General features: G+C 41.3%; 2 protein-coding genes across 4 annotated transcripts; one reads left to right on the top strand and one right to left on the bottom strand.

The window, feature by feature from the left end:
• Positions 1–6,799: 6,799 nt before the first annotated feature.
• LOC309890223 (very low-density lipoprotein receptor-like) lies at positions 6,800–10,101 on the bottom strand (the record flags this gene model as incomplete). Its single annotated transcript, XM_082783909.1, has 2 exons — positions 6,800–6,837; positions 8,856–10,101. 2 exons carry the CDS (start codon positions 10,099–10,101, stop codon positions 6,800–6,802), a joined length of 1,284 nt encoding a protein of 427 aa, XP_082640035.1.
• An 18,795-nt stretch (positions 10,102–28,896) lies between these two features.
• DAPK1 (death associated protein kinase 1) lies at positions 28,897–118,964 on the top strand. Of its 3 annotated transcripts, XM_082783497.1 has the most exons (26): positions 28,897–28,995; positions 29,137–29,291; positions 66,675–66,896; positions 79,528–79,666; positions 82,158–82,287; positions 82,561–82,609; positions 82,741–82,767; positions 83,188–83,340; positions 83,492–83,537; positions 85,131–85,220; positions 86,458–86,550; positions 89,667–89,786; positions 90,960–91,058; positions 91,903–92,001; positions 93,162–93,260; positions 94,856–95,053; positions 96,107–96,304; positions 99,819–99,917; positions 103,936–104,013; positions 106,488–106,710; positions 109,061–109,249; positions 111,019–111,216; positions 113,474–113,612; positions 114,620–114,740; positions 116,028–116,216; positions 116,566–118,964. In XM_082783497.1, the coding sequence occupies exons 2-26, from the start codon at positions 29,230–29,232 to the stop codon at positions 117,796–117,798; spliced, it is 4,293 nt and encodes a 1,430-aa protein (XP_082639623.1). In that variant the 5' UTR covers positions 28,897–28,995; positions 29,137–29,229; the 3' UTR covers positions 117,799–118,964. The 3 variants fall into 3 exon arrangements, with proteins under 3 accessions (XP_082639623.1, XP_082639622.1, XP_082639624.1); XM_082783496.1 differs by lacking the exon at positions 28,897–28,995 and having other exon boundaries at positions 29,128–29,291; XM_082783498.1 differs by lacking the exons at positions 28,897–28,995; positions 109,061–109,249 and having other exon boundaries at positions 29,128–29,291.
• The last annotated feature ends 25,215 nt before the right edge of the window (positions 118,965–144,179 follow it).

Below are 144,179 nucleotides of genomic sequence, written 5' to 3' on the forward strand. Positions count from 1 at the left end.
TCATGGCTCCCCAGTACACGCACAAGCAGTTGGGCTGGAATGAGACCTAGATTTGAACCAGTCTGTAATTTTGGGCTTTTTGACCTTCCAGAGAATAGTTGGAAGGTCTGAGGTGTTGCTAAGATATTCAGTCCCTCTGAACTTTTAAGAGAAGGTTTTCTTGTTTGTTTTCAGGAGTCAGCAGTCTCTGGAAATACTGATAAAGTGAATTTAGTCTTCTCTTCCCACGTCTCACTGAGGTCTGACTTTGAAACATGTCCTCACTATGGGCAGATGACTCCCGGAATGCAAGTTGCTTAGCAAGTAGAAGTTACAGCAATGGGAACCAGATGAGCGTTGAGAGCCAGGGTTCCCAGACTTCATTTCATGTGGAATTACTTCCTGGATCCTGTGTAGAGCTGGCACCACATAACAGAATTATTTTATAGCACAGCACCTTTTATTTAATCATATACTTCAATGAAAAAGCTCATTAGCAAGCCACATACAGATGCTTCTTTGGATGTAAAGGAAAGGCTGAGAAGGTTGTGAGGTGAATTTGGGTGGGTAGGCAGAGAGAATTTGCCCAGTCAAACCTTTAATACCTTTGCATCTCTAGAAATGGATGAGCAGGAACTGCAAGCTATTTCTAAAGCAAGTCAGGAAAAAAGGGATCCTATTCACTTCTAGTATCAACATACAAAGTTGAACAGGTTCATTGCAAAGCAAAATTATTTATTTATTTATTTAATCATAGAATCACAGGACTGATTGGGTTGGAAGAGACATTGAGAACCATCCATCTCCAAACCCCTGTCATGAGCAGGGACACCTCCCACTGAACCAGGCTCCCCAAAGCCCCATCCAACCTGGCCTTGAACACCTCCAGTGATAGGGCATCCACAGCTTCTCTCGGCAGACTGTGCAGGGGCCTCACCACCCTCACAGCAAATCACAAGTTGCTCACCTAAAATTTTTCAGTCTCATTTTGCTCAATATATGCAAACAGCACTCTGGAGACAAAATTATTTCCTCCAGCATCATGGGTGACAGGGCAGATACCCTTACGATAAATTGAAAATAAGCAAGGTGATAAGGAAGTATTTCCCTGAATTTTATTTGTCACAAATGCCATCCACAATAGGGTGGTTACAACAGCCACCCTCTCCTCCCTTAAAGACAAGGAAAACAAGCATGAGAGTGTGTTACTGCACATCCCCCAGTAGGTGTGCAGGCTGCAGGAGGGTGGCTGAGTGCAGGAAGGGTTCTCAGGAGGGCAGGCAGCAAGCAGCTGGAGCATGGGTCCTGCTGTACGTGATTGCATGTGCATGTGTCAGGATGCACTGCTGCACTGGTGGTGCCTGCCGCAGCTGCTGGCATGCTTCTCCTGTGAGTTTGCACAGGGAACAGCTTGGCTCTTGAGCTTCCAGGAGAGTACAGAAAATGTCTCTGCCGGCATTAATAATGTATCTCAAAACAAGCTGATGCCTTTGATTATTGTACAGAATATTGTTTTCAGGAGGAAGAAATTGAAATGTCATGCATATATTAAAACAGAAGTCCTGTGATAATAAGGAAAAACAAAGCTCTGGATGAAACCTAATGCACTACTGCATTAAATATATATATATATATGAAATTCAGCATCAATTCAATTGACGGAGAATATTATTCCTAACAACAGCTGCATTATACCCACTTCCAGAACAGAAATTGCTCATTTTTTAGTGTTAAGAGATCATACTAGCTTAATTTTTCATGTAAAGTTATCTTTCCTCAGTAAGTAATATTTTCTCTCAAATATTTCACTTTTTGCTATCAAATTGTGCTGTAAAAAATCTCAGTGGATAATATCTGAATCTATGTAAAATGCCCCTACCAACAATGTTTTGAAAAACTGTAAGTTGTGCTTCCTCATAGAGAATTTAGGGGCCAGTAGTCTTGTCAAATGACATAAATAAGTAAGTATGCCTAGATGCTAGCTACAGTACCACACTGCTGCTAGTGTGGCAGTTGGAATGACAGAACTAAAGCATTTGCTTCAATTTATCGGAGTATTGACTGTCAATGAAGTGTACACACCATAGAAAATAGAAGAAGCATTTGACTGTAAAATTCATTTTTACCAATTATCCTTCTAAAAAAGGATTAATCAATAACTCAGAAGAGAAGATCAATTGTTTAAATGTAAATTAGCTCAGTCTCAGTCTCTTTAGTTTCAGAAACAAGTTTGACACAATTAATTCAATATTCACGCTCCAAAGCAAGGACTTGTGAAGAGAGTTGAAGGAATGAATGTCAATGAACATTAATGGAATTCAAAGCATTTTCTCTGATAGAAACTGATAATCCTACCACAGCTATACACAGAGACAGGATTGCACAGCTGGTACTTTGTAATAACAGACAAACTGAATCACAGGGGATCAGATAACCTCCATCTGCAGGAGCAGGGCCCACAAGTGATGACAAATAAAAAGCTACCTAATATCTTTCTAGTCTGTATGCTTTCAAAGGGAAGTCTGAAGGCTAATGGCTCTACAGACTCTGTGGACCACAAAGGAGACATGTGGAGGGTTGATGCTCCACATCATTTCCTTCCCTCTAACCAGTGGGCAGTGTCCACAACCCTGTCCACAGCCAAGGGACCAAAGGGTTCATTCTTCTTCACCATACAAGAAGGAAGTAGCAAGACCTGATTATTGGAAACAGACAGAAGGAAGCAGACTGAGTAGAAAATACAGTAACCCCAGACAGAAATAGCTCTTCAGTAGTGCCAAAGAGCAGTACTTCAGAGCATGGGTGTTGCAGACCCCTAGTCTTGTGCATCCTTCTCACTTTTTAATCCATGGAGGTCAGAACACATTTTTATTAAAAACAAATCTGTTTACAGTAAAATGTGTTTCTGGCAAAATCTGAGAATCTGACTACAGAAAGCATTTTGTGAATTTAAACAAAAAGAAAAAAATCTATACTAATACAGGATTTTCTAGTTTTACAGGAGACATATTAATGAAATACTCTTTTCACCAAACTTAACAATAATAGGGCAAACTTTGCAAATAAATATTCAGCCTGAAATTACAGCATGAAATAATCACAAAAAAGTTGCCACTTCATGCTAGCCCAACCACAGTTTTCTAACCTCAGTGTCAACAGTACTATAGGAAAGGTTTTGGACTCACATTTATTTCTGATGGATTTCTTACACTTTGAGAACAATGCAGTACCATTAACATGCACCCCCTGTGCAGAGACAGAAAAGAAAATAACAGGTCTGAATTTTCAAGCTAAATTCAAGAACATCTGTGGCTTGTCCCGGACAAGTTGTCCATGTGTTTCACAGTCCACCTAGTATTTCTTGGCCTGTTAAGTCTAGAGTGGGATCCACATTTGTTTTGTGATTCCTCGTTTCCTTTGCTGAGAAAGGAAATATTTTCCAAGACCTGTTGAGATGGCCAGATGTAAACTAACTGCCAGATTTGGACAGGTGAAAGATTTTCTCTCTTTTCAGTGACAGGAGCTGTAAGGAAGGGGAGTGTTTGTAATGCTGCTGTGCCTTGCTTCTAGGGCACTTTGGGGGTCACAAATGCCTTCTAGCACATAACCATCCAGCCGGGCAGGGCAGCCAGTTTCTGTTGGAGGCAGTCCCTCCCATCCCTTCCCTCCAGGGAGACTCACAAGTGCCTGTTTGCAAATGTCAGGGAAACACACAGGGCAAACTTTTTCACAGGTGGCTTCACTTTCACCTAGCAGCACAGCTCTGGTGGCCAGGTTTAACCCTAGATGATCAAATGTGTAGGAATTTGCAAAGGGCATGTCTTGTTCCTCCTTCACCTGTATTCTGAGCTCCCAAGTAAGAACCCACACAGTGGTTTTCAGAAACATGTAACAGGTTTTCATGAAAGACATGCCTCAAAACATCAGAGGATCTTAGAAAAGAGTAAGTGAGCAGTTTATTTCTGCCTGCCTACATAGAAGAGCAGCATTCGTTGCTACACTTTACATCCTTTCAGACCTGTACAAGTGCAGTGGTTAGGTTTTTTTTTCTTATCAAAGGAAGTACAGATTCAACACCGGGTTTTAAGCTGTGGGCTTTAGGCCATGGCAATTTTTGAAACATACTGTGAATTGTAACAACAAAGGGATAAGGCCTTTTCCTCCTTGCAAACCTGAGTTCAAACCTTTCCCTAGGCTACAAGCAAACATGAGCATGGGGCTCTGATCTTGTTTTTCCTCTTTTGCATACATCACATAGCTGTTGCAAACCAGCATGACTTGCAACTTCTATTAAAGGGACCAAACACCAGAAAATAAGGGGATTTTGTAAAGGGCAGGATGCAGCTGTACTGAAATGCCCTGGGGAAGGGAGAGTAGGCTGGCAAGGAGGGTGGAGGTACAGTGGGAGGGATGCATAAAGTAATTACTTGTTCTGTGCCTTCTGTAGTAAGCGTTTAGTCCTTTTCACTAGTGAATAACCAGCTTCACATCATCTGCATTTTTTAATCCTTCAGTCAACATCCAAACCCGAACAATCTGTCCTGGCAACTAATACTGCAAACCATTTTGAATTACAGAAATTATTGAGAATTTCCTTTCAAATTCTGCCTGGTAGCAGTTAACTGTTGTAAACACGATATCGTGTGATCTTTCTGCATCTGGACACTAATACAATCTCATTAGCAATTTGCCTGAGAGCATCAATGCTTTGACTTGACTCCTTATGTGCTGGGCAAACTGTAGAATTAGGATTCATGTCTGGCCATCCAGAAGCTACATGTACATCAAATTGCATGTGCACTACTGCATAAATGACTGTAGCATTTAATAAATAAATAAATAAATAAATAAACAAACAAAAACGTTAGGTTCTGAATCTTAAATTTTATTTGACTTTTTTTTTTTTTCCTATTCTGGAAAGACCTAGACTTGAAGAGATACATGTAACTATTAGGCCCAATACTCAAAACTGTTTAGGTTTCCATCTCCCAGCTGATTTCAGTTATGCACCTGAAACTCATTAGAATATGAACCTGAAACCCAGAAGAACATAGTAGTTCTGGTAAGGAGTAAGTGTTACTGGATAGAAAGCTGGGGAGGTGGGGAATTAAAAAAAAAAAAATTGATACAATGGGCAAATTTTATCCATTTGCCCACCACCAGAACATTCCCTCTCACAATATACATATATCAAACTGGTCATTGGAGAACAAACTTATTTCATGGGGATGGTTCACCTTCCTCTCAACCCACCAAACTGGACTCAAAGCTGCTAGAAATGTTTCATTCTTTCCTAACATTATGTTTCCATGTAAGTAATGACTTGTTGCCACAGGGATGGCATACAATAGTAAATGAGGGTAATAGAGGTCTTCAGGTTCAAAAAGTGAAATCTCTTAGTAGCAGCATGAGCAAGTTTGAAAACTATGTGTGGCCTTTCCATGTAGCTACCACTTGACTTTCTTTTCGGTAAAAAGGTAAAGCAATTGCAGAACTGCATCTTGTGTCAATAGCTAACAGTGACAGAACATGCCAAATATTTTCTTTAATAGACTGTTATCCTGAACTGAGTAAACAAATCTGATGGTGCAATGCTACGGTTGACTTGGAAGCAACAGATGGGAGCAGGACAATCTAGTTTTTAGAGAAACTGTCACCCTTTTCACATTGCATAATCTTATATGGAGTTAACATCTGGAGTATAGTTTCTTGGAATTCAAACCAGCTACTGCTCACGATAGTCCCATGGGCAGGGTAGGAGCCATGTGCCTCGAACTAGCACTTACAAACCTTTGTTATCCTGGAAGCTGATGTCAGGTGGGAATTTTCACTGGGGATCTCTCTTATCCACTGGTCTCCCCTTCCCCCCGCTACAAGTCCTTTGGACTGTATTGCTGTCTTGCTGCACTTAAGCTGGAAAAATAAAATAAATAACAGACATACAGCAAGGTAGTGTCTCACAAAGACACAAACGGGGGTTTCAACAAACCTCTTAATGAAGTTGATATACCCTGCTGTCATCTAGAACCTCAGCAGCCTCAGTGTTTTATGTCCCCATCTTATTTTCCATTGCATATATTTAAATAAGCCTCATGCTTTCCTGTTGCTGACACAGAGGCACCCCTCAGTCACTGCTAATTTTCCCAGCAGGAAATAGAGTTTGTGGCATACAAAGTTATCTGTATTTGCACAGTTACACAGCTTAATTATTGACCGTGACAGCATTTTTTTCAAGCGATTGCCTTTCTTACATGGATCCCCCTTCTTCAGCAGGGTGCTGTTATGCTGTGTGTTAAGAGGTCTTCTGCCAGCTGTGGACATAGGGCTTCTTGAGCTTGGATAACAAAAGGCTAACAAATGTCTCACAGTTCTTAGTGCTTCAGCTTCCTTTCTAGCTCCTCAGAAGTAAATACTTGTCTCTGAGCACTTCCATGGAAGATTGTTCCGTTACCCTTTCCCACTTCTCTGCTTGTTGTATCATGCAGTTTTCTTCTCAAGCTCTTTTCAGCACAGAAGGGTACAGTGCCATCCCCTGTGATTCTGTGAAGTTCAGATCCATCACAAGACAACAGAATGTGGGAAGTTCGCTGTAAATAGAAATGCACGGAGTTCATTGCTAGTGAATAACTCTGCAGTTGTAAAGTATTTGTCCCAAAACAACAACTAAGATTAGCTTTCACAGGAGGAAAGAACACGGTGACTCACCAATGAAAGGCAAAGGTACTAATCAAAGGCAACTTTCGCAGCCCTGAAATGTAGCTTCCTCAGCAAGCAAAGTTCTCTCCTGCTGGGAGCGAAGAAGGATATAACCTAACATAGTTTACTTCATTTGGATGTAAAACTGTGCCTCAGTCTGAACTGTACAGAGAGTAGAAGAAAATACAATGTAAAAAATGCAGTGTAGCTGAAAAAAGAAGGAAACAGGAGGTATGCGATGTACTGACAACGCTGAGCTCTGTAACTCAGCTGTTCACAGTGGCAGTTCCTCCTGACTGCTAAGTACTCTGCTTCAAAAAATGAAAAGGCTTTTCTGACAAAGCTTAACTGCATGGGGAGGCACTCTGTCCAACACCCCTGTGAGCAGACAGCAGGGGTCTGCGACCAGCAAGACTTCTTCTACAACCTAAAAGGCTCTGATGGAGCTTCAGGTCTGGAGATGAGCAAAAACCATGACCTCATCCAATGGGGAAAAAAAGAAAAAAAAAAAAAAGAAAAAAAAAAAAGAAAAAAAAAAAAGAAAGAAAAGAAAAAGACCTTTCCAGCTCCTTCTGTTCCCCTTCTTCACCCTACATAGTAGGTGAAAGTAGATACCTGTTTTGGTGAGGTAAATTTTGTCTTCTCTTTTTATAGATGTTGAGACAAAATCAATTATTTCTGTTACTGCAGCTATTAGCTACAATCTCCACCAGTAGCTGCTTACAATGATCAGGAAGGGCAAATGTCTGAATTAGAAAGAACTGGAGATGGAGAGTACTGAATTTGTTTCCTTACATAAGGTCCAATGGGGCTTCTAAGACATATGCCCGCAGTAGGAGGTTTTTCTGAGGAGCATGATGTCTAAAGGAGCCCAGAGCTGAACAGTCTCCATCAGTACCACAGTTACACTACTTCAGATCTCACATCCTTTTATCCAGAATCCATATGGGAAGCCACTCTCTCTTTTATGTCTGTACATATATGTCTCCAGGTGTTGCAGGAAGCACGGCCGAAAGCACGACAGACACCAGTAGAGTCAGATCATGCTCCATTTTATTGCCCGAATAGCCTAACTTTTATAGAGAACTTAACAGGGGTGGACAGTGTTTCACACAAGATTATTGGTCAAAAGCACTCAGACAAACAGCTACAAGAAAACAACCCCACCTGCAAGAAAACAACCCCCTTGTGATTAGCAGTCACATAGACCTTGTCCTTGAGGCCAGCTACTGGTAACAATATTTTCCTGAATTCCTCAATTGGGCGATGTGGGAACACTGTCATGGGAACTTCTCATAGCTGCCCTGGTAGCTTGGTTTGCTCAGCTACAGCAAGCCATGGGATTTTTGCTGTTTCAAGAAATCCCTCAACAATTCCCCCTTCTTCTTTTGAGCAAACCAAGCCCGACACAGCAGTTTTACAAGTAACTCTTTAGCTATACTTACAACACACAACGATGATTACCACCACCATAAACCAAATCCTTAATCCCCTTGTGATTAAACCCAGCAACTATCTACACTTTGTTTCAAACAAGTCAGTGAACCATTGATTGAAAGGATTGATACCATATTGAATCTTTCTCATGTGCTCTTTCAGGAAAGTAATGGATTTGTGAATTGACTCATTATGATCAGAAAGGTTTAAACAGTACATTCCCTTAAAGTCCTCACACCCATTCCTTTGAGCCAAAAGCAAGATGTCAATAGCAGCTTGATCCTGTAAAAGCAGATGTCGCAGACTATTTTGATCTGGTAACATCTCCTCAAGTATCTCTGTCGTGGCATAGGCTTGCCTCTCGGCCCAGCATACCAATTTTTCTAAGTTGTTATGTGCGGCCGCAGATGCCACTCCAGGCACTGAAATTGCTAATGCCGCTCTAGCTGCAACCCCACACAATTCAACATTATCATTGCAATCCAATGCAAGCAATGTCCATTTATGTCTGGTGATCTCACGCAACTGTAACAAGCTAGGAGCAAATACAATGAGTTTATCTATGTAACATGGACATCTGATAGCATTTGCAGGGATACCTTGCCAGGCCCCATCCCCACAAATCAGAAGCACATCAGGAGGTAAGGCCAAAGCTGTACAATTGTTCCAAACACTGTAGTTGTTACCCCTTGTCTCCATGCTATAAACCCCTAAACCCTGCTTAGCAGCATCATTGCAATCACAGGTGTTATTTGTGTCTTTGTACCAGTATGGCCTTTCCCAGGTTCCTGTAGCAGGAATCATCTGATATCCACGGCTACGTTCACTTTTGTAGCCACCTTTCAGGTTGATACACATTTGACTACAGATACCAGGGTTTTGACATTCATCAATGTCTCCACGGTTTCTCTTGTCTATAAACTCAAACCCAGCTGGACAGTCACATTCATTTTTTATGCATTTCTTCAGGGGCTCATCACCCCAGTCCTTGCAGTCTCTCTGCTGGTTACACACTTTATTGATATCTACGCATTCTCCACTTCTGCACTTGAATTTGCCAGGTCCAGAGCACTGAATAACATTGTTACAGTTTGCTTCATCAGTGCCATACAGACAGTCTCTCACACCACTGCACTGCCTACTCCCATGGACACAGTTCCCATCTTCACATCTGAACTGGTCTGGCCTGCAGGTCCGAGAAGGGCAGTTAATTTCATCACTTCCATCCTTGCAATCAGGATCTCTGTCACATCGCCACTTCTTGTGGATACATTCACCTGAGCCGCACTGCACCTCACTCGTAGAACACTTCACTGGAGGTGCAGGCTGGTGGCCACACTGCTCCAAAGATTCATCCGAGTGGTTGGAGCAGTCAGCATCATCAACACACACCCAGCTGATAGGGATGCAGGTAGAACTCTTGCACTGAAACTCATGAACACCACAGGTAGGAGGTGCACACTCCAGCTCATCGCTACCATCACTGCAGTCATCTTGAACATTGCAGACAAAGCTTTTGGAAATACATTGCCCACTACTGCATGTGAATTCTGCTGCACTACAAGTCACAATGCCACAATTCTCTTCATCTTCTCCACTGTCACAGTCCTTTTCACCATCACATTTCCAGGACACTGGGATACACTGGGTTGACTGAGGACCACAGCTGATTTCATTTACCCGGCATGTTCTCGTATGACACAGCTCAGCACTCTCATCAGACCCATTTTCACAGTCCGGATCCCCATCACACTGCCATCTATTTGGCACACACTGACCACTGTTGCACACAAAGTCAGATTCAGCACACGTCTTCTTCACACAAGCACTCTCATCACTGCCATCTAAGCAGTCTTCACATTTTGCTCTAGCACCGTCGGCAGCAGTGCACAGGCCGGCGAGGGCAAGCAGCAGGCAGAGTGCCCCGCAGCATGGCAGCACCCACCGCCGCCCTGCACCTGTGTCACTTATACTACTCCTATTACCCATGCTGTTAGTGTCAGTGGCATCCTCCTGGTACCGTTTCTGTCTTTGTCGCCCCTTACTCTCCCCCTTTTTCTTTTTTGCCACTGACCATTCATCACAAACGGATGAGACACGTGATTACTAGTTAGGAAAGAGAGTGTAACGTCTGCTATACGGCTGCAGGCTGTGCCAGCTGCAACCCTAGAAGCTGTTTGTGAACGAGCCTGACTGACGGTGGTCATTTGGCGGTGTAATCTGCGTCTCTGCACTCCTGCCCTGCAATAGAGCTAAATCATCATTAATAGTCTGTAGAATGTGGCAACCCCACGGAATGTTATCCAGAAACATAGTTATAGCACCGATCTGGGGACAAATAGTCTTTTTTGCATTGCAAGATAACTTCTTATATAAAGAATGCCAGAGAGAAGCAGCACAGCCGCTGCTCTCTGTGCGGTGGTCGGCTTGCCGTGTGCCTCGGATCTCACGGCGCCGCTCCGATGTCCCGGCGCCGCTCCAATGTCCCGGCCTCAGCCTGTTCGGGTCTCAGCCTGTTCGGGCGCCATATGTTGCAGGAAGCACGGCCGAAAGCACGACAGACACCAGTAGAGTCAGATCATGCTCCATTTTATTGCCCGAATAGCCTAACTTTTATAGAGAACTTAACAGGGGTGGACAGTGTTCCACACAAGATTATTGGTCAAAAGCACTCAGACAAACAGCTACAAGAAAACAACCCCACCTGCAAGAAAACAACCCCCTTGTGATTAGCAGTCACATAGACCTTGTCCTTGAGGCCAGCTACTGGTAACAATATTTTCCTGAATTCCTCAATTGGGCGATGTGGGAACACTGTCATGGGAACTTCTCATAGTTGCCCTGGTAGCTTCGTTTGCTCAGCTACAGCAAGCCATGGGATTTTTGCTGTTTCAAGAAATCCCTCAACATCCAGGGAACATAGACATGCCTCTGTTCCTACAGCAACTCACGCATGAACACACACAGAATGGTGTGATGCAAGCTGGGGCCATGTTGCGGATACACCAGAAGTACTCTATGATTGCATGAATGCTGTGTGAGCTCTTGATCTTTTATTTCCTTCTGTTAGAGGCTACAACTTTGTTTTGATATGAATGGTCCCATGAAGACATGAGGCTCCGTGTTCTGACTAATCTGTGAATCCTGAACTGAGGTAGCTCTTTCCATCTTTTACGACTACACCTGAGGCAGGAGACTCCTCAAAAACTCTTTCGCTTTCAAAACATATATAACAACTATGGAAATGTGCCTCATTTATGGATTTGTTGTTCTTACCAGCTTCCTGGATACCATCTACTTTTTTCACGAGGCAACATTTTCCGTGGTCCCACCTCATTGAGCATCACCATTATAAGCATCTGTTTGTCTGATTTCCATTTATCTGTCAGTGGTGTTGTTCCTTTGTTTCCCTTTGGATTCATAAAGAACCAGCTGCCACAATGTGTCCTCAATTTGTGGTCAAGGACACCAGCTTCTAAGAGGCAAATAGGTTTTCAAGAGCTCTAAACAGATTATACCTTCAGAGTGACTGTCAAATGTCAGGAAAAAGAAAGGTCAGGTATCTGGTACTGCCAAGCACTGCAAGGTCACTCTAATGTGCCCTGCTAACAGAGGAAATTAGAGATCAGGAATTCATCATTGTCTTCTGGAAATAATGACGACTGAAACAGCAGAATTAAAATAGGAAAGGGCACAACATGCTTTACATCAGGATTTCAGATCCAGTCAGGTGTCCTCAGTATTCCTTCTAATTTCTAGGACCACTGGAAAGAAGAAAAGGAACACAGGCCAAGAGTGTGAGATGCTTGATCCCAGCTTTGGTGCAACAGGGGCAGTTTGTAGCTGAGGGTCTCAGCCCAGCGGAAAGAAGCAGAGGGCTCTACCAGGGTGCAGCTCTGCCTCTGCCCTGTGGGACCTGGCTGCTCACTGAGCCTGAGCAGTCTGGAAGGGTCTGGGACAGAAAGAGTCTTTAACAACCAAAAGTAGGAGGGAATTGGAAACTGAGCCAAAATACATTATATTTTGCAGAGCTAAAATATTCTGTGTCCCCCAGCACAAGAAGGACATGGACATATAAGAAAGAGTCCAGAGGAGGGTCATGAGGATTGTCAAAGGGCTGGAGCACCTCTCCTACAAAGACAGGCTGAGGCAGTTGGGGTTGTTCAGCCTGGAGAAGAGAAGGCTCCAGTGAGACCTCCCTGCAGCCTTCCTGTACCTAAAGGGGGCCTTCAAGAAAGCAGGAGGGACTCTTTATCAGGGAATGGAGTGATAGGAGAAGGAATAATGGTTTTAAACTAAAAAAGAATAGACTTAAATTAGATATTCAGAAGAAATTTTTCACTCAGAGGGTGGTGAGGCCCTGGCACAGGCTGCCCAGAGAAGCTGTGGATGCCCCCTCCCTGGAGGTGCTCAAGGCCAGGCTGGATGGGGCTTTGGGCAACCTGGGCTGGTGGGAGCTGTCCCTGCCCATGGCAGGGAGGTGGAACTGGGTGATCTTTAAGGTCCCTTACAGCCCAAAGCATTCTGTGTTTATGTAATTCTGTTCTACAGAAATAAAAGAACAAAGTTTAAAATGAAAGAGAGTTACACAGCATTAGTTACATATCTGTAGTTCTGGAGTGAAACAGTCCTAGTGGAGTCAGAGAGACGATTCTCCATGGAAGACTTCTTGTACCTCAGTATGTTCCTACCTTATTGAGAAGCAAGAGAGGTAATTTAGACTGTAAGCAACTACAACTCACCAGCCATAGCTAAAGCAATCTACAATCTTTAATAAATGCAGCTTATGCAGCGTATATATCAGACATCCCAGTTTAGAAAAATTTGTGTGAGCAAAATGGTTCTTTTACTACTTTTATATTGGAGTGAGGAAGAAATAAAAGGAAGCAAGGGAAGCAAGAGCTGCTCAGCCGGTGAAGTACATTCATATTTCCCTAGAAGCAAAACACTTTCAGTTCAGACGCAATCACCATGTTACTCACATCTTTGGACTCTCTGTGAACACCACAAATAGAAGTGTGAACTGTGGCGGTGACTGGCATTCTGCGTAATGCCAGGATTAATGTTTGTCTTCCCAGAGGCCAACCAGGCTGAAATCCTGGAACTAAGGTTAATGCATGCATATGTGGAGACACCACCTATGCACAGGAGAATCTTTCTTACAGCACTGACATGAATATTTACATTTGTTTTTATGTTCTCTCTGATCTTAACCCTTACTTTTGAACTCTTGTATTTTAATTCTACTGTCTGCAGTATTAAATGTAGGTTGTTGTCAAAAGGCTGCATTTTGACACAGGATTGCAAATGTTGACATTCTCAGCAACCACAAAATAGTCTCCATCAGGAGGTGGAAATACAAATATCTCTGAGGCTTTTTGGTATTGTGAGAAAAGTCTCAGATAATTTTCTTCAGACAGGATCTTCTGTGAAGCAATGTTATTTGCAATTGCAAGGGTGAGCGTCTTGCCAATCAGGAGTGTATTATAGTAAACAAGTCATAACCTCTTATTCCCTATTACCCGATGCCTGATCACCTCCCGTTTCCTCATTGCCTGAGTACTACAGGTTCACAAGCTACTCGATGCTCCTCTATACCATATATGTACATATTTTTTTTTTATTAACCCTTTAATTTCTCCTTTTTCCTTTTTTTCTCCTTTCTTACGTTTTGAGAATCCGTGATCTTTGTTTTACTGTTCTCACACTGCTCATCCTGTTTTTCTCAAGCCTCTATCTTATTCTGGAAGAGTGAGCCCTTCTACTGTTCACTTATGTACTTAGCATTTCTCCTTGTTATGACTACACAACTACCTTTGAATACAGAAAATTAGTTCTCTACTGAAAAAACACAACTCAGTTTCTCACAGAATTTACTGTAGTTTTGGCCTGGTAAGATTGAAAGCTTTCAAGTTATGACTGGCTTTATCTTTGCAGTAGTGTCTATGTTACCGTATATCAGAATCAGTAACTTTTTAAAATGCTCTACTGGCTTATGAAATTTTATAAAATATTTAATTTAATACTCAAGATAGTCATTCAACCCATTTTATTTTACGGAAGTCAGCGTGGTTTTATTGCCCTATACAGGACTTCAAGAGTTTAAGGGCTGTTATGTACTTTTCAGCAATACTGTCTAACTGCAATGGCTTTAAGAACTGGTTATTCTCCATTTTCAATAAATGCATGAATGAATACCAATGACAGCAGAGGAAATGAAATAAGTAGAAATTTATGACTAGCCAGTCTTATTCTGCTTGGTCATAGTGATGATTCAATCTTTTTCTCTTTGTCCCCTTTTCTGTTTAATGCTTGACACGGAGGCAGAGCACCTTTTCTTAGGGAAATTGTTAATGAAAACATTTTATCTTGCACAGGAATTTCAAGGTCAAATGGAAACAATAGTTCCAGGAAAAGTTATAAGCCTGAGGACTTGCACTGCAGTTATTTTTCTACACAGCATTGTCTTTCTGTGTTCCTACATAATAGCAAACGCCAGCACCAACTTCTTTGTTTTTATCAGTCAAAGCAGAGGGCAAAGAGGCCTTAGGACATCATTCTCACCCCTGTGCTTGTTTGGTGGACCTAATATGGGCCAAGTCTTTGTTCCCTAATCCTACAGCAAATGGCAGGGAGGGAGGAAGTGGAACCCAGTGAGAAGTGTGCATTAGTTCAGAGGTTCCCTTCACCCCCAGAAGAAGGTGGCAGTGAGCATAAGCAAAGAAAATCACCTACTGTCAGACACTGAAGTTTACTTTCTCCTGAGCCACCTCCTTCTCTGCTCTCTGCTCTGAGTACATCATGACCTGATGAACACAGAGAGGAAGGTCAGCCACACTGTAACATTAATCTGTGTAGGCAAAGTAACTCCTGAAGTTCCTTTTTTTTTTTTTTTTTTTTTTAAGAAGAACATATTTAGGAAGGATTTCAAGTGATATTTCCTTATTTTCTGTGCTATTGTGATACAAAGCTTTTTCATTATTAAAAATATGTAACTGTCAGCAACCCAGTGGGTGCTAATCCCTGTACAGGCATCTAGCACAAAACAGTTCCTGCTACAAAAGGAGCTGATTCTTCCACTGTGATTCACACTGAAGCTGGTGGGACCACTCCTGCAGTCCTTCTGTTCACTTCTGTGAAGAGTGTAAGGCCAGGCTCCAAGCTAGCTGTGTTTTTTATATAAACAAGTCACAAAGAAACAAAGATAGTGATTCATGGAGGTTGCTATGATACCTGAATCACGTTGACTCGGTGTCATTCACAGGAGTGCAATCCCTGAATGTACAATAGGATTTCCTTCTGCAGCCCTCAGGCAGGAGCAATTCCAGCTTTTATACTACAGTATGTATAAAATTCCACCAATATAATACGTTCATTTGCTCACCCCTAAATTGTAGCCAGCACTGCCATAGTGTAGCTATGCCATATAGTGTGGATTATATTGCTACATACCCTGATTTGGAGGAAAAGGAAAGAACGAGGATCCCATTTTGCTTCTTTCTACCAGGGAAAAACTGCAGTGAGTGCCCCACATTACAATGGCTATGCCAGGTAACTGCACCACCATAATGACAGTCAGGTTTTGGATTACGCTGTGGTCCCAGAAGAATGACAGAAGGAAGAATAAATGATAACTTCTAGTAGTCCAACAAATAGATTGTGTGTCCTAACCCTTAGGGTCTACATCTTCCATTTCTGATATAAAAAGCAGCATTTATGGGAAATTCCTACGGATATTAATTGGGAATGACCAGCTTTCTGTAGAATGCTGAGAACAACACAGAGAGCAATATTGCAGGGATATAATTCTCCATGCAAACTTAGTACCTGCTAAATTTCTATAGAATCTTAATGATTTCTTCCCTATTCAATTCAATAAGGCTTTTCCATAGAAAAAATGCGCCTTTATTGCAGCCTACACAGACACAAGACAAAGTAAATCTGTATTGTTTAACAAGAGGTAAAATGTAAAATTGCTGCTCTTCTGTTCTGTTACATACAGGTGGGAAGTCACTGCTTCATAACTTCCAAGCTTGTGATATGCAACAAAAATCAATTCATAATAAACACAGCTTTTTCCAAAAAGTACTATAAGTTAGACTGAACTAACAGTGAAATAAAAGTAGTCCACAGTATTCACAGAGGACTCTCCAATAAATATCAGTGTTAGAAGAAAAGGGTAGATTTATGCCTGCCATAAGATTATTGCTTACAGTAGGGTAACAGCACGGATAAGTTTAGCTCCTAGCGATTAGTACTAAAAAATTAGAATCATAGAATATCCTGAGCTGGAAGGGACCCACAAGGATCACTGAGTCCAAATCCTTGTTCTGCACAGGACCACCCACAAATCAGAACTGAGATGTCTGTCTAAAAGTGTGGTGGCTAAATGCTTCGTGAACTCTGGCAGGCTTGGTGCAGTGACCACTGCCCTGGGCAGCCTGTCCCAGTGCCCGACCCCCCTCTGAGTGCAGACCCTTTCCCTAACCCCCAGCCTGACCCTCCCCTGTCCCAGCTCCATGCCGTCCCCTCGGGTCCTGTCGCTGTCCCCAGAGAGCAGAGCTCAGCGCCTGCCCCTCCGCTCCCCTCGTGAGGGAGCTGCAGGCCGCCATGAGGCCTCCCCTCAGTATGCTCTGCTCGGGGCTGGACAAACCAAGGGACCTCAGCCACTCAAATGTTACATACCTCCCCGCTGGGGAATCAAAACCCAGACTCCTGTGTGACAGGCCTGGACACATACAACCATACACTATACTGTACACTATAGTTCGTGCAACAGAAAGTATAGAAGAATCTAGTACCCTGCCAAGGCTCCATCTCACTTCAGAGGGGCCAGGGCTCCTGCCAGAAGGCCTGTTGTCAGGAAAACCGGGTATGTTGTCATGAAACAAGAAGAGTTAGTAAATATTGAAAGCACATGCCAGACTGAAATGACACAGGCAAATGAGATTGACCCTGTTCTTTATGAGACCAATTTACTCTTCTTCAGCGTCATGAAAATATAATTCAGGCACTCACCATCCAAGTGTAGCAGTTTATGTGAGCAGTAATTATATGGCAGATCTTTCCTCTGCTGGACAGTCTTTTGGCTGAAAATCTGTAATCTATAGGCAAGATGTTTGAGGAGAAAAGCAAAAACTGGTCTCGGAAGGTTTCTCAGCACCACAGCTACTCACAGACCATTCTGCCAGTCAGACTGCTGTTGTTGTAAGGTCAGTGCCAACCACAGATTTCCATATGGAACAGAGGTCACCAGCCAGCTGCACAAAATGATCCATAGGTGAATCAGAACCTGGCTATATTATTTTCTATACATGTATGCTAAATACAGTGAAAGTGTGGGAGATCAGCATTTAAACAACCAACAGCTAAACTTACCTGGCTTCTAAACTGAGTTTTAAACAGAACAGCATCCTTGTCTGAGCCTGTCTGCATGTTGGAGAGAAGAGCCCTTCACGTCCTACCTCTGTTTACTCTTGAATTCTGTCAAAATGAGTCCGTCGTTCTTTTCAGTTTCTTCTCTGCTTCTTATTTTAGTTTTGAGTTTGGCTTGTTCATGTTTTTGTAGTGCAAAATGGTCATACAGAGAGGAAGTGTTTTGTTTAATTTGATGCCTCTTGCTGAGGGCATGCTGCCTTTCTTTGCTAAAATTCTAAATTTGACTGTCAATGTTATTGACATTCCCAGAGGTTTTTGTGCAGAGAGCTCAGGGTATTTCATAGCAGCAGAATTCTTTTTGGCAAGTTCTATTTCAGAAACAAGGTGTGAAAAAAATGTATTAAAAATCATAGGAATAGTCTGAAAATATTGTAAACTACATGAACAATATAAAGAAAAAAATGTTGTTATGCCTGTTGTAGCACTAAGTGTAAACATGAGTGTGTAATTCAAATGAACATCATGTTTGAGCAATGAAACAGCAAATAGCGAACAGCAAATAGTGAAAGCTTCAGGAAAATGGTGGGGGACAAAGCCTGAAAGAATGAGATGAAGATGTCTCAAAAGGAATCAGAGTAGCAGAGCTAGGGTTGGGGCTGATCCTTGGCTCATCGAGCAAGCAACTTGTAATTCTCACTGGAACCCTGAAGAGGGAAAGAAACTGCACTGGTCACCGTTCCTCTTGTCAACAGCTTGCCTCCAGCAGGCTCAAAGTTGTGATCCCAGGGGCCTGGCAGGCTATGCTGGCACAGAGCCACACGGTACTCATCTGGCTCCCGGATTTCTTTTTTGGCCCTCTGACAAAAGGACCTGCTGCCTCTTGTAGAGGGGTGATTAGCACTGCTCCCACATTTCATGTTGCTGTGGAGCTTGCTCCCTTCTCACACAGACGAGGTGGAAGATCAACCCCCTTGGCCATCTCTCCCTGGGCCCACACCCCTACAGTCCCTGATGGGAAGGAAACGCTGCCGGCTGCATGCTTGCTGTGGCCGCCAACACCTGCTGATCTGGCTGTAAGGAAAAGTAATTGTTTCCATGAATTCTTTATATATATATATGAAATAGAAAATGGTGCAGGCTGAATCCTGACCTCAGCCACGTCTCCTTAGACCTGGAGGAGTGGTTTAAATGCTGGAAGTGTACATTCCAACTGTAAAAGGTCTATAGGCTGAAAATCAAGCACACCTCAAAGATTTCTACTGTGGCTCCACATCAAGCAGATAAAACTGAAATAACAATACTTCATTTCATTTAGGGGAAATGTTCATGGGTCACAAACATTTTTTACACTTGCAACTACCTCAGCAATAATACAAGCTAATAAAATACAAGCAAAGAGGAGAGAAGGTTTGTTAAAAATCATCTCTCTGGCTTTGTGATACTTTGTATTGAACCCTATTTTTCAAAAAAAAAAAAAAAATCTGTTCTTTGTTGCCATAGCAATAGATTCCCAGGGTGAAATTATATCATACTGCCTTTCTTCTAGGTTTCTGCAATGTGCAATCACCACCCACTCTCCTTCATTACCATCAATAATCAGCAAATCCTCCCCACCCCCAGCCTCTGTGCATCCGCATGTTTTGGGGTGGAGGACATAGCAGTTATTGTTTTGACAGGTGTAGAGAAGCCAAGCAAATTCTCGGCATGCTGAGGAAGCTCACCACACGCTGTCTGCAGTGTCCCCAGCCAGTCCCTCAAACGGCGCCTGAGGATGCTCCTCCAGCCGCAGCCCCAAACCTCGCCTGAACCTGTGCTCCCTGCCAGCAAACCCACACTGCAAGCTGCTGGGAGGGGTGGCAGCAAGCTCCAACACTGGACTGGCACTGCCAGAGGATTTTCAGATTTGAAGCAGAAGCTTGATTTGCCAAAGTAAAGCACTTCTGCATTAACTCAGCGCACCACCTCACCCTCACACCACAGCAGCTTCAAATTAACACCTCTACAGCTGACCAACAGGCCAAGCAGAGTTTGCAGAGCATTTACCTCAGCCTGAAGATTAGGGCAGAATGTTGTATAATTTAAGAGACTTGAACCAGCAGGGAAAAAATGAAATCCTGGCCCCCATGCAATTATTTTGAAACAATGTAGTCACCACTGAGCATCCAGTTCTGCACTTAGCTGTATGGGTATTTTTCCAAGGTTGAATTCCTGCATGCTTTTCTAACATTAAATCCCACAAATCAAAGCAAGTGGCTAAATTATACAGTTAATTCATGTTGAACACTGACTTGTTTAAATAATCCAGGTCCCATTACTTCAGGGGAGCATGCCAATTTTTTGTATTGATTTACACTAGCTCAAGAGCTAGCCCAATTTTATGATGTTCAACATTAGGAAACATCTTCCGCCTTATCTGAAACAGAAGGTGGTATTCTAGTGCGTCTTCACATTCTCACTACTTAGGAAAAAAAAAAAAAAACACAACTACAGATTTACCAAGAGGGTGGAAAGAGCTGTCTGCATCTTCAGCCCCAGTCCTCCTCTATTACCACTGCTTTCACTCCAGAGTCAGAGGTCCCAGTCATAGGGATAAGCCTAAGTCCAGCCACCTCCCTGGCTCAGACTCAAGGCCTCCTTTCCCTGTGAGCAACATTCACCAGGCTTTCCATGGTCATTTCTAGTTTTAATATGAATTTCTTGGCATGTCTGTGTTGTTCCTTCAAACAGCCTGACTGGATTTTTCTCTGATTGGCCTGCTTGCCAAATATTTCTGTTTCCATATATTGGAATTTTTTTGCAGAATATTTTTTTTCTAATAAAAAACAAAAGTTTCTATTTGGTTAAACAGAATATGCTGTAAAAATGTGCTGTGCACAGTACTATGAGTTGTGTCTTTGCAAGAGCATGAGAGCTGAAAGTCAAAAGGGAAAAAGAGCTGTCTGGCAGAACTTTTTCTCTTTGCCTGTCAGTTAAAGGAGCTACCAAATATAGTTGCAGGTACAAGACACATCATTGTTAATGTATGCCTTTGTTAATTCAGGAAGAAGGTATTTTGCAAGCTCACTGCCCATTTAGTAATTTTTATGGATACTATAGGATCTATTTAAGCAATGTGCTTGTAAATAATGTATCGTTGTTGTAATTATAAATGAACCATGATGCTACTTTCATGCTGAGAATATTTAAATAACATTCTGCATTTTAATGGTGGACAGAGTCATGCTCCTCCTTATGTGTCAAAGTAAGGAGATGACTCTGGATTTGAAAAGCAATTCCTTTATTTAAGCACACAAATAAGAACTCAAGGGCTTTATTCTCCAAGGTACCGCATGCTCCATTGCTCAGCCAGCAAAGTGGTTACAAACTCTGTGGCCAGTGCCCGTGTGAGCTGTGGGTTACTCCACCACGGTTGGTGCTCACATTGCTCTGCCTCGCATCCAGACCCCCTGATCTGCTCTGTAGAATCTAGTCTACAGATTCCTGTAAGAACTTTCAATCTCAGGGGCTACTGCGACGATCACAGAGGAAAAAAAGAAAAAGAACAACAACAAAAAAAAGCATTGTTTTTGGCAGTGACAGCAGGAATACCACTTGTCACACCTGTTCTATTCATGGCCTACAAGCCTCCAGGGTATCTGGAGAGGGAAGGTCCTTGAAAGACTCAGGATGTAAAATCCTACTGGGCCAGCTGAGCATGTAGGTGTACTGCAGCTGCCTTTCCTTTGAAAACTGCATGGAGAGAAAATAATCACCAAAACATTGGAACAAGTATTTGATCCATCCTAGAAGCTGAACTCATGAAGTTGTTCACCTTTTCCGTGATACAATAATAGATCAGTTAAAGGGATACGATAATAAATCGATTAAAGGTATGCTGGGAGGGATTAGTTCAGCTGGGAGGAAGAGGTTCTAGCCCCCTTTTAACACATCCAGCAATCCTGTACAGCAAGGGAGGTGCTTGCTACTAGCACTCCGCACCACAACTGCATCCTACCATGCTTTGGAAATTATTATTTTGGCCCAGAGCCCTTCCTCCACTGTTTGCTCCCAGCAGAGAGGTGCTATCAGGGAAATTGTCATGACTGCCTGGTCGAAGGCAGAGTATCTTCGCCATCCACAGGAAGGTGGAACATAGGTTGTGTTTCCTTGAGCTAACAATGCAATGAGGGAAAATAAGTTTTTCGGAAGGGCTGGGGAACCAAGCTGAGCAGGCAGAAGCCAGGCATCACCATTTTCCATTGCTCATGCCCCCAGGTGTGCTTAGAGATCAACCTCAGAAACTGGCACCAGATTTTTTTCTATACCCGAGGGAACTTCAGCTGACCTGATTAGAGCACTTGAACAATATACATTATCTCTTAATCGGCCAGCTAAGATTAAGTGTCACTTACACAACAGAAGCCTCTTGTGCTTTTTTTCCAGTCCCCTTTGTTTGGTGAATCCAGCAGTTCACAAATGCTTAGTTATGCTCCGACCTAGCTATCCTCGCGGCATGCACACAAAACATGCTGCAGGATCCAAGTGCGTCATGGGCAGCATTTGAGAGAAGGAATTAGACACAAAGAAAACTGAGCACAAACTTCAAGCTTCCCTCTGCAGAAATTGCAGTACAAATGGTTCATTCCCTGCTGTACATGTAGGCAAGATAGGCAGATGGAATGCATGGGCATGAAACATGACAAACACAATTACTTTACCTCCCAAACATCTAGATGACAACTCCATGCAGACATATTTGTTTCAGATTCATGTTTAGGGATGTTTTGCTTTAGGAAATCCCTAAATACACTGAGCAAATGCTACAAAACAGCCAAACAAGCATTTATTTATATGCTAATGATTTCACACATAAGCATTTCACCAACAGCTGGGGAGTGCTCCTCTCTTAACACCCCCCATTGCCAGTCAGTGTGCCAGGCAGCTAGCTGGTAAATTCATCTCAACCCATGAGCTTCAGACAGCTGCCCTTGGTTCCTCAGCATCTTGAAAAAGACATGGTTTTCTGTGCACCCCTGTGTCGTGCCCTGATACAGCAACAGAAGTCTCTTTACTGTTAAATACCTGCTGCACCCATCTGCAGCAGGTGTTTTTGTGGTTTAGCACTGGTCAAGTCTTGCTTTGTGAGTTACTCCTCTACAAAAATTGTGGTAGGCATATACAAGCACCAGTGTGAAGACACTGCTCCTGATCAAGACAGTGTATAGATTTTGAAACTCCCTTGGTACATGTTCTTTCACAAGAGAAGACAACAATGCTGCAGTGGCTGAGTATTTAATGTGGACACCCCAGCAGTATAGCTAGCTGTCATATCAGACCTACAGAGGCATGAGAAATCTGGAGCAGCAGTTAGAAGCATTAATGACTTCGCAGCCAGCTTTTCACAGTGCATCCTCAAAGGGAGCACCACCACGTAAGTGTCAGCTCACGGGAGCTGGCGGAGGCAGCCTCAATGACTAACTGTAATAAGGAGTTAAGCATTAGGGTAGTATCTTTATACAGCGATCATCACTCACTTATATTGCACAAGTCAGACTGCTGTTACAGACATTCTGCATGTACAGTTTAATTGCATTTGGCTCAAACAAACAAACAAGAACCCAGCAATTAAATACACGTGCATGCGTTTGAGGTTAAGCCCCACATCCAGCCTGCGCTTCCAATGCCTCATCTGCAAAAAGATTACATTAGATGCTACTCAGCATTTATTTCTAAGTATAAAGCAACGACTGCCGTATTATCACACTATGCCAAAGGAATTTGGACTCACAAGTGGCTTTGCTAGGCAGCGAGCCAAGTGTCAGCAAGCACATTTCCCTGCTAAAGGCTGATGTCGGCAGGAAAGCAGTTTGCTGGAGTTTGCTGGAGTACAGCACCGAGAGGCACCACCAGAGGCTGTCCCACTGACTCCCTCTGACCTCTGCGTGGCTTGCTTTAAAACCAGTTCCAATCCCTGGCAAGTGCACGCTAGTGTCATGCAGCACCTACGAGCATAATTACTTAATAGCTATCACTACCACAGAGGTGCAGCAAAGGATAATTAAAGCAAGTGATGGATGCAAAGCATTAGGGTACCACCGACTGAAAGCCGTTACATAAATTTACGTAAATGTATAATGTGTTAATTCTATTATTTTAAATTTTAATTAGAAATTGCTATTACTTTATTTTATGTTTTATTTAAATTCTTGTAAATTTATTATTTATCCTTATCCTTATTAACTTTTTTTTCTTTTATGTATAAGTGCTATGAGCTTGTTTATTTGTTTATTTATTTATTTTTGGCTTGTGACTGAGATGGTAGAGCCTTCCTTAGAAAAGGAAAAGAAACAGGCATAAAGGCAGGAGAGCACATGCTACATCATGCATATTGTGCAAGAAGCTAATGTAAAGCCCATCACTTTATGATAGTGTTATCAAATATTTCTAATTTTAAATGTGTATCACAACACCAAGATGTCAGCCAAGTCCTAGGTTTTCTGCACAATGTACTGTACAAATTGGACCTTTGGTTTCCCTGTAGAATTCGCGAAGTAGTTTGAGGATTGCCAGGGACTTGCAGAAAAGGCTTTCTTGGTTTCTTCTTTCAAATGTAGGTTTTGAATATTTTTTACTGACCGAGTAAAATTTACCAACTGTTACTACTTATTTGATTGGTTTTGTTTTCATAGGGAATCAATACCTTTGAGCCCCAAATTAGAAAGCCAAAAGTCCAAAGGACATTCTCATGCTACTTGAGAACAAATATTTAGTCTGATGGAATATGTAATCTTACACACAATATGAAGCTATATTATACTATTAAACGTAATATTTTAATGAAATGCAACCACAAATTATACATTTTACCTTGCTGAAATTGCACGTTAAGAAATCTTTGTCAAAATGTTTTGATTTGGAGTAAACCTTCTTTTCAGAAAGATACAGTTCTGGCAATAAATAAATAAATAAATAAATTTAATCATTTGCAGATTGTTTTCTATTAAATAAACACACAATAACACAAAGACCAAATCTACATGGAAGGATAATTGTAGAAAAGCTAAATCAAAGAGGTGCAATTTCTAGTTAGTTCTGATTGCAGTTAGTAGTTTTTCTTTTGTCATTTGTCAGAGGCTTTCATAATCTTAATTCAGCTCTGTGGAAAGACCTATATACCATAGATGCGAGTCCCTGTTTTTTTCATCAACAGCCTGATTTTTCCAGTGGAGAAGAGCTGTTGATGAGAGCATCATCACAGCAGGATCGGCACACAGCTTTTGGACAAAATGAACTCCAGCCCAGGACTTCATGTTCAGGCTTCAACTCAGGGAGATGCTGAAACACATGCATTTAAACCCTCGTCAGCTAATCTGCTACTCACTGCTCCAAGTCAGGTATTCAATTAATTGCCTTGCCAAGTAGCAGCTTCGTTGGGGGATGTACGTGATATGGGCCCCTTATGAATAAACATATGAATTAGCAGATCCTAGATTAGCTGCGACTCTCCTGGGAGATGGAACAAATTTCTTTGTATGAGGAACTGACAAACACCTAGAAAATATAGGAGGCACTTACCTTTCTGCAGTGCTTTTAGAGGAGTGATGCTGGTCATTTTCTATCATCTCATCTTCTTTGTGGCTTTCAAAACACAGCAATTAAATGGATGTTAACAGTTTTTAACAAAATTGTATTTTATTGACTGAAACATTAAGGAATTATTATTCCAGCCTGCCAAATTTATACTGTACCACTTATATGAGTTTGGTTACAGTGCTAAAGGTATTGCCTCGTGAAACTACAGATCTTGCCTTTGATGTCAGCAGCCTGGTTTGTTTATTTATTTATTATTATTTTTAATAGAATCATAGAATCATTAATGTTGGAAAAGACCTCCAAAATCATCTGGTCCAACCATTCCCCTACCATCAATGTCACCCACTAAACCATGTCACTAACTACCACATTCAACCTTTCCTTGAACACCCCCAGGGAAGGTGACTCCACCACCTCCCTGGGCAACCTGTTCCAATGCCTAACTTTCTGAGGAAAAAAAAAATTCTTCTAATTTACAACCTGAGAAATTTTCCTTTATGCTGTGACATAAAAATGAATTGATGGACTCAGTCTACTTTCTGAGGGAGACGAAGCCCAATTACAGAAGTCACTGGCATAGCTGGAAATCCTTTTGTGGCAGAAATGTTTCAGGTTTACCAGAGCTGAGAGGCTCTTTAATGCTAATGTTCAACCTTCCATTCCCATGTCATCCCTGGTGTTACAGATGGATGCAGAATAGCAGCTTGCAGGGGCTGTAGGTAGTGTGCTTTGTGAAAAATGAAATTAGCCTCGGAAAACCTATGAATCCGCAGAGAACATCACTTACCACCCAGGAAATTGCTTTTATAGTTATGTCAGAAATAAATGATGATCTCTTAGAAAGAAAACAATATGCAAAAGAAACAATAGCCCACCTAAGTAATTTATATTTTTTTACTGTAATTAGTGTCTTACATTATTAAGAAAGACATCTTACCTGGATGACAGAAACAGACCAGGCTCTAATCTTGAAAACATTTATCATACAGCAATACACTTAATATGCTCCCTGATCTGTAGAAATGTTGAAATGGGTGCATAGATTCAGTTCAAAAGTGGCTGAAAGGTGCTATAAATCACTTGACCTGCAGAAATATTACAGCTTTCACTTCACCAAACACTGCTTGGAGATAGGGATGCTTTCTACAAGTTTGAATTCTTTGTAATATTTATTGAGAGAAAGAACACTTGTTCTTCTACACCACAAAATATATGTGAACCATTGACATATTAAGCTGGCAGACACAATCGAGTCCTTCGAAAACACATTTATGGTTATTAGTCTTGCACCTGATCCTCATTCACACTGAAGTAACCATACTGAAATCAGTATTACTCCTGATTTACAGCACAGTATGCAAGGAGTTACTTTGTTACTTCTGTTATGTTACAATAAACAAAAAATATACATTAACTTGAAATCACAGAACCATGAAATCAAGGAGGTTTTGTTATTAAGTTTATTGGGGTTGGATTTCATCCAGCGTGCTATTTAACCTGAAAGCATAAACTGCTTTCACAATCGCTTAATTACTTTTGTCAGCAATTTAAAATTATTTTTTTCCCATTTAATACATATGCAGTCCAATACCTGCCTCAAGGAAGTTCATCAGCATTTTGAAAGTACAGCAATTGGGCTGGCTTTCCACCTGGATGAAGGGTTCCAAGACTGCAAGACGAGTCCCACCAGGAGCACACATGCTCTTTCAAAGTGGTCTGCACCAAGCACAACCTGTTGAGTATTTCTCTAAAGAAACAGGAATGTGGTGTATTGCATTACATGAAAACATACCCTTTTGTGCCTATGCCTACCACAGCACAAGCCTGCTGCCCTGGCCGTCCTTACTTGTGTGGAGCATGCCTCCTCCTGACACACGACATGGTGACTTGTGCTGTTCCTGCCACAGCTGGACTCAAACTCAACTCTCTTTCCATAGCTGAGAGACCTGAACAGAGAAACAAAATTCAGGGATCACAGACCTAGAAGGGCAGGCAACAGGAGTAAGATATAGTTGTTAAACGAAAGGAAGAAGATAAACATTGCAAGTAATTCATATTTTTTTTCTGTTCATTATGTGCATCTTGGTCTCAGGAAGAGTGTATTGATCCCAATGCATGCTTGCTTGAATCAATACTGAAATTTCAATTGCTTCAACTGAAGCAATTGAACTGTGTATTTGAGTAGTGCTTGTACTGAAGAATACATACAAGCTACCACGGATGTTACTCTTGTATTACTCTTGTACGAACCCACAACCATCACAAAAAACTCCCAGAAGGGAAACACATGAAGGTCAATTGCCAAAAAATTCAGGGGCTGGCTCCAGTGATTCTCCTCATTTTGATCAGGGGAAGAATCTCTGAAGCCAAAGTGAACTCCTGAACCATCACCAATTACTTGTTAAAAACCTTGAGCTGTGTTAAAAACGCAGCAGCCTCAAGTGTGTGAGTCATGACTTTGAAAACCTATTAGAGATAAATACATGGAAGATGGGTTGAAGGCGAGGCAGAGCATCCTACTCCTGCACGTCTGGCAGTAAGTGAAGTAGCGGGGGCACACGGTTCTGGCTGTTCCTCCGCTGGAGAAGTCACCACGCTGCTGATTCTGAGGACAGCTTTATGTAACTTTGCACCCAGCGATGTGCTGAACCGCGCTCCCTTCATTTTACAGCTGGCATCGGTGGAGTCACAGGAAGTTTTAACACTCAGCCAAGGTCAGGCTGTGATTCACTCTGAAAATTTCAGAACTCCTGGACCTCTTGTCCTGTACTTGGAGAAGGCCGGGCTCTCTCAAGTGCTAAATCGAGAAAGCGTAAAAAAAAAAAAAAAAAAAAAGTATGAACTTTTCTTCACCTTCGATGAGCAATGCTCTGCAGGAGTGAGCTCGGAGTTCAGATGGGAGTTAAAAGCCGCTCAGCAGCCCGGCATCACACACTGAGTGTGAACTGAGGGGAAAAATGAGCAAGTGTATATATTATTATGTATGTGTGTGTGTGTGTACATGCGAGTGTGTATATTATATATACGAGTGCGTGTGTACATGCAAGTGTGTATATTATATGTACATTTACGTGTGTACATGTGTGTATATTATATATACGTGTACATGTGTACATATGACTGTGTATATTATATATGTGTGTGTGTGTACATGCAAGTGTGTATATTATATATATGTGTGTGTACATGCGAGTGTGTATATTATATATACGTGTACGTGTGTACATGCGAGTGTATATTGTGTATATTATATATAGTGTGCATGTACATGCGAGTGTGTATTATATATATGTGTGTGTACATGCGTGTATATTATATATACGTGTGTGTACATGCAAGTGTATATGATATATACGTGTGTGTGTACATACGAGTGTGTATATTATATATATGTGTGCATGTGTACATGCGAGTGTGTATATTACATATACGTGTACGTGTGCACATGCAAATGTGTATATTACATGTGTGTGTGTACATGTGAGTGTGTATATTATGTATATGTGTACATGTGTGTACATGCAAGGGTATATTACATATACGTGTGTGCGTGTACATGTGAGTGTGTATACTATATGTACATGTGCGTGTGTACATGCGAGCGTGTATATTACATATACGTGTGTGTGTGTGTGTGTGTGTACACGAAGGAGCACACGCAGGCTCCCGCTCGGCCCAGGACCGAGGCAGCCCCACCGCCCAGCCGCACACCCGAGGGGCTGCGGCCTCGTAAAATGGCGGCGCCCCCTCGGGTCGGCTCCGCCGCGCTGCGCTCCGCGCCGGGCCGGGCCGGGCCGCGCGGGGGAGCGGCGTGGGGCGGGGCGGCGGCGCCTCGCCATTGGCCGGGCGGCGGCGCCCTTGTGCGGTGCCTGCGCCGGGCGGCACCGGGACCGGCACCGGCACCGGCAGCGGCAGCGGGGCCGGGGGAGCGAGGTGAGGGGGCGCTGCCGCCGGGGAGGGGAGGGGAGTGGAGGAGAGGGGGGGGTCCCGCGGCTGCGTGCGGGGGAAGGGGCGGGGGCGGCGCGGCCGGGGGCGGGCGGGCGTTCAGCCGTTCACCTCCGCGGTCGTCCGCAGGGCGCTCCGGGGCTCCGGGGATGAGGACGCGGAGCAGAGGCTGAGGCTGGCGGCGTGCGGGCGGGCGGCTGCGTGGCCGTGTGGCCGGGCACCATGACGGTGTTCAGGCAGGAGAACCTGGAGGAGCACTACGAGACCGGCGAGGACCTGGGCAGGTGGGTGCGGGCCGGGGGCAAGTTCGCCGGGGGCTCGCGGCGGGGCCACCCCCCAAAATAATAATAATAATATTATTATTATTATTATTAATAATAATAATAATAATAATAATAATAATAATGGGTAAATTGTGCGGTGCTGCTTTCTGCTGTGTGCGCATCCGGAGCGAGAGGCTGTGCTGGGCACCTTGCGTTCATTCAGCGGGTATGGACCTTCCCGTGCCGAACCCCAGATTGCAGGTGTGTGGGCTGAATGTGCTATTTAGGCTCTCAAAATTCATCGTTCCCCACCCTTTTTTTTTTTTTTTTTTTTGGCAATATCGTGTTAAGTGTTCCAGAATCTGGTTTGAGCTTTCTGTAGTAATACAGCTGCCACTATGTGGTTACAGGCACTGATACGTGATTTACCATAAAATAAAGGCAGAATTGCAAATTGCCATTTATTTCCTTAAGGCTCCTCACAGGGAAGACAATGTCAGCCTGCTAGTCAGGAAAGTGCCAAGGTTTATGTAACCTCTCCTCTATTTATTTTAAAGAGCAAGTGCCAGCACCGTGCTGGGTCCCCTGGACCCGTGTGTGAAGCCGAACCATTTCCCTAAGGACAATCGCACAGGCAGCGTTTAAAGGTCCTTCCACACAGCCACGCCGGGGAAATAGCACGCTGGCTCCAGAACATAGCTCTGAAGATGAGGAATTTCATTTCTGACACACAGGGAAGCGCAAGCACAGAATGATGGTACATGGTTCAAAAAAACAAACAAACAAAAAAAAAACACTGAGGTTGTTTGCCTTTTTCATTTTAACTATATAACCTTGGCATGCAGTCTAAACCTATATATACATTTAAAGAACTTAAATTAATTAGTTACATGCTAGTCTTGTGTTGTTTTTTTTCCTTGAAAAATGTAAGCATAACTAAGAACTTGATCCATTTCTGTTGGCTGCTGTGAGAAAATACCTATGGACAATAAAAACACAACAAGGTGGCGGGGTTTTGCTTTAAAATAAAAGGGCCAAAGAATACACTTCAGCATCATTTTGAGAAGGACAGATTATTTCACTGCAAGTTGTTGCCATGAAATCAAAAGTGTAAGCAAATCTCAGTGTAGTCGTTGAGTGGCTTAGTTCAGTGGTGCTTTTAACTTATTTTTGAACTTAGGTTTCTCTGGCTGCTTGAAATACCCTTGTAAATCCCATTGCTTTCCATTCCTCCTTTCCCCCTTAGGTTTCTCACCTTTACATTTGCATATAAATGTACTTGCAAATGTCGAGCCTGAGGCTTAGAACTCAGGAAGCAAGTGAATATTAAAAACACCTTTGACTTTAAAATTTCTTGGGTTTATTTGGGAACCTGAATCTTGATTTAAGGCTTCAGCTAAGCTGTGATGAAAGGTTCCATTTTGCTAAATCAACCTATTTTCTACCCTTATAGTGGATGAATTCCTTTGTTTCCTTGTACTTAGCATCAGTCATGGAACAAACAAGGTGAATAAATGAACAGATAAGAGTTTTTTTTTTTTTCACCAAAGTGTATTTGCATGAATGGATCCTGAAGTTCCTAGGACAACCTGCCTTTTGAGAAAGCTCAGGGAAGATGCAATTACTTTGAAATTTTAATCTTCACTGTTTTCCTTTGTAAAATATTTATATATCTGTATTACCTTATGATACCTCTGGCAGTAATTAGAATAAAAAGTAGCTTTCCTATTCTTGCAACAGTCACTTGAAGAAAATAAATGGATTGTGTAAATTAAATTTCTCAGTGAAACTAGTAAAGGAGGTTTAAAAATTGCTTACACAAAACCTGGAGATGTTTGAAACCAGGAGAATGGACAATGAGCTGAAAAAAAGTGCACTTTCTGGTTTTATGATATTTCACAGCACTGTTGCAGAAGAAGTAACAAACTGTAAAAATCTTTTGCCAAAGTGTTTTGAGATTTTTTCCATTCTTTGGTTTGTTTTGATGTATTCCTGTGGAAGATAAGAAAAAAGGTATTACGAATGCTTGTAGGATCACTCTTTTTGGTCTTACCTGTACGTGATTTGTTCCAACACATTTCTGCTGTTGGGGTAGGTTTACCTCTTGTGTCATCTTAAGCTTTTTGTACCAAAAGTCTCATCACTTAGGGATCAAATGTCATCTTTAGGATGAAACATATATGGAGACTGTGCTCTTAATTGTTGTGCATGTTGCATTATGTACTTTCTGTTTTGCATCTGACAAATTTAGTGAAATGTATCACTGCATTGTTCAGGTGTGCACTTTAATTACAGATGTGTTAACTAACCATCTAACTATGGCATTTCAAAGGGCGATGGAGATTCTGTTCCTGCTGGGGTAGAGATTATCACGAAACAGCAACAAATTTACAAAAGCTGTTTCATTCATTTTAATTCTTTCTGCAGTTGCAAGCTGTGTGACTGTGCATTTTAAATACCCTGCTGCAGTGCCTTTACTTCAGTTTGCCCAAAAGACAGGAATTAAAGTTCATCAGCATTTAAAAACCTCACCACGGTGAGCACAAAAAACCTTGAAACCAGATCAAACTAATGAAAATGATTTTTTTTAACCCTTCTGTGATTGGCCTTACCTGGGAGTTGTTACAGTACCATGAGAAAAGATGTATTGCTAAATTATAGGAAGAGGTACCCAGATGAGTGATTTAGTTCATGGTCTTAAACACCACCACCAGTCCCCCCCCCTTTTTTTTTTCCTTTAAACTTTCAAGTATTTTCTAAAAGAGCTGCAGATAGCTGAAGTAATATTTTGCAATTGAAGAATGGTATTTGCATTGGACTGTGGCTTGCTGTTTATTAATAGGAGATCCCTCCTATTAAATAATGCAAAAAACAGGAAGAGCTATCTAGCAGTTTTGAACTCTTGAGTTTGTTTGGACCTGTTGTACTCACTAGGGATACACTTTCCACTGTTGTTGAATTAAAAACTATGATGGGTGTTAGCAGTTCTGGAAGTCAATCTGTTTCTGTTTGGTAGCTCACTGAGCTGAAAAGTTACCAGGGTTAGCTTATAGCTTTTTACTCTTATCTAAGGTGTCTGTCTAATCTCTTTATCAGTTGCAACAGAAAATGCACAGGGTAACATGCTGAAGGTGCTGACGAGAAAACAGGCAGTTGTGCAAATGCATACTTACAGTCTGAAAAATGGTCCTTTACCTTTGAATCTCTGGTTAGGAGAGAAATCTTTTTTTCTGGGTTGTGTGAGATCTGATTTCTGTAGTAAGCAGTGAATACGTAGGCTGAATATATATATATATGTATGTATGTATTTTTGGTTATTCATCCATCAGTTTTCAGAAATGCTGCTCCTTAGAACTGCAAAGGCAGTCCCTCATCTATCATACACCATAAGTGTAACTGCGTCGCACTGTGTTGGGAGGAAAGGAAAAACATGGGACAAAGAAATGCTTGGATGACAGCTAGAATTTGACCTTCGTGGTGCTTTTCAGGCTTGAGAGCCCAAAGTAGTCGTACTAAGAAGCTGATGTGCAAAAATGGTGTGCGTATTGTCAAGTTCCATTACAAGATGTACAGCATGTGCAGTTCCTTTGAGGTGATATTTCCCTTCAGAATGTCTAAGTTAAAAACCCTTGGCAACTGTCTTTTCAATAACGTTGTGGTGTAACATTTTTTCCATTTATTTATCAGATTACAAAGTCCTACAAAGGGCTGGGGGGGGAGGGGGAAGCAGCAATGGAGAGGATGGCCTGGTGTGGCTGAAAGTGCTATACCTTGGGTCAAAAATTTAACTGCGCCACATGGAAATTCCCAATTTCTCTTTTGTTGCATAGTCTTACTGTAACCACAACTCAGCGTGCTCATTAAAAAGGCATTTATTAACCTTCATTTTTGTACAGAGGCAAAATGGCCAAATGCTGAAGACGTGTATGGTGAAAACCACAGTAGCGCTGTTTCCTGAGTCCCTCACATAGGCTCTGCAATAAATAATGCAAGCGTGGAATTCACAGCTTCTGTAACTACACGCATGCAATTTGCAGCAGTACATGGTGGCTAATTGCTGTGAACCGAGTGGGTGGTAGGAGGCTTTCAGGGGCAAGGACCTGGGCAGGAACCCTGAGCGCGTTGGCCACAGAGCCACTGCTCGAGTGTGGGAAACCTGGGGTGGTTGGCTGGCTGAGCTGCTCCTCTGGAGACCCAAAGGTGGTGGTTGGGTTACAGCAAAGAGCCCTTTTCAGCGCTGTCTGTGAATCACAGCGATGCTATGCCAGCCTGGTCAGCTCTCAGAGGAGCACCTGATAATTCTGTGCTTGCCTTGAAGACACCAAGCAAAGCCAGTCCCAACCCTGCTACTTGTTTGGGTTCTGGGGGGAATCTTTTTTCTTTTTTTATTTTTATTTTTGGAATGTATAATAAACTGAAAGCTGCTGGCATAGCCTGCATTAGACTGCCACCACACAGTACCACCGGTGACAGCTATTGTCTTTTAACATGTGCAGAAGTGTCTCTGCGTGAAAAGCACAAGGTGCAGTTACTTTTTTGGTATAACTGCTTGGTTCTTCTTAGTTTATTTCTCTGTGTGGAGGAGAAAAATGTCTGGTTTGTAGGCCTTTTAAAACTGTGTGTAGTAAGAAGATGGCTTGCTGATTATTATGCCTTCATTTTAAATGCATAAACCCTTGTAAATTTAAACCCATCAGGAAGTAGGTGAAGAACCTTGGTCTTTGATTTCTCCTCTAGCTAGGCTTGGTGAGGTACAGTTGACCCCAGCACTGCTGTGCTAGGCGTGTGCTTAAACTTTCATCACTTCTTTCGGGGCTTTGCTGGTTTGTCCCTTTTGATGGATTTTTTTCTTCCTTCCCTATTATCTGCCTTTACAGATGTTCAGGCGTGTCGCTTCCTGCGCTAGAACTGTGTGTGCTGTGCAGAGCTGGGCGCGTTTGGCTGAGGAAGAGAGGCTGAGGCTGCGTTTTCACCAGAGCAGTGCGCCAGGCTCGGGCTGTGCTGGCGGTGGCTGAAAGGAGCAGTATCACTTTCTCTGTCGCGTGTTTCTGCATGTGTCTTTGATGCGGTGATGCTGTAAAAGATGGGGAAAAAAACACCTTATCTAATTTATGGCAGCAGTTCATGCTCAGATCAGGTGAAAGCCCTGTGAAATCTCAGCCCACAAGGCCATGCGATTGCCTCTATAAATCCTTCCTCGAGTTAAATACATAGGAAGGACAGAGATAAAGAGCTGTGGTGCAAAGGCAGAAGAACATAAGCTGGTGACCAGGAAGCAGAGCTGTAAATAAGGAGAGCGATGGGGACTACTGGAGTTGTGGAGTAACTGTGCCAAACAGTTGTTAAAATGGGTAACACATTCAAAGGCATATCAGTTCTAAGAGGAAATTACATATTTCCTGTTAGAACCACAGCTGGTCCTAATGACCAGGTGTCCTTCTGTTTTTGACTGGCTTCATTAGTTCTGCAGTGAACCCACGCGACTTGTTGGCACAGCTTTATATTAAGGAGGAAGAAATGTCAGTTAAAGTCAGTGGTTTACTAGTTTCTATTTCCTGGGTGAGAGTGGCTTGCACAGGAGTCCTTTCTCAACTGAGACTGCTGTCTCGAGCTGCGTTTTGACCCTGCTGCAGGAAAATAGGTGTCCAAAAAACCTGAAAAGCGTTCATAGCAGCGTAGTAGATTTTACTTAACCACCACTGGCTTATGGCAGAGCTAGGTGGAAGCTGAAAGAAGGGTGGACAAAGAAAGCACAGGTCTAAAGATCCTGAAGCCCCGAATATTTCATTGTGTATCTTCATAATAAAATACATATTGGAGTAACATAAATAGCGTGAAACTTGGTGGAACAGGGCACAAAAGCCTGTGCCAAGGAGTCTAATAATAAGTTTTGCTCTGCAATTGCAGCACATGGGGCTGCTACAGCAAGAGTGGAGCCGGAATGTGTCAATCAGCTGCTGGGTGACATTCCTGTCATTTTTAGCGCAGTTAGGAAAAAAATCTCCTATCAGATGGATTGTCAGAGCCCGTATCGATCCATTTAATTGTGCAGTATGTGGCTGCGTCCTCCTTCACACGGTGCTCTGCTGTTCTGATCACTGTGCTTCAAAGAGATTGTTCTATTTTAAAGTGAAGAAGAAATGCTAGGATGCTGAAGCTGTGGGAAGAAGACTTTTTTGAGAGCAGACTGAAGACTTTGGTATGTTTAGCCTTGCACCACGAGGCTTGGAAGGGTGTGATTTTTATTTATTCTTTCAGTATGCTGGAAGAATGAGAAGTGACGAAACTTCTGAAAGTTTTCAGTTATATTTACATTTAAAATATTCACAGGTAAATGAAGCAGGCTGGAAATTCAAGGGCTGCTGGCCCCCAGGAGAGTGATCTTCGTGTTTTTTCTTTGAAACAAAGCTAAAAGAAGAGGGAACCTGAATTGTTTGAAGATTGAACTTTGTTAAATTAATGGAAGGTGTAGCATGGCACTGTGCTGGGGAAGGAGGTGGCTGATAAAAATTTGGTCATTGTGCGTATCTTAAGTGGGTTTTAAATCTCTGTTTCAAAGTTTATAGGCATATTATAGTTGACACTGAGGATGTTGACCTACTGTATTTAAAGTGTGTTGGCATTTTGCTTGCTTTTGTCGTAGCACACATTGATGTCAGGGAGAATGACTTGTCACAGGCGCTTTTCACCCAGAACGGTTCACACACTTTAGGATTGCTGTAAAGTGCCACGCTGCTTTATGGTGTGTTTTGCAATCCACGCAATGGTCTGCAGCATTATGCTGTTTTTTGATGTTTTCATCCCTTTTTCCTTATTCCTTCCTGATTACATAACCAGATGTGACAGATAACAACTGCTGCTTGAGGATGCACGACTGCTGAGGAGGAAGCATTGCTGCGCAGTTGCCCAGACCACGTGCACACAATTTCTACCACGAGCACGGGCCTTGCAGGGCAGTGGTATGCTGCTTTCGAGAAGAGCAATTCTCTGCCAGAATCGTCTGCCCGCAGATGCGAGGCTGTTTGTTTGGTGGGATGCTTGGAGCACGTTGCCTGTACTTAAGTGAAAGAAAACTAGCTCTTACTGGGTGATCGCACACGTGGGCGGGTATATCCACAGCTTGGAAGAGTTTGCAGTCAGTGTAAGTTATAAGTGTGCTTACAACCTGATTGACAGGTATAGTTTTACTGAATTCATTGCTGAACTATTTGAGGGAATGAGCTATTGGAAAGGGGGAAAAAAACTCTGCTGTGGGTAGAGTCGTGAAGTCTGCACATTTCTTGCTTCAACCGAATGCTCGGTCTGCCTTTAACTGGAGTGGTGTAGTATAAATACTTGACTTCCACAGTATCTTTATTAGAGAGCAATTAATGTTGTTAATAAGTCTTTGCCAGTTACCCGAGGAAGCCCTTCGTTCTGTCTGGTGCGTGAATTGTCCCTTTCCTCAGTTTTATCTTAAATATAAGTAGCCCCTTGCTAAGGTTTGGGATGCGGGGTAGTGTGCATCCCTGGAGGTGCTCAGTGAGGGTGCTTTGCTCATGAACATGCTTGTGGGGCTGGGGGTCAGGAGAGCTTTTTTACTGCAGGTCACAGTCTGATGAAACTGTGGTATTTTGAAGGTGCTGCTTTTAGAGGGGAGAGAATAAAGGGTGTTCATTTTCTGGAGTCCGTGGTGACATTAACAGACCTGTGATTACAGGGAAGTGTGATAGTGCCTTTCTTCTATTCTTTGCTGAAATTTGTAGCCTCGCTGACTTTTGCAGGGCTGTCTGCAGCTTAAGAGGATTGGACTTGATTGCTGAGGTGGTCCCTTGCAGTCCGGTGTTTCTAAATGAGAAGAAGAAAGCCAGCACTTAAAACTTGAGGTTGTGAGATGCTGCGCTCGGTGGGGCACGCGCCCTCACACAGCACTTGCTTTGCTTGGCTATGTAGGTGTCACTCGGTGCAGCTAACGCGTACGTTACTTGATCACATGGTATTTTGTTCTGGCACGGTTTACAGCTTAATTATTTTGCTGAGTTTAATGGAGACTTGGAGGTGTGGAGTTTTTTCCCTTTATCCACAGAGGGGAGTAGCGTGGTGGGTATTTCATTTGGGCCTAGCAAGTTCTTGGCCAAGAAGCCAGCACTTCCAGTAGGGCCATCAACAAAGCTGGCAGCTTATTACTCCCTAACAAAACCAAGTGCGTGGGAGTCGTGGTTGGAAGTAAATTTTACCTTTCTTTTGACACCTTTCTTTCACCGTGCTGACTGATTCCTTTATCGGGACATTCGGCTCCTATTTCATGTAACAAAGACAATAAATGGGCATTTCTCAGATCATATCTGCACCTTGTCTCCCACCTTGGTTGTTCTCTATTCTGCAGGCATAGGCTTTAAGCACTTTGGTATGGGAGCTAGGATGTTTTTGGTATATTATCTTCCTGGCAGTATTTCCCTAACTGCGTGAGCTGGGCCATCTGCGCAGAATTGCTGTTGATTCCCTGGGAAAGGAAGGCACGTCAGGGAACAGCTTAGTCCCTTATGTCTCCGTTTTTCTCATCGCTTTCTGTTTGAAAGGGCCTTCTGATGCTATTTACTAAGCACTCCTGCCTGGAAGAAGGATCGCTTTTCCCGCTTTTGTTGCTGGTTACAACGCGAACTGGGGAACAAACCCTTCCAGACCACATCTTACAGAGCCGGTCCATTTCTGGCCCCTTTTGTCCCCGCAGAAAGAAGCCTTTATGTTACAGGTGGCTCATGGTCAGTCAGTGCTGGCGGCAGGCCACGGAGGATGAGCATCCCTGTCCCCATCCTGGTGCATCGGGCGGCCCTGTGGAAGCGCTGTGCAAGGCCTGGCTGCTGATTAGCCCTGCTAACGAGGGCCCCGGCTGCACACCCGAGCGTGGTTTCCCCTTGTGGCAGCTGTAGGGCTGCCAGACAAGCCTGCCTTAGCGCCGGGGTCAGAGGGGGCAATTTGCAGTATATATTTTTTTCCGAATGCTCTAAATTCCTAAGTGCTGCAGCTCGTCTGTGAGAGTGAGCAGATGTAAATAAAGACTAAAGAGCTGGGGAAGCAGACAATTACTGGGCTGTAAATAGCAGCTCGTAAAACTGTAATGTATACGGACAGTTACTAAGGCACTTGGTATGAGGCTTGGGTATTCGGCACAGACCATGCTTTGTTTGCAGTTTCAGCAGTGCCAGGGTTTGGTGTCTTCCTAAAAGCTTGCTTCAGTCAAGGATAAGCAATATGTTCACCACTGTGGATCCTCTTGAAACACATCAATGAACGATGTGTTCATCGATTGTGCTGCTTGGTGAGTTTCTTGTATATCTAGCGAACATAAAATTAATAACTGCAGTGGGAGGACATGTGGGAAAGGAATTCGCAGGTGGCTTTGTGCTGTTTCACACGTCCCTGAATTAGAGATAATGAAGAAATAAGCGTTAGAAACAAAAACTTGAGAAAGGTCGAGTTAAATTAACTTGGCTGCAGTGTTAAAGATGAGCTTTGGGCAGTGGCCAATTGCTGGCTGGCTCGAGGTGAGTGTCTGAGGGTCTCTAACAAGTTGTATGACCAATTCGAGCAAGTGGACAGCGCATGGGGTTACAGGGAAAGTATATGTAGTAGAGAAAAAAGGGCAATAAAGGCCTTCTGTTCAACAGCCATCAGGAGTCTGTGTTTTGCATCCCTTCAAGGACAGTTTGTTTTTGTTTTTTGGTCTTTTTTTTTCAAGCAAAAGCAGTTGTGACATCTTCTGTGGGGTATATAAGCTTGTGGTTCTGTGCTTTTTGTTGTTCTCTGGTAATGAAAGGTAAGTAAAATGTTGGGTCTTAAGCAATTCTTCATGTTCAATAGTAAGTATTAAAATGTGAAATCCATACCATATCTGTAAACTGTGTCACTTTGGGGGAAAATAGATTGGTATGCAGTTTGGAGCTTTGCAGTCCATCTTCACTTTTACTTGCAGTGGTTACTTTACTTCTAGCCAGTGTTCGTTGAGTGATCAACAACACCATGTCATTGTAGTAAATCTTTTTTACAAAGATAATGAAAAAAACGTTTTCTTAAGTTAAGACCATTACCTAACAGGTGCTGCTATGCTGCAGGTGTCGCCTTGTGTTTGTGCTTTTGTGTTTGTGGCCATTCAGTGTAGATACCCTCCAGAGTCAAAATCTGCATAGATACGCTTTCTAGGGACACCGTATTACTGTTCATTAAGGTCATAAGTAATATGCCATAAAACAGGGAGGTTCAGAAATGGTGAAATAAAGGGAGGCTGCTCGTTGCCATGAAGGAGTGGGTGGTATAACTGAGGTCTGATAGGCATTATTGTTACACCTTTCTTACCTGAGCGGCCGGACAAGCCCACACTACAGACAAGCCTCAGAAGCCTTTGCTATAGAAGAAGCAAACCAGAAAACATAAACTTTTCTGTTTAAAAAATTGCATCAACAATATTCTTTGCTTAGCATCACCAAAATCGTGCTTCTGCTTGTACGCTTTAATGTGCACCACAGGACCCTGGTTTAAGAATTCTTGAGCAACTTATGACTGAGCTCCTGTGTTTAATTCGTAGGCAGGTGTATTTCAGATGCATCCTTTCGCATTTAGCAAGGCTAATGGGACTTAATGTTAATTTCTGAGCTGGTTTAAAATTTCATGAAAAGACCAGTCCTAAAGAACAGTAGAAGCATTAAACTCTGGCATTAAGTACTGGCACATCATATTGTGTTCTTTATTTATATGGCTGTGTACTTAGGCATTGATCCTGTAAGCACTCGTACTTGCAAGCTCCTTTTTATTACTGTAAATGACAGTAAGCATAGCATTTTTATTATTATTATTTTTAAATCTCTGCATTTCTTTGCTTCTTCCCACCTTTTTTCTGGCTTTTTCATTTCCATCAGAGATGTAGCTATTACTTGAACTGTTTACAAGTGTGAGTACTCTGTTTTTTCATATGATAAGATCGTTTCTGAAAAGGCTTTAGCAGATGTACATATATTCAGACCAAATGGATTCCAGCTAGCTCCAGCACAAGCATCATTATTATGAAATGGCTGGCATCCAGCTGGCTTGGAAGTTGTGCAGCCATACATATTCCCCCAGCTTATACAGTAGATAGTGGTGCATCTAGGCATGGACTTAGTGCTTTAAACCACGGTATCTATGAGTAGACTTATAGCTGAAGCATTTTCTCGAGTCCTTGCTTGAGCATCTAAGCTATAAGTCTACTCAAAAACAAAACCAAGAGGTGCCATACCTAGCTCTTCCCATTCTGGAGTGTGATACTCACTAAGTGAAGTGCTTAAGTTAAGGGACTTCACAGATGGCACCTCTTGGTTTTGTTTTTACCACCTTCAAGCTTTAAAAGAATGATAAAGACAGTGTGATAAATGTGCTTGTGCTTACAAAGGCATATCCATCAACTTGATTTTTTTTTTTTTCCATGATAATGTTGCAACTGCTCTTCCTGCCTGTGCAACAATTGAATCAGAGAGCAGAAAAACTGCATCAGGGCATTTTCTCAGCCTCTTATATGAAGTTTCAGTAATATCAATAACTTGCATTACTTGTCTCGTCTGCAAGCACAGTGGCAAGCACGCATGTCTGGTGTAACCCAGATTGTATGAGTGAAGGCTGGATGGATAACATGAAAAAGACGACGTAGTTGAATTGTTTATGTGCACACAGGAAGTACAGAAGGTTTTGTCTGTGCCTGTGTGGTGTATGCCTCACACACACCTAACTGTAAAAAGCAGGAAAGAGTTCAGTCTTCAACTGGCTACTTTCAGATTTCAGTAGTTCAGTGAGCTTCTTAGCAATCAGTAACCTTTTCAGTACCCCTTTGTTCTGTATCTGCAGTAATTTATGAGTTTCCAACGGGACAGAAGCATCAAACCTTCAGTCATGCTTCTAGCTCTTTCAGTGCACCTTCCCTTCCAAACATCTGCTGCCAGCACAGACCCAGAGTACTTTATTCATTCACATTTGCATTCCAAAACCCAAATGTGAATAGAAAAAAAAAATCTGACATCAGAATTTCTGCTCATGGAAGGGAATCTGTTTTAAATACCAACATCACAGAACTCCACAACATCATGCAATATCTCTTTGTTCTGTTGAATAACAACAACAAAAATGTACTTATTTACCTGCCTACTAAGCCACTTTAATCCATTGACAAAAGTATAATTTAGAATGATCAAGGCAGTCCTTGTGAACAGATTGATGTAAAGGAGTTTCTTTTTGTTTCTTTATGTAGCTCGGACCTTGGAAAACACTTTCTCTATTTGTACACAGATGCCAGTTTTTCAGTGCCAAGAATGTTCCTTTTATGCACTAAAAAGTTCTAGCAACAGTGCAACTCCTCTTTCTGGCAAGGGCTTTGTGAGTGCTTGAGAGTTAAAATAAATCTTTCTGCTCCTTTTCTACCTAATTTCCTCCTTAACGTGCTTTCTTTCCTTGACTTTCAGCTGCATTAAACTAATTTTAAAGAGCATGGCTTGACCTAATTGCTTAGTAGAGTATGATCATGGAGAAATCCCATATATTGTCCACCAACCCCGTGGTCATAATTTCTTTAAAGTCATGTGCTCTTTTGAAAGAATAAGACCACATTGATGGGAGGGCTGTGTGCTGGAGCTGTCTGCAGAGGATTTAGCAGCTGCAAGATCTCGCTTTTCTTTTTCCCTCATTGTCTGAAACGCCATTGACAGTGCCACCTTTTCTGCTTGAAAACCCTTATCCTTCATGCTGCAAGGCACTTCAAAAAGAGACAGAAACCCTTGAATTGGCACCCAATTGTATCGTGAATCTCTGCTTTCCTTTCCCACCCAAATGAAAAATACCTGGGTGTGAGTTCCTGCGTGATCTTCCTTAGACTTAGGTGTGAGCGTTGTGTGAAATTGGAAACGGGTGTTTTTCTGGTCTGGAGAGCAGCTGAGCGACGTTAAAATCCACGTTAATAAGCAACATTTTGTGTCAGGTGCGAAATTTTTGAGGACTGCTAGTGGCCTGAAAAGTACTGTACAAGGAATAATCATCTGTGTTTCCTAGCTGTGCTCAGATTCATTAGCTGAATTCATTGTGAGGTATTCATTTTTATCTTTTCCTGGAGGACCGGTTGTGCAGCTGCAGGAGACTTCTGTCTTTGTGCACCTTCTGCTGACATTTAGGCTCTTCTGTGGTAGCACTGGGTAGTATCTTGGTGCTGTCATCATGCCCCCATGTCTGAGGGGAGAAGGAAAGCTGTCACTTTCAGCTGAAAATAGGAACGCAAAATAAGTTGCTGTTACTTGGTATTTTTTGTGTTATTTCTAGCATTAGCTGTCCCTCTTTACATTCTTTTTTTTTTTTTTTTTTGTAATTTAAATATATATATTAAGAAAATAATGTCACTGCTTACCCTTTCATGCCACTTGCACTGCATGCTGTGTGATATAAAGGGCAACTCATGAAATAAACATAATTCCTTCTGTGCAGTTCAGTTGATCTGTTATTGATACAGGGCAGTTTTACAGCCCAAGGGCTTCCACCACACACCCATCAGTCCTCCTTTTCCCACCTTTGGGGGAAAGGTGGGAAAACTACACTTTCTCTACTACATAATGTCAGTGGAAGCTGTGGGGGCTCAACATCTTTGAGAGGCATGGCCAAAAACAAAGGGGCTGCTGCAGTATCACAGATCAGAGTTATTTGTAGCCAAGGCATTTGGCCATACAGTGCGTATCTTGCAGGAGCACTGGTGAGAGTGTGAAGCAACTACCTGAGAGGAGAAGTGTGACCACAGGTGTTGCTCAGCTTTGTTACTGGAGTAATTGTTTCTTTTTTTTTTTGTTTGTTTGTTTGTTTGTTTTTGGCGTGGATGCTCTCCTGGTAGAATCCAAAATCTGTTCTTGAAACTTGTGTCTGCACCTTCCATTTGCTAGCTTAAGCCAACATTAATAAAGAACCAAAAATTTAAAGTATGTTGTTCATTTGAAATAAAATGTGCCTAAATACACTGAAGTCTTTATATTTCTATAAAGTCCTGTCTTATGTGATATCCCAAACGGGCTTACCCAGCCAATAACGCCAGGTGGAGGTAAATGAGGATTTATATGTGAGGGAACTTGGTTGCTTTTATCTTAAAAACAAGGGTGGAGTGGGAGAGGAATGAGACTTTGTGTGCCTGTTTGTGTGGATGTACAGGATGTACGGTATTTGGTTTTCTGTGCACGTGTTTTCTTCCATTTTTACACTTCACACAGACTGTAATCGGCATGTTTTGAGAGGTCCTGTGTTTAGTCAGCTGCGTAAAAAGATCTAATAATGAAGTCCTTTTCCTTCACCCAATTCTTGTGTTCGTTTTCTGGAGTTAAGAAGTTTTAAAAGCGTTTTAAGCTGTCTCATTAAAACACGCCATTTTTAATCCCACCAAGCAATGTTGTTTTTAACAGTATTCTTTCGACAGTGTGTTTTAATACATTCTCAAGGATGACAAGCTGCACTGATCTAGAGAAGTGGCATCTCGTTGAAACAGTTCCCTGGCTACAGTCAGAGCTGAACCACTCTCTGGAAAAATGCAAGGTTTGCAACGTGATGCTTCTTGAGGTGAGAATGGAGCCCGTCCCTTGGGTGGGCGCCTGTCAGAAGCACCAGGCAGCCTTACGCTGGGGCAAGGGCAGGTCGGCGAAGTGCCCGTGGCCATGCCTTTGCCTCGTGGGGAGATCTGGCAGAGCAAAGCAGAGTTCCCATGTCCCTTGGTTGCACAGAGAGTTATCTGTAGCTTCATTCAGCTCACTTATCTACCCAGTCTTCTCCTGTCTCTTTCTTCTCCCTTGCATCGAGGCTCGGTTGTTTCTATATGCCTTCAAAAACAACACACCACTGCCATATGGCCTGGCTTTGGGTGTTTGTTGTGTCTGTTTACATCTGCTTTCTGTCCTTTCCACTTTACCAGCTCTTCAGCCTCAACAGGGTACTCGCTTCCTGCTGCCTGTTGTATTTCTTTTTTTCCTCGAATTTATCTCTGTGTCAAAATGCACCATGCTGTTCTTAATAACTGAAGAACTGGCCAGCAGCTGAAAATTTTCAGGATGTTCACAGTTAAGAAAGGCTGAAAATAGTGTAAGCCTTGGTCTAAAGGCATCTTCTTTCTTTATGTGATGTGCTCTTAGCCTTTGCCCAACACCCTGACTTTGCCATCTGCCTCAAAGATGCATTCTGTGATAACAAGCTCAGCTTGATACTTTGTGAATCGGCAGAAATTTTGTTTTTATTTGTGCAGTCAGACCTGCTTTCGCTGGAAGTTACAGGAACACTGTGACCGCTCTCTGAAGCGAGGTCACAGAACAACAGTGAAGGTGGGATCACTACTGTCAGAAGATGTCTTCCAGTCAGTTATTACATTGGTCTTAATTAACATCGCTAATCTTTAATATTTATATTGCTTATGCAAATTAACTGTGAAGGACAGTTTAATTTCTCTAACTTAAGTTAATGAAGCTTTATTAACTTCATATAGTTATTAACTAGACTTAATTTCTATTCTGAAGACGGTGTGACTGCTGTCTTTTTACATCTGGTTAGATAGGGTAGGAAGATGTTGAAAAAAGTATTGCTGCAAATCTTCTCACTTTCAAGTGCTTTTAAGATGCCTTACTGGGTGTTCGCTCCCATCTGCAGTAGCTATGTTGTTTTTAAGCTCTCTTTTAGGTGTTTATGATGTGCAGTTTTCTGCATTTTAGTTTCGAGGAGGTTATTCTAAACCTGCATGAAGAGCTCTTTTAGTGATAGGACTATGACATGACCTTTTGATCTGCTCGTAATGAAGAAACAGTTCAATTAATCTCTTCTTTTTTCTTTGGAGACACCAAAGTCAGTCCTGTGTACAACCCCACTGTCATCAATACAAACCTCCTAGTTCTCAAGCAACCGAACTGCACACCAGTACCTGTCCAGGGTGGAAAGGTCAAGTGGTAAAGGAGCATATGGCAAATAGTTATGTTTTTCTACTGCATTTTGGATTACAAGGACAGTTTTTTGGTTTTTGACCATTTTGCTCGCTTGACAGAGCCTCTGCTGCAATCGTAGTATAGACCTCCTGTTTGTTTTTAGTGGATTTTCACTGTAGATTGCCAGCAGTGAAACGTTTGGTCATAGCTTTGCACTTTTTAACAGGTGATTCGGTGCTACTGCTGGCAAGCTAGTATATTGAGGTGTTAATCTTTTCAACTCTGTCCTCTCTACTTCATAATTCAGGGTGAGAATAACCTACAGGGAAAAATTTCTGACCTTTTCTCCCTAACTGTCCTATTTAAAATCAAATCTGATGCTTTGAGAATAGTATCCCGAGTATAGTGAAGTAGCGAGAATTTTACTCAGTTTTGTTTCTTTACTTGATGGTAATTGGCTCTCTGTAGCTGGGAGAACGACACCATGGAAAAGACTGGGATTTTTTACTGAGCCCCACGTAAGTGGCACTAAATCTCTCCTTGGTTACACCACGTTGCATGACATCTTGGCTCTCAGTAGAGCAACTTACAGGAAGTGAAACCTCAGAAAGTTGTGGTGAATAGCTACTTGTAGCTGAGAAGCCAAAAACGAGCAAGCAAACAACAACAAAAAAAACAGGTTCTCATGTGACATCCCCAAAAATGCATTTCCTCTGTGATTTCTTTGGCTAATGCTGGGGATGGGTACGTGGCTGGCCAAGAAGAAGACTTAAGACAGAGCTTAAGCTAACACAAATGAAATCTGAGGGAGCAGAAAACGAGAATGCCCTAAGTGTTTCCAAACAACCTGTTCTTGCTTAAAGGAAAGTAATATAAATTAAGCTTAAAACAATCTCACCTATTTGTGCTCCAGTCTGCCTAGTCTTCCAAGCCAGGGTGCAGGATACAGGGCACCATGGGCTTGAAAAATCTCACCCCATTGCCATTTGGTCCTGGGACATGCAGTAGCACTTTTCCTCCATGACTTGTGTGAACATTTTTTTGTTTGTTTGTTCTTAAACTGAGTCATTCAGCACTCACAGCTAGAAGTAAATTCTGACTGTGAGATTGGTTGGGGAAGAGGTGTGAGAACAGGAAAAGTGGCTGATAGTACAGGCGGGTAGGTGAGGGTGTGCACAGGCTTTGCCAACCCGGTTGCACTTTGAGACAGGAGGTGTTTCAGGGGAGGGCTGTCCTGCAGTGCCTTACGCTGCAGCTGTGCTGGCAATCCAGCTCAGCTCAGCAAGCCTCTGTGTAATCTGTGTGGTATTAATGTGAATCAGTTTAAATGAATTTCAGAAAAATACTATTTTGGGAAAACTGAGGAGAAAAATTACGTATGGATAGTAAATTGCATAGATGTCTCCTGTTTAATTCGTAGTGCAGAGTTTTAAAATATTTCTCCCAGTTTGCTTCAGATGCTTACAGCCTGCATAAGCCACATTAACTTTGGAGCAGGTCTTTCGGATCACAAAGCTGCTGTCTTCCCTGTTCTCACTTCTTGAGGTCCTGTTGACCTTTTTTGTGTTGTCCTGATGAAGTCTGTTGCATCTGCTAGTTGCGTGGCAGATGGGGAAAAGACTTTCAGCATTACAGCATGAAAAATCACGTGAGTTAAGGCCAAAAAAAGCATAATTATTTCTAGATGTTGGGCACGGTAGTGGTTTGTTGTTTTTATTTTCTTTTTTACAGCATCTTTGGAGGAGGGCAGTGCCCTGTATGTTCAGTTGAACTCCAGTACCCCCTGCACTTGTGGTTGCAGGAAAAGCTGTAGTGAGGTGCTCAGGCTGTGTAAGTCACAGCCTGCTCAGCAGAGATCTCGTCATCTCTCATGCGGGTGCTATTTCACGCCGTTCTGTTATTTAGTTTCCTCTTATCATCACGTTCCCATCTCTGACAAACCGCCTTCTTTCAGCATCGCTGCGCCATGGTTGTGTGCAGGGCTGTTGGCAGCTGCAGAGTAACTTCATTCTTCCCTTTGCAACTTAAATATAAGCTGTTTTAATAGGATATTTGTTTCTGGGCCTGGTTCTGTGGTATCCTGGAGTTAATCCTGTAACGAGATAGTGGAAGTTTAGAAGTGACTTTTTTTTGAGGGAAAGTCACACTGTATGACTTATGCTCACTTCTCTCTGCTGCTCCATACCTCTGTGTGTCACACCTGTTACATCTGCCAACAGGACATGGATTTTGTAGGACCCCTCAATGGAAGGAGATTTTGCTCAGTGTGGAGATTGTTTCTGCATCCCTGGCAGAGCTGTGCCTGGCTGCTTACAGCAATGCCTGTACCTCTTCACCGTCTAGTGGAAGCCTAAACCCACACACCTATCAGGGTTTCAGCTTGTTTACTCAAAACATTCTGCAAGACAGAGCTTGTGGTAAACTTTGTCTGAAGGTATTTTTATTTCCATTTTTTTGAAAAAGCTTTTTCAAAAAAGAGAGATAAATATCTTAGGTCGTATCTGGTGAGTGTGTTGAGAATGACTGACAGTGAATGCAAGTCTAACAGATGCTCCAAAGCAGCTCGGGCTTGCTGGTGTGCTTATTTCGGTAGTTGCCAAGATAATGAAAAGTAATCCAAAAGCTTTTTAACTTCTAAGGTGCATCTATATTATTTAAAACCAGAAGATATTTGGGGATTCCACATTCTCTTTCACAGGTTTCTGTGTCAAATTTTCAAGCCGATTTTTGGCTGCCAACCCTGCAGAAGCTGTTGTGCGTTGTGGCAGCTGAGCTGTGGTCTTTTTGTCTGTCATCAGCAGCGAGCTATCACTTCAGCTGTGTTTCTGCCAGATAGGCTGTCTTCAGGTTACACTTGGAGTAACACCTGTGCAAACTCACTAATTGCGAGGGAAATTTCAGTGGTGTCACTCTGGGGAATATGAAGGGAGCTGTCTTTATTTGGTGAACTCACATTTTTTCCACTTCTGGCGATCCTTTTTTTAGCTGTTTAAAAACTCCCGTTACTTCTAGCAAGTACCCAGCATTCAGCCGCGATGAAAGTGTGAGGCCACAGCAGTCGTCATTGTGAGTATGAGAGAAATACAGAGCTTGGGAGGAAAGGGAAACTGACACAGGGCTGCTGCTCTGCAGATGCAAACTTGTGTGCCGCCACCTTTTCCGGACACGCTGCTGAGACCACAGGCAGCTTCAGCAGCAACAATGAAGCAACAGAGCTCTGTGCCGCCTATGGTCACACTGGATGCATGGTGCAGGTTTCTGTAAGAAAATTCACTTCCTGGAGTGAGAGGACGGCACATCCAAAATGTTGCTGGTGTGCGACCGCTGGCCTTTCCGCAGCTGTGTGAGGCACTTCTCCTCCGAGCCGCTTGCAGCCGAGTCCCCAGGCAGCTTGAGAGCAGAGGCTGGCGTGTGCTCGGCGGAGCAGCAGATATGGCCAAACACCTGTGCTGAGCTGCTGAGCACCAGCTGTACCCCTGTACCCTGAGCCGGAGGGGAAGGTGGCCGGTGGCTGTGCAGGAGGCTTACAGCCAGGGAGAGGAATGCTAGGAAATGAGGTGGGTTGGAAATGCAAGCTCGTTATCTCAGCACGCCGTCAGAATATGTAGCGCTAGAGATCGTCCCCCTTTCCCCAAAATGTAAAAGGATGATTACGAGTTGTTCTTCATCCCACTCTTCTGTAAGGCCTGGTGTGGCAGTGTGTAGGCATACTGGGCTCTCGTGCCCTTGTGCTTCCCCTCTGTCTTCTTCTCTCCGTGCAAAGCAAGCTGTGAGGAGCCGCCAGTCAGCACGATTCTCCTTTATCTGACACTTCAACGTGAAAAAGAACAAAATGAAGCATGACGCTGTGGGGAGAGCGCTTTGTGCTGGACGCCCTGAGACAATTTGTATTGAACTGAAAAGCCGGTGGCTGGTGGTTTAGGGGGAGAAAGAGGAGGGAAAAAAAAAAAAAAGCAGGCTAGCGTTTTTACAGGAGCTACATGCAGAAAGCTGCTGAGAAGCACGTGGTAATTTCACATAACATTTTTTATTTGAGGTTCTTGCTTCTCTGAAAGAAACTGTGGCAGACCTGGGTAAGAGGAACCTTGCTTCAGGTTACATGTCAAGTAGGTGCAACTCATGCAGGTGAATGCTTCCTTATGACACAATAAAAAGGAAGGAAATGCATAAATGGGATTTATGTTCTTGAGGCTAAAGGAAACGCTTCGGGGAACCAGATTTGTAACAAAAATGCAGGGAAAATCAGTTTTAACTTTTGCTTGCGCTGCTAGAGCTTGAGTCATTTTTGTTTGTCTCCTCAGGGAGTATCACATCAGTTAAGAAGGCAATAAGCACAAGAACATTTCAGGAATTAGTGCTGTTTAATATTTCAGGTGTTTTCTTGAAAAGTCTGCATCTAGAAAATCAAAGATCAATGCCAGCTGTGGTTTGTGAAGTGAAATACTTCAGGGTTGCTTGTTATCTATTTCAGCATGCAAAAGCAAGTAGTAACCAGAACAAATACTTCTGATAAGGCAAATGAGCACTTGTAATCAGCCAATTTTATTTTCTTTTTTTATTAGAGTACCATGTACACAAATGTCTGACTAAAACTTTCAAAGAGAGCTCTGACACATAGTTGAAAATAAAGTCCTTTGTTCCCTTCCAAAAATGTCAAGAGGAGTACTTCATTTTGGAGCTGTGTTGAGACAGCTAACAAAGTGTCCCCAGGTTATCCCACTTGTTTTTACCTCATGTCCATAATATATAAAGCTGGGGGAAGGGACAGGATAGGGTGGAACAAGGCCACCATTTCTGCAGTGGAAAAATCTACAAAAATGTCCTGCAATGAAGACCGTCATATCTAAAATGATTCCCGTTGTTTGTGCGCTACTTTGCTCAGCCTTTGTCATGGAGGAAGCCAAGGATTTCATCTGCAGCTTGGCGTGGTTATTATGCTGATGTCCCTGTGCCTGCAATTCTGCTGACAGCTGGAGTCAATGCGTGCGAGTCTTTTGTAGACTGGCTGGATTACTGTAGGAAGCGAAACTTTATCAGTGCAACGTTAGTGATTATAAATACACAACTGTTTTGAATGGCAAATCTCATGTCATACTGCTACTCAGAACCTAACTTAGAAAAAGGCTGTTCTGGCACAGAAGCTGAATTTTAGGAAACAACTGTTTTCAGTAACGCTGATGTGGATTTGAGACTGTGTTGGTTGTATTTGTTCTCACTGTTGATATGCATTGTGTAAAATGTGCTTTTCTTATGATGGTATGTATATATTGCTTACAGCAATCCCCAGTCTTTCCTTTAATGAAATAGTTTTCGAAAAAGTCATCAAAGTATTCATGTGGATTTCACATCGCTTCAAAACACTGACTACTCAAGCCAAAAAACAAAGTGTTGTTGGGTCAAAGCTTGCAGAAGAGAATTTCTGGGCACAGCATCCACTTGCAGAAATGCATCTGGAGAGGAGCTGAGATTCAGAGGATGCACTCAGCGCCCACAGACAATCACTGCCAGGCAGCTGCTGCTGCAGCCAGCCAGCTGCCCGCGCACAGGCTGCCTCGCCGCACAGCCCCCCTCCTGCCCTGCATAACCAAGTGACTGCCTCTGGCTCGCTCGGGCTTCATTAGGAGACACACAGTATATTCATCTTTCATCCCAAGCACAGTTTACAATACTTCTTTTTTTTTTCTCTGAAAAATAAGCAACAACTTGCTGCTTGTGGAACTTAGCCTTTAAGTAGGTTGTATAAATATTGGAAGTCTGGATCCCAGTTCCAGATCTGGGATTCATGCAGGATCTGAGAGTTGTAGAGTGCTAGGATCTCTGGAGATCCTTTTCTTCACATGACCTCAAATCTGGACTACTCCATCATAGCTCATCTGTCTTGAGGCATGGAAATTTTTATATGTACTTTTAAGTAAAATATAGGTTTAGAGCCTTTTGAAATGTAGACCTTCTTAACAATAAGCTGGTTTATACGCAGTGTGAATTTAGAACATGATAACCTCTCTAGAAGTCACTTACGCTGTTTCTCTGCCTCAGAACAAGATCAGCTTGAATGCCTAAGTACAGAAAAAATGTTTGTCGTTCTCTGGGTAGCAGCACTGACGCTGAGAATTAAAGCTTTTAACGTGCTTTTATTATCTAACTGGATATTGCTGGCTTTTTCATGATGGATCAAAGCAAGTGCTTATAGGCAAAAGGCATGTTAAAAACCATACAGGGAAAATCAGATGAGTGTTCAGAGGAAGTGGATACCATCAAGAGTCTGGAACACAAATGGATTGAGCCCCAGAGGATGGTGGGAGGGTTATTATGTTACTTCAGACAATTAAAGAGAACCAATAGATGAACAAAACGATAATGCACCTATTTCTCTTTTTAATCAGTTACAAGCTCTTAAATTTTCAGTGATTTGCTGTTATTTATCACTTTTTTTGATTCTGAAACAGTTAGCCAGGCGGCCCTCCAGAGACTTGGCGTTCTCCCCTCTTCTCAAATTCCAGCTGGAGTTCTAACTGGAAGCCTCATTCTTGCTCAACAAGGAGCACTCATGCAAACAAAACGCATGCTTAACCTGAACCCCTGTAATTATGCAGCAGTCGTGCTCCAAATTTGCTGTCTCTGTAGCGCTGCACAACAGCACTTTCAAATCCTACCAAAGGAGGAGAACACTGTATTTTTAATGAAGAGGATGATTTTGGCACCAGTGTTTGTTGTTTTTTTTCTTTTTAAATCCATTACTTCGCAAGTACACTATGGTTGTTGTTGTTACAAAATCCTGAAATGACATCATCTGAATGCTAAACAGAACCAGTGCCTAAGTAACAAGGAGCAGCGATCTTTACTTCAGCATATGTCAAGGTTTTATGTTTGAACCTAAAAATATATAGACTGAATTATTAGGTTGCAGGTTCTGTTTTCATTGGAAAGAAGGAAGCTGGAGAGTAATGTGTTATGTTAGAGCGCTATGGGTATTTTGGTTTATAAAAAAAGTTTGTCACTTCTCCCATTGCCCCCCTCCCCAGGTACCCCAGCTATTGAATCTCTTCCATGTACTTAGGTTGGAGAGGATATGAACAATTGAGCCCTTTCTGTCTTTGGAGGAACTTCTACAGACTGATTTAGGTGCTGTAAGGTAGAGCTTATATGCAGTAAGCCCAAGACAAAATTCATTTGCTGAGTTTGGGAATATATTGTTCCTTTTAGCGCTGTTACGGGGAGACTGTTGATACCAATTCTTTTAACTGGGAATGGGAAAGAAAGGGAGGAGGTCTAAAAAAAGAGAAAGAAAGAAAGAAAGAAGATAAGCCAACAAAGAGGAATTATGTTTACATTCTTAGAAGAATAGTTGGTTGGAATTAGAAGCGATGTGAAACTTGATACATAACAGAATTCCTGGAAGTGAAATCATCTTGGCAAATGCAGGAGCTTCATACCATAAGGATGGCTGTACTTTAAATGAGGCTGCACTTAAAAATGGGCTGGCCTGGGCCCAAAAGCAGATGGATAGAGTAAATGTCCAAGAAATTCCTGCTGAAATACCATTGCCGAAAGAACAAAATTGTGTGGCTATGTGAGGTGGGGAGTGGAGGGGAAATGGGGGCTAGGGGGAGGGAACAGAAGCAGATAGTTTCTCTATTGATGGTGGTTATACAGCAGGATTTGTAGATTAATCCTTTTGCCAGTGTTGCAGAGTGATGGGTAACCACATGATGTGCCATCTGCCACCTAACTGCTAAGTTAAATTTAGACTTTGCGGATATACGTTTTTATTTTCTTGTTTATCCCTTATAGCAGTTGTTACAAGTGTTATTCAACTTTCTGAATGAAAGAGAGGTAATAACTTTTGAAAGGAGCGTTTGTATTTTTAATGAGGTGTGTAGAAACTTTTAAATGCTTTATTTTTAGTTCACTGTTTATTCCTTCTTTTAAATTACAGTCAATAATCTGTTTTAAACTCTCGGGTTTAATTTTACACTCTACAAATCCACCTGCTTCATTCGCCCATAGCTGAGAAAGTCCTGACTTATTGTTTCTCTCTGTGTAACGAGCACTGAGTGTTAGATATGCTGGGAAAGTGTGAATGCAGCATTTGGGATGCAGTACTGTATGTACACAGAGCGAGGGAAGCAGGAAGCACTAGGGACAAGCACTCTGTTTAATCCAGGAATGAAGCATTAGTTGTCAGGTTTTGTGTTTTTTATTATCTCAAGTACGCTTCTTTGATGATGTGATTTGCAGTTTTATAGAGAAGGCAAGTTAGCAATTTGGGAGGAAACCAAGTATTGGCAGTGAGGATGCAGCACATGCAGAAGGAGGATGATTTCGGGAAGGACATCTCTCCTACGAGAGACTTTGGAGGGAGTACGGATTCATGACTTTAACTGCTATGCAGGAAGAGATTTGAGCACCCCACTGGAGATGGACGTGTGTTTGTGTGATCACTAGAAGGGGAAACAGTGAGGAGAGCAGGATTGGAAGGCATGGGGAGGAACTTATAGCATCTCCACTCTTGGGACACCATGGCTTACTGCATCCCTACATCCAACGAAGGGCTAGAGGGGGCATTTTAAGGGCCCTGAGGCTGGACAGGTAGATGGAAATCATAAAAGTCTTGTATTAAGAGTGCTTAGCAAGGAAGACAGCCACAGTGAGCTGACAGTTGCTGAAAGTTGTGGAAAGAATGAGAAGGAGACCTTTCAATTTTATTTAGAAAAGCGCAGTGATGGGACGGAGCAGAAGCTGGAGGTGGTGAACCCTGGAGATGAACAGAAAACCTACGGAGCTGTGCAGCTTACTCAGAAAATTGTTGCTGCAATGAAGGTGAAGGGCAAGCAAGTAACATTTCATACACATTGCAAATCTTCAGCCAAGTCCACAGCAGCAATAAAGCACAGCGAGGGGTGCGTGTCACCCCGGGTCTCACCCGATGGCTGTGGTGGCAGCAAGCCTCACATGTGGGGTGTGCTGTGCCAGCCAGGCAGTTCGTGCATGGCATGCAAGGTGGGGAATGAGGGCGAGCTGTAATGCTCCCGCCTCTCCTAAACCTTTTGGTTCCCAGCTGCATTGCCCCCACTGCTTCTTTTATTCCAGGGGTAGAGTGAAATCGTGAGACAATTGAAGCTTGATCTCTCAGCAGCAATGAAACATTTTCTTCAAAGGTCTGCTGTGCCCCCTTTCCACACAAATAGCAATATTACATTTGAGAGACAGGAGCTGTTTCCAGGAGTCTTCAAGTGTTTCCCCAAATGAATCTGTCGTGTTGGTGCTGAGAAAAAGAGAGATGCTGCCTAGAGGAATAGTTTGAAGATTTCTGTGCAAATACTTGAACCGTATAAAGTAATTCCGTCAATACTAAATCTTGCACAATTACATAATTACTTTGTGCGAGGTTATTTTGTGTCAGAGTAAAGTCTGTTTTCCACTAAATTTGCGTATTGTATATATATTATTATTTTTTAATTTACTTAAAATTTCATATGGCATTATAAGTCAGTCTGGGAAAACAAAATTTAATTTTTATGGTATCTATGCTGAAGGAAATCAGCTCATAGGGAAGTTGCATTTCCCATTTAAAAAAATAAATTAAAAGGATAAAGACAGTCAAAGTGTTAAGCTGAGTTTAAGAGTAAGTAGTGTAGTCAGTCGAAAGACAGGACCTAGGGTTAAACTTCGAGACTGGCTAAGGCTGTGCAGGGACTTCAAGATGCATCTTTCTTGCAAAACATTTTTCCCTGAGCAGGTGGTTTTGAAGGACTTACCGAAATATCTCTCACACTATTGAGTTGTCATCTGCCAATTAGAGTTTACAAATGCTAACTCTTACTTGAAGTCCTAGGTAAACTTCATTATTTAATGTTTTTAAACAATTATGAAACGCCTTGGTATACTTGGCTGTGACTAACAATAATGTGCCTTGTGTGGCGGTTCAGTTTGGATAATAAAGTATTTGTTGAAGTATGAATCTTTTGTTTATGCAGTGTTTGGTTTCTCAGAGCTTTCTGTTCTGTACTATAACTCCTGTATTCTCCTTCTTCGTTATTTGACCTAAACCAATGATATCTTTCAGTAGTCAAGTATGTGTTCAATATGTTCAATACAAATCGTCTTCAGACATGATGTTCTTCGTGTGATTATTTATATTAAATTCGCCATATGTATTTCTGTTTCAAGGTGTGCTTATCCCTGCTTACATTTTGGATGATGTCCTTGAACACTATACATTTTCCTGTTCTGTAGTGTATGACACGTCATGGCAAGTTGCTCAAATATGCAAACATCCCTTTAAAGTAAAGAAGCAAATCACAGTCCAGTAACATCTAATTAAATGTCAGGGAGGTGGGCTACATAAAGAAAATACAAACAGCCCCTGTTTCAAGCAGAACCTGTGCTGCTGTTTTTTCAGGTGTTTTCGTAACTGTTTTCACATTGAATCACACAGTAAAGCATCTATAACTTCGTGTTTCATAATTTCCTCCACTCTTTTCCCCCCTACCAAGTGACATGTCAATGCTCAGGAATAGCTCAGAGCAAAAGTATTTCTGACTTCACAGGGAGACCTGCTGTTATCCCACTCAGAGCACGTTTTACACACTGCTGTCCTGTTCACTTCGGAGCTCTGACGGGAAACGAAGCCTTCCTTAAAGGCAAAAGTTGTGGAGACCTTATCTTCAGCTAAAAGAGAGGTCTGCACTCTCATTTGGTTGCGCAGCAGCCATTCTTGGCAAGGGCTGTGCATCAGCCTTCAGGCAAAGAACATCGGCAGGATGCAAATCTTGCAAGTTTTTTGACTTTTTGATTTTTTTTCCCTAGATTTTGTGCTACTAATTAAAACCCCTTCGAAGGACAGTAACCCAGTTACTGCATACAAAGGTGGAGTATGCCAAATATCTTGCTTCTCCACATTGTGCTGTGTATAACATAAACCATAAACAAAACGTCGTGCAGTCATACTTTGTTTTTTGTCCTGTTTCTACAGTGCTCTTCTAACACACAGAGATTTGGGCATATTTACAAGTACACAAAGAGTTGATGAAAGTGTTTACACGAACTGCATGTAAACAGGAGGGAATAAACTGGATTTTTTGTGTTTACCTCTTCCTTTGTTCCACTCCACAAAATTAGGCCCGGTCATCAGAAGACTACCTCTCTTTCTTAGACTTCATATCTTTAAGTGTGAACAAATCACTGTTCATCTGCAGTTGAAGTTTACTGTCACAGAGCTGATACTTAGAATCTGCTGCTTCATTGCTGCATGATGGGCTGTCCTAGTTAATAAGTGCTGTTGGGCTCAGTAAATGTATGCACAGGTGTGTGTGTGCATGCTTTGACAGGTTTAAGCTTGTTTTGCGTTAACTATGTTGGAAAAACTGTACCATTGTTCTGTGCATAGGATAAAATCTCCAGCCGATCAGCCTCTGCCTTGTAGGCGTGGCTGCTGGGCCAGGGGAAGGTGTGTTAGTGTGCTTGTTTTAAATGTCAGGATGTGGGTAAAAGATAGTGAAAATTTTCCACGTTTGGCATTTTCTTCACCTCCCTCACTGCTGAGCCAGCCAGTCCCATCTTCTTGTGCTTAATGATAGTTATTACTCTGAGGAGCTGTGTTCGGTGAGAAGTGCAATTGACTGGATTTGTGCATAGATTGCAGTGAGCCCTGGCAGCGCCAGTCACACCTCTAATCACTTGACTTTTTAAATTTGAGGCCCAGAAATTGCTATATTACCATGATAAACTGGCATCATGAAGGCACGCAGTAGTCTCTCGTTCAAGGCTGGATGCTCATGCATATATATACGCAGATCAAAAAGTCATCTTCTGCACTCCATTTCTTTCTCTCTCTATTTTAGCCCATCATCCCTTTTGGTTGTTCCTCTAAAATTTTCCATATACTAGTTGAGCAATATAAAGGGTGTAAGAAGTAATGTGGGAAACAGTGAAAATTTTGGTATACTTCTTGGGCTCCATTGTAGATACTGAAGTGCTTTATCATGCTGTTTTATGTGTTCCCTTGGGACTAGAGGCTCTTCTGGATTCCTCAGAAAACATGGTAAAGACTGAAGAATTGTTGTTTTTTTTTAAGCATAGGAAACAGTCTGTTAGCAGCCTAGCAAAGCTGCAGAAAGCAGGAGAGCAACAGAGGCCCCCAGCTTCATCAGTGTGATGGGTTGAGGCTGACAAGGGTTTCTGCTGGAGGTAAATGTTGAAATAGATGAAAATTGCTTTTAAAATAACCAAGCCACCAAGAAAAAAAGCACATGCTTATAAAATGCTGTGGGAAGTGACAAATAGGCAAAATTTCGTATTTCTGTGATTCTTTACTTTCTGTTGTATCCTGCGACCTGTTTTCAGGGGAATTCTGTACATTTGTGGTAGGTAGTGTAGCTTCTGGATACACTTAAATAGGCTATGTTTTTGCTGTCTTTTATACTTTTTACAGTGTCTGAAGCATCAGGTTCTGGTTCCTTCATCTTAGCCATTCTTTATAGCTACTTTCAGGCTGTTTCTCTTTCCATTAATTTTATTAATAGGCTTAAAGGTACGCTGTTCAGACTGTGAACAGGTAGTACAGGAGAGATTTCAGGTGGTTTAGACAAAAAATGGTTTCAGCTGACTTCTATACACAAAGAAAATGATATATGGCTTTGCCAGATTTTCCCCAACAGGAATAATTTCATATAGTAATAATACGGATTAATTTTGTAGTGGGTTTCTTTTTTGTTTGGTTGGTTTTGCGTAAAGTATTACATAAAGGAAATGGGAGTCCTTCTTGTATTTTTAATGTTTTAGTATAATCACGTTAACTGAAGTATTTGTGTTCCTGCGGGAAGGTAATCAGACTTTCATTGTCACATACACTGGGCCACTATATTGTGATCAGGGCACTTCTGAAGCTCAATAATTTGACACCAAAAGACATTCCAACTCAGAAATTAGGAAAGGAGTTTCAAGAATTCTCTGAAGTTAATAAGTGCATAAATGCTTCTGTGTATAAAAAAGGAACTAGGAAGTTAAGAAATAGTTGCCAGTGTGTTTGTTTTGCTTTATAAATCTGATCTTGTCTTCCCCTTCCTTATTGTTCTTTCCATTTTCAGCTCTGCTGCTTTTCCAGCAGATTTCTAAGGAAAGCCTACCAGCTTGTATTTTATTCATGAGTAAAAATTACAACTTGATTTAAACCCTGTGTGTGCTGGAAACGTTGCACAGCACAATCACATAATGTGTTTCTATTCTACCTTTGTTTGTATTTGCAGAACTCTTCTATTTTTAGTTTCATGGTCAAATTTAATTAGAGCCTTGTATTTGCTTCTCTATGTTAGTAGTAGCTGGAAAAGGCCAGCCCTAACAATGATCTGTGCAGGGCATCATTAGATTTCAGCAGCCTCATTCTCTTGCTTATTAACTCATAAAGCATTTGAGTATTATTTTCTCTTTAGTTTACAAGCTGCGTGATGTTTAACTCCTCTTTCAGCTCTTTTCTTTATTACTGCTTTTCTGTGCATCTCTTGAATTTACTTCTGTTTTCGTGCCATGCCCAGTGTGCCCTTTTCCAGAACAAGAGCTTACGCATGGCTGAAACATGCTTATGGTGACTGACAGGCTTCAGCTGCCTGCATCTCGGTAAGTGGGTGTCATTCCCTCGTGTTACAGGGTAGTCAAGTACTTCAAGCACTGCAACTCTGGGCAGACTGAAAACATTTTGTCCAGCCATGGATGCAGAGCAGACAACTGCATCGTCAACCAAGAGATGTGAGTCTGCATAAGCACTTGAAGTGTAAATGTGTTACTTACACTGAAGACTGTTGAGCCAAAGCTGGTGTTTTTTTTTCATAAAAAATAATTTTAAAAAGGAAAATAGCCCCATCATCTGCCCAGCATCCTTCAGATACAGGCATGCTGCAGTGCTCTTCTCTTCATTTTGTTTGCCGTCTCTTTTTAGAGCTTGCTGGTACTCAGAGGGCTCTGGGCTGAGCATTGCTATTGACGTTCTCTGCGTCCTTGCCAGTGAATTAAACATTGCAGGGCAAGGGAGGGAGCACAGAAATTTTGAGCACTTTACAAGTGTTTCCGCCTTCCAGAGCCTGAATAAATAACAGTATGAGCACATCAGCCCATCCTGCTGTTGTTCCCAATCTGCCTGTACTTTTCAGTTGACTGCAAAATTAGAAATGCGATTTGGAGGAAGAGCAGGAGAATCGTGCCCTCCCCCACCCCCCCCCATTGTGCCTCCTGGGTATGAAGTGGGGACAGGAACGTGCACATGTATCGCAGTTTCATTATCTGTCAAAATCAGTGAAGATTGTTCCCTGCAGGCATAATGCTGGTGGCTAGCAGGGGTTGTCTTTTGAGCATGGTGCACATGGAACACCACTGCTGCCAGCCACCTCTGCCTGGAGTGCTCCATTAACCCCGGAGTGCTCCATTAACCCTGGCTTACCCCACCCTGTTAATGCTGATGATAGCTTATCTCCTCAATGGGGTAAGTGTAACACTTGGTACTAGTGACTCTCAACCCTTGGCACTGTAGTCCTACGCATCAGAGAGGCTCTCAAGTGCCTCATAACATTTACCAGGTTGTGCAAGACCACGAAGAGGCGGTGGTAGGAGGGAGCAGTTTGCCTCCAATTTGGCCTTGTAGCTGGACAGACAACATGAAGGTTATCTTTAATTTATTTAGGAGATGGAGGGGGACTTAATGTATCTATAGCCCTTTACGGTTTCTGGAGAAATCCTCTTTTCCTTTGGAAAAGATGCAGGTGCTGACACTTTGCCTGAGAGTTTTGTGAGAATTAGCCTTCCGAGCAGAAGCTCAGATGTTTTCTGCCGTGACAGGTGTGGGTGGCAGCGGTGACTGATGGAGACAGCTAACAATGGGACACTGGAGGTGGCTGTTCTTGGAAGAAGATTAAAAAAAATAAAACTTGGAAGAAGTAACTGCATGAGAATATGAGTTGCTGTACCTCTAGAAATAAATCCAGTAGAAGTGATTCCGTACATTTTAAATGCTACAGCAGTTTCCCTTAAGTGGCTGCCAAAAGGAGAAAGCAGTTTCTTCTACAAGGTATGTATTACCGAGACACTGGGCTTTATGCTGAGGTGCCTGTTCAGTGCTACTTTGGCATCCTGTCAGTGAAGTGATACGAGCAAATCCACTGATCCCAGCAAAAGGAGATTTCTCATCTTTTCACAAAATGCCCTGCTCTTTGCTGTGGATACTGGGGAGGACAGGGAGGGAATAATCATCTGCTCAGTTGGCCTTCCCTGCTGCAGTTTCCTGCGAGAAAACTGCTACCTGCATTTTGAATTTGCAGACTCATATATCAGCACAAATAGTATGTATGAGCAGGGCGTGGAGTGTTGGGAGAGGATGTTTGCTTTGCCACTTGTAAAGTGAGAAGATCCTGAGGTGCCAGAAAAGAGAAGAGGAGGTCTGAGGAAAGGCAGAAATATCCCTAGTCTGCTAGCAGCTGTTTTGTTGGGGAAACAGTCCTATGGTTGATTTGTGGTTTCTTTTGCATGCTTATCTAGTAGTGTAATTTAAGTGTCTCCCCACTGGATTAATAAGGTTTTAAAAAGGAGAGCAGTCACATAGTGAAAGGCGTAATATCTGAATATTAATACATCAGATTTCTAGAGCTGCGTAGTGAATATCAATTTTTTTTAAACATTATTTAAAACATTAAAACATTATTAAAACATACAATGCTTTTTTTAAAACATTAAAAAAAAGACACCATGATGTCAGAAACATCCTGAGACACCTTGTTACTCTGGTATCAGTGTAATTTCCTTCATTTGTATTCCCTGCTTCCAATAATAGAGTCCTTTGTGGAGAGTTGCATAATTCCCCCATACCTGCACATCTGTGGCAATAAACATTAGAAACCGGCGCCTGGGGGGTTACTTCAGCACCTCTGTGCCCAACTTGCAGCTCTGTTGGAAGGCTCTTGCAGCAAAAGCTTCTCTCATCACTGACAGAGCTCATCTGGAAAAGCTGGTGGTGCTGCAGGCTGGGGGTGGGAAGCAGCACAGAACGTGGAGTAGGTGATGGGCCTGCCACCCCTAATCACTATGATCAGCCCTCTGAAAGGGAAACCATTCACAAGACAGAACCTTCTCACAAGGAAAATGGATTCTAAAATGTCTGTGCCTGTAGTTAAAACTCTCCATCATTCATGCTAATTATTAGTTGTTTTGAGATCCCACTAAGCCAGGACCAATAAAGACTGGAGTGTTTGTTCTTTACTGGGAATTTTGTCACATCTTTGCATAACTTTTGCACATATATATATATATATATATATATGTTTTATAAAGGGCAGCAGATCATCTTCATGTTATTTAAAAAAAGACAGAAATTTAATGGTTAGCTAATAGGATAAGTACTTGTTCAGAAGCAAGTCTGAAAAATCACTGGATGTGGACACATCGTGCCAAGTGTCGTGAAAAGAGTGGATTCAGGATAGTAATTAGCTGCTGGTTGAGTAAGAATTGCAAGATCACAAAACAAATTACTGTTATTAGCAGAAGTATTTGTTCTCCCATCGAGCTGTCATCCTGCTTCACTGTTGAACCTGATCGTGCCATGAGCAGAAAAAAAAAAAATGTCAGAGGCTTTATTTATGTGGGCCTATGTGATTTACTTTTATATTTCTTTAAGGTAAGTGTCTCCTAAAATGACACTGTTTTTTGTGACCTAGGCACAGTAAATCAAACCTACAAAAGCGTGAGAAACTATAAAACTAAAGTGCTTTTTTTTTCTGGCTTTGAAGAAGCCGAATGAATGAATGCTGGACCTGGAACTAAAGGATCAGTAGGAGGATGTATGGTCTAACGCATTTGTATCCAGTAACAGAGCTGACATACACCAGCTCGTTGCTGCAGTTCTAATGGTTAAAGTTCAGTAAATACCCTTTGATTTACACCTCTCCTGTGCTTTTAAAACCGGAGTTTAGAGAGTTGTAAATCATCATGGCTTAGAGATCTCTGGCATGAAATACTTCCTTTGATTGCAGCTCAGAAATGATCTGCATATACAGTGTTCAATAACAAACAGCTAATTCTGGTGTTACATGCTGAATACCACAACAGGAACAAGAAGGTTATTTGGTGCATAATTGGCACTTACTCTAGATACCTGTTAGTTGATAACTTTCTTGCACTCTTGAGCAATGTCAAAGGTATGTGGAACCTCACATCCTTTAAAAAAAAAAAATAAGCATAGATGGCAGCAATCTATAAAGTCGTTTGGTATATTGGTCTTCTGATAACACTTTTATATTGAGTTGTGGTAAATCAGGTTATCCTTGAAACAGATGGTTGTAGTTGGAGGAAAGAAGAACGACTGCAGAAGGAAGATAGCTTGGAAGAGGAGGAGGAGGAGAGAGGAGATCTACTTGTTTTAACTCTTCTACTCCTTTGTTTCAGTAGGTCAGCCTCATGCTGTAATACGATAGTTGACCCGTTGCCAACATGAGATGAAAGAGCTCTTAGCCTTAAAGGCATCAGAAACATGAAGTCATTTTGGCGAGTGTTGTAATTCAAGTACCACTAACACCATGGAGAAGCTGTCTTTCTTTAGCTTAAAGGTCCACAAACAGTGCGTGTTTAAAAGCACTTGCAGAATGCTTTTTATTTAGAGAGGAGCTCAAAATGCATTACTCTTTGTTGAAGAAATACTAAAGGAAGAATTCTGTCATGGGCTAAATATCTGATATTTTAAGTGTAAGAATTCTTCAAAGTCAATGATGTATGCATTTTCAGTGAAATGTAGATAATTCTTAATTCCAGTCAATTTTTCATAATAAAGAAAAAGATTTTTTCATAATAAAGAAAAAGATTTGGTATCCAAGATACCAAAATGGATACCAAAATGTATTGTACATACATTTTATATACAAAAGTGACTCCAGAGTCACTTTTCAGTTTTAGCCTCTCCCGAGTCTTATATTATCAGTGATTCTGTTTCTTGCTTTTTCTTGGTGGTTTTTGTTTTTGTTTTGTTTTTGTTCTTGTTTTAAGCTGTATCTGTTCTAGAATGTCTGAGGTAAGCATTGACAAGAAAGTGGTTAAACTTAATAGTTTTATCACTGAAAAGGCCTAATATATTTCCTTTCTCTGGCTAATGACTATTCAATTGTTCTGAGGTGAATGTGTTTTTTTTTTCCTTTTGCAATGGATGCATGCTGTTGGAAGAGAATAGCTGTTACACGTGCACACACAGAGTAAATCGTAAGCTTCTTGGAGCTGTGAATCACTTAGCTGTAAAGTCATTATTAATGTGCTGTTTGAGTGCATATACAACTGCAAATCTGTGCAAAAAATAGATGGTAATAGCTTAAAATCATGATGTGGGCTGTCTCACTTATGCAAAGATTGCCCCTCTTTTCAAACAGGAAAAAAAGAAAAATAACTGCAGTTATTGTTGCTGGGCAGAGAAGGCTTTTATCTAGCCCCAGTATTTTTCTGCCTGTGGTATGGGGAGATGAGGGTATTTGTAACAAGCTCTCCTTCAAAGGAGTAGCTGAAGAGACAAGGAGATAGATTCCCAGAATTTCTCTCTGGTTTTCTGCTATGCCACGTGCTTGTAACTTCTCTGAATATTGCAGTAGAACCCAGGAAAGGAAATTAAGGGTATAGAAGAAAGTGTAATGGATAATAATATTGAGCCCGTTGTGATTAAACGAAAAATTACTTATCTGTACTGGTGGCTACTGGCAGCATTTCTTTACCATGTCATTTAACGTGTGTACCCATCCTGTGGAGCGCAGTGCTTTCATCCCATGATCAGCTCTCTAGATTGCTATATACCATTTGAGCCTATGGATGAATCATAAACAGCAATACTGCGCTTCCCCTACCAAACAGGATAGCCTTTTAGCCAGAAAGCCAGTTGGCCAAATGAGCAGTCTTTTTACTTCCTTCTTACTCACGAGCTGGGCAAGCTGTTCTGAGTGGTGGTGGTGCCTGTGTCTGCTGCCTGACTTTGCTCAGCTTTGAACTTTCTGAAAAATAGATCGTGTTTTCAGTAAAACTGAATGCCTCTGTATCTCTGGAGGCGTACTTGTTGAACAGGAGAGAGGCAGAGAATTGCAGCATTTTCTCTCTGTAAGCAATGGCCCAGAGTGCTGCACAAGCACTTCTCCGCAGCAGTGCAGATACCTGAACGCATTCTCCACTCCGGCTGGCTGTCCTGTCCTGCAAAATCGTGCCTACCTGCCCAGAGTCACTGTTGTTGCTGCAGAGTTGAATTGAACCAAGCAGAGAGGGTCAAGATTACCTTAGAGCATTTTTGCTAGCCCTCTGCTGTTGGTTTAGAACAGCACAGATCTTCCAGAGGTCCCGTACCTTGTCTCCTAGTCCTGTTTGAACGCCTGCGATGTCCAAGATTTCAGATGGCTCTAGCTGCTTAAGCTTAGCCAAGTGAAGTAGGTCTTCCAGGCTACACCTAATAAGAAAGAGGGTACAACTGGCACAGTCCTAAGCACAACTCAGTCCACTACAACAGTTTGTAAGAATAATACATGTTGGCAAACCTGGCCCTTGACAGCTTCGCTCTGTGAGCAGTGCAGTGCTACCTTTAGAACAGAGCTACGCAGGGGAAGGACAATGCAAGAGAACTTAATAAATAAGTAAATCATTGCCTTCAATATTTTTTACTCATGCAACGTAGTCAGCTTACAAATTAATTGATTTAATGAAATAATGAAGAGCAACACTTGAGGGTTGATCATAATGTGGAAGTAAAACCAAACCTCAGAACTTAGATCGACCGCTTCTCTCTGCATTTACTTCTCACTGCCCGTGGCTACATTCAAAGGCCAAGCTGATCTTAGCTACTGCAGAGCCTTTTTCCAGAAGGTGGAGGAGGTTCATGGCTCTAGCCTGCCTTCTGCAGGTGAGAGTCATTCAGCCTTGCCCAACTGCGTGTCCCAGCGCAGGACAGTTTGTCGCTCGGGTTTCTGTGTGGGGTCAGCTTAGCAATGGTAGTAGTGGTGGCCCAACAGCATGAGTATTCTCCATCTGGTCCCAGCCATCCAAATTCAAAAATCAGGAGCTTGATTCTCCCTTAGATTGTCTCGCAGAACCACAGAATGGTTTGGGTCGGAAGGGACCGTAAAGATCATCTAGCTCCAACCCCTCTGCCATGAGAGTTGGCTCATTATCTTCGTTTATTGCATAATACTGCTTTTATCAGTTACCTTCCGTTTTCTGTCTGACATGCCTTCCTTAACTGTTTAATTACTTCATCACTTCATTTGGCATATACTGTTTCTCAGTCATGAAGTAGTGTTACGGATTGAGTTCATTCACGACCTGTGTAACTTTGAGTGATTCCCACTTGTCATTTCGTCATTATGTGATGTCCTTTCTGCAGGTGATGCATTGTCCTGCAGATCTCTGTCAGCTGTAATCAATTAACAAGAGTTAGCTCCTCTCCCAGGTACTGAGTGGAATGACATATGCCTGCATGTTACATCCGTGTGTAGATATTCAAGCTTACTGAGCTTGTCTTTGATTTAACCACTGCTGTAAACGTGCTTTAAGGGCTACTGCTTCTTTGGTTGACAAGATAGGCTACATTTAGCCTATTTTCTCATCGTTATTATTCAGAGATTTTGCAAGTACTTTGTACAGCTAAACAAACTAGGAACAGAATTACTAGAGAACCCTGAGCAAGAGATTAAGAAAACTTAAGAGAAAAACTCCACACTATTAGAAATCCTACTCTAACACAGCACTAGATTCCTGGAGATAACTGGTCCGAATCAGTATGTACGCTTAGCAGCAGGAAATTTATATGTCAACAATAACACTCTGGAGTCAGCTGCTTCCTGGAGCACTTTCTGGTTTGTAACGCAATCAGTGATATTTATTCTTCAGTACCTTGGTACTGTTTTCACCTTCAAACGCTTCCTGCTTGAGATGATGATACAATGAATGTAATTCTTGATACTACAGTAAATAAAATATAAAGTAATATCTTGAAAACACAGTATCCTTTTAAAAACTAAATAAAATAAAGGTAATACCTTGACTGTAAAGTAGATATTGATAATTGATAGATTAATAGATTAGAAGAAACTTCTAATTGGTAGATTAGAAGAAACTAAAGACTGTCTGTCTTGGAGAACAAAAAAATTTATCTTCAATGGGGCAGGAGAAATCCAGAAGCAATTACCTTCCCCCATAATCCCTGATGCACATATTTGACAAAAATCTAATGGTCTACACAGGTTTCATCTTTTAATTAGATATGCTGAAATGTATGAGTGTATGTGTGCAGAATTTCAGCTTAGCTTTTTTTTTAACCACATCTAGCTTTTTTCCAGGTGTTAGATTAGATTGCACAAAAAGCAGTTACGTATTTCAGTGGAGCTGGTAATTTAGAGGTACAGCTGTCTCTCCCCATAGTAGTAAGCACAAGCTACTCCTAATTCTAAATCTCCTTGAACCACATACTATTCTTTCTTTCCCTCTCTTTTAGTGGGCAGTTTGCTGTAGTGAAAAAATGCCGTGAGAAAAACACCGGTCAGCAGTTTGCAGCAAAATTCATCAAGAAACGGAGGACAAAATCCAGCCGGCGTGGAGTGAGCCGGGAAGATATTGAGCGAGAAGTCAGCATACTAAAAGAAATTCGGCATCCTAATGTGATCACGCTGCATGATGTTTATGAGAACAAAACAGATGTGATTCTTATTCTGGAACTGTAAGTAGCTCTAGAGACCTGGGAAAGAATAACATTGTTGTTGTATTAAGGAAATTGATCCTTTCTGTAAGAATTGCCATTATTTAATGGGTATCCCTTACCACCCCAAAGATCGCTGATAGGAGCATGAGAATTTTTATTATTTGGAGTTGGGAGGGGCCAGAGTTGTAGCTTCTTGATTTATAGATGCTATTTTTCATTCTAAATGGCACTACGAAGGTTGAATAGTAATACAGTATACTCAGAATTTTTTCTGCTTGTTATTTTAATTGTCATTGATCTTCTGAATCCAGAAGAATAGCCTAGAGCTGAACAGACTTGAAAATAAGAGCAGAGGGAAATACAGATGCTGGATAGAGGTTACTTTAGCAAATTTAGTAGTGTTTTGTGGTGGTGTAAAGCAGCATCACTGAATGCTTCTTTCTCTTTTTTGCCCACATAACAGAGAACAGTATTTTCCCAGTTCTGTCCTGTTGCAATGTAAACTGAACTCTCATATCCGTATTTTAGTTCCCTTCTTTTCTCCAAAGTTATTGCTAATTTATTGAGATAAATATGTCAGCAGAGAACAGTTCTGCATTGCTTCAAGTCTGGCTTCAAGTTCCTCAAAGATTGCTAGTTTAGTCGTTAAGTGTTACTCACCTTTTTCAGCTTGACAGTGTCCAGTAGTAGCACATGCAAGTTTTTACCTTGTTTTGATGCCTGACACAGTCCATATTATGGCCACATTTGTTTGGTATCAGCTAAACGTGTTTCAGAGTATGTATTTCATGCAAGCAAATGTGTCTGATTTGGTACAAGGATCTTGCGCAGCACTTCTCTTTTCCTTGGCTGTTCATGTGATTTTCTTGTAGGTTATGCCTTCCTGTTTACTAACTTTCATAAATGGTATTTCCACTTACTTTATAAAGATACTTTAGGGTAAGTATTAAGTAACATGTAGATTTACAGTATAGATATAAGAAAGAAACTGGTTATTACCTTAAGGAGTTTCGTCTTTGCTACAATATATACACGCATAATATATTAAAACACATTTTACACATCTTTGGTCCCCCATATGATTGCTTACTGTAATGCTTTAGAAGTCTGGGTGTGAGTTGTTTTTTTTTTGTTTTTGTTTTTTAGTTTCAGAAATACACATCTGCATTAGTTTGATTTTGTGTGGATAAGTATTTCTTAAGAAGATGAATAGTATAAAGTAAAACCTCCTCGTAATTCCTGTCAGATCTACTACTCTTGGTTTTTGCTCAAAACACTTTGAGTGTGTCACTGAATATACAACAAAATTAGTTTGATTCTTCTTTTGCTCCCCATTTATACTTGCTCTCATATTCTTCCTATTCATAACCTGTTATTACAGTGCTGCTACTGCACTGCTTTCTTTCTGCTCTGTAATCTAATCTGTTCACGTGAAATCAGGAGAGTGACTGGACTTAAAAGCTCTGAAGAAAATTCAGTAGCTGCAGACAGTGGTAGGATGAATGGAAATGTCCCTCTCTCCCTCTTCTTTTCATGGAATTGGAGCTCCATTGGCAGCAAGGTGGCTGTGTGTGTGTCTGTGTACACCCATTGACTTTTATTGAGTGGAAGCAGATTTTGCATCCAACGTGTGTTAATACTTCATAAAATTGATAGTGTGAAGCACAGCAAACTATTTTTAGAGCAGTTTAGCTAATCATTTTGCCAAGTTAATAATCCTGATATAGTGTCAAAGATGTTTTTTTCCACTTTTCAGAACTGCCACATGAACCTTTAAGTTGAAGTGTTACTTTGGTATCACAAAGGTAACATTTAATTAAAGGGTCAGAGAGGAAAAGATGACATGTTAGCAATCTCTTTATAAACTGAATATACTAATTGCTGTAAAGGCCATTTTTAATTATTCTCAAAATCACTATGCTATTATATAAAGCTATTTGAAAGGCAAAAGGATTGTCATTTTAATCATATGTTCAGATACTTAAGTATGTAATCATTTTTTTCTAATGTTCTAATATTCACATTTTGCCCAGGGACCTATTCCCCTGACATTCTTAGTTCTTACAGAACATTTTTAAACAAAGCAAAAATGAAACCGAAATCTCATTAAATAACCCATTTTGCTTCCCTCAGAATCCCTCCCAAGTGAAAATTTTCCCTACTGATTAGAATGTAGTTTGAGTAAGTATCTTCTTCTATAACTAAGTTCATTTGAAAAAAGCATATTTTTTTTTTCTTGTGTATGACTCTAAGAAGAGAAAGCATACCACAAATAAACAGGACTTCACATGACTTACTTTTTTAGATAAGGAATGAAACTGAAATTGTGTTCCATCTACAAAAGCTCATAACAAAATGAAAGTCTAGAAGAAGCACCGATTTGTTATTAATAAGCAAGTGTAGTAACACAAGCAGTGATGAGGAAAAAAATCTCTGGTTTCTCTGCAACGTAGAACCTGCAGTCCACAAAAGGCATGCTGCCGCAGCTGTCCTTTTACTGGCTGTCAATTGATGTTAACACACAAGTCTCAGGATGGTGTGTCTGCTGCCTGTTTGCTATTGATTTTTGTCTCCCAGTCCAGCAAAAGGTTTGCAGGATTGTGCATAGCCTTTTAAGCATTTTCCAGCATTATTCATCAGCTGTTTCTAAGGAGTAACTGGCTGTAGAAGTTCTCTCTTCATTCCCTCACTACAAATATTACATCAGCCAACAAAGTATTTATTAGCAATTTGTGTGCAGAAATATGTGGACCATCATTAATTCTTGCAGTGGGAACGTCCTTGCAACACTGGGTGCAAAACAAAATATCAGAAGCTCAATCCATGTTGGTGTTTGGAGCTTTTTCTCTGAAGTACCTTGTGTCAGGAAACTGACCTGTAAAAATTTATGGAATGTTTAATTTCTGAAACTTTAAATCAACTCCTTCCTTAAAGGAGTCAGCAATCACACACAAATATGAAAGGTGCTTGAAGACCATTACTATATTTCTGTCTCTTGGTAAATTTAGAGAAAGCAGGTATGTTTTCACATTTCTAGACAGATACACTGGCAAGTGTGTTCTTGATTTGGAAGTAACCTTCAAAATTCATGCTCTCTGGACTCAAATTCATGCTCCCTGGGCTCTTCTGTCATCTTGCAAGGAATACTGTACATGTTATACATGAACAGGAAAATACTCTCTCTTCCTCAGCTATTACAATTTTAAGTTAGATATCTGCTTTTTCTTCTACTGAAAAAAAAAAAATGTCCAAGTTTAATCATACTTATTTCTATCCAGCTACATCACTCGACCAACTAGTCTCTTTTGTATGTTTGTATTTTAGAAGTACTATGCTATTTTCCAGTAAGCTCCACTGAAGCCATCTTCTTAGCAAACTTCACAGACTGTAGAAAACACAGACCTCTGTTGCACAGTAATAATTATTTTCTTTCCTCAATCGTATTTTGCACCTACGTGGTTCCCTTTTCACTGGCCTGCTGGTAACCTTGAATGCATAATCTCCGTCTTTTATTTTGTTTTTACTTCCACTTTACTATGATTTCATTTAGACAACAGACCTACAAAATACACTCACTATGTGGTACTTCATAGAGGTTTCTGTCTGCAGCTGCAAGGAATAAGTACCTTTATCCTAAATCCTGTATAGCAGTTGCTGAAAAATAATGCAGATGGCCTCACCCTTCAAAGCAGCTTGATAGCAATAGCTGATTGTTTTCACTGGAAAGCTGTGGGTAGAATTGTCTGTTAATGCTTTTATCTGCCAAAGAAGTGTCTTCATATCTGAATTAGAAATCTTAATTTAAGGCAGCATGAATTCTTGCAGCATATTTCGGAATGATGAATTTCTGTTTATAAAATTTGGAAAAAGAGAATAATGCTGTGAAAGTCTTGTCTCAGAAAGAGGATAATTATATTAACTTGAAAGTGACTGAACATTAAGTATTCAGGCTCATGGTTTTGTAAAATTAGTTCCTCTATACTTACTTTAGAATTTAGTCCTCCACATCCCAGGTCTCAGAGAGAGCTGCCACCTTCTTGGCACCTCTATAATATTAACCAAAGCATAAGAGAGCAAGGAGAGGGTGATAGATCCATATACAGAATTCTAATAATGTCTTGAATTGCTCATTGAAGACTAAATAAGAACAAGTAACAACAAGCTCTGTAAGCTCCTATCTTATTGGTAAGTTCACTACACTTAGAAGTCAATAGCTTGACTTCTTATGAGGCTTGATGGCAGCATGGAGCTTCTTCGTGTTTTGACCAAAATAGCTCTGAAATTTTTGTTAATTTTCCCTGTAATTTGTCACAAAGTTGTTCTTGACTGGACTGGCCTTGTACTGGCTTTTCAGAGGAGGAGTCTTTGGTATTTACTGGGAATAGCAGCAGGTAAGCAAGCTCCGGAGCACTGGTTTCTAGATATTGTGCCACCTTTTGACTTCAAAATCCTGAATTACAGGCCCTCAAATAGATCCACAATGTTTGTTTAGAAACCCAGGAGTAAAGGCTTCATGGAGCTAAAAGGAAAGAAGCTGAAGCAAATACGACTCTTAACACATTGAACACATCTCATAAGGAGTGCAGTTGGCTCCTGGGCTCTGCATCCAATGGCCCGAGCACATGGTAGTCTTGCCCACTACATTAATGCTTTGTGTATGAAATTTGGGTGTCATGGGCAGGATGAGAATACTAACACACTCAGCAGGGCCAGGATGTTGGTAACCATGCATGGTAACCAGACTGGCACTTATGGAGTTCAGATGATTAAAACCAAAGTTCCAACTCTGTTTGGGTGCAGAAAGACATGCAGGAGTTTTTGGGTTTCCCTGTTAGTAGAAGTTAACCATCTAACTATTCGTCTACGTTTTGGTGCTTGTGTTCTTCTGACTGGTCATTCTGAAGCCAAATCTTCTTGTTCAATATACAGGAAGAATTCAGGCACACCAGAGAGGATTTCACAACTGTTAGTCTCTCCAGTATGGGTTGGACAAATGAAAATGAGGAGGAGGAGTGATGCAGCAACATGCCTTCTTTTTTCTGTTAGCTAGGTATAGAAAAACTAAGTATGATGTCAAGTGTGTAGGATTAAAAAAGAAAAAAGGCAGCCCTGCATTGCTCTTTCAAAATATTTGATACACTTTTAACCTCAGAGGAATGTCTTGGCAACTGCATGGTTCTTATAAGCTGTTAAACGAAGTGGATAAAACCTTAAGTAAAATGGGAGTGTGAGGAGAAATCTCAAATAATTTTCTTCAGACAGGATCTTCTGTGAAGCTATGTTATTCGTGATTGCGACGGCGGGCGTCCTGCCAATTAGGAGCGCATTTTAGTAAACAAATCATAACCTCTTATTCCCTATTACCTGACACCTGATCACCTCCCCTGTCCTCATGGCCTGAGTACTACAGGTTCACAAGCTACTCGATGCTCCGCTATGTTATATACATATATTACAATTTTTTTCTTCAACCCTTTAATTTCTCCCTTTTCCCTTTGTTTTTCCCTTTCTTATGTTTTGAGAACCTGTGATCTTTGTTTTACTGTTCTCACACTGCTCATCCTGTTTTTCTCAAGTTTCTACCTTATTTTGGAAGAGTGAGGCCTTCTGCTGTCTACTTACCTACTTTGCATTTCTCCTTGTTATGATTACACAACTACCTTGGAATACAGAAAATTAGTTCTCTACTGCAAAAACACAACTTAGTTTCTCACAGGTGTAGAAATATTTCACTCTCATCTTGGGCTGAAATTTTTAAATACGCAAAGATTCATACAAGAGACATCTGACCACAGAATCCATAGCAGAAAACATTTCTTCTGCAAATCGACAGAATTTTTGGATTAGAGAAGAGCTCTTATACCCTATAATGGAAAATAATTCAGATAACTTATTAAATTGATTCTGCTTTAAAAATTGGAATAAACTGGTTCTGAATTTTAACTTTCTTACTTTATGTTGTTCGGAAATATAAGCAAGGTTGATTAAACCTTGTAATCATGAAGTTAACTAGATTAGGTTGCTTGACAGAAGCAGTTTTGGCTTAGGATTTGGGGTTTTGCTTTTTTTTTTTTTTTTCAGCTTCATGAGAAATCCTTAGATAATCATTAATTGTCGTTTAGGCAATATTACACTGTGAGCAGTGTGATCAACACAGCATGTGACTGGGTCGTTTTGAGGTGGCCACGCTGACTATGAAGGTTAACTGTTATTGTGTAGGTTCCCGTAATGACTACCTCCAAGATCTTCTGCTTAGTTATATTTCATACTTGAGGAAACCCGATGAGTTGCAAAAGCGCTATTGAGAAATCCTTTTTCCACAGGTATTTTCTTTTCCAGAGGGAAATATGTGGGAGGCAAAGGCATCTGCCAGCCTTCCTTTGATAAGGCTAGGAATTGCACCTACCACTGCTGTATTTTATGGGAATGTGGTTGACCCAAGGTGTTGTTTCACTTGCACCAGCTCAGGAAAGCTAGCACCTCTACCTAGTAATATCAGGGAAGCAGAACATAACAGCTTTGCTCCTAATGGAAATGATAGTACAAAATATTTTTCTGTGCAGGGCTGTTCCTTTTTCTAAAAGCAGGCTCTGCTGTTAAGAAACAGTGTCAACTGGAGTCACAATGCAGCAGTGAAACTAGGTTTACTCTGCTCTTAGGGCTTTGTGTTACAGCATACCAAATAATAAAACCTGCCCCTTAAAATTGAGATGTGACCTCCATCAATCACCAATGTTTATCATATTGAGCCAAGGACATGAACAACTTTTTTTTTTTTTTTTTTTTAAACTGTAGAGTGTTTCCATTTTAAAAGTAAACAGAAAAGTTTTATACAGGAACACTGAGGAGTTAATGCTTCAAAGGAGACCATGATGTGCCTTTTTTAGGTTCCTCTTTTAATGAAGGGGTATGGCTTGTTGCTCATCCATTACCTGTTAGCAGCTTGCAGACCAGAGCTGTGCCAATGCACAGATGAATTGCTCAGAAAGCTGTCTGTAACTCCTGTCGGCTAACAGCAAGTGCACAGAGAAATCTGTGCCCTTCCCAAGGAGACACATACATTTCCTCTGAAGTGCTCCGCCGGAGGAAACCCTTGCGCTTAGCGAGCCCCTTGCCTCTGCTCCCTGGGGGAAGGAGGTCTCAGCCAGTCCGTGGCTGGCAGCAGCCATGTAGGTGCTGCTGTGTGGATCCCTGAGCAGGGACTTACAGGCAAGCTGGAAACTGGGCTTTGCTATTCTCTGGCTGCAGGGAAACCTGTGCAGTCATCTAGTTTCAGCCAGCTTTAAACAGGGTGTTCATGCACCGGCAACCTCAAACCTAACCTGTTTCTGGTAATGTTAGAAGCAATGAATTGTAACAGAGGTGAAGTCAGCGTACTTCTTGGGAGAAGCTGAAATTTATAAGGATTGGTCGTAGGCGTTGAGATACAGAAAAGTCTCCCCCTTCTCCTTCAGCCAGAGAGTGCTGCTGTGTGTAGGATAAAGCTACGGGCAGGTATTTTGTGCAGGACAGCATTTTTGTTGTTAAAATTCTGGCTTGCAGTCTCACATCTGAAGTTGAGCACAGGATAATGAAATATACTGTGTTTATTTAGTATGGGGCTACATTATCCTGGCTGAAGTACTAGACTTTAAAAACTAATGGCATAAAATTCATGAAAACTGAAGTGTATTATATACTGTACAACCAGTGTCTTCTACTGGCTTGTTTTAAGCAGTTTCTTAGTCTATAGTTTTTGGAAGACCACTCAAGATTATTCAGTGAGCCCAGGTATATAATCTAGCTATAAAATCTGTGAAAACAGACTCTGCTGATTAAAGGAACTGTGATCCAGTGAATAAATTGCAGAATGGAAATTTAGCTTGTAAGGGATGTTGAGTGTGGACCTGCACTAACATTCTATAACTTGTTCTAAAGCAATTACCTTATACCAATACAGTGTTTTCCTGTATTCCTGCGGTGATGTAGTTTAATATTAGACCTAACGAGAGTCAGCAGGAAGGTAGCAGAATAAGCAGTTTTCTGATAAGCATTGAAAGGAAGCTAAGAAACAATACCTGCCTTATTAAGCTCTCATAGGGATGTGAGTTTATTTAAGGGAACAAGCAAGCACAGAGTCTGTGGAGGCTTCCTGGGAAGCTGGCCTTTTCTGAGTTTCTAGATTGTCTTGTGTAGCATTTCAGCCATCATTGTTGTATAACCCTGTTTCTCTTGTGCTTTGTGTCCCTACCAGTATAATTTAGCTTTACTTGTTCTGGAAAGCTGTCTGGGCACCGTGCTTACCTACCATCACAACTCTCAAAGGGAAGAACCTGAGGTACTGTGCTCACTCCCAGCAGCTGAAAAATGACCAACAGAAAGTTATAATGGCCTAGTCTGTGCGTTGAAACCACATGGGACTGATATCACTCCAGGCATTTTCAGATAAGGTGTGTCATGTGCAGGGGTGCGCTGCAGTCCCTCAGATCAGAGCTACAGCTGGCTCAGGAGGAGTGCTTTGAGTGTGTTAGATCTAGTGCCTCCTGGTTTGGCTATTGAGGAAGCATTGCCATGTCAGTTAAGCACAAAAAAGCACACAAAGCTGTGGAAAAATCTACCAGTCCTGCTTGCTATTTAGCTCCCAAATTAAAATATTTTAACACATCTTCTTTAAATCTTAATTTCTAGATTTGCAAGCACTAGGTATATTACCTGCAAAATACAGGTAGTGTTTTATTTCACATTATTCGCAGACCTTTGGCAAAGACGGAATGATCGTACTCCGCAGCACATGTATGTGATCTCATGCAGTTAGCTATTCGTAAATGCACCATCTTGGAGACACACAAAAAAACAGTGTACATTAAACTTGTAATTTCATGTGGTCTAAACTTTCAGGATGTGAAAATCCCCAAAACAGAACAATTGCAGTTAAGAAGAAGCTGAGGATGGGAAGGCTTTTTCCGTTTTTCAGTAATACGTAACAAACACAACTGTGTCTCAAAAATGACTGAACTCTGAGTGTTAAATTAAATCTTGTCTTTCAGAGATGAAAGAAATTTGTTATGAGTGCTAGTGTTTGTGTGGATGACTAGCAAGTTTCGCAGACACCAAGTATCTTTGAAATGCCAACAGAAATAAATGCAAGAGGTAACAGCCTTAGAACGGATACATACCTGTGTGGCACTTGAACAGCCTGCTTCAGACTCTCAAGTGGGAAGCACGATCTTGCAAGTAAACACTGCTGAAAATGCATGATTTGAGTATGTGTGCAGCAGCTGTGATAGCTGCTTAAGCAGCCACTTACACTGTTTCACAAGGAGGCTGATCTACATGAACAGTATAGCAAATAACAGCGTGCTTGTTGCACTCTTTTCAGCCTTGTTTTCTTCCACATCTGAGGGTTTGGCTCTGCCAGCTTACTGCGTGACAGTCACTCCTGCGCCCAGCCAGCGTGTGTTAAGGTGCTGTTTTGCTGTGGCTACTGACATAGCTGCTCACCAGCTTGAAAAGTAGCCCCTGAGAGTCTGCCTTCACTGCGTGACATGAGTGTATTCCAGCTAACATCCTTAGGGCAGGTGCAGCAGGCACCTACTTAAATGAGTTTTGTGTGATGTTTAGGTCCTTTGGCTCAATAACTGGAAATGAAGAGAAATGCCAGCCCTGTGTCAACATCCAGGCCTCTGTTTGTCATCAGGAAGCACAGTGGAAAGAGCCTTTGAGAAAAGAGAGAAGCAAAGAACAAGGGAATATGCCTGCATAGCCATTTGTAATATCTTTCTGACCAGCCTGTGTAAGATAATGAACTGTATTTAATCTGCAGGAATTCCATTTTCATGTTTCTTAAACAAAAAAGATTATTAAAATGACCTCTCTCCCTTCCAGTCTGTAATTCTTGCATTTAATGACATTTGGTTTTAATAATTACTTTCATGAAGAAAATATTACAACACCATAAACAATACCCAAAACAATACTCTTATTATCTTCTAGGCAGCTCAGTGAAGGCTCCAAGAACTCATTAAAATGCACTTTTTATGCAATTTGCATTACAATAATGCAGATTAAGTCTGTTGAAAAGTAGACATGATAAAGCAAGTCAAATGTATTTCCGGAAACCTGCCCAGACTGTTTAGCTATTGTTATATGTTAATCCCATTATTTTTCATAAACAGATCTTTAAATTGTGAACAGATTGTTTTTTCCCTGCTGAAAGGCAGCATAAGGTAGGTTGTACTTTCTGATATATTTTTTTTAATGCCAGTATCGTGCAAAATAGGGGGAGTAGTATGACCACCTTTGCAGTCTCTTAACACCTTCCTGTGTAATAGTGCTGTTTTGTAACCTGGAAAAACTAGTTGCCCATGTGGCCAGTCATCCCAGTAGGTGGCCTTAAGCTGAAAGGAGCTTTGTTTTTTCTAGAGAAGTTGTGGATCCTGTTTCCCATTCACTTAATTCTGTATCTGTTTTCCTGCCGACAATTATCATCACTCCTGCCAGACTGCTAAGTGAGCTGAGAAAAGGGTCATCTTCAGTTGATTTCTTTCTCTCTCGGATGCAAAAAGTATTGATGTGCTTATCATCACACAACCTTCCTCAGTTCTTACCTCTCTTCTTTCTTCCTGCACAGCTAAACGGGTTGCAGGAAATAGTCTTAAGAGCAGTAGTGGCTTTTCCTTGTTAGCGAAGGTGTGGTAATGTTTGAGCACAACTTAATGCTGTTATAAATGAAGTCTCAACTCAGTCTGAATTCAGTAATATTTATAAAAGGAATATTTATAAAAGGTATAAAAGGCAAGTAAACAGCGCTGAGTGCGCGGGGAGTCTAAGCTCCACCAACATGCACTCACAAACATCAAACTTTCTAAATATACAGAACATTGCTTTACATACTAAATGCAAGTATGCCTCTACAATCAGAAAAGGCAACAAACAATCCTGTAAGTTCCATTTTCCATTCCTTTTGAACAATATGTCTCGCTTTAAGTTGCCAAGCAACTCAGTCTTCAGGCCTTATATATCCGGTTCTTCCCAGATTGAAGAAAAGCACATCCATCTCCTTTTCAAGGCCAAGAGGCCTGGGTCAGAAGGCACGTCCCGGTCAGCAGGGGGCGTAACAGCAAAGGGCTGCGATGGCTGTAGCAGCAGAGGGGCCCATGGCGATGGCGTAGCAGTCGGATCAGTAAAGGAGCCCGCAGCTCCCTCACTGTCTGGCAAACCAGACGTTTCTGACTGTGGCCCCACACGGCCCTTTAAGGCCTCAGAGACTGCTCGCCAGGTGCTGAGCAATCCCACTGCAACCTTGTCGTTTTTAGTTGCAGAGTCCCACACCTTGACCTCAGTTTGGTCCCATGTTTCAGGCTCATAAACTGTCCGATTGTTAATGAGGAGAATAAGCTGTAAGGTTACCAGGACAGTCTTTGTTTCCAAGGACGAATGATTCCCCATAATGCGCAGCTGCTTACCAGCCGGGGCAGTTGTGTGCACAGGTCCACTTCTCTCAGCTTGAGCTTCTCCCCAGCTCCGGTGCACCCATTTCCAGAGACTTTCTGTACGAGCTTCTCTGAGCATTTTGCTGAGTCTGGCCGAACCTATCCTCATGAGGCGATCAAAGTGCCTGTTCCCGTCCTGGTCTCCGTTCCTCTAGCCTGTTCCTCTTCACTACTTCTTTCTGCTTCTTTATTGATGACGTAACTTCATCACATCTTGTTGCCTTTATTTTTAATTGAGGGCAGGCTCCCCTCTTATACCCCTCTCCCCACAGCAGTTCTTTTCAAAACAACTTTTCATTGGTCAAGCAACTTTGCAAATAACAGCAACAGCAAACACCCAGCAACTTCCATGCCTTAACGGCTGGAGAGCAAGCAACCCGAGACCGCATGGAGTCTCCTGAATCACCCTGCTTTGTTCCCTCTAAACTCTTTCACGTTTCTGATGGCCTCATCGTAAAGAGCCTAATGTTATCATCAACCATGGGGCTTGCCGACCCCCATGGCCACACTCCCACATCTCCCCCTTCATTATTAGTATCAACCATTTTCTCAACACGAATTACCACTCCATATATAACAATGTGCTTAATGTAATGCACTGTTTAAGACAAGACAGTATATTTTCAAAGAGTCAAACGGTTTGAGGACGTTTTGGTTTTGTTTTCTCTTTAAATGTAAAAAATAATTTAAGAAAAATGAGAGTAGGCTAGTTGCTAGTAACTATTTGAAAGTAAACTTTGAATTTATATCTTCCAATATGAAAACAAACAAAGCCTGTTATACTTCTGTATGAGCCAAGTCATATTTTATTTTCTGTTCAGTTATATTAGCGTGTTTTGAGTATATTTAACTTCAAATTCAGTTTAATTCTTTTAAATGTACATAGAGTACGTGGGTTTTACTTCATTTAAATTTAGATACAGATAACCATGTATATATGTATGTTTGCGTCAACTTTTCTGTGTTTGAAAATAGCCGGTTTTATTGTAGTCTTTCTTCTTTGTGGGGAGGAGGGGTAATTGCTGTTTCAAGTATTGAATTGTTTTCCACCTTCTGCTTTCATATTGACAACTTGTAAAGCTTCTGACTCTTTTCCAAGGTTGTCTGAGAATTGTTAAGGTAAATGGACCCCATAGGTTAAAACGTGCTTGTCAGTAATTCTGTTTCTGCTCTCCAAGTGTTGCAGGTGGAGAGCTCTTCGACTTCTTAGCTGAAAAAGAGTCTCTCACAGAGGAGGAAGCCACAGAATTTCTCAAACAAATACTTAACGGAGTTCAGTATCTACATTCTCTGCAAATTGCCCACTTTGATCTAAAGGTATGTTAAGCAGATAAGAATGCACACAACTGCAAGCAACATCCATTAAAGTCTTTTGTAACACGAGCCAGAAAACTGCCATCATGCAGATCTTGGCTGTAGTTTTGTTTTGCTAACTTATGTAGACAGGGAAAAGCTCAGCCATTGAAAAGAAATTACTGAACCGTAAAAAGATCCCATCTGTTTTTAATATAAGGTTCTTCTTGGAAAATGGCAACTTCTGTAAAAATGAAACCATTCTGAGAAAGCAATTTTGAAATACAGATTATGATTATGATTTTGTGGAATGTGAATGGAATCCAGTTAAAACGTCCTGACCAGGATGCCTTTCATCAAATTTCTTCTCTTTGCTGTAACATACATTGTATGTTTATGTGAATGTTACATACAGGTACTAAATGAAAACAGTATAGGATAGAGTACAAAGATTCTTGTAGAGCAGATAGATTATTTTCTTCTGGATGGGTGGAAGGGCAGCTGATTGTAATTGTTAGTTTTTGGTTTTTTGTTTTTTGTTTTGGTTTGTTTTGTTTTGGTTTGGTTTTTTTTGGTTGTTGTTGTTTTTTTTTTGTTTGTTTTTTGTTTATTTTTTTAAGAAATACTGTCAGTTGCATCCTGTTGGTAGTGAAAAGAGATCTTTTATATCTAAACTCAGTTATTGCTTTTTTAATGTTTTGGTTTCAGTATGTTTTCCTATGTAAGATTTTTTGATAGGTAGCTGAATGTTTCCTGAGGTCTGCTGAAGTTAGCAGCTGTGTCTGTAATAGGAAAAGAAGGCATAATTATTATATTGCAATGCATTTCTGAAAGGGATTGCTGTATTCTGGTGGTGAAAAGGAAGGGGATTTTGTTCAATGTAGGCATATCTTTTCCAGTCTCATAACCCACAGCAATATATTTTTCATCTCTGTATAACAGTAAGAGAGTTATGAATCTACTAAGAATATTCCTTCAATGTCTTAAAACCTGATATTTAAAAATTTTGCCAATATGTTTGCAATGAAGCAAAACAACCTTTCACCTGATCCTAAGAATATGTGGATCAAGGAATGAGCAAGAGCAGTAAAAGTATGCGATCGATATCTAATAAGGAAAAGAGAAGAAAATTTGTTTTGCATGTGGTTTACCATCACATTCACCTGCATACCAGCCCCTGTGATTGAGGAAGAGAGGTAAAAGAAGGGTAATGAGAAAGAGCTGTTATTCATTGCTCCAGAAGTACTTTTTTACAGTGTGAGCAGTATGGATATAGCTCTGAATGGATAGAGCTCTGAAGAGCATGCCAGCTTACAGAATCATGGAATCATTTAGTTTGGAAAAAACCTTCAAGGGTCCAACCATCAACCTGACCTACCAATCCTCATCACTGAACCATGTCCCTTAGTGCCATGTCCACACATCGCTTTATTTAATTTGCTTCCAGGGAGGTGAATCCACGACTTCCCTGTGCAGCCTGTTCCAATGCCTGACCACTCTCTCCTTTAAGACATTCTTCCTCATATCCAAGCTAAACTTCCCTTGGCGCAACTTGAGACCGTTTCCTACCATCCTACTGCGTGTCACCTGCTGTGATGGGGGAGAGAATTGGAAAGGTGAAAAAGCAAGAACTCATGGGTGGAGATAAAGACAGTTTACTGTCTTTATTAAAAGCTGAGTACACAAGCAAAGCCAGACAAGGAATCCATTTGCCGCTTCCCACTGGCAGGCAGGTGTTCAGCCACTTCCAGCAAAGCAGCGCTCAACGTGCATAATGGTTTCTCGGGAAGACAAGTGCCATCTGAACATGTTGCCCCCTCCCTCCTTCATTCCCACAGTTTTATTGTTCAGCTTGATGCCAGGGGGTATTGAACATCCATCTGGTCAGCCTGGGCCAGGTGTTGTGGCTGTGTCCCCTCCCAGCTCCTTCTGCACCCCCAGCCTCCTCCCTGGCAGGGCAATATAAAAAGCTTGAAAAATCCCTGACTCAGTGCAAGCACTCCTCTTCAACAACTGAAGCATGGCTGTTTTATCAGCATTATTTTCACCAAAATCCAGAGCACACCACGGTATAAATCTCTACAAAGAATACTGTGTAGGAGATCTCTGTGAAAGAAATCTCTTCCAGGGGGTAATGTTAACGTTTTACAACTTTGCTTCCTCCAAGCTCCCAGCGCTACTGCAATGGACCTAGCACAGGAGTTGTGATCTTTACTGTAGACAGTGTGTTTCACTTGGGTCTGTACAAATGAAAACTGCAACTGTTGTATCCAAAAGAGGTAAAATCTTAGAAACCACACCAGTCTGTCATCAACACGGAATCCTGATTTACTGTAGTTAATTTTTAGGATATGTTAGATGTTGATAGGAGAAGGCAGGAATTTTCTGCTGATGACATATTTCAAGAGACTGAAAGCGGAAATGAGAAGTGCTCAGTGCTGAAAAGTGCTAGTATGTATCAGATGTGTTGTACCTATGTATAATCTTTTTTTCTCTCCTTTCCTCCTTCTTAAAGCCTGAAAACATAATGTTGTTGGACAGGAATGTACCGAAGCCTCGAATCAAGATTATTGACTTTGGTTTAGCACACAAAATTGACTTTGGAAATGAATTCAAGAATATCTTTGGAACGCCAGAGTTTGTTGGTGAGAAAATTGTTTCTTCAAACTATTCTTTCTCAAGCTATGAAACAGCAAATGTTGGCTTAGCTTGTTTTGGCCAAGTTACAGATTGTGTAATTTGTGTGTACTTCGTGACATTTAACTAAGGAATTGGTAGCATTCAGTCCTGACTTTGATTTTCATTAAAGGTATTTTTATCTATCAGCATCTTAGCTTATTATCTCTAACATATATAGGCTCAGAGTGAAATGGATCTGTTCATTGACTATATGCTGATCTACCTATTTTCTCCTTTAGCTCCTGAAATAGTAAATTATGAACCTCTTGGTCTTGAAGCTGATATGTGGTGAGTTACTGGATCTTATTTGAAATAAATCTCATTATTATTCTTATGTTCTAACCTTATTTTTTTCCTTTCTCTCTCCCTCCATCTGTTTCTCTCCCCCTCCCCCCCCTTTTTTTTTCTTATCACTCCAGGAGCATTGGTGTAATAACTTACATTCTGTAAGTACCAAAGTCTATGGTTGGTTCTTAGAAATGCTAGTTTTTTATTTTGGGGTTATTGGTGGTGTCTGTACAACTCAAGCCATTTTGGTAGCACGGGATGTTTCAAGTTGATCATAAAAGCAGTAGTATAGTTATTGATCAGAATGGCCATTAGTCAGCACTGAGATAGCATGGGAAGCTGCCATCAGATCTGTAGGTCTCATTCCACAGGGGGGCTTTATCTTAATCAATATTCTCTGAAATTGCAGAAAAGCTTTTTGCCCTGTTAGATCAAATCTTCTGAAAATACATTTGCAGTCCTAGATCAATTAAAAAAAAAAAACAAAACATGTTTACTTTCTGCTGTTTTTTGATCTGAGAGGGTTGAAACAGCAGTTTTTCAACATGTAATGTGAGGAATGTTCTGTGTTTCTGCAGTCTAAGTGGTGCATCACCGTTTCTTGGAGAAACCAAGCAGGAAACGTTAGCAAATGTGTCTGCTGTGAATTATGAGTTTGAAGAAGAATTCTTCAGTAATACCAGTGCCCTAGCTAAAGATTTTATACGAAGACTTCTAGTTAAGGATCCAAAGTGAGTCGTTCCTCTTGTGTATGTGCTGTTGCAGCCTGAAACAGCTCCAGTATTGCAAGTTAAATTGTATTTCACAATGTTAGTTTAATAAATATATAGCATTATATATTTTAAACTACCTGAAACACTTCTATCTTTTCTCCTATTAAAGGAAGAGAATGACTATTCAAGATAGTTTGCTGCATCCTTGGATCAAGGTTAGCACGTGATTCACTCTCTGTTCTGTTTTTAATCATTCTTCATTTCATATTCCACTTTCACTTTTTAAGTTAACAAAGTCTTCAAAAGGAAAATTGGCATAATTGTTAAATATATCCTACTGCTTTGGAAGGCTGTCTGTGTGAAAACTAGTATGTGGACTTCATTAACATACACTCTATTTAAGTTCTCAATAGGCAAGCATGGCAGTCTATTATTAAGATAAAAATTATCCTCAATCAGAGAACCTAATGTTCAGAGAGCATTATACTGACAAAAATACATTCTCTGAATCCAGTCCATTTGTCATCTTCTAATCTCCTTATTTAGATTAGGTGTAAAAGGGACATCTTTCTTCTGTCCTTCCTCCCCCTTTAGTCTGAAGACAACAGTTGATGTGGGGCAGTGGTCCACTTTGAGTGTTCCCACTTTGGGTCAAGCTGTTGTGGTGTTTCTAGGCTGAGTGGGGAGAAAATGGGACCTATCGACCTTCTTGAAGTGTGCAGTAATACATCACTTTATTTTTCAATTCCTATTCTGGTTGTGAATAGTAAATGTCTACAGTGGTAATGATTTGTCAAGTCTTGGGGATGCACTAAGACCCCTTCTCACTTTCCAAAGAACCAGAGGCAGAATTTCCATGCCACTGCCACTCCAGTTCATGGTTCAGCATCCTAGAGCAGATGCTTCTATAGCAATATGCCAAACTACAGATGTTACTGGAAGAAGTACTGATGCCTTCTGCTTTGCTGACTTTTTAATGGGTTAACCTTAAAGAGTACAGTTGTAAAGAAAATGGAGACATGCTGAAGTGATTTTTAAACCAGTAGAGTGAGCACTGTCTAAGTTTGTGGAAACCAGGGTTTCCAGTCCTGCAACAGGATCTGTTGTTTTGTACCACGTTATGTACCTTTTTAATCTTAATTTTCCAGATGTTCCCCTCCTGCCCCCTCCACTGTTCATAGCCTCTTTTCCATCTTCCCCTCCCTACTTTTACCTATATGTCTTGATAAAAATGACTTCAAGTTTCCTATCATGCAACGCTGTTAGGTATATCTTACGGGTTACTGGTGCATCATACTAGCCTATGAAAAAGTTCAAAGGGTGCAGCCTTAGAGTTTGCTTCACAGACAGGTGGGATATGATTTTTCTTTGGAACCAGCAGCGTCCAGCTGATGAAATTGAGACTGGAACAAAGTTAGGCTGTACTTAAAATCAGCCAGGAAATTTTCCTAGAAGACAAGATGTATCTTAGAAATTATATACAATTCCTCCATCACAGAGGGAGTTTAAGGATAAAGCTAAACATTCTACTGGTGTTGGCTTTTTGTTGTTGTTTAAAACAACAGCAACAAAAATTAGCATTGCTTGAAATGTTCTTATGTCTAGATTTTCTTTAGGGCATCTGCATGCCTTACAAGGCTGCGGATGTTAAAATATGCACTTACATTATAGAAATATCATCACAGTGTAATAATAAAGTAATTGTAAGTGGAAGCTGTCATTGAAAGACAATAGGAAGATGCTTTATGAAAGTTCTGGTTGTTGTAATTATGGGGTATTTCACAGCTTTATTTTACTTTTGCTCATAGCCTAAAGATACCCAGCAAGCACTTAGCAGAAAAGCATCTGCAGTGAATATGGAGAAATTCAAAAGGTTTGCAGCACGACGAAAATGGAAAGTAAGTCATTCAATAAATCTTCAGAGTATTGGTGACATACAAACACCGTAGTGCCTACCTGCTCCAATCAGTGCCTTTGAGATTGGAGAAGAAAGAACCCATTCCTATGTCATTTGGAATAAATTAGGTGCTTGAGCATGTTGATGTGGGAGAAGGCTTCTTTGTTAACGATCTGCATAGAAATGTTAGTGTGGAGTGTTTGTTTTATGCATCTAGTTGTGTTCTGTCATCATCTGTCTTGCTAATGTTTACAGAAAAAAGACACTCCTGTGCGTAGATGTATGTTACTGTGGCAGTAATTCCAGTAAATCAAGGATTGTTTAAGCAGCCCTCGCAGAATTAATTATTCCTACCAGGTATACCAACACCCAAACAAAGTTTTGGGTGTTGGTATAAAAAAGGGAAAACTGGTCCCTTTTGCAAAGGATTTTTGCTCTGACACTGCCAACATGCTTACAAGAAAGCATCATTTCATCTTTCCAGAAATGGGGCAAGATATTAGCTGAAAGTGCTCCTTCTTCAACACATACACTGGGGAGTTCACACTGATACTAAGTAAGGACAGGACTATTGTTTATCATGAGTAGAGTGAAACATGAGACAACAGAGGTCCTTATTATTAGAAAAGGAGTTGTATTGATTGCCAGAGAGGCCAGGAAATAGGATGATTGTGCTAAGCCATTGAGCAACAGCACAAAATATCCAGTTAATTATGTACTTTTTTTTTCTTTTGCTAGTTTTAGTGCCTCTGTTAGGTGAACAGAGTTTTATGAAATTGGAAAATTAATTTGCTTCTCTAGAATAAAATGGTAGGTCTAGGAGTATCTTAAAAAACATATTACAATAAAAAAGGAATGGTGTCAGCTATTTTGTGCTCATTTTAGGTTTTCTGTGTTTACGTGCTTTAAAATCCATTCATTTAAATATTTTCAGTGTAAATAAAAGGATATAATACTGTTTTGCTGTGAATTTGAACAGCTTTGTGAAATAGTAGCAATCCAAAAATATGTATTTTTGCTCACACACATGACTAGCCTATTTGTATTATAAATTCTAAATGAAATTGAAGATTCAAATGCAACATAAAAAGTAGATGGGGGAGAGGTCAAAGTCAAACTCCTGTCTGTGATGCTAATATGACAGTCTTCCTTTAAAATCTCTGCAATAGCATTCTATCATAAGTATTCTGTTCTGATTTTTTTTTTAATGAAGATTTTCTCTTCTTATTTTTAAAAAGCAATCAGTGCGCTTAATATCCTTGTGCCAAAGATTATCAAGATCCTTCTTGTCCAGAAGTAATATGAGTGTCGCTAGGAGTGATGATACTCTGGTAAGTGAATATTTACATTATTAGAAAGTCTTAATACATCTGAAACAACATTTTCTGAAATTATTCTAACAAGAATATTGGACAATTGTAAATGTGAAGGATTAATTAAACTCGTATGTTGGAAAATGGAGATTTTAAGGCTACAAAGGTCAGTTATCTGTATAACACGTTCTGCATAACAAAAGCCTTGAAATTTCATTTATTAACTACCATATTGAAGCTGATAGCTAGAGCCTGAAATTGGCTTATCTTGTTTTTTACGTTTTGTTCAGGAGGAATTTTAGTACTGTAGTAATTACAATGTGAAAAGGTTGCATCTGATTTTTTCATGGCACTGTGCAGCATTAAACAGTACTGCGTTTCTTTTAACAGAGTATTCAGAATTATTGAGTCCCCGTAGATGCAATGAATGCTAGCCAGCAGTATCAGAGTAAGCAGTTATTTAAGAATGAAATTCTAGAGTTGGCCAGTATTCAGTCTCTGGGGTTGTATATGTCTACTGGATTTAAGTAGTCAGGAGCAATTGTTGTATGCTTTGAAATTACAAATGCTTGTAAATCCAAAAGCATTCTTATTTAGCTTACTCTCCAGATTTCAATACATGCTTCACAAATTCCCTGTGATCAGCGATGTATGTATGTTAACATGTTTAGAGCTGGGTAACTTCATCTGTTCTCTGCATTATGAGGATCAAACTTCAGAAATGCTGCAACACATTTTTTATTCCTGTTATCTTTTCTGTGTCCCTCCTGTGTAATCCCACACTTCTTTCTATTTTACTCCTCCTGTCTTTCTGCTTCTACATTCTATCCTCTTCCCCTACTTTCCCTGCCTCCCCCATTCTAGCTTGTCAGCTGTCACTATGCCTTTTAACACTACATCATCATTTCACACCTGTAGCAGAAGGAATTGTAGTGTAACGTTAGTGTTCTAAAAATCAGAAACCTCAGGAGAGAGAAGATTAGTGGTTCAAATATTGGGCTCAGTGAATTTCATTTCTCTGACATTTTAGTGCATGGATGAAAAATAGTTATGTCTGCAAAGGAATCCAGGCTCATTATTTATGTTCCAGATTCTTACCCGGTCCATTTGAATAGACGAAAACTAGGTCAAAAGTACATCTCCTGCAGCATATCCCTGGATAGCAGAAAGCTTGATTCTGCATTTTCTTATTTGTGTACCTCTTTTTTTTTTTTAATGTTTCTATCACATAGAACCATTTATGTTGGAAAAGACCTTTAAGATCATAACAGCCACCTAACACTACAAGTTCACCAATAAACTATGTCCCTAAGCACTACATCCACACATCTCTTAAATACCTCCAGGGATCGTGACTCCACCACTTCCCTGGGCAGCTTGCTCCAATGCCTCGCCACCTCTTCTGTGAAGAAATTCTTCCCAATATGCAATCTAAACCTCCCCTGGTGTAACTTCAGTCTGTTGCCTTGCGTCCTATCACTTGTCACCTGAGAAAAGAGACCACCACCCTCTTCACTGTAGCCGCCTTTCAGGTGGTTACAGACAGCAGTAAGGTTCCCCCTCAGCCTCCTCCAGACTGAACAGCCCTGGTTTCCTCAGCTGTTCCTCACAGGACTTGTGTTCCAGGCCCTTCAGCAGCTTCGTAGCCCTTCTCCGGACACACTCCAGGGCCTTGATGCTCTTCTTGTACTGAGGGGCCCAAAGCTGAACACAGCACTCAAGGTGCGGCCTCACCAGAGCAGAGTACAGGGGGATGGTCACCTCCCTGGTCCTGCTGGCTGCACTATTCCTGATGCAAGCCAGGGTGCTGTTGGCCTTCTTGGCCAGCTGGGCATGCTGCTGGCTCATGTTCAGCTGGCTGTCAGCCAGCACCCCAAGGTCCTTTTGTGCTAGGCAGCTTCCCAGCCACTCTTCCCCAAGCCTGTAGCATTGCATGGGGTTGTTGTGACCCAAGTGCAAGACCTGACACTTAGCCTTGCTGAATGTCATGCAGTTGGCCTTGGCACATCAATCCAGCCTATCCTGATCACTCTGATGGGCCTTCCTACACCCAAGGAGAACAGCACTCCCACCCAACTTAGAGACATACACAAACTTACTCAGTCCCCTCATCAGTATCATTGATAAAGATATTAAAACAAAAGATATTAAAGATATTAAACAAAACTGGCACCAGTATTGAGCTCTAGGGAACACCACTTGTGACTGGCCACCAAAAGGATTTAAATCCATTCACAAAGACCATTTGGGCCCAGACATGCAGCCATTTTTTTAGCTAGTGTACATCTGTACAAGCCAAGAGCAGCCAGTTTCTCCAGGATAAGGCTATGGAAAAATGTATCGAATGCCTTGCTGAAGTACAAGTGAACAAAATTTACAGCCTTTTCATCTACCATGTGGGTCATCTTGTCATAGGAGATCAGGGTAGTCAAGCATGGGTTCATAAACCCATGCTTACTGGGTCTGGTCACCTTGATTGTCCTGTATGTGTCGTGTGATGACATTCATGATGATCTGCTCCATCACCTTCCCTGGCACCCAGGTCAGACTGACAGGCCTGTAATTCCCTAGATCTTCCTTTCTGCCCTTCTTGTAGCTAGGCATCACATTCACCAGCCCCCAATCAACTGGTACCCTCCTGGTTGTCCAGGACTAGCTGGTAAATTATTGTAAGTGCCTTGGTGGGCACTTCTGCCAGCTCCTTCAGCACCCTTGGGCGGATCCCATCCGGCACCACAGGGCTGTGTGTTCAAGTGTTGTTGTAGGTTTTTAACCGTTCCCCTTTGGAGACATGCTTGTGATTGGTGTTGCTTAATGCGAGTGTTGCATCTCGTGAAAGTCCAAGGAGGAAGAAAAAAGTACATCTAGTAAAAGAAACCCTGCTTTGAATCTCAGCGGATACTGGGTCTATTGATGAAATACTGTGTTAGAAGAGGTATGGGGGGTTTTGGTGTGGGTTTTCAAGCAGCGTGTGTGTGCCTTTCAGCTAGACGCTTTATGAAGGATTGCAACTTGCAGCTGAAGACTTTTAAAATTTTACTTTTTAAAATTTTTCAGTGTCTTGGCAACTGTAGAGATGGAGAGGGGTTGTTTTTCTTGAAGCTAAGTTTTTCTTCTTTCTCTTTAATTACAAGGATGAGGAAGATTCTTTTGTGATGAAAGCTATTATTCATGCCATCAATGATGACAATGTTCCTGGATTACAGCACCTTCTGGGATCGCTGACAAATTATGATGTCAATCAACCAAACAAGGTAGAGTGTGGGTCTGTGCTGAGGTGGGTGGGGGACTAGCTCTCACCCTGTTGAATAGAGTAATGTGGCTGTAATAGAAGTGTAACACCTGAAATAAAAAAGAAATGTCAAGTGGATGTTAAATTACTCTGCCTTTCTTTAGGGGAAATTTTAATATGTTCTGCTTACAGTCTTCTCAAACTACCTCAAAAAAGGAGCACAAAATGTGTTTTTGAAATTCTAAGCCCTTGAAAAAGTATTAATCTAATCTACTGAAAAGAGCTCTGGTATTTTGAATATCAGCCTTTGCTTTTGTTTGCAATTGTTTCTTACAGCAGGTGAAGATGGGTGAACATCTATGAAGAAACAGACTGACAAAACTTAATTTGCGAAGCGCTGTTAGGAGCAAAGGTCCAATACAGCAGAAGTTAGATACGTGAACATAGCATTAGATTGTGCCATTCATTTTTAGAAACATAATGACTTGCCTACAGAAGTATTTCATTATCCTGCTATACTAATGGAAGTACTAATGGAACTGACACCAGGGTTCTGTTGCTGGTTCTGTTGTTTAACTGTTAAATCTTCTCTCGTTTTTACTTTTTTGAATGATTATACCGATATTCATTATAAAATGCTTTAAGAAGTATTCATGAAGAGTACTGTAAAAGTGAAACATTTACTATTTTCCTGTGAAGAGGTCCCAAACCTTTCAAATAAGAGTTATATTTTTTGTTTTAATGCTGCAGCCCATTTAACTTTCTAATATGTTGCTGATGGGTTGTGTTTTTGAGGTATGGTGGCCAAAACTTAGATATTCTTCCTGTACTCTTTTCTACTTTCTCTTTCAAGCTATTTAAAATGTAATTAGAAAGAAATTGCAAAGGGGAATGTTCTTGCCAAATTTAGCTAACTGAGAGCTTAATGTTAGTATCTCTGCTTTGCAAAGGATGCTTTTAGTATGCGGTGTATCATTTAGTAAATGTGGCTTCACCCCCAAAATGTGGAAAATTGGTATGTGATAAATTTATTTGGACAAAGGGATTAATTATTTACTATACAGTATTCCCTGAGGACTTCTTTGAAACTGGAGATCCAGAGATATGCCATTCACTGCCTTTTTTTGATTCCATTTGCTTTTCTTAATGCTTCAAAAATTAAAAAACATTGTTCTTGCTTGTATTTCATTGTTAGCATGGAACACCTCCGCTACTCATTGCTGCTGGCTGTGGAAACATTCAGATGCTTCAGTTGCTTCTAAAACGTGGATCCCGTATTGATGTCCAAGATAAGGTAAGTGTTCTGCTTTGTTACCGTTCTGTATAAGTTTTTGTTTTCCAGTAGAGTTAAAGTAGAGCAAGCAGTTGGGACTAGTTTTTATTGGAAATAAAAATTTGGGTTGTAGAGCCTGTTCTGTAAGTTATTCACAAGTCTCTGTAGCAAAAAGATAAAAGCAAATCTTCAATAACTTCAGTTGTTTCTAGTGCATATTCTCTGATTTTGATCACTTTATTAGCCACTGTAATTTGAATAATCTTAATTAATCTCTAATCTTAACATGTAGTTCTTGCATATGAAATTGACTCAATTACTTCAAATTAGTGACTGCCCTAAAACAAACTGGTGAACTTGTTTAGTATGGAATGATAAGAGCACATTTTAGTGATGGGGAATGGCACAACTGAAATTCGTATGTGACAGGGGCGTACACTTTCCAACAAGTGCTCTTTAAAAACGTCTTTTAATGATCTATAGCTCATTTAAAATGAACTTGGAACACTCTCTGCTTCTCAACCAAACTGATGGTAAAGTAAACAGCACAAAGGTATTTATCCTATGACTTCCTCAAAATCTCCCTTACAAGGATGAAAAGGATTTTCCTTGCATAGAGTTAGTTATCCTGCTAATTATCCTTGTGGGGGTGGGAGGAGCGGTGATGTTGGTATGTGCAGTTGTTGAACCAACTTGAAGGAAAAAAAAACTGAATATGTTACGTTTGATTAGTTCATATTTACTGTTATGAATCTGAGCTGTTCAATGTATTTGTGCACATGTATATGTGTGCGTATCTCAATGAAGGTCTAGAATTAGGATTCTAAATTGATCACTGATATCTATAATGAATCATTTTGGACAGGCTGGATCTAATGCAATCTATTGGGCTTCTCGACATGGTCATGTAGAAACACTGAAATTTCTCAGTGAGAATAAATGTCCTTTGGATGTCAAGGATAAGGTAAGAACAAAATTATTTTCGTCTTCTATGCAGAGAGCCTTTTTTTTAATAGCTTTATCTTAGCAGGGGGAGAGGTCTTTCAATCGGAATGATTTTCAGACGTGCCACAATCTTAAGAATGTGACTGGATTATTTAGTTGGGTTTTATAAGCTGACATGTAAGGCTGTGATAACACAGCTTTTAAGTAGCTGGAAGTACTGATCATTCTTCTGACGGATGTTAACCAAACATGAATATAAATGTGGTGAGTACATGGTGGGTAGGTGGGGAAGTACAAACCTAAATTAATTTTCATATGAACACTTGGTTTCATATTGGATCTCAGGGTAAGATCGTGATTCTGTTTTTCATTCCTCTTGATTGAAAATCACTTTTGTCTGACAAGTAAATTTGGCTGTTATTAAGTTGAGTATAATGAAGCTTAATAATTTATAGCTGATGAGCAGTTACCTTGTCTCTGGCAGTATTACTTGAGCAACATAGGCCCTAAAAGATAGTTGCTGTTAAAATCTTATACCATATCAATGTTTTTGTTAGCCAAAGCTCCAGTATAGAAGCAGATACACTTGTGAAATGTAGTTGGCTTACTTTGTTCATAGAACTAGCGCAAGGCAAGGCATATTAGCAGTGTTAGTGCTCCACTCCTGATAGGACTACTAGAAGATAGGCTACTCTCGCAACATAAATACTGTTTCCTTTTAATATAATTGCAGCAAAAGTTTGCAAATAATTACATGTAATGACCAAAATATGCCAGAATGCACCAAAGTGTTAGGCCCATCCTTACACATATGTGTACAGAGTTGGATGGTAGTCTGAACAGAAATTGCATGCATGTTCCAGTGCCAATTGTGCATGCATCTGCCTACTCATATTGCTCAGAATTCCCATTATGGCTGCAATCTTGAGTAAATTAAGTAGGAAAATGAGTTCTGGAAGAGGAAGGCCTTTGAAGAAATACCTTGTCAGATGGTGTCATAACTGTCAGATACAACTACAGTTTGTGAGCTGGAGGTCTCTGCTGACTTTCAGCTGTGGCATTAGGGTACAGGAAGAGTGGAGTAGCCGATGCAGCATACAGGCATTCAGGCTGTACATGGTGGTTTATCTCTGGGGGCAACATAGGAAATTACACTGGTATGTTCTTTTCTAATTGCAGTCTGGGGAGACAGCTCTTCATGTTGCAGCTCGATATGGGCACGTGGATGTTGTTCAGTTTCTCTGTAGTATTGGGTCCAATCCAAACTTTCAAGACAAGGTGAGTCATAGGCACTTTCTGTTTTACTTATACAAACACAGCTTTACTATGAGTGGTGAAAACTCTTAGTCTTGTCTTGGCATGTTTGAATTTGGAAAAAAAAAAAAAAGGGGGAGGGAGGGGAGAAGAATTATGGAGGTTTTGATACCTCTTAATAAATGAAGACTATTCAAAAACAGAGTGCATGAACCAACCACTGCTGTATTCCTAAAACAGATTTTCTTGAAATCTCAAAGATGGAGAAATCCCACATAATGAAGGTGTGGGTGGGACTGTGTGCCCTGTGAGTTCAGCTAACACTTTTTGTTAGTTGTTGCCTTGATTTCGGATTCTTTTTACAGGGCATGAGAGATTTTGGAAGTGACAAGTGGCCAATATTGAAAATGAGAGGAGCGCTCAGGAGGGCTCCTTTAAATAACGTATGGGTTTTTTTTGTGTTGTTTTTCTTCCTGTGAGCTCTGAACTAGAAACTCTTGTGAGAAAACAAGAGAGAAAGGGCTTCATAGAGGGGAAAAACAAACAAACAAACCATGCATTTGACCCAAATTTCATTGATAGTCTACTGTAGGGGGGAATTCCATGAGCCTTCCAAAGTCCTGCATCCTCTAGGACTACCTTTTTATTGTTGAAGCAGCAGCAAGCCAAAGAACCACAGGATATGCGGTTCAACTTTTTCCTTGGATTTTTACAGAAATCTTGCATACAGTCCAAATCTTCCAATATTATATGCACTATCTGTCTCTTCATTGTTATTTGCCAAGTACTGAAAGGATATCCCATTTCTTAGATTTTGATAGAATTACTTTTTCTGCTTTTTAAGCCTCCTTGCTTTGTACTGGGCTACAAAATCAATACTTTCAGTAGTTTCTTAATGGTGTTCCATGTACCTGTCATGAAGTACAGAGCTTTGGAGATGAAAGTTTTGAAGCTTCCTGGTTCAAACAAAAAAGTAAATTAGACGCAGTCACAGCTGAACTCAAACAGCTCAAAATGCATACAGTTTCAAAAGCTTGTTGTGATGTGCATTTAGAAAAGTCAGGTTTCTAAGTACCCAAGTCACTGCCTACACTCCTAAATCATTTAGATGTGCTTTGAAGACAGTAAGCAGAGTGATCTGCCTCAAGCTGCAAGTCTAGTGGGATTTTGTGTCTCCTTGGCGAGTGATCTGTTTTAAACACCGGTTTAGTCCCTTAGCACACAGGATGTAGAAGTTGCTTATGAATGAGGATCTATTTTCAAGTAGGAGAGCCAAGATAGTTAGCCTTAGCAGCAAGGAAATATCTAGACTAATATTTCAGACGTTCAGGATGTTGTCAATAGATAGCCTTACGGTGAGAAATACAGGCTCCCAGAATCCAGGTAATGATGAAAATCTACTGCGTCATTGTAATCACTTAAGAGTGTCAGCAGGAATTATTCTTGCTTTGAGAATGTCAGCATTTGAATTTACCACATCTTTCTACAGGGCTTATTTGATAGACTGACTTTTTTCTTACCTGTCATCTTCCTGTCTCTCTAAGTTAAGGTGGGGAATTGCTTTTCCTAGCATTTGTTTCAGCTCTATTTTTTTATATGTTTTTTTCCCATGTTGCTAGGAAGAAGAAACCCCATTGCATTGTGCTGCCTGGCATGGCTACCACTCTGTTGCCAAAGCACTTTGTGAAGCCGGTTGTAATGTAAACATTAAAAACAAGGAAGGAGAGACTCCACTCCTGACAGCATCTGCTAGGGGATACCATGATATTGTGGAATGCTTGGCAGAACATGGAGCTGACCTTGATGCAACGGACAAGGTTAGTTAGGGATGAATGAGCTGCCTCCAGAGCTCACAGGTGCCACAGAGCTGTACCTGAGAATTGCTTCACGTGAATGTTGCAATCCAGCATTGTTTTTATGACGTGAGTTTTCTAAGTAATTCATACAGAGAATATGGATGACTGCAATAGTCTGGAAAGCTGCCAGCTGATTATTTTTCCATCATTGTTTTTTTCCGATTCATTATCACCTTATCAATTACCACCTTATGAATAACATTCTCTATGGAAAAAGGAAGGAACATTGGGTTCTGTAATTGGCAGCAAGCTACTAAGCGAAAAAAGGATTAAATTGTGGTTTGCCTTTGATTCCTATGGGTCATCTGATTCACATCCATTTCCAATAAGCAAATTCCAGCTATTTAAAATATGACTCCATTTGAATAATTCTTTGTTTCTCACTATGTGAAAATTAGCTTTGCATTTCATTGCTTATACTTCTGCTATGCTAGTCCTTATAGCTAGCTTATTGCTGATAGTTATTAGCTAGTAACTAAAACATATTCAGTAAAATGTTTTTGCTTCTAAAAGAAGTAAATGTTCTCGTTATATTGCGTATACGTTGTTCCAAAGAGAGGAAGCTGTGTCTCTAAAGTGACTGATCACTAAGCAGATTGCTTGACTTCCACATCACAAGCTTCTGTTAGTAAGCACTCGAGTGGTCTACAATACTCAGCTGATTGTTAGAATTGGTCACTCTCCCACTCCTCAGGGAAGTCTTTGGTAGAGAATGTGTATTTACATTTCATCCATTCCACTGCAAAGTCTGGTGGCTTAATATAAATTTGTTTTCATCCTGTCGTTGATTTGTTCTGCCAAATATTGTGCATCTCCCTGCTTCCACCCCTGCTCTTCCCCTCCACAGCTCGTCCGCCCCCACGCTCCCCTCCCCCCCAAAAAACAAAAACATTTTGATTCTTGAGGCAAGGAGATGCACACAATTTCCATGAAATGATTTTGACTCTTTGTCAAAAAACACTTTGATTTTCAGCAATATTGAAATCTCACATACAAGTTGTCTTGCGATTTCAGGATGGCCATATAGCCCTACACCTTGCTGTGAGAAGATGTCAAATAGAAGTAGTTAAAACCCTCATCAGTCAAGGATGCTTTGTAGATTTCCAGGACAGACATGGTAACGCTCCTCTGCATGTAGCCTGCAAAGATGGGAATGTTCCTATTGTGATGACACTTTGTGAAGCAGGTTGTAATTTGGATGTTGCTAATAAGGTAGGTGGAATATTGGAATATTGGTACTGAACTACTATATTTAAGAGCTCGCCTACTGCATTAGATGACCTTTTCCACCTCCCCTATCAGAATATTTTTTCTTCCATTTTTTTTTCTCTTAAAAAAGCCAACTGCAAAGCATTAAATTATTCATGTTGCAAACTTAGCTGTTTCAGTTAAATAGATGTCCTGGTTTCAGTTAGAACAGAGTTAATTTTCTTCCTAGTAGCTGGTGGAATGCTGTGTTTTGGCTTAGGATGAGAAGAGTGCTGATAACATGCTGATGTTTTAATTGTTGCAGAGCAGTGCTTACACCAAGCCAAGGACATCTCAGCCTTTTGCTCTGTCCTGCCAACAGGCAGGCTGGGGGTGCAGTAAGAGCTGGGAGGGGACAGACCCAGGACAGGTGACCCAAACTAGCCAAAGGGGTATTCCATACCATCTGACGTCATGCTAAACAATATATAGGGGTGGCTAGCCGGGGGAAGGGGGCCGGACTGCTCGGGGTTAGGCTGGGCATCAGTCAGCGGGTGGTGAGCAATTGCATTGTGCATCACTTGTTTGTACATATTATTATTACTTTCCTATTATCACCATTGTATTATTATTATTATTATTGTTATTATTATTATTTTGTTATTATTATTTTCCTGTCTTATTAAACTGTCTTTATCTCAACTCACGGGCTTCACTTTCCATTTCTCTCCCCCGTCCCAGAGAGGGAGGGGGGAGGGTGAGTGAACAGCTGCGTGGTGTTTAGCTGCCGGCCGGGTTAAACCATGACAATAGATAATTAAAGGTCCATGAAGAAAGAGCCCAAATGAATTAGTTATTACAATGTACTTTGCTACTAATGTTGAAGTATATACCAACCTGCTTCCCTAGCCACATAGCTTTTTTTTTAATGCAGATTACATCTTAGGTGCTGAAGAACAGATGAAATGCTCTGGTAGCCCAAACAGCTGTTGATTTGATGTGATTTAATGATGCGAAATTGCTTGTAGAATTGGAGACTGGTGCATTTTTAATGAAAAAGCTGCTTTGAATTCTTCCAAATTTGTGAACAGATCTGCACTGTCACCTAACAAGTGATTTAAATAAAGTGCAGATTCTGTTGCTAGTAATAAAAATGCATGTTATGTTGGCTGGTTTATGTTTGTTTTTTTTTGTCTTGAGTTGATTAATTAAAATAAATCCTGATATTTATTTTAGAATAGCATAGCATAGCATAGCATAGCATAGCATAGCATAGCATAGCATAGCATAGCATAGAATAGAATAGAATAGAATAGAATAGAATAGAATAGAATAGAATTAATTTATATGTAAAAGAAGTTGTCACAAGCAGAACACATGAATTCTCAGGATTAAAATGTTAAATGTAAAATTACGTTCAAAAGTTGAAGTCAGCAGACTAAGTAAGGTTCTTTTGGGGAAGTGTCCTGCTGCTCATTCTATTGCATACATGTGACAACTGCAGAAATACTTGTCAAATGATAAACTTCTTAAAATGTTGATCCCAATGCATATTGCTGGGCTGCTGCCTGGTAAAAATGTGGAATGTCAACAACTGTAGTAAGCACGTTCCAAAGAGAAAGTTTAATAGCCTGTCTATAAATTTTGAGATACTAGTGCTTTCTTGGCTTCTTTTCTTGTGTAATTGTTGCAGGGTATGTGATGAGTAGATTTGATACTGTACAGGTTTAACATTCTGGCTTTCCTCCTATGCATGTTTAGGTGAAAGTAAGTGTTTCAGGAAATTTTCATGTAGCTAATTTGAGTAAGCTTAAGGTCAGCCATTATACTTACAACAAAAAGTGGAGCTAGGGGCTTAGTATTTGGTTTCGAATGTCTTTCTCTGGCCTATTTAATTTTTATATGCTGAAAAGTTTAAAAGCTCTTTGTAGGAATCTTTTGTAGGAACCTGTGATTTGTTTAGTTCCAGTGTTGTAGTTCTTTTGTTGTTTTTTTTTTTTTTTTCTGATTTTTCTATCAATAACATGTTACTAATGAACACTACCATTTTTTACAAAAGCTCTGACCTTCTCTACATTAGCTAGATGATTAAAGTTGTAGGGCTTTTGGCTTGAGGGTTGTCCAGAGAAATCAGTTTTTGTTTTAATAATTAAAATCGTCAGCTGCCAAGCCAAAAAACTTACAATAATGAGCTCCCCAGTCCTGCCTCTGAGCTTAAATATGATTGACTATGCAATTAAATACAGATCCACTGCTGAGAACACATTTTGGGAAGGTGAGTTAATGCAGCAAAAGGCTGGATTAGCACCTCTTTTCATAAGTGAGATTGCTCAGCTGGCATCAGTGGCCTGGCCTCAAGCACACCACAGAAAAATCTGTCAGCCTTTAAGTGTTTGGTGGATAAGGGATCATGGTATAGGAGTTGTGATTAGATTTTGTGTCCTATTATTCTTTTAGGAGTCAAGTATACTGGAGTGATTTTTAGAGTGCACTTTATTTGAAAGGGTGAGTTCAGGTCTTGCAAAATAGAGGATATTTATTTCTACTTGTCCTCTTCAGCAGTGAGCCCTGTAATGTGAGTAAATTAACATAATGACCATCTATCCTTGGTCCTCAAGTCTGGCATTGTTGGACGTGTGTGTAATACCAATTGAGGGCACTGTTGGTTTCTTCCACAAACTACATGCAGCAGAACATCGTATGCATTTATTTGAATTGAGGTGTCAATTTTTGAGAAGCAAGCATCTCTTCAGTTTCCAGTTGGTTGGAAGTTAGCTTTGCTTTCAAATACTCTTTTGTGAAATAAGTACGTGAGTTTGGTTCTGAATGGAGGGTTAAAACAGGGAGAACAGTATGAAAGTAAGAAAATGTGTGAAGAAGTTGTAAGGGGGTTTACAAGCAGAAAATGTATGATAGTGTTATTTTTAACAGTAGCTATGAATATGAAAGACAAGAAGTGGCTGGCATGAAAACCTGTTGTCAATGAAGAGACTGGGGGGAAAAAGCAAAAATGGGTGAAGGAATACTTGCAGCACTTTTCTTCTGTCAGTGAAAGCACAAATTCCTTCATGCTGAGTACTTAAATTCATTTCTAACTCCTTGTGGGTAGAGGAGGAAACTGAGGACATGTACTTTTCAGTAATACTTTGATTTGAATAGAGTCCAGAGCTTTAAAGGTTAAGGACTCTGTGTTGCTTAACTAGTCCATATTTTGTTAAGCAAAACACGATCAGATTTATCAACACTCAGCAAGACATTCTCAAATACAGCCCAAAAATGCAAAGGATTCCTCCGCAGCTGTGGGGAATTTAACTGTACGATCATTTCCCATTTTTAAAGTAGTCGATCTAGACTCTGTTTTCAACTGAGCTTCAAGCAGTTATGCTCAAGCAGTAGTCAAAAGTACTTTTTCTTACCATTTTTGCAAGAACTTTGCTGTGTTTCTGTACCTATAATTGTACAATACGTTTGATTATTAGTCAAGAAAATCAGAAAGATGTTATTTGACTAACATAACACTTTATTTTCCAACCATTAGTACGGAAGAACACCTTTACATCTTGCAGCAAACAATGGTATCCTTGATGTTGTCCGGTTCCTGTGTCTTACTGGTGCCAATGTGGAAGCTTTAACCTCTGTAAGTATTTGTTTCTTGTCTGTTTTGTGTACAATATTAGAAAATCAGTTAATCTCAGGGGGGAAGCAGGGGTCAAATATAAATATATAATGAAATTTTAAAATGTTAGGCTGTAGAACATACACAGCTTGAAAAGCGTTACCTGTTGTCCACTTGTTCCTTTCTTACAGCTAAATTTGAAACTAGTTAAGGTTCAGTATAGCTACCACTTCATCTGCAGAGTTTCTACCCCTAAGAATTACTTGTAGCATTATGTTTTCTGTATGCAAAGTAGGCCACCATCGCTAAGATAATTGTCATATCACACCATGTACAGTTTCTGTACAAATGTAGAATATATATCTTGGATTTATTTTTTTTGCTTTCAGGGTTGTTAAAAAGTTTCATTTTCATGTCGTAAGTGTGTAGGTGCATAGATGAGTAAAATAGCACGCAAGTAACCTTGTAAAAACATATCATTTATGTCAGATCAGTCAGCAACACTGCTTTCAGTTAGAACCACTCAAGATATTTTTCTTTCACACTGCATTGAGGAACATCATCCTGACTCTTGTATCCATGGAAGGAATGAAGGAATCCTTCATCATACATAACTCATTCACACCCTGTTTACTAGGCATCATATACACCATGACGTGTGTTTTTAACCTACCAAGCACGTTTTATTTTTAGAAGAGTTGCATCAGTTTATGTTGTTACTTGCTCTAACCATTGCGTTGTACTCATAAGTAACTGTTGTTCTGTACATGAAAATCATGCTGTGAATTTGGTTTTAATTGAATCCGTGTTTTACAAAGTTCTTCTCCATGCAAAGTATCCTTGAGATGACTGAAATGGAGAGAAAAAGGAGAAACTTTCTGTCTCGTTTGCTTTACCTATTGATGAAAATTGCAAACATTTTTGTTTTCCTACACATTGAGCACTGCTTACTTCTTTAAACATGTATCTTGTGTGACAACGGGAAACCTTTAAAAAGCAGTCATTGAAACAAACAAACTTGAATTGTGGTTTGAAGAAGTTTAGCATCTAAAAATGACATTTGGAAAACTAGACTGTAGATTGCTGTGTCCATGAATAATGAAATGTGCATGCGGTGGACATTGTGGGGTATTTTACATCTTCGTGACCTGTTTTCTTTCCTTTCGCGTTTTCCTTTTGGTATATCTCATTCCCTATGAGTGTTTTCACTGTAGGGGTAAGTTATAACAAAAGGAAGCAGAGGAGGATTTGTGAACTGTTTTTGTTCATTTATGCCATGATGGCTGTGTTGGTATAATTGCCCTTGTTGCCCCTTTCCTTCATAGATGAAAGTATATTTTATCTCTTCGGTTTCCTTTATCACCTTCACACTGATATAAATTGTGCTGATACTAAATCTGGCAGGAGGAACACACTGAATATACATCAATATCCATTATTCCAGCAGTGTCGTAGCAGAGAGAAGGGAAGAGAAGAGGGAGGAAGAATATGTGGTGTTTTTAATAGTGTCTCAGTTTTGCAGTAGTTTGCTAGATGAATGCTGAACTATTCTGAAAAGTCTTATTAACAGCTCTTTCAGAGCCAGTGTAGTAGAATTAATTGCCTTTTTCTTCTGTCAGAATGCCATTTCTGAGAAATTAACTTTTTTAGCACTGTTAGGTAACTGTGTACTGGAGTATGTTGTCTCTGCCTCCTCCCCAGGTTGAAGTCTGTTTTACTACTAGTTCAGCTTTGAATTTGATTGCATCAATGTTAAACGACCTTAGGAAATCTCATGCTGCTGGAGCATGTATGTAACCTTTTCCAATGGTCTAAAATCACCAAAACCCTTCTATCTGTTACATGCTGTGCTATTGGTCACCATGTTCTTGATTCCTGATTATGGAAGTTTCTAAACCTGTACCAAGCTTAAATTGATGCTTGCAAATGGCCAGTTAAATTCAAGACCATCTCTTGCAGTCATAGCTGTCTTGTTTGCAACAAAGGAGCCAGTCAGCAGTGGTGGATGCAATTTATCACCATTTTTTAAATAAGCTTTCATGAATCCTGTAACCAAGACATTTTCAGATGCCAGTTTTGCTTTTTCAGCCTCTACATAAACTGTACTGCTCAAGAAAGGTCAAACAGGAAAAATAACTTACTGAAACCCATCTGCTCTTTTGTTTGTGTATTTATTTTCTAATTCTTGTGCTCTGCAGTTCGTCTTGTAGTGGCCTTCCAAAGAACTAAACAGCCTTATCTTGCTCACTGTTATGGATAAAAATGGAAATTTTATTTTCTGTTAATTTCTTTGTCAAGGAAGCAACTGCTTTCTTCATGTATCATCTCAATCAATACATTGAGCTTCCAGATCTGAGTCAAAATTATCAATAGAAATGTAAATTGAATTGCTGGTATCCATCAGTTTCAACATCTCAAAATGTTTTTTGGAGGGGGCAGATTCAGCCTAGAGTTCTATCTGATCCAAGATTAAACACCTATGCTATGTCAGAGAGCTAGCCTTGAGCACACAAAACTCAGTATGGAAGTATGGGGTGAGCCCTGAGTCATGACACCACCATCCCACTGCTTCATGTCATCTTGCCCTACAATGACACTTGGCCAGGCTTCTAGCAATTCAAATCATTTCTGTTGCCATTTTTCTGGTTTGGGGAGCAGTCACCTCCAACCATTTGTAGCCATGATTGCTGATCAGGCTCTGCCTGAGCCACTGCCATCCATGTTCATTGCCAAATTCTCATCAGATGGTTATTTCCTTTGTGTTTGCACCCAAGCAGCTGTGTCAAGGAAATGATAAATCAGAGTACAGTTATTAAACCAAAGCATGAGTTGAAGCCAGAACAAAGCCCAATGGAGCAGAGAGACATAGCAAACGAGGATGTCAAGTCAACTCAAGCCATGCTGATACGGTTGCGGAGAGAGGGGTGTAGGACCTGCCCTCATTCTAAGGGAAAGTGCCTGTACAGGGAGGGTATCTGACACTCAAATTTAATCAGCTACAGTTTTGACTATTTCTTGCTTATGTTCCGTTCCTGTTCTGTTTGAATTACCTAAAATAATGAAGACCATAATAACGTGTATGGAAAACTGAAAATGACTTCTGTAGGTAGATACCCAAATATCAAAGGTATTTATTTCATATGTAGGGTAATAGTTACAGTATCCTCAGGAACTACTTAAGACAATACAGGTTTCACATGAAAAACTAGACAATCAAAAAGAGAAGTCCAAGAAAGAGGTTTTAGTTTTACACTACATTGCCTTAACGTTTAAAAGCTCCTTTATATAAGAGCATGAAAGAAGCAGAGTCCTCATAAATTAGTTACCTGTTACTGGAATATAAAACAATAGTGTTAACATAGACATAACAGCAAAAGTAGTAAGCAATTTTTATTTCAGTTTACTTCATATTAAACTGCTGATGTATGAAACATGGGTAATTAAATGTCAAGAGCAGAATGCCGCAGGCAGATTTGCTTCTCCTTTTGAATTTGCTGATGTAGTTTTAACAACGTGGTTTACAGTGTTCTTGCTTTCTGAAAACCTCCAGTGACTGGTATGTCATCATCATTCTTTATCCATTAGTAAATAAAAATCACTTGCTGTTCATCTAAGTGAATATGCTGATGTGTGTCCTCTTTGTGAACTGTTTAAGCTTATAGATCCGTTTAGGATGTAGTATCTAGAAATCACTATCATCTAGTAATTGGTGAGGAAAAAAGAGGAGTTCAAAAAGAGAATACTGGCATCATGCTAAGGCTCTGGATTCAAGTTGTCTTGTTACAATGGCATCCAGATACCAATTTGTAAAAGAAATACTGTTCTGCATTTTACTGTGTGTGTCTTTGGACCATTTAAGAAAAGAGATTCCTGTGGGTGTAATCATTACTGGTTCATTTGTGTTTTTTTTTTCCCTTCTCCCTGATTAATCTGTGTCTGACAGCAATTACTGCCATTTGCAGAGCTGAGCTATGTTGCACATGACTTTTTATTGTGGTCAGAAGGAAGAAACTGCAGCTAATCATTTGTTTTTCAACAGGATGGGAAAACGGCAGAGGATCTCGCCAGAGCAGAACGGCATGAACATGTAGCCAGTCTGCTTGCAAGACTTAAAAAGGTTGGGAATGCATGAATTTTAACTGGCTTTTTCATGTTTCTGAGATAGCAGGAAACATTTGACCATGGGAAATCACAAGATCATCCATCAAAGCCATTCTGAAAAACTGTTGTAAATATCCTTACTGAAATGACATCCTTTTTTAAAAAATACATTTTTTTTTAATTTTAAATGACCCCCTCATTTAAAGCTACTATGTACATATTAGCAAAAATGGCCAAGATAGACTGCACCAGTATTCCATCTTATCCACTCTCACAGTGCCCACCAAAGGTTCTAATGAGTTTAGAAGAAACTGAAAAACATACTGTTAAAAATCAGCACATCCTGAAGGAGCATTTATATTTCCCCACCGTCGCCATTTTAGTTAGATTTTGGTTATGAAATATGAAGAGTTTGTGGCCTTCTGGAACCTTTAGCATCTCCTGGAATAGTAGAGTAAGAGTAGAGTAGAGTTCTCACACTCTTTTTTAAATTCTACAGTTTCAGTATCTCAAAATCTCCTTACCACTAGAATGCGAATCTGATCTGCACTTGTCATAAGGCAGTAAGTCTGACACATCTGACAGACATTGATTGTTCAAGATAAGCAGCATCATTTGTGCTATGAAGGTGCAGAGACCACTTGCCTGGAGATTCCAGGCAACAGCCAGAGCTGTTAGAGTGCTGTTTTAATTATGCTGGTGATTCTGTAGTAATCTGAAATCGTCCTTTTATATAATTTTGGAGTAAGAATATTTGTGTACTAGGCGTTGCCAAGGTAGAATTAGAATCACATCCTGACAGTAAGTCTATATTTGCTAGAATTGTAAAATATATCAGTGAAGATGTCATAAAGTGCCATAGGTCAGGCTTCCTTTTCAGGGATATCTTTTGTATACATTTGTCACAACAGGATCCATTTTATATAGTTGTCATCCAGTGTTCCTCCCTTTCCCTGGCCTCCCCTCCCCCACCCCCCTGTTTTTGCATGCAGGTGAAAAAAAGCCTGTTTTTGCATGCAGGTGAAGAAAATTGAGTTTCAGATGTATAGAACAAAAGGGAGAAGATCAGATAAATCTCTTCTGAAAGAGATTTGTAGTAACTTTCACACTCTCCTTTATAGTGAAGTATATTTAATTACTGAATGCTGACTATATCTGTGGGGAAAATGTATGATAATTATATACTTGATCAGAGTACACTTTCCAAAACAGAATCTGATAAACTGAAATTAAGAAACTACAAACCACTGAACTATTCTAGTATTACTCAAAATGGGCAATGTCATCTAGTAGAGTGTGCCTGACACTTGTTTCATCTTCAGTGCCTGTGGAGGATTTTGTTCCTAATAGCACACATATGAAGAACCTACTGTCATATTGCATTCTCTGCAAGAGCCACTATTAGCAGTCAGGGTGTGCAACATTCCCACTGTGATGAGCATATTTCATATGTACCTGTTAGGGAGGAAGGAACTAAATATGCTACCATTTCTGTCCAGTTTCTCAGTGGAGTTGCTGCAGGCTCTTATTTTAGGGAGGCTGCTGTGGGTGCTCTTTTAATGACTCAGTGTACATGTGAAACAGTACAAATGCAGAACAACAGTGCCTCTCTCTGAGCTCGAAATCGGAGATTGAAGGAAGAGAGGCTGAAGCTAGTTCTTTTGCTCCTCTACCTTTCGGCTGTCTCACGGTTACCTTAAAATAGGTCTTTCTGGGGTGAGAGGAGAGTTCTGTCCTCCACTGCTTCCTCTTGCTGAGTTGATTTCCAAGCTCAGCTCATGTGCTCAATTGCAAAGTATCTATGTCTGATTGCTTCTCGCTGGAGGAAGAGAACAAGACATCTGATTTGTTAGTTCCAGTCCCTGCTACTCTTGCTGCAAGACGCAATACATGTTGGTTATGGGTGAGCATTAAGTGGAAAGCTCTTCTGCAGATGTGATTGGGTTTGAAGAAGGCCTGAGTGTGAGGATGAGATTGCAGCTGTTTGCAGAGATTGCAGAATTTTTGAGGAAAATTCTCTCAAATATGAGAAGTATAGAAAAAGTTGACAGAAAGAAGGGGGCTGCATATTGAGTTTTCACATTGCTCAGGTGGTAGCTCTCACTGCAAAATTCTTCAGTCCTGCACATATATAAGGCTGGAGATATTAGTTATGCTACTGAGAATCATGAGTAAGGAGAAAGGGAGCTGAAAGAAACTAGTTTTTCCTCTTTTGCCTAGTCCATCAGAGGTCAAAATGATCCCATTCACTGATGTTGACCATGAAACCGTGTGATTTTCATGAGGAGTCGAGGTGTTTTAGGAGCCAGCATTCAGCTGTATTTTGGCTACCTATCCCTCTCCCTCATGCCACTTGCGTGATGGAGCAGATGGAAGAACTGATCCAGATGTAACCTAGCAAGAGGGCATTATTTAAACCCTACATTTTGAGTTTGCTGGAAGGAACTTCCTTGCCACACACTCAGATTTCTTCTTTATGTTGAATTTTAGGATACACACAGGGTGCTTTTTATCCAGCAGTTGCGACACACTCAGAACCCGCAGCCCCGGATCAAACTGAAGCTGTTTGGACACTCTGGATCTGGAAAAACGACCCTTGTGGAGTCACTTAAGTGTGGCCTGATAAGAAGCTTTTTCCGAAGACGTAGGCCTAAGATATCTTCCACAAACACAACCAAATTCCCCCCGTCTCCCTTGTCTTCCAAACCTTCAGGTATGACTTTGACATTGTACCATTTGAACAACAAATCACTCTTCTCTTCATCTGTAGAACTCCAAACAAACAGCTGGTGGCTGTGCTGTATAAGACAGAATAGCCTGTATGTGTAAGAAATCGAAGCAAAGAGGGAGTTGACTTCTCTGCATGCAGATTCATACCTAAAGTAAGAGCTAAGAGGAGCAGTGGGTGTGGACAATGAAAAATGGTTCAGCTTTTGTTCACTGATGTGGTGCATAAGTGAGCTTAAGAAAGTGGAGGACAGGACTTCTGAAAACTGTTTATTTTTACCAAGAAGTCCTAGACTACAAATACCAGTGCCATAACCGGATGCTACCATCATGGTTTTGGGGTTATGATTTGTCAGCATTTTTGAATGCAAATTCTGTGCAGAATTAAAACAGTTGCTTCATCTTTAGATGATATTTTTATTAAATTATAACTAAGGATTCAAAACTGTCTTTGGTGCATTGGAATGCTTTTCTGTAAGGCACAGGAATTCATCTGACAAGTTAAAGGTGTCTAAATTTGCCTCCAAACAAGAAGAAAATGGAGCCTTTCTAGACTGAAATAAATGTATGCAAATGGTAAGGAACTGCTCATGAAGCACCAGTTGGACTGCGTAATGTGGAGAGAGCTGCAGGATGGGTAGTTAGATTTACACATCAGTGTGTACCTGGTTTTGGAAAAATCCCACATTTATGGTAGGACATTAGGAAGAGTGAACAGTTTGTCCAGGTTCCTTTACTAACACAGTCTGTGCAATGTGTGCAAGCTAAGCAGGCACTTTGAAGAGCTCAGGTTGAAGTTGCTGTTCAGAAATAATCTTATTACATAAGTTAATGTCAGATGGGGTCAGAGTTGCTTTTTTTAAAACAAAACCAAAAAATAGCATTGGATAATGCTTGCAGTTCAGGGTTTTGTCATTATTTCTAAATAATTTTAGATTAGGGTTAGTAATGGATTTCATCTCAACATTCTCTCCAGTCAGCCGAGGAAGCCATAAGGTAGGTAGGGTGACTTGACAAGATACCTGGCACAGAGATTGTTATTACAGTTTGTTGTTTATTTATCACAAGGCATTCACATCTGTGATGATAGAATACACAAATGGATTAAATAAATAAATCAGAAGTTCCTGGTTTATTTAATGTAATTTACTGTGTCGTGTAAAGGCAGGCTAATCACTTGAGGAATTGTCAGTACCTGGAGGCACTGCAGGAAAGTTTTGACTGAAGACAGATTTATTATGTCAATTGGTACCAAGACCAGAGGATAGGTCTAATGCTCTCATACCATCATAAATTCAAAGAAGACAGCCAGTCACATTCTTTGGCAAATCACCATACAAGTAATGGTGAATTTGAAGCATAGACTTGAAAATAGCTTATCTAGAAATAAATCTTTAAAGTTGTGCAGTGCTATCCAAATGAAGCTATGATGACATTGTTCTGATGTTTGGATTTGGGGGTTTTGCTTGTTTCGATTCATTATATATCATGTGAATAATGTTCTGGGTTGAGTGGCAGACAATTAAAACAGTACAGTTTGGTGGATACTTGATAATGTGATTATGTTTTCAAAAGTTCTGTAAAAACAAGTATGTGAATTCACTGTATTTGAATCACGTGAGCCTAAAGATTTAAATACTCTATTAAACGATCAAACATGAAAGTATAGTTGTACTGCTGGCAGGTAGTTTCTTTCTATATTAAAATCTGAATATTAGAATTCAGCATCTACTGGGGGGAAGAAGTCTTTACTTCCACCACTAGATGGTGCAAGTTAATTAGAAGCCCTTTCATTTCTCATTTATAGAATCTATAGCAAGGTGAACTGAGCAAATTGCCTACAAATAAAATAACTTCAGTTAAGGGCCTGCTTTTCTTACCCACCTCCTCAGAAATAGTTATTACGTGGTGATATATTTATCCTTACTTAACAGATTCAACTATACAAATATGTAGCATTTCTATACCAATAAAAACAGCCCGTGCTATGAAATTGCAGCCCTTAGATATAAAAAGTTGTATATCTTTGCAATATGGAAGAGCTTTTTCCATTGAAGTCTTTTGTTTCCAATCTATTGTTTTTTTCTATGCTTCCCACCCAGTAGTATATCTGTTTAGGTGCAGTAAGTGCTATATGGGATCATTCTAATCTTTTCCTTTTCAGCATTCAGAATAACGATGTATTTGTGTGCACTCACAGCTTGGTAGCCAACTCCTTTTTTTTAAAAATAGTTTGGTTTTATTAATCAGGTTTTATGCCTAGCATACCTATTGTGAAGTGATCTGACTGCAGTTTTCCCTCAATTTGTAATCTCATTTTCCTTTCCCTGACCCAGTTTCAGTAAGTATTACGAATCTTTATCCTGGTTGTGAGAATGTCAGCGTGAGAAGCCGTAGTATGATGTTTGAGCCAGGCCTGACCAAAGGGGTATTAGAAGCTTTTGTTTCACCTGCTCATCACTCCCACTTCTCTGCTGATGACCAGTCCACCAAGGCCATTGATGTTCAGAATGCCTACTTGAATGGTAAGCGGAGGCATGCCTTAGTTCTGTGTGAAAGGCAATGCCATGGTGCGTGGTTTTAGAAACAAAAACAAAAGTGTCTGACTTGGTATAGGACTGACTGTGGTTAAGAATTCAACACTGTTGGGGATTGGTTTGTTTAAGCAGAAGGTAAATCTGCATGAAATTTTCTGCTTGTAATACACGTAGTAATAACCATCTGTGGCAGATATACCAGCACTACCTAGAAGTGCTTTTGAGATTAATAAGTGGGGCAGAAGGAACAGATTTGGTGTAATAGGAGTGGGTTCTAGGTTAAAGGCCCCTTCACCTACACTGCATGTAGATTAGGGATTTTGGCAGACATAATCCAGTCTCATTGGCCCAAGTGACCTCATCTTGCATGTGGTACCCAGGTGTATGAAGAGCCTACCATTCACACCTCCCAAGGGGTCTTCAGCAAATTTGGTGAGCACTGTGGTGAGTGGAGCTTCTAGTTTCATTAATTTGGAAGGCAAGCCAGCTGCTCCGCAGTTGGAACCAGTTAACAGTAAGAGGGGTCAGTCAGAGAAGTTATTTGAAAACCTCTCTACTGTTCCAAAGCAAAACACTAATGCAGAGCTTTCTGTTTATCCAGTAGCTGTCTTTTTTCACAAGTACACATAGATGCTAGTAATGCTTTTGAGTGAGAGAACCATACAACAGGTACATACCACCACCCCTGCTAGTCATCACAGAGGTGGTAAGATCTCTCTGTAAAGATCTCTCCTCAGCATTTGTAGCCTTGAGGCAGAGCTCAGATTAATCAAGCTTTTATTTTGGAGAGAGAAACCTACTTACAAATTCATTATATGCACGCTAACACATACTGACAAAACATTTGTCCTGGATGCTGAAGAGTTTGGCATGTAGCTAAAGCTTGTTCTTTATCTGGGTTAATTTCTCCTTTTGATATAATTTGAAACCAGGTCAAATTCTGCAGTGAAACAGAGTTGTGCAACAGGGTGTCAGAAGGATTTTCTTTTCTGTCTTTGTACTGTCTTGATATAGAAGGAAGGTATGCACATGGATGAGCTCTCGATTGCTGAATGCATAACGGCAGATTTGAGGTTTCTGGATTTCTTTCTTCTAGAAGTTCAAGGTGCCTCTGAATCAGCATTTATTTAAATAGGTGGAGTACAAGTGTACTTTATCAGGTAGTGAGTCTGAGAAGTGCAATACAGTGCAGCATGCTAATGCTTTTCTTACCTGAAGTAAAGGAGATGACAGAAAGAATCACTGTGCTGTTGGGATCCTTAACATGGTGGTTCTCCAGTCCTGACTTACTCATGTGATTTGAGTAATACAATTCCATGAAGCAGAGTGGTTTCTTTGAGAATCTTTGAGTTGTTTTTAATACCAGCAGTGAGATGTTAGAAAGAAAAAAATCATAAAAAATGTTGAGCTTTAGGGAGGAGTACAAAGGAAAAACAGGAGCAGTTATTTGCTTCTGCGCAGGACAAAAGCCAATGTAGTGTTTAAGGCTGCATGACTTGAATACACAGGTGCGTCCATGTGGCATCCAGCTGAATGTTCTAGGGAAGTGAATGTGAGAGAGGAACAGATTGTAAGGACCCAACTTCTCAGTCTCTGAGACTATCTGAAACCTGTTCCGTTTGTTCATGATTGCGTTTGCAGTTTTGCTTTCTCACCTGCATACAGTTTATCTCTGAGAAAGTTTAAATGAGATGAACTGTTCCCTTGAACAAGGCTTCATGTTTACTGACAGTGTGATCTCTTTGTCTGTTTTTCAGGAGTTGGTGACTTCAGCATCTGGGAATTCTCTGGGAATCCTGTGTATTTCTGCTGTTACGACTATTTTGCAGCGAATGATCCCACCACAATTCACATAGTGCTTTTTAGTCTTGAGGAGCCTTATGAAATCCAGTTAAACCAAGTGACCTTTTGGCTTAGTTTCCTGAAATCATTAGTCCCAGTTGAGGAGCCAATAGGTATGCTTTTCTGCCTGTTAATGAAATATTATGGGAAAATAAGATTGTGTTTCACTGCAACTTCTAAATCCTCTTTGCTGAGTGTTGTTGTACATCTTTATCTGCTTTTATTTAAAAAACTTTAAACATTTTCTCAGCAATAAATGATTTCATTTGTGGAACAAGCCTGAAGAGTTTCATGCACCAGTTACTCCAACTGAAATGGGTCATGAGATAAGGTGGAGGCTTTTGTGGCAAATGAAGTTTTATGTCAGAAAAGCTGTGTGTAAAAGTGTTTCAGCGTATCGGAACCATTTAAGACCAGTTCTAGACACACTAATTAAAACTCACTTAAGTTTAAAAACCTAATCCTAAATTAAATCTAATTAAATCTAAACACCAATTAGCTCTTTGCAGCGTAAATTGGTTTCGCCAATGAGAACAGTACAGAATGACATTGTAGAGTGACGTTACACTCTCAGTACATGCCACTCCAACCTGTTTAACTAGAGTTGTATTTGGGATACAAATATGCTTTGGCACATCAGGGTGTACAGAAACCAGTATTTCTAGTAAATTTCATTTCATATTTTTGAAGACTTTGCCCAGATTTTAAATGAAATGACTATTCAAGCTTTCTAACAAGTTGAAAGTTACTTGACAGACAAACAAATTAACTTAACTCGTTTGTTTCCTTAAAATCTCTGTAGGTATACATACCTGATAGCTTGATTGTGTTTGTAGCAGAGTGTTGGTCTGCAGACTGACAGTTTTATGGAAGAACCATTCTCTGACATGTGTCTTGGTTCCATGAAGCAAAATGTTATCCCAACCAGTGGATCTAACTCAACACTGATGGACGTTCATAATATTGCTATGGACGCCCTAGAAAAGTATATCTAATGCTTATGTAGTGCAGAATATTTCCCCTCTTTCTGTTTTCTACTCAATTCTGTACGCATGATCTCAGCCTGACAAGTGACAATGATGAGCCAAAGGGCAGACCTTCGGTTTTTAGCTTGGACATATGTATGTCCTTTCATCTTCCATCTTAGGTCAAGTGATGAGGTTACAAATATAACCATTGCGATCTAACTGACTTGCAATTAATTCTGGAACTAAAAGCTCAGAAATGTGCAAAAAAGCATTAAAGCTGAAAATGCAGTTAACTTGCAATTGTTGAAAGCTTTCCTTGTCGTCTTACTCAAGCAAGGAAACTTAGTTCTTGATTTAACTAGTAACATAATTTAGGTACTTTGCCTAAATCAGCATTTATACTGCTCAGCTCAATTTGGATACACATGTGTAACTAATTGTTACAACTCTTAAATAATATGTATTAATTGGCATTTGCAGAATATTTAAACTTTAGTAATTACTTTCCAGTTATATTGTCTGTTGTTATATTGTCAGCTGAAAAACAAAAAGGTTTACAACTAGAGCATAGTTATTGTGGAGTGCTACACAGTGAGGGGAAATGTGGCCCTTTTGTGAATGAATCAAAATTCTGTAGCTTAGTTGATGAAAACTGAGGTAAGCATATTTCTCCAATATGAAGTTTTTGACAGACAAAAACAGCAGAATTGGATGTACTTTGTTTTTTTAAATAATTGCCTAATGATGTCTCCTCTTTTCTGCAAGATCAGTTTTAAAAAAAAAGATAGAAAATGTGTGTTCCATGCTGTCACCTCATTCATGCCATTTGTATCTTTCTTTCTTTCTTTTTCATTCTTTTTCATGGTATCTGCCAGGCTTTCCTACTTAACTCTCACCTAAGTGAGAGGTCACTGTTTGTGTAAGTACTGTAAATAGCATTCATACCAGCATATGAATGTTGTGGACATTGTGTTCTACTTAAAATTCTCTAAGCTGTACCTGTAGCATTAAGGACCATCCAAACATTATGAGAAACCTTTTAAAGAAGCTTTTATTTTTTATTTTCAGTCACGTTGATATAGATTGTAGTTAATAGATATCTAATTAGCATTATTATTAAAAGTTTTTGTTTAAACAATAAGGGCATAAAATATTTATGATACCAAGATTCTAGCTATTCAAATTATACATTATGTAGATAATTCTATAATAGATAACAGCCATAACACCAGTGGTTTGGTTGTGTAGAAATAGGTATTGTTGTGCTTAAAGTTGGTAAATCTGCTGCAGAATATCCACTGGTATCAAGAATACAATAGCATTGCTACTTAACCGGCTTGGTAAAGCAGACAGCTCCCTGGGCACGTCTCACAGTGAGGAAATAATCTTGTTTCCCTTCTAGCATTTGGTGGAAAGCTGAAGACTCCACTACGTGTTGTTTTGGTCGCCACACATGCTGACATAGTGAATCTTCCTCGGCCTGTTGGGGGGGAGTTTTGGTATGACAAGGACATGTCATTGCTGAAAGAAATCAGGAACAGGTAAGAGGGAGTTATAATGTAGTGCACGTGTTGGTTTCAAAGAAAAATACTAAAATGCATAATATGTAAAAGGTTTTTTGTTTGGCTGAAGTTATGTGGTATTTACATGAAAGAAAGTCTCAGCCTGTAAATACTGAAATAGATCTCCAGGCTGTTGTCAACCATCTGTCAAACATCCTGGTGTGTAGGTTTTGCACCAGTCTCAGAAAAGTGGGCAAGTCTGAGCTGCGGCCTACAGGTGCAGTAGAGGAAGCTGTCCTCTACTGCCACCATTTTCTCTGAACTGATTTAGGATGGGCAGGAGAAAAACTAAACCACACCAGGAGGTACTGTCTATAGATATTTTTGGAAGAGCTAGATGTTGTGGAGTCACATACATGAAAAAATCAGCCTAGAAGTTGAGAAAACCATTAACCTTCTTGAGCAAGTATTTGGAGAGTATGCTAATCATGCTAATTTTCGCAAACTAATGGTATTGTGTAAGGTAACAATAATTTATACTCACAGTGAGCACGGTAATCCATGTAAGTGGCTAATGGGATTTGGGGAACCATCCATACCTGTGAGCATTTATACTTGTCTGTACTATACAAGAAACAGATGTAGGAAATCCACCACAACAGAGGCAGAGCAGTGTCTCAATCACTTGAAATAAACCAACAGAAAATATCTGGGTGTAATCTTGCATTCCTGCTATCCCCTCTCTCGTAAAATGTTTTTGCAATTACGAGTCCTAGGGTGCAGTTGTTATCTCCTTCAGAGTTTTCAGCCTTCTTCCGTAGGAAAGATGATAATTTTCTGCTAATATATCTGTTTATATTCAGGAAAATTAGAGAGCAACTCTACTATCTTTGCGTATAAAATATCTTAGGATTATCAGTACTACATTTCATCATTATTCTTTGAAGAAAATTAAGTGCTGTGCAATTTAAGGTTGAAGCGCTGCTGAATTAGGAAAACTGGATTTGGAACTGAATAGACAATTAGTGGCTCTCTTTTTCTTCTAGATTTGGAAATGATCTTCACATTTCAGACAAGTTATTTGTATTGGATGCTGGAGCATCTGGATCTAAAGATATGAAACTCCTCCGAAATCACTTACAAGAAATTAGAAGTCAGATAATATCTGTAAGTAATGTCTAATTGTCTTAGATTGTGTCAGCCAAGATGTGAAAATCTTGGGAAAGAAATAATTTACTGAAAACTCGGTACTTAATTTCAGAACTTAAGGAACAACAGACTGATGACATCGAGGATTCTGTCAGCATTTTCAAAATCGACAGTATTTTGTTTGGGTCACCAAAATGGCCTCTATTGAAACAATTGAGATTATGAGCTTAAAGCTAAATTTTTGTAGTTTGAGTTGACAGTGATTAGATTCTAGTGCTGACTTTTTTTTTTATTGTTTTGTGTGTCAGAATAGCATTACAGAGAAGCAGAATATATTTGATGGAAATAAGTTTTTCATTAAAAAACACTGGAATAGAACACTTTCCTCAGTTGTTAGGAGGTAATTCTCAACATAGATGGGTGAAGTGGATATATATATTTATATGTGTGTATATATGTATTTATGTATGTATATGTTTAATCTTCTTGCTAGGGTCTTTGACAGAAAAATATGCGCTTGTATTTTTGTATGTGTATATATAACTTCATGAAACCAAGGGTAAAACAGCCATGGTTTGTTGTAATCACCATGAATCTACATAGCCTTCAATACCAAGGGTAACCAAGCCAAACTATTAGGTAGCCTTTAGCATTTAAATTCTTCATTCTAAAGTCTCTCTTAATTATGTAATGCCAACAAGACATTTTCTAGCGGCTTCTGATAGGTGTTTAAAAAAAGTGAAGCAACAGTTACTGTATTTCTGAGTTCACTCTGTAGATTGAGTGTTTTTTTATGTGAAATTTGGATTATTTTATGTTCCCAATGATCTCTTGGTTTTCAATAAGATTTTCTTATTTGACAAAACTTTTCTGTAGCAGTTGCCACTAGATGAAATTTGGGGAGCTTTGCATATGAATTGGGTGCTGTGGCTTGAGATTGCAGGGATGAAAGCATTAGTAATGTCCAAAACAGTCAATAGATAAATGTGTCATCTGTACTTCTAGTCTAGTACTGATACTCTGCTTCTCACCTGTTGAATGAATTGGTCCAGAACAAATAGTGGTGAGTACAGATTTTAAATAAATGCCCATCTGTTTCTGGAATTGTACTTTAAGACAAGGTTGATCTTCTCACAAGTACATACCAGATGGAAGAGTAACAATCCATCACAAGGGGACTCCTCAGATGTGCATGTGTGTCATTTATGTATTAGAACACACACACAGCCTCTATTTAGAGAAGAAAAAAAAGACTGTTCTCAGCACAGTAGTTACAAGTGGGTGTTTTCTCTGCTTTTTTTTAAGACTTGTCCACCAATGACTCACCTGTGTGAAAAAATAATCTCTACACTGCCTTCATGGAGAAAAATGAATGGACCTAACCAGCTGATGTCCTTGCAGCAGTTTGTGTACGACGTACAGGAGCAGCTTAATCCCCTAGCAAGTGAAGATGACCTACGGCATATTGCACAGCAGTTGCATAGCATAGGAGAAGTGAGTGGTTTTTTTTATCTAAATTGTGTATCCATACTCTCAAGGTACTGCTCGGGTAGAATATTGCTTAATGGGATTTAAGCAAATGTCTGTAGTAATTTGTTTCTACTCTTCCTTTTAAGACATCAAAAGAAGTAGAGACTGGTTACTAATGCTTTTTGTTATCATTATTGTCTTGTGGCAATAGAACAAGATCCATTCTTTGCGTTGAATACTTGCAAAAAAATCAAATGTTGGTTGTTTTTCTTCTGTTAGAAGTGTTAGTTAAAGATTATGAAAAACAGTAGGTGCGGTGGTATTGTCTTATACTTCGTAAGATATAAACAATAGCTTTCCTATTTATAAACAGATTAACATCATGCAGAGTGAAACAGTCCAAGATGTTGTGCTTCTGGATCCTCGCTGGCTCTGTTCAAATGTCCTTGGAAAAATCCTGTCAGTGGAGAACCCAAAAGCTCTCCATCACTATAGAGGTCGATACACTATAGAAGACATCCAGCGTCTGGTAACAGATAGTGATGTGGAAGAACTGATACAAATCTTGGATGCCATGGATATCTGTGCAAGGGACCTTAGCAGTGGAGCAATGGTTGATATTCCTGCTCTCATCAAGACTGACAATCTCCACAGGTCTTGGACAGATGAGGAGGATGAAGTACTGATCTATGGTGGTGTCAGAATCGTTCCTGTGGAACATCTTACCCCATTTCCTTGTGGAATTTTTCATAAAGTTCAGGTGAATCTCTGCAGGTGGATTCATCAACAAAGCACAGAGGGAGATGCCGATATACGTCTGTGGGTAAATGGGTCGAAGATTATGAATCGTGGAGCTGAGCTTTTAGTGCTGCTAGTCAACCATGGTCAGGGCATAGAGGTTCAAGTTAGAGGACTGGAAACAGAGAAGATCAAGTGCTGTTTACTTCTGGATTCCGTTTGCAGCACCATTGATAACTTAATGGCCACAACCTTACCAGGCCTTCTGACTGTAAAATACTACCTTAGTCCTCAGCAGCTGAGGGAACATCATGAGCCAGTAATGGTCTACCAGCCTAGAGACTTCTTCCGTGCACAGAGTCAAAAGGAGACGTCGCTCACTAACACCATGGGGGGATATAAAGAGAGCTTTAGCAGTATACTGTGTTTTGGATGTCTTGATGTCTACTCCCAGGGAAGCCTAGGAATGGACATACATGTTTCAGATCTGAATCTGCTTACCAGGAGAAAACTAAGTCGGCTTTTGGATCCTCCTGATCCCATGGGCAAAGATTGGTGCCTTCTGGCCATGAACCTGGGCCTCCCTGATCTTGTTGCAAAATACAATACCAATAATGGAACACAAAATGACTTCCTGTCAAGCCCAGTCCATGCCCTGCTGCAGGAGTGGAGTAATGCTCCCGAGAGCACTGTAGGTATCCTAATGTCTAAGCTGAGGGAATTAGGTCGCAGGGATGCAGCAGATTTTTTACTGAAGGCATCTTCTGTATTCAAAATAAATTTAGATGCTAATGGTCAAGAGGCTTATGCTTCAAGTTGCAACAGTGGCACGTCTTATAATTCGATTAGCTCTGTGGTGTCACGGTAAGAACAAGTGTTTTGCATAGACATCTTTTCAAACTCCAGGAAGGATAAAAGTGCAAGAGCTTCTGTATACTGTCAGTTATGAGGTTTTACATCAAAGGATCTTTATCCTTCTTCAGCACCACCTTTTTGTGCTTAAACTTTCTACTTCTAACTGTGAATTGTTGCTTTTTATTTGATCTGTTGAAAAGGCTGGCGTACTTCTGGTGTTGTAAGATTATTACAGATAAATAATGTGCTGCTTAATACTGCCATTTTACTGGAAAGTCTTTCAACTTTTTAGTGCTGCAACTGTTTTATAAAATACTTCTATTCTCCCTGTAAAAGGAAAGGGGAGAGGAATAGCACATATTACCAGAAATGTGTATTTATTACACCCATTTTTTTCTTCTCATGTTGTCCTCTGCTTAATACTTTTTAATATTTGTAATGAGAGAAATCCACCTACACTTCTGATCTTTCTGCCTGAATATAACACCACATTGTTTATAGCTGAAAAAGTGAGTGCCTTTTGCAGAAGGGAGGGTGCCGTTGATTTGAATGACCCTGCTGGAGTTACAAGAACATGCTACCTCTGTTTCACTTAAATTGTCTGCATGCTTATCATTGCAAGTGGTGCTTGCCTTTTAATTTTCCCTGCATTTTTAAGACATTGGTGATGACTCATGCAGAGCTTTCTTGTGCCAATCCTGTGGGTACAGATGTGTGATACCTAATCAACTTCAATTACAGTCAGATCATAATGTGAAAATCTCTAAAACTTGCCAATTATCATGCTTCATTATTTCCATGCACCTCAGGTAAAACTTCATATTATTATAGAGTTCAAAAAGGACATACTACATGTGTTAGATGCCGCAGAATAATATTGTATAGCTGTCAGTTGTAATTTGTGTATAACAAATGGTTTTCTACTGTTAGATCCTAAGTTACTTACTTCCTGTACTTGAAAACTTTAATGGGGATAAAAACAAAAAGGATGCAAGATTTCCTGCAGTGAGAACTTTAAAATTGATATGAGGGGATATGATACATTCTCTGTTCTAAAAAGCATGTAATGGTGCAATGTGTGTTTGTGTATATATATTGTATGTATATATATTAATACTATTTTTTCCTTAAACTTACAATGTAGTAAAATTTTAAAGGATTTTTTTACCAATAAACTGTTGCTTGTTGCATCTCTTTCATTTGTATTCTGTACCTGAAAGGAACCAAAAATTCTCTTTTCTTCACAGTCGCAGTCCCACAGAGGCATTGCCTGGCTTCTGAAGTTCTGGGCACCACCTGTTTTGCTTCAGGGCTTTTCTCAATGTTCAGTGAGAGTATTTGTTTATATTTTATTAGGTGGCCCCTCTGCTGTGAGTAGGTTTATGTTCATTTGACAAACAGCAAGCCAAAATGGGTTGCTACGTCACTTTTTCCTTTGTGTTTTTTGAGAATGAAAACCAAAACAGCAGAAGTTAGTCTTACCAAGGTACCAGGTAGCTCCTACCCTGCCTACCTCCCCGGGTGCTTTAAGCACATGGAAGATCAATGACTGACTTGGGAATTTTGGTGCAGTAGTGGGTTTTTTTGTTTGTTTGTTTGTTTTTTCCCCTCCCTAGCAGTGTGTTCTTGACAATCCTCTGCTTCCATTTACAGTAAAATGCAGCCGGGGGAGTATAAATTACTTAGTGGATGCTGCGATGGATCTTTAGTTGGCAGTAAATGCCTATTGCATCATTTACAGTTCTTACGGTAATAGGTTCAGGAAAGTGAATCACAGTCATAGGATAACTCGGCTTGTGTTCCTATAAATCATGTGTCATATTACTGAAATTCATTAAAAAAAAAAAAAAATCATATTCATCCTAAATGATGATTTTGACAGAAGAACCTAGAACTTTAGCAAAGTGACACCAAAGGGAATCCCACGTGCTCTTCAGTTGTTTCAGTTTTATTGATTCTCTGCTTGGTCAGTGCTACACAGCTTCACTCCACAATTTTTAGAGCTGCATTTTAAACGCACTGGCCCTGACTCACTCTAAAAATGGGGGCAGTGGCAGTCTTGGATGATTAAAAAGTTTATCTGTAAATATAAATTGTTTGACTGTGCCAACCACAAACGCAGCTCCTGCCAGGAAAGCGGGTGGGGTTGGACACTAACCATCAAAACGCTGTTCCTTGTGCTTCGTAGCTTCAGAGCAGAGCTGCTGAGACGCAAGCTGATGATGCAGAGGTTAGTGCCAATGTTCATTTTGTCAACAAAATCAATAAAGAGACAAACTCAAGCTTGCAACACAATTGCTCAAGGCCAAGACACAGCTGATCTTGCAGTTCAGAAATGTTTATTACTGACGTCTGAACTCAAATTCGGAAGAAATCGTCAAAGCAGGGTGTGCAGGAAGTGAGCATTTTGGTGAAGGTAATTTTTTCCAAGTAGAGTCTCTCTTCCCAGGTGTGCAGCACCATGCACACATAGGGTAGGAAAGTGTTTCATATTGCTGCTGGTCATGCTAGGAAATGGTTTTAGACCCTGTGTAGTTCTGCTGCTGACCGAACTGGTACATTTGGAAAGCCAGGAGAGATCAATGGCTGCAAGCAAATCCCTGAGGATGGGACAAGAAGGGCATCCTTGGGTGGAGGTGGGTATAAATTACTCTTCTCGCCTTAAGAGGATGTAAACCAGAGACGGCCATAGGTTTCAGAATCCTTGTGATTCAAATGATTGAGAAAGAGTTATGAAACTATGGGGATTTAGCAACTCTTCATGTCAGAGACTGACAGAGCCAGGAGGCTCAGCAAGGAGCCAGAACCCTGCTCCCTAAATGGCCAGGTCTTTCCCAGAGCAGCTGTGAAGCTGTTACAGCTCCCCGTACTGGAGCCAATGCCAGGCCCAAATCCTCTGCTGGCTGCATTTCCCAGCCTCGGCAGAAGTTCCCTGCTGGTGCCCTGCAGCCTTTCTGTACCAAAGAAGCTGTGTTGTACCATTGCTGAAAACAGATTCCTCGATACGAACCATGTCACTGTTTCCGTGTCAGGGTCCCACATGATGTTCTGATCTCCACATCGGAGAGAGATGGACTTGAGGGGGGGGGCAATCCCAGACATGAGCACAGACTGGGAGAACTCACTGAGAGCAGCCCTGCAGAGAAGGACTTGGGGGTTCTGGTGGATGAAAGGCTCCACATGAGCCAGCAGTGTGTGCCTGCAGCCCAGAAGGCCAACTGCGTCCTGGGCTGCATCAACAGAGGCGTGGGCAGCAGGTGGAGGGAGGTGATTGTGCCCCTCTGCTCTGCGCTTGGGAGGCCCCACCTGGAGTCCTGCATCCAGATCTGGGGCCCCCAGCACAAGAAGGGCATGGACCTGTTAGAGCAGGCCCAGAGGAGGGCTACAAAGACGATGAGAGGGCTGGAGCACCTCTCCTTTGAAGAAAGGCTGAGAGCTGGGGTTGTTCAGTCTGGAGAAAAGATGGCTCCAGGATGACCTCACTGCAGCCTTTCAATACTTAAAGCAGACATAAAAAAGATGGAGAATGACTTTTTACATGGGCAGAATGGGCAGACAATGACAGGACAAGGGGGGATGGTTTTAAACTAGAAGAGGGGAGCTTTAGTTTAGATGCGAGGAGGAAATTCTTCACTCAGAGGGTGGTGAGGCCCTGGCACAGGCTGCCCAGAGAAGCTGTGGCTGCCCCATCCCTGGAGGTGTCCAAGGCCAGGCTGGATGGGGCTTTGGGCAGCCTGGGCTGGTGGGAGGTGTCCCTGCCCATGGCAGAGAGAATCAGATGATCTTTAAAGTCCTTTCCAATCCAAGCCATTCTTTGATTCAGCTTTGCAAATGAAATGGAAGAGCAATGCCCAAGCTGAACCTTCAAAAGAATTAAATAACGCATGCTGTGTGCTGAAACCTCTCTTCAGGTCAGAGCAGGCAGAGCGGTGCATGGTCCTCTTTGAAGGTTGATTGAATGCACTAGGTACAGTATTAAAATCTATTTCTATTTGACTTTGAACTATGCTTGTTAAAAAATAAATATATATAGAAATAAATAAACAAGACCACAGATTCACTTATGTCTCTTCTCAGTTTTCATGTCTTGGAAAGCAAGGTAATAAAAAAATAATAAAAAATAATAATAAAAAATAATAATAAAAAATAAAATAAAATAAATAAATAAATAAATAAATAAAAAGGAAGAAAATAAGATTTTAGCAATTCTGACGTACTTCTGGTTTCCAAAGTGGTTAAATGGTTATAGCAAAGACACTCAGACTTTGCATGTATGAATTCAGGTCTGCAGCAGTCAGCTGAGCTACAGACAGAAGACTGTATGGTGGCACCGTTTACCATAACAAGCTTTACTGGAACAGTGGACGAACAGCAAACGCTGACTCAAAGCTGGAAGAGTGCCTCAGCTGGACCTGGTTCAATCCTGCATTAACCAAAATGGCTTAGCACTTCTGCACCAGCAGACTGCCCTGGGTGAGGTCCAGACCCAAACCATGCATATTTAGAGATCATTCTTGAAAATGCAGCCGTGCTGCTGTGCTGGCTGGATGTGCCTGAAAAATCACCGCCCTGTGCTGAGATGGGGCACATCGGGACTGAGCTGCGGGACCTGGGACTTGTTGGCATGGACACAGGACATCCATGCAGCTAACAGGCACTCGCATCTCCAAGCAGAAAGGAAGACTGGGAGAGGCTTCTGCTGCGTTTCTGCAGAGTTTGCATGCGTGAGTAACGACTGGCGTGAGGCACCGACTGGCGTGTGGTGCACAGGGCTGCACTTTTCTCAGCAGAGCCCAGGAAAGCAGGGCAGGCTGTCGTGTCAGCCCGTGCTGAGGCTGTCAGAGGGCTGTGTGTGTGACTCTCTGACTCACCGTGTGCTTCCCTTCTTCGGCTGCCCCTTCCATTGCAAAATCTGCTGGTTTAGCTTGGCCACGAGGAAGGATACTTTCATCATTGCAGTCTGTTGCTTCCTAGGGGTGAGTAAGTCTCAGAGGGGCATCCCCCCTGCAGGACAGTTCACCAGCCGAAATGTACCTAGCAGAGTGGGTCAGATAAGCAAAGTGAGTGCAGGGAGAGAGGTCACCTGCTGGGACCTGTGGAATATCGACAAGTCCTGCTATCCCTAAATTTGCCTTCAAAGCCCTACAACTTGGCAGCACTGACATCTCTTTTTGTTTGTTTTTTTTCAGATTCTGACTTTTTATTGGTTGCAAATGAGAAAAAAAAAAGAAAAAGAAAAAAAATAGTTTACTCTGCAAAGTGCTGAGTGCAGTCGGCTACCGCTGAGGCCAAAGCTTTCATCACTGTGGAAAACTGAGGGCACAGGTCTTGAATGTTGTGCTGAAGGCAATGTAGTCAGTGCACACGAAAGCCAGTGCCAAGCCCAGGTGAGCTCCAGGACAAAATTAGCTCCTTCATTCCCAAACCCATTGTGTGGATGATTTCATCATTCCTGGGGTAGGAAAGAGATTACTTTGGAGGTAATCCCACCTATGTGACAGCTAGGATTAGATTATTTGATTTGTTCATAAATAAGGAGTCAAAGTACCACTCCCTACAACCAGAGCACTTTGGATCAAAATTTTCCAGAGAACCCCAGGGATCACGTTGGTGGCTGGAGGACGTTGTAGCAATTAGCCTGGAGATCATGGAAGAGGATGAGTCACCGTAGCCAAATTAGTACCAGATAGGATGGGCTAAATTTCCTTGGTTGCTCACAGTCAGAAGGAAATACTGCTTGCAGCTGTTAGGTCTGGCAGTCAAGTAGCAATAAGGATTGCAGAGGAAGCTTGAGGCAGTGACCTGCAGCAGCAGTCTGCTAACAGAGGCTCAGAAAGGAGCTGTGCAACGTTTAAACTCATGGATTAACACAGTCTTAATGTATGCTTCAGGAACTGAATTAAGGCCCATGGCTTAGAAGTGTTGCTGTCAGGAGGAGGATTCCCAGATCTAGCATATGACCTTCTTATCCCAGCCTTATAACCTGGCTCAGGGGTGTTCTGCAAAGTGGTGGTTGCTGCCTTCTAAGGAAAATGAACCTCACCTGATGGCTTGGGTTTGGGCATACGGAGCAGGCGTAACAACAAATGCAAAGCCACCACGTTACCTGCCTGTTCGCCATTCACTCCCCAGGGACCTATGCTCATTTGTGCATAGCAGAACAGGGGCAGCATTTTTCCAAGCGTGGGGAAAAGTCAAGCAGTGTTAGGAGAGGAATCACTTCCCCAGCAGTTATTCAGCAATATGTAATCCAGATTATCTTGTTTATTACCACTGTGGCTAAGACAGCTCTGCTGAAAGTCTAAGCCACTAAAGAAAGGCTTACGTGATGAGGAGAAATTCTGGCTTGTTTTACGCATTGAGCTCCACTAAGGATGTTCAGTTTCTTAGTGTCTGGTCCTCGTGCTAGAGCACTGGTTCCACCACTCCCCTCCCAGGCCCACGTTTCTCCTTGAAGCTCTGCTGCTGCAAAGGGCACTGCCTGCCTGCTGCAAGACACGGTCTGTGGCAGGGTGGCAGCAGACGTCTGCACGAGAAAGTTTTCAGCAGGCTTTTATCATCTCCGTCTCCAGTTATTGTTTCTAGGATGTGGTTTCAATGAAATCTCTGAAATAAAAGTTTTCCCCAGAGGAGAACCATAAACTTTGGCAGCAATTTTCTGCTTGTGGAAGCTGCTAATAGAGACTACCTCCAAACATTACTCTGACTAGTAAGAGAAGTAATATGCAAACTGATTCTGTCACTACCAGAATCAGTGTCAAAACCCGATATAAGAACCTCCTTTAACCTCCCGCCAACCTGAAGCCTCTAGTCCTTGCTATCTGTGTACAGTCACAGCTCCCGCGTGCCTCTGCATTAGGGGCAGACATGGATGAGGGCCACCTGCCCTGACTGGTATTGGAAGACCCGTGGATCCACATGTACTCAGCATGAGTAAAGCCTGGGGTTCCTCCTACACCTCAGCACACCTGCAAAGGCTGCTCATCCCACTTCAGCCCTGCTTCTAGCATCCAGGCCCAGACCTGCACTTTGCTTAGGCTGAAGCCAAGATTTCAATTTCTAGCTTAGGAGAACTGATCTGCAGATCCAGCATTAGTCTTATCCAAGGGCTTACGTTTCTCTGGCTATTTTTTACTCCTGTTATCTGTCTGCAGCTCCATGTGTTTATCCAGCTGAGCTGGGCCTCAAAAAGTAAAGTGTGCAAACAGTACTAATGACAATTTTGAGAAGCTGAAAGATCAGTGCAAGCAAGGCCTTTCAGTTTCAACAACAAGCTGTTTTCATTCTCTTTCTGCAAATTCCAGTTTCAAAAAAAAATCTGACAAGTAAAGTCATTTGTCTTTTTTGATCCTAGGAAATGTAACAAAGTCTAGAAAGTTTGTAGTAGAAGTGGTCAGTGGTGTACAATGAAATGTGACTATTAAAAAATTGGCTGGAACTGCTCATTGGAAACATTATCCAAGAGCACTGCCTCTCCAAGCACAAGCCTGACTTCTCTTTCCTCTGTTTGGTAGCAATACATTTCCTGCGTTTACCCAGCAAAAGCGTCTCTGTGTTGGACCACTGCTAGGTTGACAGAATAACCAGAAGGCACTTGTGTCTCCCCACGGGCATGGTTATCATTTGTGGCTCTGGGGCACTATCAGTGCTTGACAAGTCCCAGCAAGAGACATGCCGTGTAGGCCCACATTCCTGTATTTCAGACAAAGCCTCCATTAGCACTGCCAACAACCGTGATTTCTTGACTCTCTCTGTCTCCATCAGGCAGGGTGTGGTGCTCAATTATTAAACTGCCTTTGCTGCTTAGTTTTCATCTGACACATGCTTAATTGTGAGGATGTCCTTCCTCTTGTTGGTGTTTGAATCAAATTGTTGATGAGGAGTGTTGTCCAAATCACGTTACAGCCGCAGTGCAATGATAGAGCCAGGCTCAGATTCTTGCCATGTCCTTTCCTTCTGCTCCCCAGCACCATGGTGGAAGCAGCACTATCATCCCTGCTGGGCAGAGCTGGCCTGGCCACGGGGCTGTCCCGAGCACCCCAGTGGAGAGGCGAGAGCTGTGGTGTAAGGCTCCTGTGAGGGCGAGGGACCGTAATGAGCACTCTCTGTCATCTCTGGTTATTTCTGTTGATGATTTCAAAGGGGGCTGGTGATGGAATTAGAAAGGGAACAAGAAAAATAAGGGAAACGGTGGCTCCTCTGCCTTGCCAAATGATTGGAGATGTTAAGTACTAGTAGCTGCTGATCAAAGGTGCAGTGTTCAGACACTGAGGACTGAAATTAGAGCCTAGGGTCACAAAAAGGTTGGTGTTCTTGCAAGTGGAACAGATTGCACAAGCTGTCTGGCTTCAGCTGTATCACAAATAGCTGTAGTCCTTCCTTCCAACTGTTAGACCATTGGGGCACCACCTTCAGGGACTGTTTCAAATCTGGGAAGCCAGCTAATGCTCCTCCTAACCTCTGCTGCCTGAAGCCTATCTGTGATGACCAGCTCTGAGAAGCTGCGTAAATAAAACACTGTGGGGAGCGGGGATACAGTTATAATTAAGTGTTGAAATAGCCAGATTAGCAAGCACACTGAAGGCACTCACCTTTGCGAAATGTCTACACCACTTTCTGCAGGGAGCAGAGGCGTTTTGGACGGCAGCAGGAGCAAACCCTCTGCATTACCCACAAGAGGCTACAATGCAGCCAGGGGCTTGGAAAGGCAGCAGTGGCAAGCACGAGGTGTTTGCACCAGAGAAGTAAAACAGGGCACTCTAAGCACAACCCGTGCTCTCATGTGGGTTCCTGGAGAGCCCCGTACACCCAGTCCTGGCCATGACGGCTGCAAGAGGGAGCCCTATTGCACCACCCCGGCCAGTGTCCTGCTGTGCTGCGCCCAGGCGCTCCAGGAAAAGAAGCACCACGCAGGGCAGGGGGAAAACAGTACACAACGCCAAGCATTCGGCAGCTGGCCCAGCTACATGTGTGGGGCAGAGAGAAAGGAACAGGTGCTCTGCTGGCCAACAGCCACCGTGTGAAGCCTCAGTTCTTGCTTTTTGGTCAGGAGACTGCTGGCAACCGAACAGCAAATCTGCCCGGGGCTGGCGCCTGTTGTTTGCAGGGCAGTTCGTGCACGCAGGTGTTGCAACCACGCTCAGGGGGTCAGCTGCCCTACTGCAGCAACGCCTGTGCTTCTGACTTTTGTTTTCTTCTTGTTTCTATCTTTATACTGAATATTCCAGAATATTTCCAAAGCAACGCAGAGAGAGAAACAGAGGATTTGTACGTGCAGGGTGGTGAATCTGGTGTCAGCTGCTCTGAACTCCTCCATACCTCAGGTCAGCACTCGGGTCTGAATGCTTTAAGGTTTGAGGGCATGTTCCCTCAGGTACCTTGAGATAACCCAAAGCCGTGTTGCTGAGGGCAAAGCCCTGTCCTCTCCGCCACGGTGCCATCTGTGGGGCCTGCACTAGTGCCCAGGCAGCTGGCCCTGCAGGCTTTGGCCTGATGGAGCAGGAAGGCGCTGCAGGTGAGGGGAAGGGCCAGGCCACCTGCTCTCAGCAGCAGTGCTGGTTCGGATCAAGCCCAGCTCCTTGGGAAACCACACCCAGAAGGAGTTTCTGTTCTACCTCGAAAGACAATTTTACCCACCTCACTGCCCAAACTGGAACAGCCCCGTGAGGGTTGGATGTCAGTGTTGTTTAACCTAGCAGCGTTTCCGCAGGCTCTGATAAACCCTGGCCAGATGTCAGAGTCCCCTGGCAGAGAAGGACACGTAATGCAGCTCTCTGAACACACGGGATCTCTAACATGGCAGAGCACACCCCCAACCCAGCCCACCCTGGTGGTCAAGGTGGTGGCAGCACCACTCTGCCGCCTTCCTACAGCCGCATGAAATCTCGGGACAGAAGGAGCTGTATGCCTGAGGAGGATCATTGCTTCTGCTCAGAGCACAATCACATAGCACCATCAAAGACATGGAGATGTGGGCCGAACTGTCATAGAATCATGTAATCAGTAAGGCTGGAAAAGACCTCCAAGATCATCTGGTCCAGCCACCCCCCTACCACCAATATCACCCGCTAAACCATGTCCCTAAGCACCACGTCCAACCTTTCCTTAAACACCCCCAGGGATGGTGACTCCACCACTTCCCTGGGCCACACATCCCAGCTGAACAGCGCCTGGGCTTTAAATGCTGCTACAAAGCAAGTGCCAGGGTGAGTGAGACTACCTGGAAGTGTGGATGGAGATGCAGAACACAGAGAAGTATGTTGCTACTGTCCCATTAAACGTTTCTGAGTAAAACCTGTCTGGCCATCTGACTCCCTTCATCTCTTTCATCATCCCCAGCAGCCATATTTAGTCTGTTGGCATTTGGATTTGTTGCTTTCTATTTAGTCAGATAAGAAGGAGGAAAAATGATTTTACAGCTATGCAGCAGATTTACAAATGATTCTTCTTAAGCCAACACAATGAGCAAATTGAATTTGAAAGATCAAAGAACTGCTACAAAGCAAGTATCAATCTTCCATTTCTTGCATACCAGTTGGCACCACTGTGCTCATGACCCAAGTCTAGATCACTCAGCCTAGGAAAGCATTAATTAAAATAAAAACTTACTGGTTTTGCAAGTGAATTGGAAAGCTCTTTGTCTGGTATTTTAAGGATGCTCTAGGACCCTGCTTCAGAAGATAAGTGTTCATATAATGCCTCCATCGTTTACCCTCATAGTGTCTGGGGATGCCAAGAGGAGGCAGATACACAGCATGAGCTATGTCCAGGGGCTGTGCTCCAGGATTTGCCTTCTCAAGAAGATACCACCCCAAGAGATGGAGCAGAAAACAACTTGGCACCCAGCACCAGGTCTTCTGTGACCATGGGTCAGGGTGGGTTTTGGACAGTAGGTTCCCCAAATACTGCAGCTGGGTACCAGACTCCCAGTATCAGAGCTAAACTGTAACTGCAGATGAGGGTGAGCTATTCTCTGAGTGGGCGATGTTGACTCTCTAAGGATGCAGTACCTCTCCTTTTGCCCCTGGCTCCACTTGCAGGGAAGAAGATATTTCCTGTGTAACAGCATCTGCTGCAGACACGCTGCTGATGCAGTGGACTCCCCTCATCCCACGATGCTCTCTGCATGGGCACTGGCTTTGAAGATTGGGTTGGTCACACTGCACATGAACGGGAAGCGATGCACAACTTCCAGAGTCACCGTGTCCTTAGATAGTCCGTACATGTAGTAATAGGGAGTACACAAATATGGTTGTGATTTTTATTCACCTTTAGGTTCTGTCTTTTATTTACACTGCTGTATGGGGGGAAAAGAAATAAACACACAAAAAAATTAGTATAGCTTTGAGAGTCTGTACTTGCAAATTATTTTCCTCTTCACTTATAAGGCAAATGTAGCATCAAAATAAATAAGGAGGAAGCATTGGGCTGAGCTGTGGGGTAAAGCTGTTAAGCTTGAGACAGACATGGGAACTTGCATTGCTTCAGGTGCAGGTAACACCCATTTTCACAGCCATTGCCAAAGTGCAGAGGTACAGCCTTCACATTTCCAGTGGTTAAAAAAAAAAAAAAAAGTACTGGATAGGGTCTGAGATACATTCTGCATTGGCGTCGATGATAGATTATCTTCCTTATCTGACATGGAAACGAAAAAAAACAGAAATTCTTTCATGACAAAACTTAGTCAGGTGAGAAGTGCAAAATCTCAGCAAGGCATCTCCCCACAGCAAGCAGTTATCCCAGGCATTTGGAATGGCATTTTTTTCTGAACAAACTAGTGGGGTTTTTTTGTTTGTTTGTTTGTTTGTTTGTTTGTTTGTTTTTCTCTTTTGTATTTTTTTTCCCTGAGAGTTTTGTTTAGACTATTCAAAATTAGCTCCAGAAGCTAAGTACAGAAAAAAAAAAAAAAAAAAAAAAAAGAAAGAAAGAAAGAAAAAAAAAAAAAAAAAAGATCGTGATTGTACTTTAAAGTATTTTAAGCACTTGTAGGAAAATAAATAAATAAATAAATTTGCACTAAACACCCGTGAAGACTGAGTGCAGAAGTCTCTGTATTATAGATTTTGTTGGAAGCAAAGATCTTCCTGGAGGAAGCAGCCTGCAGACGCTTCCTTTCCTGACCTCAGTTTCACTGGGTAAGACAGGCGGTAAAGCAGGCATTGTCACCACCCAGGTACTTAGCACAGGACAGTGAGTGAAGGCCTCCTGGACTCTGCAGATCCCATAGCCTGAAGCCTCCACACCTTTCTGTCAAGTGTCTGCCGTCAGCCTGCCCCAGAGGAGCGGTGAATGTCCCCCGTGTTACCGCCTGCTGCTGCCCTGGCAGCCCACTGGAACTGGGTGGGTTTCTGGGAGCAGACACCCAAGCTGTCCCCAGGCACAGCAGCAACCACCGCTGACCTGCTGGTTGTGGCAGTTCGCTTATCAGCTGCACTGAGGGAATAATGTGCACATCTGCCAGCACAGACTGCTGTCAGGAGGCTGCCGACGAGTGCCCAGGGCCCTCAGACAGCAGCAGACGCTGTCCCAGCACAGACAGAGATAAGAAATGCCTTGTCACCCAGGGGAAGCAGAAGGTGGTGCAAGGGACTCTCTGAGGGCAATATCCAAGAGCCCTCACGTAGTCTAATGCATGCCAGGTAGGAGTTCCTTGCAATTGCAATTACCACATGAAAGAGAGAGGAGATACTGAGAGAGACACAGCCTCGTGGACCCCTCTTTGTCACCAGGCAAACAAGGCAGCTGCACCTTGCCATGGAGGGATGGCCCTGCTGCCACTCACACGCGCCCCGCAGTAAGTTAACAGCAGACCCGGGGCCACCCCGATGCTCATCTTCTTGTTCCCGAAACGTTAGAAGTGCATTTGCTGCTGCTTCTGTCCTAAAAATCATCCGGACTAAAACTGCAGGTGCTGCACTTTGGTATGAATCATTGCATACATATCGCCAGAGTCACCACTCGTCACAAACAGGTTTATTTCAAAATGAGTGTTGCAACACTCCTCCTTTGTTTGGCTGCTTTACGGCCCTTCCTCAGCTCCGATCAGCACACCTGCCTTTGGGAGGTGAGAGGGACGGTCTCTCCTTTGGCCATTCTCACCCATGGACGCACAGTCTGTTCAATTCACCTCTAGAAAGGGTCGAGGGGCCTCTCTCCTGACCATTTTGCAGGATAAACAAATGTGGTGATTTCATGTGGTCTTGTTTTTTCGCAACACAACCACATATCTATTACACCCGATTTCCTGTGTGGCCAGTATGCTTCCTGGCAAAACAAGGGGAGGCCTCCAGAGATGTGGAGCACACCCCTGCAGGGGCTGCAGCCTCTTCCTCAGGGCACAGCACTGCAGTCACCACACTGCAGGGCACAGCGTGCCCTGGCCCCTCTCCTCCCACCTTCTGTCCACCGTGGAAGGACGGAGGGCATTGTAGCAGCACCTCTGTGCCAGAGCAAGAGGGAAATATTTCTTAAAACTTCAGTGTGGCCACCCCAGAGCAAGAGGGAAATATCTGTCATCAGAGGGCCTGTGGCCACCCCACTGCCCCTTTGCAACATCGTGCCTTCAGGCTATCTGTCAGCCAGGGTAAGAATGTGGTAAACAGGAGCACAAACCAAAAAACTATGTTGTGACCTATTTAATGGGAAAATAGGACTATGCCGACCCAACCTACTGGCAAAACATTTGACTGCTATAGCTGCAAGCTGAACATGTCATGTGTGGACACGACCATCTGAAGTCACCACACTAGCAGGGCCCTACTCAACGTGCTCACACATCTCTGTAAATGCTTGGCTGGACAAGAGTGTCTCTAAGCACCTGCCATTTCTGCAAGCAGAGCCCCGAAGCTGTTTTGTCTTTCAAAGAGAAAGCATGATGTCTTTCTTTGTCCAGCACTCTGGCTGAAGCTGTCCTGCCCACCATCTGGCTTACGCTGTCCTTCCTGTAACCTTCTCCACACAGAGAGCTGAACTTTTCTAACAGGAGAAACAACCTGAGGAAGAGGATAGCAAGAGATGGAAGGAATGTTTACAGCACTGGGGATGACTTACTTAGTCAAAGAGGAATAAATAAATAAATAAATAAATAAAATTATTCCAGCCTGAGGAAGCTCAGAAGAAATTAAGTTCTTCAAGTGACCACAGAAAACTTTACAAAGGCTGTAAGAGAAGAAAGCATGTAAGGCAAGGCTTAAAGACGAGTAAAAAAAGGCCATAACAAGGGCTATGTAAAACAGAAGTATTGATCCTCTGCCCTCAGCCTTCTAGTTTCCATGTACAAGTGAGCAACCACTTAACTCATCTGTGGCTGGCATTACCTCACCACCTCTGCCTAAAGAAAATGCTCAGCTAATGATCCTCAGAATCTTCTCTTCCCCGTGTGTGAGTGTTAAAAACCTCTGAAGGGAAAAAAAAAAAAAAAAAAAAAACAACCAGGAGGGCCTGGAAAAGTATGAAAAGCACAGCCCCAGCATGAAACAGGTTGTGCAGAAAGAGCAAGAGCACCACCACCACTCATTCACTTTATTCAAGCCTTCAGCTTGCGCTCTTTGGACAGAGGTTGTATATAACTATGAAATATTGCTGCAACACCTGTGCAGGCTCATACAAAACGTAATGATCCTCATACTCTGCAAGGGGTATAGCACCTGCAAAAATGGCTGCATGAGCTTAATGCAGCTTTGTGTTAGGGCAAAAATTTCTTCTCAGCAATCCCACTGGGCCTCCATAGCATACAATGTACTTACACAACTCTTAGAAAGTTGTTAATTTCTCCTGTTAGCTGTTTCCACAACAGAAATGTCAGGTTACTCTCCCTTTAGACCTCTGATAAATACTGTCTTACTTTATATACTGTGAAGAAAACACATTTTCTTCAGTAGGACTGCATATGTGTGCCCTTAACTTGGGTGCAATCATTTTTTTATTTTACAGTCTTTACAAAAGTTAGTGCAGCAGTGCTGAAAAATATTGAGATGCTGCATTATGAGTGGATAAAAGACTTAGTGTTATCAGCTATTTCCTGACCAGAAAGGACTAATTCCTCCATCCCACTGAAGCAGATAGCTTAGGTGTTTAGGGCTTGACCTTGCAAACATTTAAAGGCTTGTATATAGTTTATTCACGTGAGTGAGTTTGCAGAATTATAGGAAATCACCTCTGTGGATAACCTTACAGGGCACAGTTTTCACTGCCTTCGGAGCTGGGATGGCTGGAGGTTTCTGCCAAGTGTTTTAGAAGTAGCATCTATAGAAAAAGGAAAGTGCCCTATTTTTAAAACTTTTATTAAGTAATGGATTCTTCATCCAATATGATGGTCTTTAGTGCTGACTACTTCAGTCTAACTGCTTTTCTAAGATGTTTGGTTAAAAAAAAAATAAATAAATCATTGATATCATTATCATTATTGGTTTCTGCTACTGATAAGTACATTGACACATCATACTTGGCAGTCACAGAGAGCTCAATCTGTATAGTGATTTCACATACCCCAGAAGACTTCACATAATCAAAATCAGCCAAACACAAAAGCAAAACTCAGACTGCTTTCACCTCCTTTATCTGCAGACTACCTGCTTGCACTGCAAAGGCTTGGTGTTCCGAGCCATCAATACAGCATTGCTCTTTTGCTCCGATGGACTCCAGTTACTTTACAGAAGGAGTTCAGGTAGTCATACGCTCCCTCTTGCTCTTCATAGTTGTGACTCATTTTCTTCAGGAGTCTGTCTGTCTGCAGTAGTGGTAAAGAGGTAGCTATAAGATCTTGTGCAAGTATATGAGAAAACCCGCTGTGGAAACAGCTGAGCAACATGGATGGAAGAGAAAAAGTGATTCCATATAATAAGCAGCGGTAAGGCAGAACTGATCAGTTCTTGTTATCTTTGGTTCTCTCTTCTGTCTCCTGTTCGTCCCAATGACACTGTAATCCTTTCCTCTCTGTAGTCCTTTCCAGTTGCACTGGGCAAGGAGAAGCTGTGTTGCAGGAGCTGTACATGCTGAGTCAGTAAGCACTGGCAGCTGCCAAGCACTGTCTGGTGACGGCTGTACACTGCCTGGTGTTCCCTCAGCAGAGGCTCTCTTTTGGTTTTCTTCTCACCCTTGGGACAAGTTGGAGATTTCTGCTCCCTTTCATACCAGATTCACAACAGCCAATGTGCTCAGCAGATGCAGGAGGAGGGAAACCAACACACGGCTGACTAGATCCCCTAGGTCTCTCATGTTCTTAGAACAGGGTTAAAAACAACAGAATATACTGATGATCAAGCACAAGCAGGACAAGTGTGAGTCTCGCGGTTTGTTTTATTTTGCATTGACTACCTATGAAACTCTTTCTGACGTTCTTTGAGCTCAGCCTACATAAAGATGCAGGATTAAGGTGTTGTGCACTTCACTATGATTCACATGAAACTGAGTATTATTTTGTCCTTCCAAAACAGGAAAATGGAAAAAGCCGGTTATGCTGAATTTCTGCTCACACACTCTATTTATAAGAAGCCCCTGCATTGTGGTATGCCCTTTCTCAACTTAGTGAGAAAAACAGTTGGGTTAGTAACTTCAAGACTGTTTGAGTAAGGTAAGGTAACCCTGGTTGTTCCCAGACCAGGTGGGAGGGAGGAACAACTGAAACAGGGGGAAAGCAGCAGGAAAGCAAGCTAGCTATGCAGGTATGTGACTGCAAGTACACAACTGAAGGTGAGAAGGTTGTCCAGGGACTTGAGGACAAAACTGTGCTTTTATTATATATCTTACCTATTAAGTATTTATAGAGTCACCCAAGTCCCTCTATCTGCAGAGTGTTATCAGAAAAAAAAAGAGCACTGCATCCTGCGTATGGGTTGCTATGAACATCCCTTTGCTGTAGGACAGAAGAAAACGCAATCAGCATCCTCCGCAGCTTCTCTGCTTGAGGAGGAGAACAGCAGCAGCTCAGCCAAGACCTCAGCAGACCTGGATATTTCCTTTCTGCTATTTTTCCTCCAATTCTTACTCAATTCAGGATGCAGAATTACGTCTGGGTTGATGAATTCTGAACTGAGCTAAGGAATTCTTCTTATCCTTCCAGTGTTTTGCATGAAACAAATGGTTCCAGACTTTCTTCAAAGACAGTATTAACATTTTACCTTTAAAAAAAAAAAAAATCAGCTTAAGAATTGGCTTTCATTTTCATCCCCAAAGTTTAGGCAGCCCTGCAGTGTCGTGTATACCAGTTCATCAGCCCCAGCAATTTGTCTCTGACTCTGCAGTGAGGATTTAGGTAGGAAAATTTGTAGGAAGGCATCTTAACAGTTGTGTGGAGATCTTACAGAGACACCAGTAGCAAATTATTTTCAGGATTGATCCCCTTCTCCCTACTTAATTAACAAAGAATCATTAGTTAACACTCACAGGAAATGAAAGCATTCAATCAATGCAAAATATTTAGGCATGATATCATCACAGTGAGGTATTTTATCGTCTCCTTCTTATTTTGTTCTGATTGTCTTCAATCAAGGCTGAGCTGCAAACATACAATGTGTGCGTTAACACAGTATCTAGGGTGGCTGTTACCCTCTGCTTCTCTCAAAGGATGGTGATAAGGCTGGGCCCGTGCTCTGTGAAACCCAGCTTCACAGTGAGTGGTCATGCTGATAAGGGCTGGGGGCAGTAGGGAGGAAAAGCTTATTCCTGCTCATTTTTGCTTTGTAGATGTTGAGGCATAAGGGAGCAACATAAAGGAATCTGCATTGGCCTGATGGGTGGAAGACAAAAAGCCAGGGCCACGTTAAGAAATCCCTCATGCACTGCTTCTGCCAGCTATCAGCTGATTTTGGCAACGCTGCCTTTGCTCGTCTTCATGTACCCTCCGCAGCCCAAGGAGCAGTCAGTACACCACCTCTGCCACTTGAGGTGAAGTCACGGACAGAGGAGGTGAAGCCATTTGGCAGAAGAAGCCAAGGACACTGGCTTCTTGTGGGGCAGAAGGACATAAGGGCCAGCTGCAGCCTGGGCACACGGGCCTGCTCCCTCAGCCGAGCCAGCATCCTGCAAACTGGCAAACAGGTGCAGACAGCTAGCCATTCACCTGGGATGAGCTGCCTCAGCTGCTCTGTAACAACAGTCTGTGCTGGCCAGGCTTTGTCTGGTAGGTTTTTATAATCTGGTGTGGTGTTGAAGGTGTGACTGTTGGGTGCCAGGCAGTACTTCACCTGCAGTTGTCGGACATAGACAGACCCAGGAGGAAAAATGGGCCAGGCTCAGCCTGATTTTGCCACCCCTGCTTGGGCTGCCTGTCAGTGGGCAGTAAAGGAGGGGAAGGAAAAAAAAAAAAAGTGTGGAATGAGAAATCTTTCTAGTCAGATTAAACAATTCTAACCCTGGTACTTGATCAGAGCACCCAGTAGGTTTAGTTTCAATGACTGTTTTGAGGGGAGAAAATTTCAATGCTGTTGCGGAGGACCATTTTAGTTTAAATTATCATTAGTAAACTAAACGCAGAACATTACTAAACTGCGCTCTTACATTAATAGTTTACCTTTGTTTTTCATAATTTTCATGTACATTCTGTGAATGGTTTAGGATGTTACAAATTCAGTGCATTGAACGATATGCAAAACAACATGTGCTTTGCTATGTATAAGGATACACTTTTGTGCCAAAAACACACAAAAAAAATAATTACAGAAACACTCTTCTTGCTAGGGAATAATAATAATAATAATAATAATAATAATAATAATAATAATAATAATAATAATAAGCTAGTTTAGCATTAACATTAATATTTACCACAGTACATATAATAAAAGTAGTCACAAAATAAGATTTTATAGGTAAATTCTGGACTGAATATTTTGTACAGTGTGCTGAATATTTTGAACTGTCCTTTTGTTCTTTCCTTCCTTCCTTGCTGTCTGTCTCCATGCAGGAGTTTGGGGTTAATGTTTTTCAGCCAGGCTGTGAGAGCACTGGGATCAGGACGTGAGTGCCAGGGCTAAGGGCCTGTGCACAATTGCACGGCAATCTGTGGCAGAGGAAGCCTGTGAGCAGAGAGGTGGTGGTGGAGCAGCCGGGAGAACTAATTCCTGCAGCATGGAGGGGACATGCATCACACGGTGGCTCCAGTGCCCCTGCAGCGAGGCTGGCCAAATGGAGGAGCCCCGACCGGTGTCCCGTACACACAGCCTGTGTTTTGAACAGTCATTTATTTAGTCAAACACAAAATCCTTAACAAAATTAACCGGGGGAGAGGAAAGGGCCGGCGCTGTGTTTGGATTGCAGTGTGTGCTCAGCTGTCTGCACGGCATGCTAATGGGGGACTGCTGTCAGGGGCAGGGGGCAGGACCTACCCCGGGCACGTGGCATCGGGACAAACCCTCTTACCAGCCATGGGCAAAGGTCAGGTTTTTGCATCAAATCATGGGTATTGTGGGTAATGAGTTTGCTGCAAGCCAGTGTGTAAAACAGCCTACTTGGCTGATACCCAAGTCCCTGACTTCCAGCTATACCGCCTGGGGAGGGAGAGACCCGCTAGTAAAAGACACTGGCATGTGAATGGTGAAATGCAGATTTGAGCAAGATCAGGTTTTAGGCAGCGGGGTAACAGTACAGCACAGATGTATGTGGCCAAAGGCATCACAGCAAACACCACGTGGCAGCCCACTTTTCTAGCACTGTGTGACCACAAACCAGGGGATCACCTCCTTTGAGAGAAGAGGAAGACAATGGTGACAAGGATGAGATGTGGTTGTATGAATACTATGTCAGCCATTCACTGTGCTTTTCTGCAAGCCTGAGGGTAATGTCTAGTAAAATCCCCGTGGATGTTCCCATATGGAGCAAGAGGAAATTGCACAAACTAATAGCTGCTCATGAGACGAGTCAGAGGAGCAGCATTCAGCTCGCAGCTCTGCGGAGGCCGTGCTATGGCCTTGCACGGAGTCATCAAGATATTACTGTAATGTGGAACAGTTTTGTAAAAAATCTTGTTTCATGCTGGCCACTAACTAAACTATTGTAAAACCCTTTCAGCTTCATCTCACATCCAGGTGAGTGTCCCCCTGAGCTCACTCACTTCCAGAGCTCCATGAGGAACCAGTGCAGAAGTCCTTCTCCTTCGGCGGTGCTGTGCTGGAGCTTCAGGGTGTACATTTAGGATGTGCCGCTGGTTGAGAATTATCAAAGAGGGAGAGGTCAGAAGAGATTCTGCTGAACTGATAGCGAGGAGATTCCAATCCAGCAGGTACTTGGTGACCAGAAAGGTCCTACAAAAGACCTCGTATAGTGCATCTGGCACAGTGATTAAAGAGTGATTACAAAAGCAGTGATTAAAATATTTGAAATGACTGTGTAAATTTGACAGCAATTATCAGCATCCTGGTGTTCAACGGGCTGAGCTTGCTTCAACTGGACCTCAGTGTCAGGCAAGGCAATGCATGTTGCACTGATTTATACTGCATGTTTGCAATCCCTAAATGAGCTAGTCTGTGCATCTATTTTTATTACCAGAAGAGGGAAAATATTATTGATCACCTTGGCAAAACTCCATACTGAAAAGCCTACGGTGAATTATCCATGGGTCATTCATTTGATTACTCTGGCCGCAACAGAGAGGCACCACTTGGTTTTGCCCCAGTCCTCCCATTTGTAACAGGGAAATAACAACATTTGTGAATCACCTCTGTTCTTACCCAAAAAGCACATGCGTGCATTTCTTTTTCCTCTTACCTGATTGTGAGGAAAACAAACTTTAAGCCAGCATTTGATTGTTTCAGTTGCCTCTCTCCTCTTCTGTAAGCAGGTTTTGTTTAACCTTCCCTCACATGATCTGTTAATGAAATCCAGCCTGTAACTTCTAAGTTTAAAAATAATTCCTCACATCACTCACAGTCTCTATCCTTATCATGGGAAATGCTTTCCAGCATGTCAGCTTGCCCTTTAGACACCACTGCTCCAAGAACAACAGGAGACAGACAAAGATTTTCTTTCATGCCCTGCAACTGTTTGCAACAGCTTGCTGAAGCACAAACATTGCACTCAAGCACTTAAAGATTTATACTTCTCTGAACTTTATTGCTACTTCCGTTTCAAAACAGAAACATTGGCTCTCTTTTTGTTTAAAGTCAAATGTGATTTCAGATAGCAAGCAGTATTTGAAATACTCCTCAAAGCCCTCCTGCAATTCTGTTAAAATGCCCCTCACTGTGATCTCTAGAGTAGAGATGGGAGTAAAAAATTGGCCTTGGTCAAAGGAAATTAACAACACAGACTGGACATGCAACTTCCAGACTGTTACAATAATAATAAATAATAATAGTAATAATTAAAAAATTAAGAAAGCCTTGCAGTTGTGTGAAATTTGAAAAGATATTCTTTATAGTACAAGACAGAAAGAACACCAAAGTCCTTTACATTTTAGAGAAACGTCAATACAATGTGGAAATTATTCTCTGTCTGTGAAGTTCAACATCAGCAATTTAATACGATACTTCCTCACATCCTCCTACTATTTCCCCCAGTTAGCTTTTAGAAAAATAAACCTCCCAAAGCTCAGAAATGACTATCTGCGAGAAATCGAGAGAAGATGTTGAGTGCAGGCTGAGGAATCAGTCTCACTGACGTTTGCACTTTAAAGTGCATGAGTTACACCATGGTCAAAGACTCAGAGCTGCCTTCACGTATGATTCAGTATTTAGGCTCTCTAAAAAAATACAAGTTAAGGTAGAAGAAAAAAAAAAAAAACTTTTTTTTTTTTTTTTTTCCACTCATACAAATATAACAGAAAATTTCAGCAGAAAGCCTCGCAGGAAAATAATACTACTTTTGAGAAACCCCAGCCCTGAAGAAGAGGCCAAAATAGACACCCCCCTTTTCCCCTTCCCCCTCGTCCCCCATCCTTCTCGCAAGGCAAGCAATCCCTTGCATCAGCCCCCAGTTCCTGTGACCAGGTGAGATATTGAGATGTAAATGAAGCCGCCTTTGCCTTGTGGGCCAGCGGGGAAGCTGGAATGCAGTTTCTTATCTGCCGCTGGGGTGAGGAAATGATGGCTCTTGCGAGATCACAAGACCGCTGAAAACAAAAAGGTGTTTCAGGAGGACTGTGTCGCTGCTCCCCAGCCATCGCCGAGGTCGTCAGAAAGCTGGCAGAACCCTGTCTGTGTTGCCTGGAAGCAGGCGCTGCTTCCTTGTCTAACCTAATAATGATGCAACTAACTTCATTATGGGTGCTCCGGCTGAAGCACAGCTTGATTCTGATTTCTTACCTGGGAGTAAGTAACCCAAAACAAAGATTAAGTGAGTGCTTACTAGCGCATTTAATGCCAAAGGGTCATTATAAGCTCCAAAGCGACCTCAGATCTTTGTTGAGGAATGCCCTTGCGAGGGAGAAAGGTTGGTTAATCTTCATGGAGCTGCAAGGAAGAAGAGAAACTATCCAGGCTTTTTTGGTAATCTTTTTAGCAGTAACGTCCAAATCAAATGAGGTAAAAACAAACAAGCAAAACGCCGCCAACCTGCAATTTCTAAACCTTTTCTAAAACTAGCATTAAAAATGCATACTGAATTCTGAAGCAATTCTTAAGATGGCACAGAAATATCTGTTCCACAATAGTCTTTTGACATCCTCCTAACTTTCTGAAACAATCGCTTTGGTGTTGGAAATTTACTGTACTCGTTTTCTGCAAGAAGAGTCTTTACTGTAAAATGCAAGCAAAACTTGATTATGTTGCTGAAAAGAAATCTGAACTCTTTTTTTTTTTTTTTTTTTTTTTGACGTTTTGTTTTGTTTCACACAAATGCATCTCTGGCATTTCTTACACATAAACCAGCCACTGGCATTTAAAATCAGTGCAGTGTTCTTTGAAATGTTCTTGTGCTTCTTTAAACTGGATCAATATTTTGTTGAGCAGAAGTATATATGTGACTAGAAAATGATTAGGTACCCCATTCTTGGTATCATCTAACAGAAGTTGGACAGTGAAAGGTAGCAGTGAAATGCAATAATTTGCATTTGCCAGAGGGACTTAACCTGGTATAAATAAACATGTTCACAGTCATAGCTTTTTAAGTAAGCCAATTCAGCTTTATGTATTCCAGGAATAAAGATCCAAATCTAGTCTTCATATTAACACACACGCAAAAAAATAAAAATAATTAAAAAAAAAAATCAATGTTTGTCTAAATTAAATGTCCTTTATTTGCAGTTTGGATAAATGACATCCAAACAACCCACTCATTTTCTTACTTCAGGAAGGATCATGGTGCACCTTGAGATAGCTGCTCCATGGAGTTGCTTGAGTGCACATGCTTGCCACATTTAAGCACAATATAGCTTATTATATTTGCATCACACGAATGTTTTTGACACATTGTCAACCTGCTGCAGCTGTGCAAACCAGCTACCATTACCAAAGAGTTTTTTCTTTTTGGATGTCTGGATCTTTTTTTCCTGGCAGATACAGGTTGGCCCATACCTCTTCACATTTGGACCAAGAGAATGAAGATGAGAAAGGGCTTAAAAGCGCAGAACAATTTTCAGAAATTCTGAGTTCAAATAACCTGAGTCTCTCTAGAAGGAGAGGGTTGTGCTGCACGCCGGGGATGTGCAGGGGCAGCTGAGTTTCATGTTGATGTTTCCCCAGAGATCAGTGCTCCGTCCACCCTTCCAACTGCAGAGGTAACAGCCCACTATGCAAGTTCTCGTGTCCATTAAGAAATACATAGCCTCTGTCACCTGATAACTCATGGAGCCAGATAGCTACAGGGTGGGTGGCAATTCTGAGGCTGTCACAATGCAAGCATGACCAGTTATCAAAAAGTGTTATTCTTGCCTCTCAGAGGAGTGGCAGGTCTTTGAAGTTTTGCATATACAGAGTTCCTCAAAAGCTGTTATTTTCAGAGTAATTTGGAAAGTTACCTTCCAGAAAGGAGAGGTTCAAGTTAATGGACAAGGGTCTTCTTCCTTTAAAGTTTTGATAGTTAGGTTATTGTGGAAAGCAGTGTGACTACTGCAATTAGCACAGATATTTATAGACCAGAATGGCACGGCTTTCCTGGAGGCTTCACAGAGACGAACTGAAGGAAGTCCCACATTCAGCCCTTCTCTCTGTCAACCTGAGAGGAGTGCTTTGCACACAAGACCCTCACATGGTTAGTAGTCCCCACAGAGGTGTTTTCGATAGAGCAAAGACTGCTGTGGCTGGTGTGACTGCAGCAGGGTGTCAGGAAGTAGCAGAGATTGATGGAAATTATTTCTGCCTCTGAATGCTGCCAGTGGACTTCTGGTCACTTCACCAGAACACCACAATGATGCCATTTGGTATGTGAACAGATCATGGTGTACAGAAAAGAGCAGAGGTACAGCATTGGGACAGCACCTTCTGCTGCCTAGTAGCAAGCAGTGCTGGCAGTAAGACCATGTATTAACTGTATAATAAGGCATTTTTACTTTCATTTAGGTTGTCAGCAGTCTCTGCAGTGTGGCTAGTGCAGCAGTCAGTCCTCACATTGAGGACAACTCTCAGACAGGAGTTGTTTGCACAGGAGTTGGAGACGGTCCAAGGCCAGCCTCCTATCACAAGTTTCTAAATGTCACTCTTGTGATGGCCAGGTTGTGGGTGATCACAACCATTGCCATGCTGATTGCCCTTGCAAACGCTTATGCTTCTGTACCTGGGCTCCCAGGCTTCCTGGATCTTTGCTACTCAGCAGGGGTCAGAGAGATTTGGTACCTCTAGATTTGTCTAATGAGTAGCCACGATGAGTAAGTGTGCTGCTGGATTGAATAAATAGTTTAGGCACAATGACCTGAGGAGTACTGACGGTACAGAGGCAGAATCTTCAACAATGTACAATAATTAAAGTAAGGATAGATCGGGGAGGAGCAGAAATCATAGACACAGATAAAGAGTTTGTCTGTTGAGGAAATGGCAAAGAAAAACATAGGGAAAGTAGCTGGAGGACCTATGAAAATACCTGGGGAACTGATATGTCCACACAATAGTAATGACTCAGAGCAAGCTGAAATTTCATGCACTGAAGGTGAAAGTATTCCTGTTACCTTCAACAATTTCAAGAAATTCTCTGTTGATATTTCCCTCTATAAGGTAGCTAAATAAGCTGAGTGTGTGAACTTATCACCAAAGAGAAAATGGTATCAGGCATTTGTGTGTGTGTGTGTGTGTGTGTGTGTGTGTACATGCACTAAGAGTATTCACAAGGACGGCCAGCAGAGTACAGCACGTACGCTGTGGGATCTCATGCTAGCTGATGGCATGGTAACTTCCCAAAGCGACAGGACCTCTTATCATCTGCAAAAGCACTGGTTTCTCTTGGTGTATCCCAGTGTGCGTTACAGAGCAGCAGACATGTGATTCATGGTGCAAGACTTTCTGTAACTTTGACCTTACCTTCTGTCATGCCAGCTAAACTTCTTGCCCTTTTAAAAAAGCAGTCCTTGTCCACAGTTCACTGGGAACTTAATAGTAGCCTTTCAATGCTCAATTGGTATCAGATACAGCTGCAGAAACAAAGCCAGCATAAACAGGACTGAAGTCCCACTGCACAGAAAATATCTGTACGAAGCTGTGAATAAAAACATTTCAAATCCCACAACTCAAATCCCACCCACCCTCAAACCCTATCTGTATGTTAGTCAAACTATGAAAATCATTCTACTGTCATGAAGTATTTTCATGTGAATTTGTTAGGTAGTGAAAAGTTTCATGTTGGAAAGAAACAAATGACTATTCTTATTCAATGTATGCATTTTAATTTTCCTTTACAAGTAAGGAAATTAATCATTTTCCTTTGAAAAGGCTGGTCTTGAAACTGTTGTTTGCCATGTAGAAATGTGTATGTTTTATTCAATAAAAAGCATAAGGACATGTGGCTTATTTTTGTCAGATCCTTATACACTTAATTACTGTATCTTGTGCAAATGTGCGCTGTTGATTCTTGCAGCTTGTGTCACACTTTTTTTGTTCCTTTAAAAAATGTTTCTACAGTGGTTGTATGGTCAGTCAGCTAGTAGCTGGTAACAAACTATAGCAATTGAAAGCAAAACGGGAGCTTTTAGAAATTTTAGCCACAAAGACCACTAGAAATATGATAACACACCTTTGCAAAGCAACTATTGAAAATAGTAAGTAGGCAATTACTAAAAATTATAATGCCTCCAGCATGCATTTGCTGCAGTCCCACTCTGATGAAGTGTTTTCAACATTTCTTTTATACAATGTCTCATTTTCCTGCTCAGACCGACATGGCTGTATGCGTGTAAACCATACTGATAGGCCAGTCCTGAGTGTTTGTACACAAGCTTTGGCTTCAGCAAACAGTTCGGCTTTAAAATACCTTGTTTTCTCCAAGGTTTTGCAAGGCTGGCGCATGATTGCTGACTCATTAAGGAGCACCATTTTTAGG

The sequence above is a fragment of the Aythya marila genome, assembly GCF_965140915.1.
Source record: "Aythya marila genome assembly, chromosome: Z".
Classification (NCBI taxonomy): Eukaryota; Metazoa; Chordata; class Aves; order Anseriformes; family Anatidae; genus Aythya; species Aythya marila.

Bases quoted from the DNA above. Each gene is read 5' to 3' on its own strand.
- DAPK1 (XM_082783497.1), top strand. From the start codon at position 29,230: ATGACGGTGTTCAGGCAGGAGAACCTGGAGGAGCACTACGAGACCGGC. The intron at 66,897-79,527 runs GTAAGTAGCTCT...CTGCTCTCCAAG, and splicing joins GTGATTCTTATTCTGGAACT to TGTTGCAGGTGGAGAGCTCT. The intron at 82,610-82,740 runs GTGAGTTACTGG...TTATCACTCCAG, and splicing joins GGTCTTGAAGCTGATATGTG to GAGCATTGGTGTAATAACTT.